The sequence below is a fragment of the Ziziphus jujuba genome, chromosome 8 (genome assembly GCF_031755915.1).
Source record: "Ziziphus jujuba cultivar Dongzao chromosome 8, ASM3175591v1".
In the NCBI taxonomy this organism is placed as follows: domain Eukaryota; kingdom Viridiplantae; phylum Streptophyta; class Magnoliopsida; order Rosales; family Rhamnaceae; genus Ziziphus; species Ziziphus jujuba.
The window spans coordinates 12,050,600-12,187,937 of NC_083386.1; the positions used below are offsets into that span (position 1 = coordinate 12,050,600).

A 137,338-nucleotide genomic window follows, 5' to 3' on the forward strand; every position below is an offset into this window, starting at 1 on the left:
AAAAATGAACTAATGTAGTGTTGGATATAAGACAAAAAGTTTCTTCAAGCTATAGATATTTTTACCTATTTGATCAGAAACATAACATTGAAGAAATTAAAAAGTAGTATACGAGTAAAAAGATCTTACTTTTATTTAAAGAGGATAATAAGAAAACAATCAACTTTCAATTCTTTTAACTTTAAAAGGGCATAAATGTGACTTTCAAAAATTGGGCACTGAAAAATCGTGGAAGCAACGTTTCTTTCACGTCGGTGGCAATAAAACTACACGTAAATAAAGCTTTATGAAGCAATTAAGTATATCCTTTTTGCTAAAACCCAAAAAAAAAAAAAAGTATATTATTTTTCAAAAAAAAAAAGAATATATATATATATATATTTGTGTGTATTATATATATACTTCTTAAGCTTTAGTTGAATTCTTTTTTAAAAAAAAATGTTATTTTAAAGGATATTATTTGAATTTGAAAAATGCATAAGAATAATTATTAAAAAAAGAAGAAGAAAGTTTATTAAATGGAACTTCATGTGGAAGCGGATTTTGAGAGAAAAGCTCAATTTTAACTTTCTTTCTTGTTTAGAAAAATTCAAACAGACATTTTCCATATAAAAAAGCAAGTAAATCTCCTTTAAATTCTAGGTCATTATAACCTTTTTGTATATATATATATATATATGTATATATATTTTTGAGAGTGTTAAAGCCATGTATACGAATTTACTGTACATGACGATTCTCATACCACTTTTATTCAACATATACGACAAGGCACCATTCCAAACAGATTCACTTTTTAATAAGGAAATATATATATATATATATATATATATATATATATATATATATATATATATATATATATATGTACATAAAGCTAAAAAGGCGTTACATTGAACTATGAATTATTGGCAAACGTTTCTAGTCTTAAGTCTTAACCCATAAGTAAGACAAATAGAAGAAGAAAAGGTACTTCTCTCTTATCAAATATTACCAATCCATTCAAACTCTGACTGGCTTGTAAAGAACCTCCTCGGATAATGATGATATTTTTAGTATTTTTTTAATTAATTATTTTATTTTATTTTTCTTTGATTTATTTTTGTTGGAAGGGTCCGAGAGGGCTTTGGAAAAATGCTCAGCCTTTAATCAGGATTGTATTCAGTGAGACAAAATGATGTCTCAAATCCCAGCTACCAGAAAACACAAAGGCTAATCAACTTTTATAGGATTAAAGTGCAAAACATGCAAGTTACAATTAAAGAAAGAAAAAAACAAATTAAAGTAGGACCTTATGTTTCAATCATAATGATATATTCAGTGTTTTGATTTAATATATAGGGATTCTGCATGGTCCTATTAGATTAATACGCGTTTACATAAAAGGGAACCTCTAATCAAAAATTTTTTTTGCACACTCAAACTTCCACTTAATTAGTAGATGATAGGAACTAAGAAAACCATAGACATTTTGTGCGAGTGGTCAAACCTCATCATCAACTAAAATCATAACACACGAAATGATTGTTTGTCTATTTTTATTTTAGTAGCTTAATGAAATAATTAAATATTTCTAATTAATCCCGTAGTGCTTAAGGTCTACATCACCAATCAACTAGCCTACTCGTACGGAGAGAAATTTTTTGCAAAAAGTTTCAATTACTTAAGCGGTAAGACTTTTAATTAACATCTATAGAAGCTAATTAGTTAATTCTTTAAACTCCTCAATCTTTGGACGTGATTCAAGGGTGATTTGAGTTATTGTACATAGTACAAATTAATTTTCATCTAAATTAGTAGGAAAAAAGCTAATTCACTCTACCCATTCCTTTCTTCATTAATTACTATTAATTTATTAGCCGTAGTACAGAGTAATCTTAATTAGAATTGGAACTAACTTATTAACTACTGGACCCTGGAATAAGAAACTTTAATACAGTACGTACTACATATTTAGGACACAGAGCACAGTTGCATGACCATTTGTTATTTATATAACCTATTTGTTATCCTAATTTATCTTTCTCTAGCTAGCTCGTAATATGTAGCTCCAAAACTTTTGTCTGGCATCAGCCTCCAATTCAAGTTACTTAATTGGAGATCGTGTCATCAAATGATTAGGCTTATAATATCCAAGTAATTAAGATAACATTATTCAGTGCTTTGAAACTTTAGAATATATAATTGGCTAAACTAGGCCAATTAATTCTGCATCCTAACATTAACTGCGATTAGGAACTTAAACTTTATCACTTAATTTTTCCTTAATTTAATGCTGATTTTTTTATTAAATTAAAGTTTGTTTGGAAAATGACTCTAAACGTAGCAAATTAAAGACAATTCTCATGGTCCTTTTAGTATGATTTTGATTTTTGAGATCCATATAATGCTGTATATGTGCATGCGTGTATGTGTAAAAAAGCCGTATTAAAAAAAAAAGATGAAAGATTGGGATCACCGGCCTCAATAAAAAAAAACGCAAAACATATCCACACAATTAATTGTTGGTGGGTGGACTAGAGAGTCAAGACACTATTATTCACACGGATTCTCTTCTAATTATATAATAATAATATATATGTTTCATAGTGTGTTAAATTTTCTGAATACGTTAATTACTTATATCAATTCTAAAAAAAATATTCCCTCCCATCTCATACTTTTTATAAAGCCCTAGATTTCGTTTTCATTTAGATTAGTCAAACATTCCCCTCACTCACTTTCCTTCTCTTTTTTTCCCCCTCTCTCTCTCCCTATAGATTTAATAATTAGTAAAGCCAAAAGAGAAAAACTATAGTTTTGGTTTTTAGTGCTTCATTACGCAAGCTTCCATATATCATTTTATGCTGCTCGACGTATTGATAAAAGAGTGGAGTTTAAACCTATTCTTTATCCGAATAATATGTATTACTATTCCTTTGATAATGACAATAATATTAAAGCCATGCAAAATATTAAACCTTATGTTTAAGTATTCCTGTATACATGCCAAATTATTAGCCGTTAGTGTATACATACTTTGATTTGGTTTGTACGTATATAACAAACAATAATGCTTTGTACAAATATTTAAGTTTGGTTTGATGGCGCACAAACTTTCTACTTCTTAAAAGGGGATCAAAACAAGATGCCTGTATGTGTGCATTTAGTGAATAATAAGGCGATTATTTCTTTGACAATTGATGGTGATCCATATCAGCAGAATATGAATACATATACAATTTTTATTTTTATTTTATCATTTACAATAATCTTTTTCCATCTCATATCTCAAATTCATGACCTTCCATGCATAGATATGATTTGTTAACGTATATAATTCTCATCTTAATAATTTTGGAAATATTGATGTTGGAAGTACTGAAGGTATTTAAACTTCCAATTGAGTTTTTAATTTTAAATAAGTATTTGAGACAATACCCTTTAATTAGTTCACATGTCTGCAGGATTCTCTTCTTATATTAGAAACATATTCCAACAATCAAAACTTTATATGCATATATGGAACTCTTCAATTACTCCACTATAAAATACAAATCCAGTGAAGTTTTCAGTTAATAATAATAATAATAATATAATAATAATAACTATTTACCATATGTGCAATAGAATATTAATTTATTAATGGTTAGATTTTTTTTTTTTTCATAAATTGAAAAGGAGATTTTAATGTTGAACTAACAATTTTGAGGTTATTACCAATAAATACTACCATCTGGTTTATCCTAAAATAGCAATTAGATATGAGTTAAAAAAATATATAAATTCTTTTTGGTAAAACAAAAAATATATATATATATATGTATATATATATATATATATATATTTTTTTTTTTGCTTTGGATATATATATATATATATATGAATAGATCAGCACTACTTTTTATAGAAGCCCTAGCTTAATAAAATTGCACCAATGGATCTCCATATATATGGGGCAATTTTTCGCGCCGCATATGTTGACTCTCATATGTGATCAACTTTAAGAATTTTTTTTTTTATATTCCAAAAAAAAAAAAAAACTGTAAGATCTTTTTTCTTTTTGTTTTTTTTTTTTTTAAAACATGATATAAGTTAGAGCTTTTGAAAATATATAGATATATATATATATATTATAATTTACCAAGATGTATAAGATTTACCTTGCAATTTTTACATATTATGCATGTGATGACATTGTTTAAACAATTAATTATTACAAACAACATTAGTCATATAATGTAACATGTACAAACCTGTACAAATTGTTATGAAAAACTTTCTATAGGAACAATTAGCGAAGACATATGGGTAGAGAATTACGTTAATTAAGTCAACTAAGCAACAAATTTTCTTAATTTGCTTAGAGATCTTACCAAATCATAATTCACTTTGTGTGGCATTATTATTTTTCTTGACGTTGCGCTGAGAAGCAAGTAAAGTTTTCACCAAAAAAAGAGAAGCAAGTAAAGTAATAAAAACTACCAGATAAAAAGGTGTGCAATTAATTACCCCAAAAAAAAAAAAAAAAAAAAGGGTGTGCATTTAGTTTACTCAGTATTAAAAAGACAACAGTAACTGTTGGGAAACTACTTTTACTATTTCATGAAAAAGAACAGCGATCTGGGGACTAGCGACCAAAGTACAATAAATAACGGAACAGCACTAATTAAGTTACTCAGCACTGTAGCTTCAATTAAAAGCACTAAAAGCATTAATATTTTCAATCAAAAAACTGTTAAAGCACTGCTCAGGTACATGGACATACATAAAACACTTGATAATTTTAATGTGCTTGATATAAAAAAAAGAAAAAAAAAAAAAAGAATCGATGATTTTATTTTGAGTTAAATCCCGATTTGAATTTTGATCCTTTAGAGATAGATGACGACTAGTTTTTGTATTTAACTGTGTCAAAAGAAATTTCCCCTCTCTTTTGCATAGGTCAAAAAACAAAAAAAACAAAAAAAAAACCAAAAAAAAAAAAATCGTATAAACTTTGAAAGTTTCCAATAATAAAATAATATATTTTCTACTGTTTCCGAATTAAAGAAAATAATGTTTAATTAGTTGAACCCAGCTGGATATGGCCTTAATTTGTTGAACTCAGATGCTATTGCTCCATAAAATTAATCATTTAAAAGAAAAAAAGAAAAAAAACGAAGTACAATTGTATATTGAATTTATTATTATTATTATGTTTTTCTATCTAAACCCAAATAACAAATTACAAAATCTTTGTGAATGCGCTAGGAACAGTCAAAAAGGGTAGATACATCTTGATATGCAATATTTAAATAAACAGTTTTCTTCACTTTTTTTTCTCAACATTAACTAAACAGTTTATAACTATTTGCCAAAAAAAATTAAACAGATGATTATTCTTTATATTTTTCCTTACGAATCAGGTAATAAAAGATTACAGTTAGTGTTTACAAAAATATATAAACGAATTACTTTTTTTGGTGATTCTAAAGCTAACAAATTTATTTATCAAATTTCGAATACCAAATAAGATATGACATTAATTATATTATTGGATTTATTTTTTTTATAATTTTGAAGTTATATAAATTTGTCCATTAAAAAAAGTTATATTAATTTGACAAACATTAATAAGTAATAAGCTGCCATATCAATATTCAAAATTCAATAAATAAATTTGTTGAGCTAACATTTGCTATATTGGACTAGTTTGAATCAAGTTATATTATTTTAAATATACTCAATTGTTTCGCTTTGTAATTAAAATCCAAGGGAAATAGCATTTAATCACTTTTAATATTTCAAAAAACTAAAAGGAATATTCCTAAACCATCCACATGCAATGGAAGTAGTACGAAGTAGTACTTGTTTTTCCAATTTTAAATGTACATGTCAAAAGCACTACGTACATATACATTATTTCACCTTCTTTGTTGGAATTGCATATAAAGATTCCCATCTCATTAATTTCTACCTTAAGTCCCAGGCAACATACAAAAAGTATATTGAAAATACTAGCGCTTTTAGACCAAAGGTCTTATATGGAAATAACAATTAAGAATTTCTTTTTTTTTTTATTTTTCTGGGATTTTTGTACTTTCTGGAATAAATTTAATGAGATCTACATTTTTTCCCCCCCTAAAATTTGGGAGATCTAGCAAGAGTGCTAAATCACTTTCGTTTCATAGGTGAAGGATTTAAATTGAAATAATAGTCTTTGAAAACTTCAAATCCTATAAAGAATTCCGAGTTAGTTGAAGATCTTCAAATCCAACCTAGTTGCTGGTGGTTAAAAAAAAAAAAAAAAAAAAAAGTAAAAACTAGTTGCTGGTGATATTTGATTTCGACACATCTCACTTTGATTGTTTACTAATGTGTCAACTCATGAATTTCATGAATTAAACTTTAATCCTTGTGAGTTGAACAGTTGAACTCCAACTCAACCGCCTATAATAATGTTAATTAAACTAGGAGGTCTATTTCAGAAATAAAATCTGTAAGTTAGTCCTTCTAAAAGCTATTATTTCATTTTATTATTTTTCCAAGGATAATTTAGTATTTTCAATAAAAACAAAAGAGTAAGTCTTCATTTTTTTCCCCCCCAAAAGTGTTAGACCACTAAAGCACCCTTAAAGGTGGTAGTCTAGCTATTAGCTAGCTAGATTTTAAAACAAAAAACAAACATTACATAGCAAAATAAAAGCAACCACTCTGTGAAACATTTTCTATATGAAGAAATTGAACAAATTAACTTTTTTGTTATATATGTATATATATGGAAGTGTGAGAATTTGAAGTTTGGAACATTGTTTGAAAAAATAGTGGCTTTCCCATTAGTTTGTATTGAGGAGACACATGTGCATGATTGAACTTAATTAACTGTTCAAATTTTAATCTGGTGATATAATGGCAACTCTTTTACTTAAATTTTTTTTCTTTTATAAATCAAAAAATCTGAACTCTCACAAAGAATAAAATTATAACAAAAACCAAGGACATTTTTTTTTTCCTGGAAAGTTCAATGACATTCTCAAAGAGTACTAAAAGAAAAAGTTATGGAACGTTACAACTAAGCAAAATTTAGGAGCAAGTTGCAAAGTTCAAGATTAACATCCTTTAACATTATAATGGAAGTCCATTTACACTTATCAATTGGTATATACTACTAAATCTTGGATTAGTTCAATTGGTAAGGAAGGCTAACTCTCCTTGTCAACCAGAATTCGATTTTTGTGCGGGAACACTTTAGAAGTTTTGTAACTTCTAAATGCACTAGATTAATATGAGGGAGTGTGTCCTTAAGATCACTTGTGAAGGGACTAGTCGAGGTGCGCTTAGGACCCTTAAAACTAAAAAATATATATATTATTACGTAATATACATTGACATCCCAAATCCAAATTGGGAAAATGTCTAATCGCTAAGCCTACTTTAAAAAAAGGGGGAAAAAAGAAGAAGAAGGAAATAGCTCATCTAGGACGTGGTAGGCACATTTAGTCCCAAAGACAAATTAAGATATTATAATTTACAAGAGCATAATACTTTAAGTTCTCCTAAACAATTACATTTGTCTTTTTAACATCTATGTGCATGATTTTTGTATAGTATATATTTATCTAAGAATTCTAGAAATGACAAAGAATCTAAGGCTTATATGATTGAGCTCATGTGGAAGAACGTGAGGCCTGAGAAACCAAGAAGAGAAGCATAGATTGGAATCTCAGAGAAAAGAAAAGAAAGAGGTCTATTCAACAAGGACGTCACAAAAGGGAAAGCTGCCATGGAAACAGAGAGAACATCTTCACGCCTATACATGTGGGCATCAACAACATTAACACCCCTCTAGCTGTTTGGATTTCCGAGCTGATTTTGTTTTTCTTTTTTTCTTCTTCTTCTTCTTCTTCTTCTTCTTCCTTTTTTTATTTTTTTTAATTTTATGTTATAATTAATTTTGTTTTTCCATTATACCCCAGCCATTCCCATCAGACATTTTTGGGATCACTATCCCATATTGTACTCTACTACGACCAACCGACCAAGAACAAACTATCTTCACTATTGCAGTCATAGAAAGAGAGAAAGAAAGAAAAGAAAGAAGAGAGAGAATGAGAGGATTAGCTTTTTGACGGTTTATTGCTACTAACTTTATTCCTTTGTTAGAAAACAGCTAGCTTTGATTATTGCAAAAAGCAAATCCAAAATAACCCAGATTCCCATTCTCTTAGAAATGAAAGGGGGGGAAAAAAAAAGGGGGTAAATCAAAAATGAATTATTATAATAATGATATCATTAACCATAATTAAAATATGATTAAAAACATTCTCAAAGTATTAGGTTTTGATTTTATTTTATTTTCCGCTTCGATCGAAAAAAGGAAAAGCTTCAAGATCAAACAAAAGGTTAAAGAGAGATGCGGGGACTGTTTTTTTTTTTTTTTTTTTAACTTTTTTTATAATTTTGAGGTTTCTTTGATTTTTTGCTTTTGACTCTGTCTGATATTGTCCCAGCTATCCTCTCTTAGGTTATTTTTGTTCCTACAAAATTCCAAGAATCCCACTTGGATCTTTTGCATGGTTTTGAGTGGGATTTTGGCCTTTCTATAACCTTCTTTGTTTTTCGTCCATGTCTACCACTTCAAGTCCGCAAATACAACAAACAAGTACGTTTTTATGCAAATTTTTTTTTTCTTTTGTAGACAATTTCTTATAATTGCATAATCATTTCAGAACCTCCCCAATAGCAACAAATAAGTACCGTCTTGTAATTATAAAAAACAAAATTATTACAACCTTTTTTTTTTTTTTTTTGGTTTCTTCAGAAATATTCTCTTATCCAACATCCTAGATAAAAGTTTCATCATCCGACAATAGATCAATATATTACCAGTAATTAATGGCTTATTAACAGATATAAGTTGATCTTGGATTGGACAAAAATTTTCTAGATAAGAGACTCAGTAATATAAAGATATAGATATATTGTTTAAAAAGTTTTTTTTGTTAAGGAGGGTGAAAATTTACTAACCCTCAAAGTAAATATTCCTATAAAAATGAGACCAAAGATATATCTGGGAAATCTACATTTCCAAATGGATGATTAAAGAAACTAGGGGTTAGTACTAGCAGAGACCTTTTGATGGTGATGAATAAGCAACATGGATGAACAGTAGTGTTTTCATGAGACTGGTATCAAACAGATATCAATCGCTGAGACTTAAAGATTCCGCAGAAATGGCAAGAAATTGTCGCACTGCATTTACCTAAAAGAAGAAAAAAACTGGTACTAAACTGTTTCTGGGCATGTACTTCGACTCTTTTCTGCAGAGAAGAGATTGAGAGAAAGAGAGAGAAAAACTGTGAAAGTTGCAGGGAATGGGAGACTCTTACATTGCATTGAATCTGTAGCCGGATCATAAGCATGATGAATTAATCTGAGAATACATATAATGGTAGCTGCTTAATTTCCAATTCAAACCCATTTGAAAATCATGGATTTTTATGATGAATTCAAAGAGCTTTCTCTTTCTCTCCAATATTGCATATAATTATTGAATTTTTTTTGTCAATAATTTATGTATGAATGTGGATAATTTGGCCAATTGATTTCTTCTATGTTTTTTGGCAAAGTGATCTCCACCTCATTGAAATGACCAAATTATGTTTAAAGAAAACAAAAAGTGGCAGACATATTTTCTTCATATAATTAATTTGAAGCAAGCAAAAAAAACAAAGAATTACCACTTAATTAGGAAAAACCACTGCACATATCAATATATATATAACATTTTATAGCTCCTTGATGTCAGATACAAAAACTCCATGAACACATAATCCTAGCTAGATCTTTTCAATACACATAGAATGACCCCAAAAAAAAAAAAAAAAAAAAAAGAAGAAGAAAAGAAAAGAAAAGATCAAACAATAATAAAACAACACAAAAATAATTTCAAGGACTAGAAAATCCTACCATTGCAAAAGTTTCTTTTCTTTTCTTTGATTTTTTTGCAGCACATCATGAAGGCAGCATGATCCATATCCCCTTGATTCCCAAATGATCATCACCTCTTTTAGAGTTTTTCTGATTTTTGCTACCTTGATCGAAAAATGTTAGGGTGGTGGTTGGTTTAACACTGTATGTTTTGAGTTGTTCATTTTTTTTTTTTCCCTTTTTTGTAGTTTAAATTCCTGAAATAATATTTAAAATTGAAACAGGCAAAAGGATTGGGTTTTCTTGGTGAGGTGTTTGGAAGACTAGAAAATAAGAATAGATTATTAGATATTATAAAAGGTGGCTGGTGGAAGAAGAAGTGAAACCAGATAGATCAGTCCATGCATTGCCACCTGCCCAATATTGATCATTTCCAAGAGCACCCAAAAAGTTTCTTGACAGATTTAACCCTTGATTTTCTTCCATTTTCACAGCACCACCACCTCCAAGCTGCTGCTGATGAGTAGCCCCATCAGTAACTGCAGAAGAACCCAATGGCTTAGACCGAAGCTGCCCAGCTCCGCCGACGTAGCTCGGCGGCTCCACATTTTCACCCTCGAACGGATACAACCCTGTCGGAGTCTCCAAATTAGTTAAGAAAGGAAATTGTTGCACCTGCTGCTGCAGTCTCCACTGCTCGGCAAGTCCACTTGATAAAATAGACCCACCTGCAGCACCGCCACCGCCTCCAATCTGATATTGGACATCATTTCCACCCGTACTCACCACCTGCGGTTGAATTCCGGCGAAATTCATACCGATGTCGCCGCCGGCGGAACCGTATTCGCTAAGATGATGAAGAGAAGGCAAGAAAGGTAAATGAGGTGGTGGTACTACCGGAGACAAATGGGCTATCATATCACTCGTACAGCTGTTGGAGGAGACGGTGGTCGTCGAACAAGAGCCACCGGTGGTTTGTCGCTCTGTCGCTGGAGATTTCGATCTGCTACCTTTGCTCCTTTTGTTCCTTCTGCAACCTCCGCCTACCGGAACGTTCCGCAAAGCTCCTCCTCTAGTCCAGTAACGCCTGCACGTCTTGCAAAAGTGACGTGGCTGAGTGAGACTGTAATTGTTGAAGTAGCAAAACTTGGTATTTGTTGATTCGCAGCGAGGGCATTTGAGGGATGCCTCTGGCTGTGGTATTTTAGCTAGCCGGGCTCGATCAGACATCGAACCTGGCCTGATCGAGCCTTGGCTTCCGCCACCACCGCCAGCTGAAGGAGGTGGCGGCTGTGGCGGAAGCTGCGGATTCTGATGATGATTTTGATGATGCTGATGATGATCACCACCAACGCCGCCACGCCCACCACCCTGTTGTTGCTGATGATTTGATTGCTGCAAATATTTTTTTAAAAAAAATGGAAAAATAGAAAAATCAAATATATGGTATATTCAAGAAAGGATTAAAAGGGCTGGGAATATTTATCCTTAAATTTTTAGCTTTTTTGGAGAAGAAGCTAAGGGGTCTAAAAAATAAAAATTAATTAGGAGCAAAAAAATTAAAAAAGGAAAAAAGGAAAGAAAGAAAGAAAGAAAGAAAGAAAGACCAATACCTGTTGCCAGTTGGGTGGATCCAGATAGACGGGAACGGATGAGAAAACCATGGCTATTAAGAGAGAGAGAGAGAGCTTTCCTTTCTTTCTCTTTTGTAAAGGTTGATGGGGGTGGTTTTTTAGAGGGTTAGGGGATGTGGTGGAGAATCACATCAACAAAGAGAGAGTTGCAGAGAGAAATAAAGAGAAAGATAGAGAGAGAAAGAGAGAGAGAAAAGAGTGAGAAATATCACAAGGAGACGGAAAGATAAAGGCGAAGAAGCCTGTTTATTTATTTTGTTCCTTCTACTCTCTCTCTCTCTCTCTCTCTCTCTCTCTCTCTCTCTCTCTCTCTCTCTCTTTTTGTTTTATTAAATTTTTAGGGTTTTTGAAGGAAACGAACAATTTTTTTCCTTAGTCTTTAAGCTTCTTTTTGATGCTGTTTTACTGTAACTCAAAAAAGAGATTAGTGGTCATGCATGGAGAGAGATTAGAGAGAGAAAGAGAAAATAAAAAATAATAATAATAATAAGGTAAAACTTTATTAATAATATATGTGAGTGAATTATAGAGGCTAAATAAAATAATAATAATATGGAATTAAAAATGAAAAGGTGGATGAGAGGAAGTCTTGGGTGGAAGTGTCACAATCGAATGTACCTTTGTTTCTCCAGTCTGTTCCCGGCAGGTTTTCATTTTTGCATGGAAATGTATAAAGTTTTTTTTTTTGATTTTTTGATTTTTTTAAGCTGTTTTACGTAGATTATTTGTAAAAGACAAAGATTTATATACATACCATTCTTTATACCATTTTATCATATATCCATAAACATATTGCCAGTAAGTCATTGGAAACTATATAAAATGTTTACTGTCCTTAGTGTAATATATTTTATTTATATTATCTTTGGAGACATATGCAAAAAGAGATGGTACCAGCTTATACCCTATTTGCAGACGCTACTGTTTTACTAAAAGTCTGAAAAGGGTTTGGGATTTTTTTTGCTAATAATATTAAGTAAACTCTATTAATTAGTGATTTTCATTAATCAAGATGCTTATACTAATATCACTTTCTTTCCCCCATTAAATTCTTCACCTAAAAAGTGAAAGTAAAAAATATATAATTTCAAGTAAAAAGGCATAGGTCAAATCATTAAAAATAAATAAAATAACAAACAAAAGGAAGATCATTATCAAGAACTAGTACTTACAAATGGATTCTTCTAATAATTTGTGAAAGATGAACAAAATTTCTATACATAAATATATGATCAGTTTGAATAAAAATCAGAGTAGAGACTAATTAATGAATCTTGTTTATCAAAATAAGGAAAAAGGGTCATCATAATTGCTTTAAATTCATGATTGAAACAGTGTCAAAGTTGTGAAATATTGAAAATGCTGCCAGTTTGCAAGAGAAAAGGATTGCAAATTTTTTTCATGGCACGCTGCTGAAAAAGGCTGTCTGGAACATGTACACATGGTGTGAGCTTCTTGATGAATTCACAAAAACACACTCTGATCTTTTGTAAGAATCTAACATTTTTATGTGCTTTGATTAACAGTACCATTGTAATTATTTAACACATAATTTAAGATTTTTTGACTTTTTGGGTTATCTGCTAATAAAAGATAAATTTTTTTAATATATTATATAAATAATATATGTGTATATTAATTTTATATGTCAAAGGAAAACGCGCACTAAACACACTAGAACTTTAGATACAGGTTTTCAGGGCATATAGTAAGTCAAAAAGAAACCTAGTATGTAACTAGTTTATAAAAGAATCAATTCCTCTCTTTCTTTTTCTTTTTATCATCACAAGAAACACACTCCCTCTATTTTGGATCATGTTCAATTTGGTCTTTTGTCTTCTTTTTTTTTCTATTTTTTTTTCATTTTTTTTGGTTTCAAATAATTTCAGGTTGTACAAATATTGAATAAATGATAGATTTTTGCTCAATTAATTAACCACATCGTGGTATATAAGTAGACAAATTATATGATAGATTATATGTACGTAGACATATAAGTTTTTTTCTACAGGAATTAAGATATTGTGTTTTTATTACATAAATATTCTAATTAATGATCTGCAAAATATAACTCCTTTTCTGCACAATATAAAAGTTCAGGAGATTAATTAAAAGTAAAAAATTAATTTTGAAGAATTTATTTTGATGAATTAATTAACATGATATAGAGAGATTCCTGATTATGAGAACGATGCCCATATAATTAAGTAAACTATAGAGAAATTACCATTGGTGGTTGGTTGTGGTCTAGTAGTAAAAACTTTATCCAAGTGGTTTTAAGGAAAAAGGTTCAGCGTTTTATTTTATTTTTTTGGTTCAGATACGATATGATATACCCTGTCATTAGTTTCCAAACTAATTTTTTATGACTTAAAACCTTAACCTGTTAATCAATCAAAATGTGGGATTTGTTGCTAATTTCATAATTTTAGCAATAAAATTTACATCTAAGGGAATGCCCATGACCCATCAGATTAAATGTAAATATGAAAAGAAAAAATAAGAAGTAATCGTTTCCTAACATGCCTACCATTTTAATACATTCAATCTTTATTTTTTATTTTTATCATTAAAAAAATTCTTTATTTTTTTAAGACATAGATTATGTAATAGTATGGTGGATAATATAGTGTAATGTCACTATTTTTTCTAGCTCCCCCAACTATATTTATTATAAAAAAATAGCAAAATAAAATATCTAATAGTATCATATCTATACATATATATATATATATGTTAGTTAGGAAATTAATTAAATTTCATTTATATATATATATTGACAGAGATTATAATATATTTTCATTAAATAATTTTACCATTGAATTAAGTTTATAAATACAATTTTTTTTTATATTTAAAAAAATATTATTTATCATTATTGATAAACTATCTTTAATAAATACTATTTGCAAGCGAACTAATCAACCATCATTAAAGGTTTATTTTGGATTCTACCGAAAACGATAATCAGTAACAAATAATAAAATTCTTTATATTTACTTTTCCAATCAAATTTCTAAAAAAGCCAAAAATAAAAAAATAAACAATAATTAATCTTCTTCACTTATAAGCTAGTTAAGCCCATAAACACAAACACAGAAAAGAATCTGAACATTTTTTCACCAAAAAATAAATAGATAAATAAATAGGAAAATCTTAGAAAAAGAAAAAGGTAAAGGGGGGGAAGGGTGTGGGCTAGCCGCCGGATGTGGGGTGGATAGAGTGGTCGTCATCAGATGCTCACGGTCGGAGGATTCTTACTTTTTCAACATGCCACGTCAGAAATACAGGGTCCCACATCACCTTCTTGGCTATTGCCAACCCAGAATATATATATATATATATATATATATATATCCTCTCTCTCTCTCTCTCTCTCTCTCTCTCTCTCTCTCTCTCTCTGTTTGTGGGTCGGTAAAAAGCAAAGCCAAAGCCAAAGCCAATACCCTGCCTCTGTATTTCTCTTCTATAGGGGTCCCCCACATGCAATACATGAGGCCCTAAATTTCTGTTGAAGTTTCCACGTACCATATGACCATGACATGGACATGGACATCCATCATCAATATTCATGCCCATTTCCCTTTTTCTTCCCCTGCATCAAATTCAAATCTTATGGATTATACATTTTCTCGATTTCAGATCGTGACCCTCCGATTCCCTCAATGTCTACCCCACCCAGTACCCACTTTCAGGTTGATAACATTGGATATATATATATATATATATATATTTTTTTTTTCCATAAAGAAGGAGATTCCATAATTGGATATGTATGTCGTCGTCGTCGTCGTTGTCATCATCATCATAATTATCACGCATGATACATGATGTTGTATGACCATGCATGCATGCATGCATGGTTACTGACATTCCAATTCAGATAATTTTGATGCAAAGTTCAGGTTGCTATGTCGCTGCCAAAGCTATATGAAGTTGAACCTATTGATTTGCTTTGGTCCTTGGATATGCAAATATATATTTATATATTGATTTTGATAATGACACTATATTTGTCGTATTCAATCATCTATTACAATTTAAAATTTTCTTCTTTTTTTTAATTTGTATTTAAAAAAAACAAAAGTCTCTTATATTTAGCCTAATTCTTCTAATTGACCAATTTACCTTTGTGGTTACAAATTTTTGAACGAAACTTATTTTTTTATTAGTGGAATATGGTACTGGTTTCTGCTATAAAATTTTATTATAATAATTTTATAGTAAAATTATATATAATTTATGGGATATACTTTATATTTATATCTAATCGAATAACATATAATATATTTGATGGGTTACATATAATTTGACTGTTACACTGTATAATATTCGTGGACATGTACATGACAGCAAGACTGTTCATTAAAAATCTACTAGAAAAATAAAATTAGGAATAGTTTCATGAGAACAAAAATTGGGAATGGTATAAGAAAAGGAGAGATCATATTGTATAATAGACAAGATACATAGGTAGAAGAAATTTATGTAACCTGATAGTGAGAAGGGACACGTGCAATGTATGTACAAAGCACAGAATCGACCTTTATTAAATAAGACGATTTGGATAAAACAAACTACTTTCTCTAAACTAGCTAGCCACCAACGCGTTTTGTTGGTTTCCCTATTAGCTTCTTTTTTCTTTAAAAAGTAAACAAATAAATAAATAATCTCTTTCTTATTACAATTGAGAACAAAAGTACTGTTCAGAGTATTACATTATTTTTTTTTTTACTAATTTAAGATATATAAAATATATAAATAAGTATACATGAGAGAATCTTCTTTAATATTCTTTCAACGGAATCAATTCTTGCTATAGCTTCAGGAGGTACTACTATGTGAATTATGCTCTGTGGAAAAAAAAATTTCCTCCTAAAAAGAAAGTCATTTTCCACATTTATATTAATGTAGAAACTCACAAACAAGATTCCCAGAGGTAGTTATATGTCAAACATGCAACTGTTTTAGCCTCCAGCGAAACACTTTATTAGATTACGTGATTCCATCTGTATTTCTTCCAATATTAATCTCCTCCATTATTCATTTTTAGTTTGTAATTTTCATACACATCAGCACATGAGGCTTCTATAAGGACCAATGTGAATTACAAACCTTTTTATTTTTTTTATTAGCCTTTTTATTATTAAGCACTAAAATTTATAAATACACTAGTCCGTATATATAAATGTAAAAAACCACTAAAATAGTATATGGATTCGCCCAACAAATCATATGTATTTTTAAATATTTTGAAACAATCCAAATACTAATAAAGAATATCTTTAATGATTAAATGATAAATCAATTAACTTGATATGAATCTGATCATATATATAAAATTCATAACATCACAAAAATATTGTGATTGTTGTGATATTACGTGTACTTGTTGAAGAAGGTTTTCGAAGAATATTCACCTCTAAAGTATAGGGTTTGGTTTAAATTCATCAAATATTATTATATTCATAAAACATCATTGGATTCTTTCTCTTAATTGCAAACATATTGTAATATTCACTTATATAATTTATCCCACAACCCCAAACACAGAAAGTTCACTTCAAAAAGCCTATCCGATATGTATCAAAGTTAAAAGAGATCCATTCACCCAAAAAAAAAAAAAAAGAGGTTAAGAGAGATTCCACATTCAAAATATATAAACACCATATCCCAACAAACACAATGTTGTAAGTTAATATTAGGGACACCATGGTTGGGAAAATTAAAGCCCAAAGAATCTAGTTCATGAAATAAGTTGGGCCTTATAAATGCTTACAAAACAATTAATTAACAGAAATAGAGACAACCCATCATAAAATAATCATAGTTATATCGTGCTAACTTGTTTGTGCCCATAAAGTCTAAACTGTAAAGAAGTAAAAATCTAAAAATCTAACTGTCTATACATTTCATACAAATATTATTACAAGTCCTAAAGGGGACAGCAAGTGCCAAAGTCTATTATTTTCTACTCAAAAAATCTGAGTTTAATTTCCCCACCCCCAATATAAAAAATAAAAAATAAAATAAAATAAAACTAATGTATATTAGATAGTTATCTTACATATATTGATGTCCCAAATTTACCAAATATATGATCTCTCAAACTTAATTTTACCCAAAATAAATAAATAAATAATGTGTCCTAATCTTCATTGACTTGTGGTCCTAGCGCCAACAACAAACATCAGAATAAGTTACTGTGGGGCCCAATATATAAAATACTAGACACTAATTTGGATATCTTTCAAAAACATGTTGATTGAGTAACTCATCCCAAGAACATGGCTTATAATTGCTCTTCAACAATATTACTGTGTGGAAGCTCTCTGTTCTTGTGAACTTTCTTTAAAAACAATTTTTTTCTTAAATAATCAACTTTGTAAAATAATAATAATAATAATAACAAACTAGTAATTAATTTTTACCTTTTATAGCTTTTTTGCTCAATAACGTCATAGAACAATTTTTTAATTGTGTATCAAAACATTATACATTCACCACAGAGATATCAACACTATTACTTTATATTTAAGAAGCTTTAAATAAGTTAGCTCTCATGCAATTGCTTGTTATTGCCAGTTGTAATGTTTTTTCAAAGGGATCTATAAACCTGGCTTTAAGCCTTGAACAATTTAATATCATAAATTTATCAAAATTTTTCACTTTGATATTTCAAATAGAACCAAATTAAAGATAAATGTTTATAAAATTAAAAATTAGAAAAAGAAAAATTATATGATTGTTAGTCAACATTCCATAACACTTGAGATCATTACTACCCCTTGCCTGTTCATTTTCGATCTTTTACCAAGCTTAATTTGCAATAAGATTAATTGGGGGAAATGAATATTTTTCTACTTTATTCCTTAGCCAAACTAAAAATTTATTTTCAATTAATTAATTAGGTATCTATTCTCTTTTCATATAGGGAGGTTTTTTTCTTGATTTTGATTAATTAATTCTTAAAGTAGCCAAGTAGTTGAACCCTCAGAAGTTATATATAAAATAGGATATGGGAGAGACGAGAATTAACTGCCAACCCAGCCACCAAACGTAAGAAAGAAAACTATGTATTTTCACTTTTGTTCCCCTGAAATTTTCATTACATATTGGTCAGATAATTTGGTCAAATTTTCACTTTGGTTGATAATTAAATAGACAGCTATAATTTCGTTCTCTCTAGATCTAGACTTACTGATGACTTGTTGGTGAGATTCAGCATGACTTTGTTATCCCTTTGTGTGTGTGTGTGTGTGTGTGTGTGTGTGTGTGTGTGTTCTCTCTTGACCTGTCTTATCAGTTTGGTGAAATATCCAAATAAATTAAGCTACTTGTATATAGACTTACCTTACTTCATGTCCTTCTCCAAGAGAAATTAATAATTTAATCCATCTTTCTTGCACATGTTATAGTTTCTTGTTACAAACTAATGAACCTGATTTACAAACAAATACCAAATAATTAGCTGAATCGCATTTGCTATAGATATAGGCTATATTCTTATTTTTAAAACTTGCAATCTACAAGGTAACACAAAAAGCCAAGATAAACAAGAAACTTTTTAATGTTGGAATATGCAGTATATATTTCAAAGTATGTCATCGTTCCATATTAGCTAAATTTGAAGATCCCAAAGATAAATAAGAGGATTGGGCTGCTCTGAAAGGTTAATATTTTAGGGTAGAACGGTAAACCTCATAACAAGTAGTGATATCGAAGATAGGGTTAGACAAAGATTTGATTTGATATTGCTGTAAATTATGAAAAAATCGGGGAAAAAAAAAAAGAAGCTATGCTAAAGTGATAATAATCAGTGTAAGTGTTTAATAAACTATTATTTCAAACTTTTGAAACACTACAAAATTAAAATTTAAGCATTTTGTAAATAACTAGCTTAAATATTATACTAATACTTTTACATTAGAGTCATGATCATTTTATTTCTAGAGGAATCTCAAAAGCTATCTCTGAAATTGGCAACTTCATTATAGCTTATGAAAGAGGGATAATTTTTGGAGAATTTAATATTTATATATTTACCAAATTTTTTTTTTGAAAAGGAAATTCATTTATAATCAATATTTTTAGGGATCTAAAAGCAATCCCAAATATAAACAGTCATAAGTACACTCACTATAAAAAAAAAAAGATTACTTTTTAACTATGATTATATTTTATATATGGAATAAATATAGAAATAGAATAGTTATTTCATAAAATTAATAATTGATATGTTTAATATATTTTAAATTTTAGAAATATCTATTATATAAGAATGATTATTTGCAAATTTAAGGAATAGTTATTCCTTTAAAAAAGCTTGAAATTGTTATTCCTTTATTTAAAGGATAAATATCATTATCCTATTTAAAAAATTTAAATCTATATTGATTATATTAAACAAATAATATATAAAATAACTATAAAATTTCAACTTTTAATTAATTTTTACCAAATTTGATATTTTTTGAAAGAAAAAATTTTATTAGACTAAATGCTAAACTTATTTAATAATAATAATCAAATATAATAATAGAAATATTTATTCCTTTTCCTTTTCTTTAATTCTTATGAATAGATATTATTATTTATCAGGAACAATAATTCTTTATACCAAACTTGCCTGTTATGGCTAAAACCAGTTTTGACCACAACAATTACTTTTGGCTATAAAAGTAGTTCATGTGGGCAAATACTTTTAGCCATGGGCTTATTAGCCACCACCAAAAAAAAAAAAAAAAAAAAAAAAAAAGAGGAGGTATTATTACTCTATTGAATATGTCCGTTTAATTAGTTTTCAAATGGTATAGATATAGATTAATTGGAATATAAACGTTACTGCATAAATTAATATGTATCCCAAGATTCCTATCATATGCCTCTGGACATGAAAAGTGCCTGAAATGAAATCCAAGATATTTGTGATTGATCTCATGATTAAGAAAAGTAGTGCAAATTAATGTTGCTCTGCAAATTAAATTCCTACTATTTTTAATTTTTATTTTAAAAGCCAAAACATATTTTTTAGATTTTCTCAAAATATATATATATATATATATATATATTTAAAATTTTCTTTTATTAGATTGGATTTAAAAAAAAAAAACAAATATATGTTAAATTGATATTCAAACTTGAACCTCTCCCATTAATTTGCCACTTTGAATGCTATTTGATATGACATTCCGCGGTTCATTTTCAGTCCAATTCAAATAATAATGGTAACAATAAGTGTCTATATACATATTTGTATGTGCATGTGTGTGTGTGTAGTTGTAAAATGTATTTTGCTTTCAGCCTTTCGTTTTGATTAAATCTATACAGAAATGATTAATTACATGCCAGCTAATACCAACTACTGCAAAGGCTACATTCTAAGTAAGCAGCCTCTGCATAGATTGCTATCAACTTCCTTTCAAACTAATGTCATCTATGTGCGAAATTTTGAAAAATTTTAATTTGATGAATACTTAAAATATTTATAATTTCTATTTTATTCTCATTTTTTTATTATTTATCTTGCTTAAAAAAAATTCCAACTACAATTACCTAAATGGATGACCCTTTTTTTTGTGACCAAAGACTTGTAATGTTAGGTTAAATTTTTAAATAGTCTAGTCTATTTTGTACCTTTTGTATATATGGCTCTCTATATTCAAAAATTAAAATTTATTCCCCTCACGTTTAATTTTCCATTTCACAAAAAAGAAATTTATGTTTTACAAATGATTGTTTCCATTTCACTAAAATGTTATGTTAGCTGACAAATAAAGTTAAATTGAAACAAAATTGAAATGTAAGATATATATGTAAAAAGTACAAAATAAAAAGTAGGCATTTTGAAATATACCCTATAATTTTTATGAATTTAGGTGCATCTTACGTTTAGTATATATTGTACTGATTGGGAACAAACAACTTCTTTATATTAATTTTCTTGCTATTCTTTCTCTTCACCTTAGAGAAATACATATATTATAAGATTATTGACCCCAGATAGAAGCATTTTTGGATAGAACTTCACTATCCAAAATTATTGTGCGAAAGCAATATCAGTCCACAAATTAAGGGATTTTTTGTATCGCCATGAAATTAATCACATATCTATTCTCAAGCTAGCTTGCTGGTAAATTCTTCCGACAAAAAATCTGAATTATGATTGCTACCTTATGAAATAGATCAATCACTATTCGAGGCAGAAACGCCTCCACAAAAAACCCCCTTTCCGTACGTTAATCATATAAATGGTATAAGACAGTGCCTAGTCGATCACCGGACTGGGGCTGTATGAAGGCCATGCACTCTCTGAAATTTTGGCACATTACCTAGCCATGAAATTTTGGCACAGTACGTAGCCATGTACATATTCACGTATACATACATGGTTTCATAAATGTTCATCTTTTAAAAATAAAACAACGCAATGATAAAATTATTATTTACTTTAATAATAATTTTGAATTTAAATTCTCACATCCTAAATAAAAAAAAAAAATACATCAATTCATAGTTTTCAAAGAAAAATCAATTTCAATTAGGTAATCCCAAAAATTTAAAATATTTAAAAGTAAATTTAATATGTCATCTAAATGTAATTACTTCACAAAAGACAACGAAGGTTTAAGATATGAAAATCCAAAATTTGATATTGTAATATAATATTGAATCACAATCGGATATTATGATATTCAACAACTTAAATTTATAAAAAGTGAATCAAACTTGGGTTATATACTTTAATACCTAACATTTTTAAACTCTAATATCTTGATAAATTACTATTGATTTCAAAAATTTTAATTGATAGAAAATGCTTTTAATATATATATATCCAGCTATTTCAACCGTGCTAAGTATATTTTTGCATTAAAAATGACATATTTTGAAATGCAAAATTGCAAATTGAACTTTTAGAAGTTACATGGAACTTCAAATGAACCCAAAAGATGAATCAATACAAAGCTAAACAGATGTGAAATCCTAGAAATACGTTATAGGCAAAAGGTAGGTATCAAGCATGTAAGTACATATGTAATATTAATGGGATTAACAAGTACATGTATATATATATATATATATAAAGATGATATGTGGCATGTGATTAGTTAGGGAAAATAGATATAAGAAAAAAAAATGTTAAGGTTGGTGGTGTAGGAATCTAATTCCCTATCTAATCAATCTTTGCAGAATATTTCTTTAACTCATTTTCATGCAAAAAGTGGACCTCCCTGTATATATATACATGTTTGCAAAGGGAAAGCTTAGCTTGCAGCTTTTGCCTCCATTATTTTGTTCACTTGCTGTCACCCAACCCTCCCACATCTACATGTATACACAGTCACACACACAAAAAGAAAAGTGTACGTAATAAAGAGAGATTTGCTCAAATACATACTAGTCTGAGTTGCTCCCCCATTCTAATCCTATTAATTGTTATTTTTTTGTTAATTAAATTTTTTTTTTATGCTTTGCGTATTTGATTTTTAAAATATATCATTTTTAGGCTCTTTTTCTGCATATGGGATTTGTCCGCAAGGGGATTGAGAGCTGTAAAACAATATTAAGAAATAGACAAATCTCTTGCTCTCCACCATGCTCACGTGCTTTAATCTCAACCAGATTCTTAAGGGAGATTCCAAAATATTTGTTTAAAGGATGTTTGTTTTTGTTTATACATATATAGATAGGTAGATAGATAGAAGTCGTTTATTTATAATTTTATAGTTGAATTGTTTAAAGGGTGGTTAACGTGGCACCAATGGCTGCAACATTGTATTCTGTGCTTTTAGGCATAAAGATGGTGGTCCATTATGCTCTGCATCATAATTTATTGTGCTTTCACATTATAAAATATGAAGTGATTTGTAGAAGCCAAATCTTGGGTTGGGCCATAATGTGAGTGAGCCACCATGTGGTCCTTGTGAAACCATGTTCATACCATTTTAAGCATTGTTTGTATTTGAGCTTAAAAAGAAAAACACTAGTTCTTTGTTTTTTGGCAAATAAATTTTTTTTGCAACTCCAAATGGACTTGTTACAATCTCATATCCAGATGAAATTAACTTTGAGAAAGAGGAAAACCCAAAAAAAGAAAAAAGTATTATTTGAAAGGGGTCCATTAATTCGAGGCCCACGTTCAGAAATTTATTAGCACTTTTTTCTCTCTTACAGCATTACATCGTGGGCTTTTTTAATTAATGTCCAGCGATTTCAGACAACGCGTTTAGCCTTTTACTAGATTTGGATGTTAGTCTCATCAAACTTTAGCCCATACAAGTTGTTGGGTTTGAGCATATTTTTTTATATTCTACAACAACAAGCCCATAGCATTACTACTTTGCAAACTTAGATTGAAATTAAATAAATAAATAAATAATTAATTAATTAAAAAAAAGTACAGGGAGAAGAAGAAGAGGAAAAAGAGTTATATACAAATGTTATATGGGTGATTTGGTTTACGTGCTTTTATTTTGATATTGTACATAATTATAAGTTATTATATTTGCATTACACCTGAATACTGCATGTTGTACTTACATTGTGATCTAACGTTTGTGCACAATTTTCTTTTTTTTTTTTTTTTTTTTTACTTATCAAGACTTCAATTTAATTGGAATTCTTGTAAATCATAAGTTCATAACATTATTTGTAGATCTATCTGGACTGACTCATACGATTATCCATTAAGATGTGTTAAAGCTTAACAAAATTCAAATTTAGTATAACTTTATTATTTAAAATTTTTTTTACAAGTAGTTATAGACTTAACCGAATGGTAAAACCATTCAAAATATATTTTCAAATTTAAGATTGAAATTTTGAATTGGATGACAAAATCCCTTCCCCAACCTGTAGTTAACATATATATATATATATTCCTCTATAGAGCATATTTGCTTTTCCCAAATAGAATATTGGTTCTTAAGAATTAGACTTTCAGTTTTTATAATATGATGATAAACTTTTTTCTTCTTGTTTTAAATAATATGATGGTAAATCTTTTCATGACATATAGTTATTTGAATTTGATTGTCATCGTGGTTTGAAGAAAAAGTTGGTAAATATCCGTATATATATCATTTAAGTATTTTTGTCATTCCACATAGTATATGTATACACATTCTTGCAAGAATGGAACCAAATCCATTTGATCTTTACGACGAATTCTATCTGATTCTGACTAGCTAGAAGAGTGGTGGAATTTGACAAAATAAAACATAAAATAAAGAATTTTTATATTAAGTATCTTTAATAATTATATTGTATGTTTTTAGAATATAATTTTTTTTTTTATATTGAAAAGATGTAAAATAAAAAATTTTATCACAGGTATCATTTATTATTATACCTCAAAAATATATAATAGAAATGATCCTTATTATATAAGGGAGTTCCTTTAACATTAAAAGGCAAAGTCAATTGTACTAAAAGGAGTTCCTTTAAGTATTACGTATGTATTATTTAAAATCTCAAAATAAACCTATGGATTTTGTACTTTTAACGAAAGCTGAGGGTCCAGTCGACAATTGGAAACACTACACAAATAGGATCTATTACCATTAAAAGTGAGACACATTGACTTTTTCATAACTGTATCAGGCAATCTTACGGTTCCAAATATTTTAGAAATTGAATTTCAGTTCGAAAAGTGAGCTAAAACATTACCAAAAATAAATAAATAAACAAATAACAAACCACATTTAACTGACATGGTCCGAAAATATAACACTTTATAAACTTCATAAAACTGAATGGGCCTCTTGACCTGTTCATATAATTGGCCCAAACAGGCCTCAATATCGGTCCAAAGTATAACCCAAAATAGATTTATAGTTGTTTTATTCTTTAATCTATCTTTATAATTTTTCTTTTCTGTTTTTTCTAATGAGCTTGAATCTACGATATTTAATACGGATATTCATGAATTTCAAAAAAGGGTTTTTTTTTTTTTTTTCTATGCTGTTTCATAAGGCTAAGTTTTGAGTTTCTTTATAAAAACTTTTTTTTAACTTATATGAAAAATTTAACGATTATTAAATTCAACTTTTTTACATATAACTAAATACTCCTTTAACTTTTTAGTAAAATTTTTTAAATTTGTTATGAAAAATCTTATTTTTATAAACTATACCAAAAAAGCACTTAGGATCGATATGCTTAACGGTTAGAAAAGCTGATATAGAAGAGTTTAAGTAATGAATTCATTATATCAAAAAAAAAAAAAAAAAGAATAGCATATGCAATAATTTTTATTTCTTTTAGTAAATTTATGAGAAAATTTTTATCAGCATCCCTAAATGGCTTTTTAAAATAAATAAACAAAAAACTATATTTTTCCTGATAAAAAATATCTTTTAATGTAAAAAGTGAAATTTTAAAATATTCTCCATCATATTCTTTAGTTATGCCCCTTATTTTTACTTCTTTATAACTCTTTTTTTTTTGATGATTTATTTTTTAAATATTATATTAATGACATAAAAACATATACTATACTTAATTAAGTCAATATAATATTAAAATAAAAAAAATAAATTTAGCTCTTAGAAAATAAAACAAACTTTTTTTGTTAAAAAATTAAAATAAATAAACTAGTAAAATTTATTTTTAAAAATTGACTTTTTAGAATAAAAAAAATATGATATATTTAAAGAGTTCTTTACTTTTAAACCTAGAATCTAAAATTTTTCACCAATAATCCACGTTGGCTCAATTACTTAGAAGGACCGGAAAGTATAGAGTGTCGACCGGAAAAGAATAATGATAAAGAAAATACCTATTTCATTTTCACATTACGAAACTTGTTAATTCTCACTATGAAAGAAAATGACTATATAGTTTATTTTAAGCAAACCGAGTGGATGAAAAAAAACAAAAAAAAAAAAAAAAAAAAACAAAACAAAGAAAAAGATTGCGAAACTCTAAAAATTTCCAGCAACAACAACGAAAGGAGAAAATATTCACCAAAAATAAAAAATAAAAAATAAAATTTCCAAGCCTTTTTAGAAAAAACTACAGAAAGTAATATGGTGTCATATGCGTTACAGCCTAGCAATTGGCTCATTAGACGACGAATGGCGTCAACTGGCATAACTTTTGAAGTAGGACAGGTGGCACGATTTGTGTGTATGTTTTGATACTTGTTCTTTGTCTACTAGCTGTGATCAATTTACTTACGTTAAATGTATTTTTTATTATTATTTTTAATAACATGTTAATGATATTTAGAATATGTTAAATAAGTTAAAAAAATTATTAAGGTCAAATTGAATTTAACTTCAAATTATATTTTTTTATTTTTTATTTTCTAAAAATTTAAAATTGTTCAAAATGTTTAAGCTAATAATTAATATAAAAGTAAATTATAACCAATTACATAGAAAAAAATAAAAAGCATAAATTAAAAACTAAATAAAGTACCAAACAACACCTAAATTATTGTTTTGTTTTATTTAATATGTATATTGATTTGCATTATTTAATTAAAAATAATTTTGAAATTGACATTATTTTAACTAATTTTATTTAAATTACTTTATTCTAAAAATAAATATTTATATATTTTTAATTTGCTATGAGATTTTAATAAAAAATATTTATTTACTCAAGTAAAAATCGACAAAGTTTAAAGTTTTAACTATCTAATATTTGATTAAATAATATTAAATTAATTATAAACTATTCATATCTATGCGTGCGAACTCTTAATAAATTATTAAAAATAAAAAATACCTAATATTTTTATCCTAAAGTTTACAAATCTAGGTCCAAATCCAAATTTAAACTAATTATTAATTCACATTGAATTCAAACCAGTTATTATTAATTGAAAATTACCAAATCATTAATTGACTTGATAATTACCAAAACAGATTAGTTTTAAACCGTGGAATACTATTAGGCTCAATGGCCACCTCACGTGCAAGTTTTATGATTAGTATTAGAATATAACAACACTAAAAGGTTATTAAATACAAAATTTTAAAATCATAAGATATTTTAAATTCATTTAATCCACTACATGTTAAAATCCTCTAATTTTAATAATTTACATTGTAGCTATTTTTTATTTTATTTTTTTTAAAGAAAAATCATACTTTGATGCCCAATATACAACTTATATGGGATGACTATTATTACCCATAAGATAAAAATAAAAAGTTGAAATGTTAAATTATAAAATTGTAAAAATCGGGAGCACTGAAATGTAATCATCGAATTTCCAACAATGAATGCATATGTGTATATATATGTATATATATATATATATATATATTTTTTTTTTTTGTTTTTTCTTTTTCAAAAAAAAAAGAAAAAAAATGAAGAAAAATATCATAAGAAGAAGGGAACCCAAGGAGAGAAGGAAAGAATGGTCCACACATTCCCACGGCACGCGGAATCACAATTTCAATATGAATTTGGAAACCGCCACCCCCACCCGACATGTTCAAACACGGCAGAGATCTAGACCGTCCAAACTAATCCAGTCAACGGCTACAAAAATCTCTCCAATCGAACATTCTAGACTCTCTCCTCGGAATATCTCTATATAAAACTAGTCTCCCATAACTTGAAGCTCCATTCAAATCCTTGGCCTTTCTATTTTGCTTCATTTTTTTTTTTATTTTTTATAATTGTTCCTAATATTTATCTCTGATTCTCTTCTTCTCGGAAGCTCTTTCGATCTAAGGTCACGACGAAAATGGCTGGAAAAGGAGAAGGTCCAGCAATCGGTATCGATCTCGGTACGACATACTCTTGTGTAGGAGTATGGCAACACGACAGGGTCGAGATCATCGCCAACGATCAGGGTAACCGAACGACGCCGTCTTATGTAGCTTTCACTGATTCCGAGCGTTTGATCGGCGATGCGGCCAAGAACCAGGTCGCCATGAACCCTATCAACACCGTTTTTGGTAAGTCATCCAATTTTTATTTAATTTTTAATTTAATACTGCATCTAATGTTTTTCGTTCGCAATTTTATGTATACATGTTGGTTAAATCTGAAGAATGCATGTACTTTGTCGTGTCTTAATTATGAGATTTGGTTTTGGTTTCATAATAAAACGTTGTGTTATATAGAGATAGATCTGTATGTATGTGTTTCTTAAATAAATTGTTTTTTATTTTTTATTTTTTTTTAAAAAATTGTTTTTTTTTAATTGTAGATGCAAAGAGATTGATCGGTAGGAGATACAGTGATGCATCGGTTCAGAGCGATATCAAGCTCTGGCCATTCAAGGTTATTCCAGGAGCTGGAGACAAACCCATGATTGTGGTTAATTACAAGGGCGAAGAGAAGCAGTTCGCTGCTGAAGAAATCTCCTCTATGGTCCTCATCAAGATGCGTGAGATCGCCGAGGCTTACCTTGGTTCCACCATCAAGAACGCCGTCGTCACCGTTCCTGCTTACTTCAATGACTCCCAGCGTCAGGCTACCAAGGATGCCGGTGTTATTGCTGGGCTTAATGTGATGCGTATCATCAATGAGCCCACTGCCGCTGCCATTGCCTACGGGCTTGACAAGAAGGCCACTAGCGTGGGTGAGAAGAACGTGTTGATCTTCGATTTGGGTGGTGGTACTTTCGATGTGTCATTGCTCACCATTGAAGAGGGTATCTTCGAGGTGAAAGCCACCGCTGGTGATACTCACCTTGGAGGAGAGGATTTCGATAACAGAATGGTGAACCACTTTGCTCTAGAGTTCAAGAGGAAGCACAAGAAGGACATTAGTGGCAGCCCAAGAGCCCTTAGGAGGTTGAGGACTGCCTGTGAGAGAGCAAAGAGGACTCTCTCATCCACTGCCCAAACTACTATTGAAATTGATTCCCTCTATGAGGGTGTTGATTTTTACTCCACGATCACCCGTGCTAGATTTGAGGAGCTCAACATGGATCTGTTTAGGAAGTGTATGGAGCCCGTTGAGAAGTGTTTGAGAGATGCTAAGATGGACAAGAGCACTGTCCATGATGTTGTTCTTGTGGGAGGTTCTACCAGAATTCCCAAGGTACAGCAGCTGTTGCAAGATTTCTTCAATGGAAAGGAGCTCTGCAAGAGCATCAATCCAGATGAGGCTGTTGCATACGGTGCAGCTGTTCAGGCTGCAATCTTGAGTGGTGAAGGGAATGAGAAGGTCCAGGATCTATTGCTTTTGGATGTCACTCCTCTGTCTACTGGTTTGGAGACTGCGGGAGGTGTTATGACAGTATTGATTCCCAGGAACACAACAATTCCTACCAAGAAGGAGCAGGTTTTCTCCACCTACTCGGACAACCAACCTGGTGTGTTGATCCAGGTGTACGAGGGTGAGAGAGCTAGAACCAGGGATAACAACTTGTTGGGCAAATTCGAGCTGTCTGGCATTCCTCCAGCACCCAGGGGTGTTCCTCAGATCACTGTTTGCTTTGACATTGACGCAAACGGTATTCTCAATGTTTCTGCCGAGGACAAGACCACCGGCCAAAAGAATAAGATCACGATTACCAATGACAAGGGAAGATTGTCCAAGGAAGAAATTGAGAAGATGGTTCAGGAAGCAGAGAAATACAAGTCTGAAGATGAGGAGCACAAGAAGAAGGTTGACGCCAAGAATGCTTTGGAGAACTATGCCTATAACATGAGGAACACTGTTAAGGATGACAAGATTGCTTCCAAGCTTGCAGCAGCAGACAAGAAGAAGATCGAGGATGCTATTGAGGAAGCTATTCAATGGCTTGATGGCAATCAGTTGGCGGAGGCAGATGAGTTTGAGGACAAGATGAAGGAGCTCGAGGGCATCTGCAACCCCATCATCGCCAAGATGTATCAGGGAGCTGGTGCTGATGTGGGTGGTGGCATGGATGATGATGCCCCTCCTGCTGGTGGTAGTGGTGCTGGTCCTAAGATTGAGGAGGTTGACTAAATGTTTTCTCTGTCTCTCTGCCTTTGAAGCTGGAATTTGGTAGAGAGTTTTTGGTATTGTTTATGATGGGTTGGATTCCATCTTCTGCGATCTTTAGGAATTTTAGTTTTAAGATTTACGTGTCGGATATATATTACTTTTCAATACTATATTATGTTATAGGATCTTAATTTTTATAAGCAATTACAGACGGATAATTTTTTTTAATGCAAATCATCTTTGTTTTCATTTTGGGTATTGATTAAAGTATTTTGTTATGGACCTCTTTACGCAATTTGAAGTTCCGCTGTATCTCTATGGCTGTTGATGCAAAATCATTGATCACTACTTTTTGCTGTGCAATGGATAAACAGGGTATAATCTAACGAGTATAACTTATCTAGAACGTTTACCGGTTGGTTGAGATCATGTATCTCAATAGTTTTAACAACCTATAATTATCACTACGAATTGATATCTAAATTAAATTCCACAATCACAAAATCTTCGATGTGAAATAATTAAAATCAGTTGAATAAATTACACAACGCAAAAATGAGCAGAAACCACTTTTGGCTATTTTGTGGTGCAACAAGTTTCATCCTAGACCACTGAAGCTTGAAACGTTTTTAACGGCCTCCTCTTCCATCTCCACAAGTTGACGGCAGAACTTTTCAACATCTCGTGCCTCTTCCTTCAAGGAGAAGCGAAATTCTTTCCACTGGTACTGACCAAAACCATCCTTCAATACTGGACCAGGAACCTTTCCCAACACATCAAATCCCTTGCGATCTATGGATACCATGTATGCATCCTTGACATGCAAAACCAGGCATGGTTTTTGTTAGCTTTTCTTCTTAAGACAATCCTTTTGATGATTAGCAGGAATAATAGCCTTCAAAAATCTCATTAGTACCAATTGCTTCAAAATTATAATAAGGTTTCTGTGGAATACCGGCGCTTAAAAAGCCAGACATGGGATTGGTGTACAGACAGAAAATTTAGTAATACCATAGTTATATACATTCTCTTAATTGAAGTTATCCATGCATAGCAATTAGCATTGTACTCCAACTAATTAGTGAGCACCAGAAACAGAATGTACATTCTTACCTTTACATTTGCTTTCAAGTATGATAAACAAAATAGCATCAGCCCTCGGCGCCTTGCTTCACTTTGATTTATCCCATCAATTAGCTTTGCAGAAAAAGGTGCTACACATGGGATAGTATCCATTAAATCAAGCATCTACACATTCCAATGCCAAGGATAGATAAAGTTCGTCAAAGTACTTGTAAGAGGTTTTACCTAATCGATCTGCTTTAGATGCATCCATATCCTCCAAGTCTACCTCATGGGTGCCTCCGTTGCCTTCAATAAATATGCATGATCTAAAGAATAAAGAATATTGAGTCAGAAGCTAACACGTATGAATTTGCCAATTGATCTGTAGTCTCTAAAGCCAAATGTGGCCTGGAAACGAAACTGGCCTTGGCTAGGGATATTGACTTTAACAGAACTACACGTAGACAGCAATTCTGCACCATAACACATACCAACCAACTGAATATATCAAAGTCAAAGCTATTTATCTTGTGCAGTGATAGAATCAGGACCTATTTGAAACTTTGCTTGAACATTCAATACATGCAAGTAAAACCATGCATGTCCTCATCGAAAATCATATAGAAACAATTGGTTCAAAAATTAATTAAGGAAACTAAACACCTAACTAAGGGAGACTGGCCACCCACAATGTCTACAATCTCCAATCAGGCATGGAGACCATTATAATCATTGTATTAAGTTATCATCAAACTCGAAGAAAAACTACAAGACAATCCAGAGAGAAAAATTTCTTGCCTTGGATTGAACTTATAAATCATGTACGTTTCATCCCCTTCTACTAGCTCCTTAAGATTTTCGCTTCGAGATGTACTAAAAACATCCGAAGAACTTAATACACCAGTAACTGTATAACTTGACCCACTAATTGCTTTTTGTTCAGCAAGTATGACTTCTTTAAGGTATTCTGCTGCAGACTGAGGCCAACAATAACAAGAAAGATATGGTCAAGGTTACATTCTAAACATTGAAAAACCATATTATTATGAACAATCAGTTCAAACTGATCAACATATTAATTTTGAGTTACCACAGTTAAGATTAAGGCATAGATGAGTTTGGTTAACTCCAAGTACTGAGAGTCATCATACTAGAATACCTTTTCATCTCTATGAGGTACAATATCCCCAGTCAGAGCAACCCGAGCTGGTAGCTGCATGATGATAACAAGTGATAACTTTAGGGTGGTTCTGTTAAATAGTTTAACAAAATCAAGTACCTTCTCTACCTCCAAATAATTCTAGATATTTAAATGGATTGAAAAAAGGATGAATAGTGGGAAAATGATAAGTTTGACAAGGCAGAGGAAAGCAAAGCCTATTATAGCTAACATGAAAGACAATACAAATATAATCCATCACTAACCCTTTGTATCGATCTAAACAAGGCTGCCAGTGCACCAGCGAAGGGATTGCTCACAGAAAATGAACCACGTTCATCAATGATTGTGTTCTGAGTGAAAAAAAGGAAACAAAAAATAGATGTCAAAAGCTTACAACCATTCTAACAGATTTTCTTATACATTTATTGTGATGTTTTCTTTCTAATTCAAAGCTAAATACAAACCACATAGTTTATCTTCAGTGGCATCTCCTAACTACTACAAAATTCCACCCAAATGTTCACAGTTAAGTGTGATGGGAATGGAAACAACAGAAAAATAAGCAGATTTGATTCCATGGCACATTTACATTAAGTTCAACATGGTGAAACAGAAAGAATTAAAGCATGTTGATGAAAAATTATGAGAAAGAGAGGTACTTGGAGAAAAAAGAAACCTCCAACTTTAACTATGGTAATATATCCCTAGAGGTGCTATCCTAAGCACGAATCCTCATCCCAGGCGTGCCCCTATGGAATAATAGATTGAAAAGTTTGAACATTGTGTTCTACAAAGTGTACAAGAATTTAACTTTATCACTTAATGTTCCAAAATTTCCACCAAAAGCGTTCTTTTTAACTCACATGAAGTATAGGCTGGTGAGAGCTCACTCTTAGTAAAAAGGTTGCACCACCAACCCTATCCTCCCAACTTACGTATTGCTATAAGCTCTTTAACTGAATAACAACAGCATTATTCAGAATTTCCTTCACAGAAAATGGAAAATATATATATATATATATATCATCGTTAACCACCATCCAGACAGAATCATAACAATAAGAAAGGTCTAAGGGCAGTAAAAGGCAATTATAGAGACCCTCTGCCTGGTAAGAGTTCAGAACTCAGGGTAAGTGATTAAAATTTGAAGGACAGAAAGAGAACCAATCACTTTCTTCCATTCTTTATGCCATTAATAAATTCGTTAATGCAAAACTGCTTAGGCCCCAGGATTACTTTAAAATTTTAAATAGTGAAGGGAGCTGCAAAAATTAGAGTGGTAATACTGGGAATTGGCTTAAAGATACCACTTTGGCAATGAAAAGAGCTACCAAAGCAACAATTGTTGAAGAACCATAAAGAATATATCAGAAATCAGTTTACAAAATCAATTTTTCCAAACTCTCTCTGTGTCAATTTTGATATTGCAGAATGCAGAACATATATTTATCTGGAGAACATTGGAAAGCATATGTAAGGGACACTACAAAAGCAAGAACTCGAAAAGGATTTTTCCTTAATTGATAACAATAAGAGAACCGTAATAAGTTGGTCAAATCAACTTTCCTTTTTTCGATCCAAGAAAGTAAATTACTAGTACCAGCAATAAAGCTAAACCACGCATACCACATTATGCAGATCCTTCTCAGGCACCCAAATGTATGGTTTTCCTCTCTTGAGTATATACTTGACCTTTGATGTATATATGTCCTCCTTGCTAAGAAACCATACATAAAAATGAACATTAAAAATAAAAAAATAAAATAAAATAACAACTTTCAGAACAAGCGCACTCTTTCCGTCTAAAATCCCATGGTTGGTTTTAAAAAGCAAAGTCCATAACTCAACTCAACTAAGCCTAAGCTTCCATGTTACTGACTGGGGTCAGCAAAATGAATAACAAAGCAAGAGATTCCATGTGCTCATCTGCGTTTGCTTCACCAAATAATCGCCGAGCAGTAAAATTAAAACACAGAAGAAAGAAGGTTAAAGGAGAAAAAGACGAAGAAGAAGAAGAAGAAGAAGAAGGGTACCTTCCTTTAGCGTCAGCTTTAATGGTGTTGAGGTGACCTTGCCAATTTGAAGCCAATATATTCTGCAATTAATTACAGATTTGCTCAACAAACTTCTGCTACAAAATAATGAATGAAATGCACTTAGAGAGATAGAGAGAGATGTAAAGGACCTTGCACTTTTCAGCAAATGATAAAACTGTTGCTTTATTCCCCTTCATAGCTTCAAAAATAATCCGCAGAGTATATCCCACTCCAAGTGCTCGACGAAATTACCGATCGAATGTTGGGTGCGGGTCTGCCTGTGGAGAGGTTTTGGAGTCAGTCGGGGGTTTTAGGCTACTCCATGGTACACCCAAGTGACTACCAAGTCCCACGTGGCAAGTTTATTTAGAATACACAGTTTTTTAGCAATTTTAAACATTTTATAGAAAAAAAAATTTATTATATTTAGAAATAGTTCCTTATGTTTTGCGGTAAAGATTTTACTTGCCTTTATATAATGAATATGCGATTATATTAATGAAAAGAAGTTGAACTCGTGTCAAATGTATTATTGATTCATATGAAGTGTTAAAAATAAACATTGTAGTTTTTTACCCCTTAAAATATCATAATTTGATAGTAGTTGATATGTACTACTTGATAGTAGGGTTGTAAATAAGCTCGAGCAATTTGTGATCAATCACTTACTCGCCTTGATTTTAACTCTTTGAAACTTGACTCGTAAAAAAAAATAAAATAAAAAAAGCCAATTTTGAGTAAGAAAATAAAATTTGTGAATCAATTTTGAATAATAAATTAAATTCAGAAGTAACTCAAATTTATTTTATATGTATTTATATAAAAATTATATTAAAAATTTAAGCATATTATATGTTTTTAATGTATCAAAAATATTTTTTTATGTTTTAAATTTATAAATGTTTTAAAATAAATTAATTTTATAATAAAATTAGTAGAATAAATAAAATCTATTATTTTATTTTAAAAAATAAATATTTAAGTTTTAAAATTTTTATAACGTAACAAACTGAGTTGAATTCGATTAAATAATTTCAAAATTTTTTGAACTTAAGCCAAGTTTGAGCATTTCTAAAATTATACAAACTTAGTTTGAGAATGCAAATAATTGACTAATTCATGCCCTTAGTTGATAGTCCAAATTATATATATATAATTTTTGAAATAATTCTAAAATAATCTATTATTTTATATAATGTCATAATTCAATTTATAGTTATTTAGAAACAACTTTATTATTTTTTTAATATTATGACATAATATTATTTCAGAAAAAAAAAAATCTGTGTTCTTAAAGTATAACATGGAATTGAGTTTATAGACTTTAAAATAATATGCACTTACAGAAAAGTATAACACAATATCGAATGAGTCATCCACTTATATTTTCTATTATTTAAAAAAAAATAAAAATGAATGCATGCTTGACTACCTTTTTTTTTAAAAAAAAATATAAATTACATAAGCCCTAAAACTCTATTTTTAGCGTTTATATAAAACAACTATTTAGTATGGGATTATAATAATGAAAAAATAAAGTTGAACCCTTGTCAAATGTATTATTGATTAATATAAAGTGCTAAAAATAAACATTACGATTTTTTTTTTCCCCTGAAAATATCATAGTTTGATAGTAGTTGATACCTACTACTTGATAGCCAAATTATATTTATGATTTTATATAAATAATTTTAAAATAATCAATTATTTTATATGAACGTCATAATTCAATTTATAGTATTTAGAAACCTAATAATTATTTTATATAAATGTCATAATTCAGTTTATAGTATTTAGAAACAACTCTATTCTTTTTTTAATATTATGACAAAATACTATTTCAAAAAAAAAAATAATAATCTCTGTTCGTAAAGTATAACATGGAGTTGTTTATACTTTAAGTATAACATAATATATGCTTAAAAAAAGTATAACATAATATCAAATGAATCTTCCACTTATATTTTCAATTAGTTTTCTTTGAAAAAAAATGAATGCATCTTTGACTATTTTAAAAAATAAATAAATTACATAAAGCACTATTTTTAGTGTTTTTCACCAATTTATATTTTTTTTGCTGTATTCGACCAATTTTTATTGAAAACAATGTTTGAAGCAAAAATTATTAGTGTAGTTTATTATTATTATTATTATTTACGAAAACCAATTTAGTTTATTTAACATATACAAAGTAATTGAATATCTTTCAATATGAATTTATAGTAATTTATTTATTTATTTATTTCTGTGAAGGCCAAGGGATTCAAATCTAAAGTTTCCGTCTAAGCAAAAAGTAGACTCTTTTTTTATTTTTATTTTTTATAGTTGAGAAAAAACAGTAGACTTTTCATTTACGAAAAAAAGAAATCAAAACAAACCGTAGAATTTGAGTGGAGTAATAATTACTTTTTTTTTTTAGCAAATAAAAAAATTAAATACTCCATTTTGTTGATATTACTACTTAAATATGAATGAAAACTTTAATTAACAGGATTTAAAAAAATAAATAAAATAAAATTCCTTAGCTCACTTTATTTTTTATTTTTAATTTTAAATTCGCAGCTTACCTTTTAATTCCTTAGAAGCTCAGCAAGCATAATTCCATTGGAAGACCGAAGCAAAAGAGCGTTTGGAACGTAGCAATCAAGGAAAATGCAAAACATAGCTAGCAGTGCATAATTCTATTGGTTTTGGTTTTCCAGTTTCCAACTATTTTGAGGCAAATCCAAAAGAAGCCCCCAAGAGCTTCGAAACACCATAAAACCCAGAATCCTATTTTGTACCCTGAGATTCTCACATCTTGGCCATGGATTCCGACTGGGACCCATTCGATTCTCCGTCTTCATCCGACAACTTCTTCGACAGGGATCGCCACGTGTTGTTTCTGGAGACGTTGTACCATCTCTTACCGACTGATTACCAGAACCAAGAGATCAACCGCCTCACTCTCGCCCACTTTGTCATCTCCGGTCTCCATCTCCTCGGAGCTCTTGATCGCGTACGTCAAAACCCCTTTTTTTTATAACCCTCTTTCTTTTGTCTGTGTTTCGTTCCGGAGCAAGCAAACTACAGGAAAAAAAAAAAAAAAAACTGTTTGTTTGGTTTCTAAGAAAACTAATGGAAAATACAGTCTGTTTTTAGGAAATGGCTACTAAGCACAATTGAGATTGTAACATGTTCAGAATTTCTTCGTAACTATGAAAGCTAACATATTTCTTTTGGATTTTGCTACACTGCCAACTTAGTGAGTCTTGCTTCAGGTTTTGAAGCGTTTGACTTGTATTTTCCTTTTTCTCGCATTGTCTTTGCGGCAATAGATTGATGGGCTTTTGAAATTTAGTACAATTTTTGCATAGTCATTTTGTGCTTTGGAAAATTGAATTATGTAATAGCTCACACGTTTTCTGGGACAGTTGGGGCTATGAACTTATAGTGATTACATACACAATTTGACTCCTAATTGTTTTTCACAAACATATAATTAACAATTTTAGATCATGTACTTATTTGGTTTGATTCTTAGGTTGACAAGGATGCTGTTGCCAATTGGGTTTTGTTCTTTCAAGCTCTCCCAAGAAATGAATATGAGCTAGAAGACGGTATGTTGTTACTTACTGGGAAATGTGGTTTGAATTTGTTGGTTTGACTACTATAGCTAGGGAAATGTGATTTGAATTTGTTGGTTTGACTACTATAGCTAGGGAAATGTGATTTAAATTTGTTGGTTTGACTACGATAGCTATGGTTACAGATAAATGAATAGCGTGGAATACCCTGTTTCTCCATTACTTACACCTTGTGTTTACTGGAATACATTTTTTTAGCATGCTTTATTTAGTTATTGAATTCTAAAATTCAAAATGAGAGAAAAAGAATTGTCGAATGACTGTTGGTTTGATTCAGGAGAATTTTACGGATTCCATGGTTCTGCAAGTTCAAAATTTCCTCCTGATAATAATGGGGTATGAGAAACATGTAATGCACTAAGCTTCCTGTTCTTACTTTTTATTTATTTATTTGTTTTTTTAATTCTTTAGAATTCTGAATTCATCTAGCATCTGAATACATATTCTCCTCTCGAGAGAGTGAAGTTGGTGCAGAAATTGCCTTCAACCATACAGCTTATTTGAATTTCTGAAATTTTTTTGTGGACCTAACCAATTTATTATGCCTGTAGGTTTTGGTTCACAATGGCAGTCACTTGGCAAGCACTTATTGTGCTCTAGCCATACTAAAGATAGTTGGCTATAACTTTGCTAACATTGATTCTGAACCAATATTGAGATCGATGAGAAACCTCCAAAAGCCTGATGGGAGGTATGCTTTACGTGTTTTCTTGCTTGAACTCTTTGTTGATCAACATATGCACACATAGACTTGAATTTATTACTCTAGTTTGTATGATTTTCATTACACTTTTTCTAAAAGTCATGCTGCATGCATACAAGTTGCGTGGAGCATGCATGAGATTTTTTTTTTTGGGACATATGTTAAATTGGGGGAGGGGGATTTTTTAGCTCAAGGTCTGATCGAGCCCAACACCTAGGGGCCGGCACCAGTGGTCATTGCCTTGTCGTCTTCCCCAAGGGGACATGTATATTAGATGTTTGCTGTTGCATTCTTTGAATTATGTAGAGAAAATTTTATATTAGGCTTTTGTCTTATGGTTATATTATATTTGTGGTGGCCCAGATACCGATCTGAAATGTGGTTACTTATTCATCAGCCTAGCCCCCTACCTTTATTTGTTCTAACTTTTGTGCATATCTTCCTGGAATTTTACTGATGAATCCTTGGCATTTCTTCTTATTTTGGCAGCTTTATGCCTATTCACACAGGGGCAGAGACAGATCTTCGGTTCATTTATTGTGCTGGTAAGAAAGAATGGTTTGATGATTGTACTATAAAGTTTTATTTCAAATTGCTTGTTAATGTAGTATGAATATAGCTATTTGATGTATCAGCCGCTATCTGTTCTATGTTGGAAAACTGGAGTGGTATGGACAGGGAGAAAGCCAAGGATTACATATTGAATTGTCAGGTCTGCATTGTTAAATTGTTACTGCTATTATCTTGGACAGTGTTGTTACCTTTGTAATCATTTGTTTGCTATTACATATGTTGCATCTAAATCTTAATTTCCAGATAACTGATATCCTGGTATAGATACTAATTCATAATAATATTGTACTTTCAGTCATATGATGGTGGCTTTGGGTTGATCCCTGGTTTGGAATCGCACGGTGAGTTGAAACAATTTAATGTGACTTTCCTATGTCATGGAAGTGTGATTGTATGCGAACTGATTTGTAGAAAGAAGAATTTGTTCAATTAATCAACATTCACCTGAATTTGTCCATGGACTCCAAATATCACTGTTTAGGGACCAAGCCTGGTGGCTCCCCCCTATTTTTTAGAGGCTGTTCAAAATCTGAATATCTTTCTTTCTTGTCATGGACTATTGCTCTCCTTTCCCTTATTCTCTTTTTAATCCAATAGTGATGTATTTCAGTGCCACTTTTTTCATCCAAGTATTTTGTTCTAGTATTTCATTACTCAGGATCTTATTTCCCCATGGCCCTCTGACCAAGAAAAAATAAGAACTAGATATGGGAAAGTATAATTTTGTAGACTAGCGTTTCAATATAGATTGCTTGAATTTTGAAGCTATAAAGCTCCTTCATATTTACCGATGTGTTTATTGTTAGTGGCACAGGTGGGGCAACTTATTGTGCTGTCGCATCTCTTCGGTTAATGGGCTTCATTGAAGATGACCTTCTCTCTAAGAATGGTTCATCTTCCATTGTAAATGCACCATTGCTTCTGGATTGGATCTTGAAGGTTTGTTTTCTTCAACTGATATTTGAAGCATTACAACTATGCACTGAATGGTTGCTATTTTTCTAAAATGAGAAAATGGATCCAAAACAATGGTTCCACTATTTTTCCTTTTGATAATTAGAGTTTCATTAAAACAAGAAAGTTCAAATATGTTTTGTTCTTTTCATGGAGGAATATCTTCTTTTGTTCTTTTATGCTGCAGAGGCAAGCGAGTGATGGTGGATTTCAAGGTAGACCCAACAAGTCTAGTGACCCGTGTTATGCATTCTGGTAGGTGAAATAGCGTTTTCAGAATTTCTACAAAATTACTTGGAAATTTTTGCACATTGACAAGGGCAATGTATTTTGTAGGATCGGAGGAACATTGAAGATTTTAGGGGGTTACAAATTCATTGACGTGATATCTCTACGTGGATTTTTGCTAGCTTGTCAGTCTAAGGTGCTGTGCTTCTCCTATCCTCTTGCTCTAAAACCTATAGCTGATACATAAAACTAACTTTCTTTTTGATGGGCCATGCATAATCTATTATTTCTATGGCCCATCCGTACAAATAATTGAGTTTATTGAATCAAACTTATGATGGGAACGGAGGAAGTAACTTATGCCACAGAGGTGCAAACGTCATTCAAACAGCATGTTATACGATGGTCATCATGACTTGATGATTGAATATGCACATTTAAGTGCCAAAAGGACCGTGTTATTGGGATGTGAGAGGCTAGTATTAGAATTGGGAAGTGTGGTGCTAGAATTGTTTCACATTGATCTATAAAGATTTTATTATTATTATTTTTATTTTATTATTATTATTTTAATTTTATTATTATTGTTTTTTGGTCTTGAATTGGTAAGTAAAATTAATCTCTAATGTAAATGGTGTTAGTTATGATAGGCTACTTGTATGATATCCTTGTGCATATCATTGGAGATAAACAGTATGCTTGATAAAATCCTGAATTTGTTGCTCTTATCTTCTTTTGACAGTATGGTGGTTTCAGCAAGTTCCCTGGAGATTTGCCTGATCTGTATCACTCCTATTATGGATTTACAGCATTCAGTCTATTGGAAGAACCTGGCCTGAACCCACTTTGTGTTGAACTGGGAATATCTGATATTGCTGCCATGGATATCATGTGATTGTTCTTATCCTCGTCGTAGCATTTTTTTTCCCCCAAAAATACAATGTCCAATTGGACAGGTTGTGTCTTACCCTAAGAGTTATGATAATGTACGTCTTGACTAAGTGTTGACCATAAATATAATTTTATTTCGTAATGTCAAAATTGTTTCTGCAAGCATCTAACCTTGTTCCTTGCCATTTGTTAGATTAATTTTTTAAAGTCGTCTTTCTTTTGTCTTTATATTTTATAATTAATCACGTTAATCAGTCTCAGGGTAGAACGTTGTATAACAAGTTTTTGTTACGTCCACGGTATTTTTTGATTTTGACAAAGTACATATCTTGCTCGGTTGCTCAATAGATTGGCATTTTTGGTAGTGAAGAGTCCATGCATTCAAACCATGATAATTTTTTTCACTTGTGAAAGAAATCCATGCACTCAAACCATGATGATTTTTTAATTTCTAACTTTTTTTTGTTTTTTTTTGTTTTCACTTGTGAAAAAAATCCATGCACTCAAACCATCATGATTTTTTTTTTTTTTTTCAATTGTGAAAATAGATAGACTCTTTGAGCTCATGAACCCTTTTTTTTCAAAGGCTATTGCATGCCTCTGATAACAATGATAGATTATCCTGCCACAGAAGTTGGCATCGAATTATATATACAATTCACATGCGAGGCGACTTTAACATCAGCTAACTGAAATGGTAACACAGACTTAAAATTGGAAATTGCTCTGTATAGCAAAATAAAAAAGAAAGCGCCTAGCTAATATCTGTTACAGTCCAAGTGACCATACCTGAAACCCATAATCAAATGCTACCGAAGCAATACGGTCCACCCATTTTGCAATTGACTTGAGATTGCAGTTGCACATTCCAAAAGGGAAAAGAAAAGAAAAGAAAAGAAAAGAAAAGAAAAACATGATTAACTACTGGGTCCACCAGTTTTCCAAACATTGAAGCTCAAGATGAGTAGCCATGGATGTGGCAATAAAAGAGTAAAAGCCTGAAATGATTCTTTTGGGTGGGATGAACCTTTCAGGCTTATTCCAGGGAGCCAATTTCACGGGACAATCTCCATGTTCTTGTTGTTTAGGAAAAAGCCTAAAACCAACATCTCACAGGTCACAAATCACCCACTTTCCTTTTCTCAACTTTGTCATTTTGTTGGATGATTTTTTTTTTTACTTCTCTCTTCTCAAAGTCTCAACAACAACAACAACAACAACAACAACAACAATAAAATGAGATAAAAACCCTAAATCTATGATGGCCCACTTGGTGATCCTGTCACATCTACTTTGTTGTATTATTGTTAATCAGACGGTCTAAATCTTTTTTGTACTGAAAGTTAAACAGTGGGGAAGCACGCATGCAACAAAAAGAAATACAAAGCCGTGACATGGCAGAGAGAGAGAAAGAGAGAGAGTTGTCTTAAAAGAGCTTTACACTTTACAGTGCCCTTAAGGACAAGAACAATGAGCAGTAGCATCACTCACAAGAATGATTACAGGTATCAGACAATTCAGGAGACATGGAGATTGAATAAAACAAATAACCCCACAAGTCTCCCACTTTCCTCCACCACCACGCATCTCTGAACATCATGTCTGCAGAGAACGTTGTCCCCCCCCACAAAGCCACCATTGATGAAAATTCAATAATACATTATCATTAAGATTAGTTTTCAGGTTACCCTATAACTGAAACCCTCCAAACAGCCTACAAGGAAGATGAAGAAGGAAAAAAGAAGAAGAAAAAAACAGAACCCAGAATAAGTTCACCAAAAAAAAAAGTTCTAATAAATCCAAGAAAAAAAAGAAAAAGAAACAAAACCCATTACTAATTTGGTTCTACCTAATCTAGTGTGATCTGAATTTTGAAGGTGAAGAAGCCAGAGGCAGTACCTGAGAAGTGGTACTGCTTGAATGGTATTGTGGTTGTAAATGAGCATGACGATTAAGTTCCATATCTTTGTTCTTGTCAACAGTGATCGTGATAAAAGGACCATCTTCTTCATCTTTAAGGAACTTAGACATTGCAGGAGCTTTATTTCCCTTATCATGATGATGAATATTCTCATACCTATGAAAAACTTTCTCATCAGCTTCTTCTTCTAACATTTTTTTCCTCCTAAGTTTTTCCTCTGCTTCTTGCAAGAACTTGAATTTTGGTGGTGGTGATGATCTTATTCTGTTGAACTCTGCATCTGTTGCTGATTCAAAAAGTGGGTTAAATCCATTCTGGTTATATGAGGAATTCACAGGAGTAAGAGGAGGTGTGAAAAAAGGTGGGGAAGCCATTGGAGTCAAATATGGAGTTTCAACTGTCAGAATCAAATCACTTAAGCTTCTATTTCTCGACCCTTTTCTGCTTCTATCACCTCTAGATTTCCCATCATCAGATTCCAAATCTTCCTTTGTTTCCTCTATGATTGTGAAGAGGAATCTAGGAGGAGCAGATGGGTTTTGCAGCCTCATGAACTCTGTTTCAATCCCATCTTCCCCAAAGGGTTTGAGCAGAAAATCGCTGTTTGAGTGGATTTGAAGCTGAGCATTTGGTTGATCATGGACAAGTGAGTCTGTGATTCTCATTGTTGAACAAAGCTCTTGGGGATTCAGAGCTGTGTGGGTTAAAGAAGAATGTCTTCTCCAGCAAAACATGTAGAATAGCTCTTTTGCTGGACTGCTATAATCATTTTCAATCTCTCTGCTTGTGAACCTCTTCTTCCACCATAACAAGTAGTAGAGCTCAGCAACAAGAGCCAAGAATAGGCAACCGAAAACTACACTCAGACCAAGTCCTACACTACTCAAAGATTTCATTTTTGTTCTCCCAAAAAATCACATTAGGAAAAAAAATAAAATAAAATAAAAATGAAAGAACCAACGTTTGCCTTAGAAAATATTCATATACAAAGCTTAACGTTCACACATTATCTTGGGAAACCATTAAAAACTCCTATAATTTTCCCACATAAAGAATCCACAAAAAAGTGAAGGGAACAAAAAAAGGCTTACTGAGGTATTCTGAACGGTTGCAATCTTCTCTGGAGCCTTTAGATATGAAATTTGACTGGAAGTTTACAGAACATATCATACTCTTAGTGCTTCTCTTTACCATACAGTACTAACTTTATCTCTGCCAAATAACAAAGCCTCGAATACCCACCTGCTGAAACAAAACTATCACTGAAAAAAAAAAAAGCTCTTTTTAAAAAAAAATTTTCCTCTGAAAATCATACCCTTAAATGATGAAACATTATTACAAAAGCTTTTTCACTTTAAACCCACTAAAAACTTGCCCATCTAGTTGTGAATAATCACATGCTGAGTTATGCCTCAAATTAATAGCAATCTAAAAACCCCCCCAGCCAGGAAAACAAGCATGTTTATAGTAAAAGCCACTTTGTCAAATGGAGAGGTAAAAAATAATAATAATAAAATAAAATAATAAATAAATAAAAAGGAGGGGAAATCACCTGGATGAATTAGCAACATGGCAGAGAAACGGCAAATAGCTGACTAGTTTATGGTTGAAAAGTCACGTCCCTCGAGGATTTCTCACATGGTATCAAAAAGAAAGGTCATGTCACTAAATATCCTAATTAACTTTGACAATATTCTGTCTATCAAAAAATTAAAAAAAAATAAAAATTATAAAACTTGGCTTATATTCTACATTTTATGCCCATGGAGATAGATTTTTTTTTTTTTTTTTCCCCCTCCCTTTAAACTATGGTCTCGCAGAGGATGATTCTGTTTTTGACTCCAAATTCCAACCGCTAAAAACATTTTTGTCCTGAAAATCCCACAAGTTGATTAATGTCTTGTAATTAAAAAAGAATATAAGCTTTTTATTTTCCCAATTTCTTTTTGCCTTTCACATTCTCTGCATTTATGGTAAACTGAAAGATAACCGACCACAGGCTAAAAACTAGCTTTTAAATGATGAAAACAAAAGCATTCTAAACACTTTCAATGCTAACTTTTTCTCTTCACCAAACCCAAATTATGATATTTTCTTCTCATTTATCGAAAAGTAGTTTTTACTAATCAAAAATTAGTTTTTGGTGTCATTGTCCTGTAAATATATATATATATATATATATATACTCAATATCTTAAAAAGTAATTTCCATTTTATATAGAAATTTTATTGATGTGTTTAATAATAAAAATTATCATTATCCAATTAGGGTTTAATTTTATATTATTAATTAAATAACATCCTTGCTATTTGATATATTAGTACATTTTCATTTTACATTAGAAATAAAATTTTAAAATATTATAATTGAAAATAAAAAATAAAAAAAAAGACACATTTTATTTTATTGATTGACGAGTAAGAGTGGGCAGCTTTACAACTCTTGTATGAATATATAAAGTTGCTACAACTGGGTTTGATTGCATATTTTAAACGATGACCATTATTATATTTGGACTTGAGGCATCTATATCTAGGGCTTGTTATCTTCTCACAAAAACATCATGTTTATCAGTGAAAATCAAGGAGACCAAAACATGTTAAAAAGCTTCCTTTAATCAAGGTACAATTAATTTAGTCTGGATTTTCTTTTTCTGATTCTCTATTATGTGCCCGTGACATATGAATGCAATATGCATAGTAAATGGGAAAGAGAATCTGAATAATTTTTTTTTTTTGAAGGAAGAAAAAGAAAAACCTCAAAAGAAAATTCTTCCCCTATCTTTCTTGTGTATTATGCTATGATTTATTATTTTTTAATGTCTTTGCCCAAATTAGCCAAGGCCAAGCTAGCATCTTCTAAAGCAATATATTTGAGGGGAAGAATGACTCAAATCCACTTATTTTAAAGATGACAGTGTAAAGAGCTTATCAATTTTTTAGCCTCTTTTTTCATTTTTAATATATGTTTCAACATATGATATTCAAATATACAGTTTTACAGTGTTTGTATGCTTGACCTAGTGGTAAAATTATTAAAAATATACATGATTCAATTTTTTCTATAAAATCACCCTCCTCTTTAATTCAAAATATATTGTAATCTTTGACAAGAAAGAAAAAATAATAACATTAATAATAAAAAACACCTATGCATGAACGGTTAGAGATTTTTTTTTTTTTGTTAATATATAAAACATAAAGGGGAAAAAAAAAAACAATTTACTGTCTAGCTTTCCTATTTAACAACTCTATTCATTAAAAAAAAAAAAATCCTTAAATTCCAATACACATTGTCTATAAACTAACCTAGGGTATATCAAATAAATAATTTGGTCAAATCCTGACAAAATGAGACATAATGAAACGCTTTTTTGACATTATTTTATAATTAAAAAACATAATATTTAGAGAAAATTCCATTTACACTTTTAAAGTTTGATGAAAATTTATTTACACTTTTCAAAGTTTGAAAAGTCATTGCTTATGTCCTTTGAGATTTTGAAAAGAATCATCATTTATCACCTTTGAAATTGATTTTTAAGTTAACTAATTTAGAAAAGCTCTATTTTACCGCATAGTTTCAAAGTTAATGTCAAATCATTATTTTATGATCTTTTTATAAATAATATATATTAAAAATTGTAATATATTTATTATTTTTTACTTATATTATTTATCATTATATAAATGAACTTTATCATAAATGATATTTTTTAATGTACTCTATTATAAAGTAAATAATATATAATGTAATATTTATTTTGACATGTAAGAGTAAGAGTAAGGTAGATTATACATAAATTTATTTTATTAAATATCAACTCCGAATATAATAAATAATAATAATACAAACTTCTAAGATAAACGATGATTTTTCCAATTTCACAAATGGAAATGAAATTTCACCTAATCTCGAAAGTGTAGATGAAATTTTTCTTAAAATTTAACAATAAAATCCATGCATGACTTATATAATTAACTTTCGGCCCAAAAAAAAAAAAAAGACTTATATAATTAATCAATTATCCAATACTGATAGAAATAACTGCCTCACCAACTCATATGAATATAATAACTTATCAAGGTGGCCTTAATTGAGCAATTGCAGTGTGTCAATGGCCAGCCAACGTCAAGATGCCCGCATTGGTCGGACAAGTAAAGGCAGTAACAAAATCCTAAAATCATTGAATTTATTTATTTATTTTTCTGGACATAATAATCATTTAATTTAACAATGTAGTATTATTGGGATCTTCTTATTTATTTATTTATGGTCTTCCCGGACAAAGTATTATTGGGATTTTGCATTTGTATTTATAGCAATCCGAAAGTGACCAATTGACATTAGCTTCAGTCACTTTGTTGGTGGCCTGGCCTTTTGGTTGCACAACTGGACCACAAAATGAAATATGGAAAATGTTGGTGACAGACAGATATTATATGACCACAAATGGCTGATAGGCATGGGATTAATTTTGGATGACCTAATTTTACTATCGGAATTTTGTGTATATGACAATGCTTTTTATATCTATGTAATTTTCTATTTGTCTATTATGTGATGTCTACTTTTCCTTATATGAATGGTCAAATTTCAATGTCTCTCTTAGGGACAAAATGGTGCACAAAATGGGTTACATGACCCCAATATCTTTTTCTACCATGAAATATGTAGAAGAATGATAATCTCGTTCAAATTTTATTAATTCCCCTTTTAAAAGATAATAATAATACTATATATATATATAGGATAATTTTACGGTGCGGACTGTATTCAGGATAAAAGCGTCGATTTTGATGTATATAATGTACAACAAAACTGATGTTTTTATCCAAAAACCGTAAGCTTTGGATACGTCTGCATGCGGATCATCCGCACAGTAAAAGACTATATATATATATATATATATATATATATATGGAGAGAAAAAGAGAGAGAGAGAGAGAGAGAGAGAGAGAAAGACCAATCTTGCATTTGAGATTTTAATTCAAGATTAAATAAAAAATACCTTACTAACAAGTGACAAGGAAGAAGGGAATTTTGTTACCAAAGCACACAGCATTGTGAGAAGGATGCACTAAATTTTTGTTATCTATGGCCACTAGAGATTATTTATTGCTAATATGATGATTTAATTGGTTCAATTTTAAATCTCTTTTGACTATTTAAATATGAAAATCTATATAGGAAAGTAAGCCTACAGTATTAATATCAAATTGTCATTTTTTTTTGTGAATTATTAAATTGTGTAGAACCTATATATAATTATCACCATAATAGTTGTGATAAATAACATTTTTTTTCAAAGTATCCCTTAATGAAATTGATCTCTTATAAACATTGATTATATGCCCAAATTTCAAATTCCTACATGAATATACATATATCTTGAATAATACCATTTCCTAGGCCTGCCAATATTTCATTTTGTGCTAAAAAAAAATACCCTTAAATTGTTACTGAGGTCGACTTAACCTTTTTTTTTTTTTTTTTCCCTCTTTTTTAGGGTGCAAGTTTTTTCTAGATTCAAATTATAGTTCAGAATTTGATCTAACCTGAATAGGTCACCCAAATCACAAACTCACAAGTCCTGAAATGGAACCATGATTTAGACCTTATAACCAATATGACATAACCTATTGATATACATCTTTTTTATCAATAGCATCTTCCTTTTATTTGAATCAATAGCATCCAATACACAATAAACACCTTAAACGTAAAATTTTCCTTACGCAATTTGCCTATTCAACAATTAATAATGTGGTACATATACAGGTTACAATCACATTCTTTATTATCCAAATATAAAGTTACTTTGTAGAATTAAACTCTAAGACTAATCTTTAAGCAACCTCAACAAATAATACAAACAACCTCCTTTCACCATCACACCCTCCTTGTTTGCAAAACATTGTCTTGCAGTGTTCTTGCATCCAAGCTTATCTCAACCTCACCTGCAACAGAATCGGAATCCGATGCATGCCGAGACACATGTAGTGAGGGCACCGCATCCGTCCGACAAACAGGACAGTTGGGATGCGAATAAAGCCACATGTCGATGCATGGTACGTGGAATGAGTGCATGCATTCTGGTAAAGTTCTCAATTCTTCACCCTCTTCAAATTCACAAAGGCACACAGCACAAGCACCATCTTCCCCTACCAAACCTAAACCTTTTTTATGCTTATGGGCCGGTATAAGTTGGGCCGCGGATGAATCAATACTGTTGAGGGAGTTAAGTCTGTTGGGCCGGGAACTTTGCGGTTGTTGTCCAGTGATGTCTTGGCCACGCCGGAACCAGCAGGCTACCAGGCAGTGGTAGAGTGTGACCATAAATGCTGCCGATCCAACCGCAAAGAGAAGAAAAGGCACGGAGTTATCAAAAATGTTGTCATTCTGATGATCAGCCATGGAAAAGAGAACATAGCAAATGGCTCAAATGCCAAAGTGGTAGTGTGACCCATTGAAAATTACATGGTAAGGGCGGTGATAGCAAGAGTTTATTGTCTTTTTATCATCTAATTATTTAAGAGAAAATATACATGGTTCTTCGGCTGAAACTCTAGGTGGGCCTCAAAGTGGGCCCACTTGACCTATTCAAATATGGAGGTTCAGCGATGGTGCACCTTGAACTTTGATTTTGTAGTCATTCAAGGGTAAAAGAAGATACCCAGTTAGCCATCAGATTCCAATATTTAGCTTTGCTTATCAACCTTATTATTATTATTTAATCTGTATTTTTTCAATTATTGATTGGAATATAAATCTTACTTCAACAGTTAGTACTAATTAATAAATTAGTTATTTTGTGTATTTAATTAAAAATTTATTGTTGTACATGTGTCTAAATAAATTATTTTTGGGTTTGTGCCTTATAGGATGCACTTCTTTGGAATTTACCATATCTTTTTGACATTGGGGATTTGGGATTTATGCGATGTAACAATGACCTTTGTCATTCTATTCTCTCCACTTGAAGACATTGTCGCCAAAAAATCTTAAAATAGTGAAACATGATAAGACCTCAATATCCAATTAGCTTTTTGAATTCAAATTCACCCACTCGCAAATCAGAAATAACGATAGGTAATAATAAAAAGCTACCAATCAAGCAAAAGTTGATTATACTATTGTTAGCATAGCTATGGAAGCATATGGATAAATTCCTAATTCGATTGCGTTGCCCATTAAATGCTTTTATCTATCGTTACCAAAGGAATTCAAGATTATCTTGAGCCTAAACAACTTCAAGCTTTGAATTTGTTTATTCATTCATAAATTCCGAAAGTGAAATAAAGTTAAAGATAGATAAAACTTAAAATGGTATTTGATATTCATGAAAGCAATATTTTTCTGAAAAGCATAAAGATGAACTTAGACACTTCAACCACGTAACGTCGGGCCTAGTTAGCCCATAGGTTTAGGAAATCAGAATCTTCACCCTATTTCCCCTATGCGCGGCCATTTTCCGTTCTTTTTCAATTTTATATGATTTTTTTTCCTCTTGGGCCTGGGCCCAGTTAAACCCCATACCCGAAAACAGCTTCTGAAAAGTACAAACCGGCACTAGATAAATACAATGAGCATAGGTTGAATCAAATTAATTTAAAAAGCTAAAATATTATAAAATATCTCAAACGCAATTGCAACCAGGGTGGGGACAAAAAGAAAAGATAGCATTTGGGATTATCATTCTGCCGGTGACTACACTTTCCGAGAGCCTACATAAAACATAAATTGTTCATCGCAAACAAAATTAAGAAAAGCGACAAAACAACTGGTAAAACATCCCAAATCGAAAGTACATATGTTTATATATAATTGATCTTGGCTTAATCGACTTCTTCAATCTTGGGACCTGCACTGCTACCACCAGAAGGAGGAGGAACATCATCGTCGAAGCCACCACCCACGTCAGGACCACCAGCACCAGCACCAGCACCCTGGTACATCTTTGCAATGATGGGGTTGCAAATGCTTTCCAATTCCTTCATCTTGTCCTCGAACTCATCGGCCTCCGCAAGCTGGTTGCCATCCAACCACTGAATAGCTTGGTCAATGGCATCCTCTATCTTCTTCTTGTCGGCATCGGAAAGCTTCGAACTGATCTTCTCATCCTTGATGGTGTTCCTCATGTTGTAGGCATAGTTCTCCAGAGCATTCTTGGCATCCACCTTCTTTTTATGTTCCTCATCTTCTGACTTGTATTTCTCAGCCTCCTGAACCATCTTCTCGATTTCTTCCTTAGACAACCTTCCCTTATCGTTGGTAATGGTGATCTTGTTCTTCTGGCCAGTGGTCTTGTCCTCAGCAGAAACATTGAGAATACCATTTGCATCAATGTCGAAGCAAACAGTAATCTGGGGAACACCCCTGGGTGCTGGAGGAATGCCAGAAAGCTCGAATTTACCCAACAAGTTGTTATCCCTTGTTCTAGCTCTCTCACCCTCGTACACCTGGATCAACACGCCTGGTTGGTTGTCCGAGTAGGTAGAGAAAACCTGCTCCTTCTTGGTGGGAATAGTTGTGTTCCTAGGAATCAACACTGTCATAACACCTCCAGCAGTCTCCAAACCTAGAGACAGAGGAGTGACATCCAAAAGCAACAGATCCTGGACCTTCTCATTGCCTTCACCACTTAAGATTGCAGCCTGAACAGCTGCACCGTATGCAACGGCCTCATCAGGGTTGATACTCTTGCAGAGCTCCTTTCCGTTGAAGAAATCTTGCAACAGCTGCTGCACCTTGGGAATTCTGGTAGAACCTCCCACAAGAACAACATCATGGACAGTGCTCTTGTCCATCTTAGCATCTCTCAAACACTTCTCAACGGGCTCCATACACTTCCTGAACAGGTCCATGTTGAGCTCCTCGAATCTGGCACGGGTAATTGTGGAGTAAAAATCAACACCCTCATAAAGGGAATCAATTTCAATGGTAGTTTGGGCGGTGGATGAGAGAGTCCTCTTTGCTCTCTCACAGGCAGTCCTCAACCTCCTTAGGGCTCTTGGGTTGCCACTAATATCCTTCTTGTGCTTCCTCTTGAACTCCTGAACAAAGTGGTTCACCATTCTGTTATCGAAATCCTCTCCTCCAAGGTGAGTATCACCAGCGGTAGCTTTCACCTCGAAGATACCCTCTTCAATGGTGAGCAATGACACATCAAAAGTACCACCACCCAAATCAAAGATCAACACGTTCTTCTCACCCACGCTAGTGGCCTTCTTGTCAAGCCCGTAGGCAATGGCAGCGGCAGTGGGCTCATTGATGATACGCATCACATTAAGGCCAGCAATAACACCGGCATCCTTGGTAGCCTGACGCTGGGAGTCATTGAAGTAAGCAGGGACGGTGACGACGGCGTTTTTGATGGTGGAACCAAGGTAAGCCTCGGCGATCTCACGCATCTTGATGAGGACCATAGAGGAGATTTCTTCAGCAGCGAACTGTTTCTCTTCGCCCTTGTAGTTAACCACAATCATGGGCTTGTCTCCAGCTCCTGGAATAACCTTGAATGGCCAGAGCTTGATATCGCTCTGAACCGATGCATCACTGTATCTCCTACCGATCAATCTCTTTGCATCTGCAACGCATAAAAACAGATTAGAAATATTTCAGCCATACAACTAATTTAAATAAGTAATCCTACCTAAAATATATATTTAAAAAAGAAAAAAAAATTAAAAACTACACAACAGACTAACTTATGAATCCACATTGTTATGGCTATCAAAGAGACAAACTTGGTTGACCATGCTAAGATACGATGGTGGCATTCATTATTCATTCTAAAATAATGTCAAGCACATTGAAAAGAGCCTAAATTACCATTTTCAACAAAAACAACAATCAATAATAATAATGCACCATCAATAATTACTTGTAGATAATATTTAAAAAACTAGAGCAATATTAACCATGAATAATTATTTTATAAAATCATACTATTTTACTGATTCACTAATGTCACAATAATATGCACTCGATCAATCAATTTATGGTTATGGCTATTCTACTAATCCTTATGAACAAATAACGAAAAAATAATAATGCATATTAAAAATGTAAATTAAAACAAATGATACAATTTATTTTTCATTAAAAAAAATAAAAGAAACAAGAAAAAAATTGAAAAAAAGTCAACAACAAGGATCTAACTTTACAGATCTAACACACAAATAAACATACAAAAACATACAACATTGGACTTACCGAAGACGGTGTTGATCGGGTTCATGGCAACCTGGTTCTTGGCGGCGTCACCGATCAAACGCTCGGAATCAGTGAAAGCGACATAAGACGGCGTCGTCCTGTTACCCTGGTCGTTGGCGATGATCTCGACCCGATCGTGTTGCCAAACACCCACGCAAGAGTAGGTGGTTCCCAGATCTATACCGATCGCTGGTCCATCACCTTTTCCGGCCATTGTTGCTACTGCTTTGATCAAACTTTCGTACTCGTCGGCAAAAGCAAATATAAGAACGGCGGCGAGCGAATAAAGACTAAACAAATAGAAAAAGCGTGGAGCGGAGCTAGGGTTTTTATGTAGTTTAAGAATGAGCGAATGAGAAAGAAAGATGAGGGTATTTATATAACAGGATCTTGGTTCTAAGGATTCCAGAAGGTTCGAATGGCCAGAATATACAGCCGTTGGATCATTTTTCTTTGTTTTTTTTTTTTTTTTGTGGGGTCGGGTTTTGTGGTGTGCTTTAATTTTTTAAATTTTTGGTGATGACGTGGAAAGATCCCGGTTTAACTTGCTTCTGGTTGGTTCGCGAGGTTTCTTATAACTTTTTCTCTTTTTATTGGCTGGATTTTTTAGTCGGTGACCAATCGCCGTAAACTTAGGCAAAAAGACCTAAAAGTCCCCTTTTTTGCAAATTTACTTCTGTTTAGGGGCTAATTATCAATTTCCTTTTTTTAATATTTGAAATTTTTTTTTATGTAGCATATTACTAAAAATTGAACCTTTGCTTTTTCTTTACTAAACAATTTAGTATTTTTGATAAGATTAACTTCGCGCTTATTTCTTGTCAAAAAAAAAAAAAAAAACTTTGATTCATTGCCTAATTATAGACAAAGATTTGATCATCCAAATAACAATTTAACTAAAAAAATATGTAGGATGAAAATGAAAAATAAATTATCAAAAATTTTCGTTCATTATAATTTTTTTTTAGTATATTACCACTAATTATCATGGACTATTATTATTTTTTTATTTTTAAAAAAAAAACTATGGTCGTGATTATTTGTACGTACGACTTCCTGAAGAATCTCTTGTGCCTAAACATCCATCAAAATCTTGTTCAATTCTGACTCACACCGAGGGGGGGGGCGGGGGCGGGGGGGGGGGGGGCGGCTGGGGTTTGGGGGAGGAAATTCTTACAAGAAAAAACGTTATTAGATAATTGAAAACTGAAGCCGATAACTGACAATAATCTTTCCTTTTATTGCGGATTTGTTTTTTTCATAATTTTTGTTCGACTGAATTTTGACTTTTCTTCCTTTTGTTTGTTTTTTTTTTTTTTTTTTGAATAATTGCTTTAGATTGTTGTTTTTCCTACACAGTAAAGTAGATTTTTTTTATATCATTGTGCATTAATATGCATAAATATTCATGTTTTTGGCAATCAAATTGCGTTTCTTATTCCAAAAAGAAAAAAAAAAAATTGAATTTCTTATTTCTCAATTGCAGCACTTTCGGTTTGGCAGGTTGATCCTGCTTCACTAGAATATTAAAAAAGTCAATTGATTACCATAAAAAATTTCAATTATGTATGTTTTATTATCATCTTATATTCACTACCTGTAAGTCCAAAATTCTTTTCCTTGTTGCCATATTAGCAAAATATCTTAAAAGTGAAAGTATCACTATAACTTTTTTTATTTTGTTATTTTTTTTAGTTTTACAATTTTATTAAAAAAATATCAGTATAATCTTTTTACATTTCACATTCCTTTTAATAAAGCACTATTTTTTTTAAAAATTTTAATAATTAAGTTAAAATTTAATCCAGCTATCTTTAATTTAATGGAAATTCTTAAACTCATTCTTAAAGAAAAAGAATTATGAAAATTAATGGATAAAAATATAATAATCAAACTCATAATTAATTAATTTTTTTTTAAAAGAAGAAGAAATAGTTTCAAATATATTATGTTTAATTCTTAAATTTATATGTGAGACAATAATGATTATTATATATTACTTTTGTTATTATTATTATTATTATTATTATTTTATAAAATGTGGGAATGGGATTTTGCACAAATATTTTAAAGATTTAGCAATTTTACAAGAAGTATATGTATGTATTTGAGTGTGTGTGTGTGTGTGTTTTCATTGTTTGTTTGTTTGTTTTTTTTTTTTAAGTTCTTAGCAATAAAAAAAAAAAACTATAGGAGTGAAAAAAGAAACAAATATCGAGGGAGAGTAAATAGGTCAAATTCTAATTCTCTGAGTAAGAATTTTAAAAAATTATGTTATATCGAAACAAAAACAAAATATAAGATGATCATAATGACATTTTTTTTATAATAGAAATGTAACAATAAAAAAGTAACAAATTAAAAAAAATCCTATAATAATATTTGCCCTATCTTAAAATTGTCATAAAATTTTGTCAAAAAAAAAAAAAAGATATATATTGTGATTCAATTTCATTTTCAGACACATCCAAGTACTGCTTTGTGCTCTGTGTGGTAGAGGACAGACCATCCACAGATTCATCCCGAAATAAAAAAGATATATGGTAGAACAAATCATAGTCAAATTATTATTAAGCAAAATAAGAATCTGTTTTTTAATTTCTTTAATTTCTACAAAGAATAGCTATAATGGTTCTAATGTTTTCCTTGTTAAAGGCATTAAAGGTTATTAAGGTTTATAGGGTCTGTTTCTTGTTCTTTTGCCTATAGAGATACCAATCATGTAGTTTATGTTCTTACTAAGAATGCTTTATCTTTGGCTAAGTATTAGTTTTGGAAGAACGAAGCATCGAGATGGCTTCTTTCAATATTGCAAAATGATGTATCTTTGGGAGTTTAATTGAATAAAATATGTTATTTTTCAAAAAAATAAGTGTTTTTTTTTTTTTTTATCTACTGAAGAATTTCAAGGTGTATTCACAAATCACCATTTTGATGGATTTTAAAACGCTTGCATATTTAGGAAGCTCCCAAAAAAAAAAAAAAAAAAAAGATTGTTTTCTTTTTCCGAAAGAAGAATCATAAATTTCCTAGAACACGAAAAGTTGAACTCATAATCATTATAGGAAAAATCAGACATTTTGGAACATCACTTGGAATGGAGGAATTTACACAAACTGAAAGAAGACCATGCTCCAATATATTCCTTATTGTAATTACAGAAAGCTGAATAAAGAAAAAGGATTTGTTTTCAAGATTATTAATAAATTTAGTGAAAGCAGAAGATCAAGGCATGTAAAAGACTGATTAATTAAGGTGGAAGAACTAGTATACAGGTGTTAATTAATATAAAAACCTAAATTATATTTATTTATATATATATATATATATATATATACGAATTCCCAAATAGCATACATATCCTTTTGCAAGCATGCAACATTAAAGCACATCGCTTGTGAAGAATTTCTAACCAAATTCAATCACAAAAGTACATGCATACAGCTTTTCTCACTTCTCTTCTCTTTCTCTTTTCTTCTCACCTTTTTCTGGGCTTCCTAAGCAATTGCGCGTAAAAAGTTCCCTTCTCAATTATGATTAGCTGGAGGGTGCCTATTGCCAATAGGGCTTGGTCCTGATGGTGGTTTCGCCCCCAGCTTCCTGGACTTGACCTTTTATCATGCATGGAAGTAAGAAAAAAAAAAAAAAAAAAATTCATGCACTCTTAGTCATTTCCATGATATGGAGTACTTCAAGAGTAAAACTGTAAAAAAGCACTATTAAGCGGTAGAAAAACTAGAGTAAAAGAGTAATTCAAGAGTAAAACTGTAAAAAGCACTAACAATTAAGCAGTAAAAAAATTAGACTCACCCATGTGGATAACATGTATCTTGTAGCCAAAATATTTCTTGCTGGTCCAGGTTCTAGCTTGAGTTTATTACCTAAGGGAAATTATGCATATGAGAGAGGAGGGGCAAAAAAAAAAAAAAAAAGAAAGCATATATAACCGGTTAGTCTCTTAATAATATTATATTAAAAACTTATAAAAACAACCATTTAGATTTTATTTTAAAATACAAGCTCGATCCAATTAAATAAATCCAACAAGTAAATAAATCATACGATTGTGATTTGAAATCTTGATATAATATTATTAGATCAATCTAATAGCAAAGATTCTACTAGCAAAAATGGAAAGTTCAGGGATCTACCTGATTCTGCAGCTTGAACCATGAATGAAGTAGGTGAATAATGATGTTGAGAAGGTAGAAGAAGGATGACTAGTATTGCAAAGAGGAGGTATGGAAGAAGTTTTATCTTCATAATCTTCTTCTTTGGGGTTGCTGTCTTTCGGCTGATATATGGAGGGAATGAGAGGATTTAATTAGGGTATGTGGTTTTTATAAGATTGCAGATTAATCTTTGTGAGTGATATTCAATCCTGTTGATTTTTATTATAGCCTTGTTTGAAAGTTAATTTTCATGGTAAAGGGTATAAGGGAATCCAATGCCATAGAAATTGGCCAAAGTGTTCTTGGCATTGTATGTTGACTTCTCTTAGGTTAATGGGTGACCATATAATAATAATAATATCAATTCTGTTGTCCTCCCAATCTGCAGCCTAAAGTCACTCAAAACAGCTGTGAGGTCTTCAAATGTTGGGATTTGCCAATCATGCTCTGTAGATTTGTATTGGAAGTTAGTGTATATATATATATATATATAATAATAATAATAATTCTATACAAAATCTTTTTTTTTTTTAAATTTAAAATGTGAGAATTTGAACTCCAGATAATTGTTGGAAAAAATCATAACTGAAGTATAACAATGGTATCTAACTCTCATACTTCCCATTCATATCAAATTGGTAAGCTCTAATATGATCCGAATAAAGAAAAAAAGAGTTCATTCAAACCAATGCCACATCTCTAGCACATATTTTGCATAAGCAGAAAGAAGACAAACCAAGAAAAAGTACCCCAAAACAGTTTGAGTTGGCATTGCATAACCTGTGATTCTGCCAAATACTTAACCATTGACTATATGGGAAAAACAATTTTCCATCAATCTTGTTTTTGGCTAAGAAAAATTCCATCAATCTTTTGGTTGTCTAAGCTCAAATTTAGCTAGCTATGTTTGTTTCTCCAAGTCAAAAAGCCTTTGCAGCTCTTTCAAGATTTATAGATAATGGCAGTAATTTTTAAGGTGATTATAGTACATTTGTCAATGAGAAAGGTAATGAAGAGTGGGGCACCACTTATAAAGTTGAAGACTTTGCCATTGTAATAATGTTGCAATGTCTGGTTGACCACCAATGAGACAACTTATAATCATAAATTTTCTATACTATTAATATAGGTTAGTTTTGTCAAGATCATTGTAGATTTATTAGGTTCTTGATTATATTCTCATTTAGCCTAAAAAGTTGATTGTCTGTTTAGGATATCCTGTTATGCTTGTGCTCGAACTTGTTCCAATCTTTTAACCCTTCATTTGCCAATGAAGGCAACATAAAAATCCATTTCAAGATTTGCAAAATCAGCAATTTGTCATAACTTCCAGTGAGTTAATGTTTCAAAAGGTAAACTGTATTTAAATATGATGGTATCTAATCAAATTTTTATTTTTATCAACTCTGATTTCATTTGAAATATTGAATTGTTGTTGATTTAAATTGAATTATTTTAAAATTTTAAATTTGTAATAGTTAAGTCTAATTCAATTCAATATATTCCAACACTCCAAACGGATGCTTATAGTACTGGGCTTTTTTGTTGTTGGAGAACTCCACATATTGGTTACCAGTTACCATGAGCCTTTTCTATCGGCATGAATCAAGCACTTCTTGTAATTTTTTTTTTTTTGGGTAGCAAATAGATTGGAGAATGACCAAGTTCATGAAACTATGCACAAAAACTAATATGCTTTTAACATCGAAGTCTAAATAGCTTATAGGATTACAAATAGAGTAGAACCTTGTAGTTACCATCACTGCTCCTTGAGTAATATGAAAATCATTGTTATTGGTAGTGCAAGTTTCATGGCAGTGATGAGAAAATAATTACCAATCGTGTTTACTTGGTTGCCACCTGTCACATATTATACAAATATATTATTGTTATTAACGAGGAAAATACTTGTGAAAAAAGTGATGATAATTATGTAATTTTAAGTGAAATGAAGATTATGTGTAAATATACTAGTTATGGCGCAGGTATCTTCTAATCCTTCTGGATCAAAATCACACTTTTCGTGGATTTAGGTTGCCCTATTTGTACTTTTAAAAAGGTATTATTTTAAAATTTTCTCTAAAGCAACAAATGGGCATTTGGTCTAGTGGTATGATTCTCGCTTAGGGTGCGAGAGGTCCCGAGTTCAATTCTCGGAATGCCCCCATTTTGTCCGTTTTACAGTGTTCATTGGCCAACCCGTTTTTATTCTCTCTTTTACGTCTTTTTCAAATTCTATTCTTGTTTCTTTCATATTCATTTTTTCTCAATATTCAAATATCCCCTCTAGAATTTGTTAGGGATGTCAACGGGGCGGGGTCGGTTTTTAAAATCCCGTCCCCATCTCCGTATGGGATTTTTCATCTCATCTCCGCAATTTTTTCCGTTTTTTTAAAAACGGGGCGGGGACGGGGATTCCCCAACCGGTGGCGGTGCGGGGACGGTTTCCCCATTTGTTTTTTTTCATATAATTGATATAATTTTTTTTGATAAATTTATATTAAAAAAATTTCTTCTATAAGCAAAATATAAATAAAATGACCAAAAATATAATAAAAATACAATAAAAGATATCAAAGTTCAAATTTATAATTTTAATAACATACATTCTCAAAAAATACAATATAATATAATCCAAATACATAAACATAAAATTTATAAAAATACACATGCACACATAATAAAGTTTTACTTCTTATTTCCTTAAGTCTCCATGAAAGAATGTTCCGTAAAAGTTAATTGCTACAAAAATAGACAAAACTATTAAATAATATCAAAAAATTTTAAACAATTTAATATAAACATTTTTTGTAATAAATAAATTCAATTTACCTCCTCATCAATTTCTATGTCACTCATAGTAGAAGAACAAGCTCCAACATACGGTGAAGAAGATGAAGCTAACAAAAATGAAATTAATTAGTTAACAATAAATACAAAAATCATTTAACACAAAAAAATATAAAATTTAATTTTTCATACCATTAATTTCAGCCCATAACCAATCTTGTGCACACATCAAAGCTAGGAGAAAGGAAGGAATAATCGAATAAGTTTAATTTTAATTTTCAAAATATTAAAAAATATATTAAAAAAAAAAGTAATATATACGGGCCGGGTTCGGGCCGGGGTCTTTAATAACCGGTCCCGACCCATCCCCGCTTCGGGTCTAAAAGAGTAAGCCCAAGCCCGCCCCGTCACCCCGTTTTTGCGGGGAAAAACCGCCCCGTTAGAGGCGGTGCACCGCGGTTTCGGGGATGGACGGGGCAAATTGACATCCCTAGATTTTGTCTGTTTTACGGTGTTCATTGGCCAACCCGTTTTTATTCTCTCTCTCATGTCTTTTTCAAATTATATTCTTGATTCTTTCATATTCATTTTTCCGCAATATTCAAATATCCCCTCTAGATTTCTTGTTCTTGACAGCCTCTTTTTTTTTTTTTTTTTTTTTTACTTCTATTTTGGTATATTGAGAAGCCCAAACCACAGTAAAATATCATATACTTAAAAACGTAGAAGAAACTAGATGCCGTTTCCCTTTAATGGTTGGAACTGTCTCGTTTTTTAGTTTAGCAAAAAAGTAAATAAATCAAATGGGAAAATTTTTAGATTTGATTTATATTGAATTTTTTATATTTATTTCATTTATATTAGATTTATAATTTATAGTGAATTTATATATTAGATTATTGTAGATAGATCAAGATCAAACAAAATATATTAAGCATAACAAATATTTTATTATTTTTGTTATCGAAAATAATAGAATTATATAATATAAATACTTTTATTTTATCTAAATGGTTTAAATTAAATGGTGTAAACGGAATTTAATTCTATATTATTATTATTATTCCGTTTATATTATATATATAAAGTATTGTAAGTAGAAGAAACTAGATGCCATTTCCCCTTTAATGGGTGCCGAAAGCATGGCTATACGATTCTGGGGATGAGCACCCGTGGAATGGATAATAGAGTGAAGGGAAGAATGATGGAGCCCAAGAAAATGTTTTTTTTTTTTTTTTTTTTTTTTAAAGTAAAGATGGAGACCAAGAGAGTATTATTTTTATTTATTTTTTTATTTTTCATTTGGTGAATAAATATATAATTAATTGGTGCTTTGGGCTCCTAGAATACTGAATATAGGCATATCTTTTGTTCAGTCTACGGTACGCATACAATATCCTTTGCAATAAAAGGACTATTCTGCATTCACTTTTTGCCTTTGTGCTTTGTTGACAGATCAAATATGCTGATTACATTTCAAAGATAAAATAGATAATGTGCCTGAAATTTCAAAATAAAATAAAAAATACATGTAGACTCTGTTTTGGAAATTTGAGCCTATTAACACAAGTTACACACTAATTGGTTTTCAAGCCAATTTTAACTAATTCTTACATTTTTTTCTTTTTTAATGTTTACTTTTTAGTCTCTTTGTACATATACATATGGTGGGGGACAGTATTTTAATACAATTAAGCCAAAATACGATTATGGGCATAATTCAAGATCTAATTAAACTAATTACTCTGAATTTAATAAATCATACAAACCTGTTTTTGAATTGCAGAGTAAACTTAAGTTAAAACAGATCGTGGAGTATATATATATTATAAATAATATAATTGTTATAAATATAATTATAAGTTTTATTTTTTATTTATTTTTCTTTTGTTTGAAATGGAAATAATAATATTTCAAAAATTAAAACTTTTTAACAAATCTTATAAATTAATTTTTTTTTTTTTTGAAAAATAAATGAAAAGATGGAGTAGGAAATAGGAATACTTACCCCAAATCGAATAATTCTATGAGATGGGTTACGAGAGGCCACCCTATACTATTGTCATTTTAGTCCCAACGTAATAAATATTTCTAAAATATAAAACTAATCATACAAAGAAATAACAATTTCATAGGGAATAGCAATTTCATTCCTTTGCCTATTTTGTATGCCAAAACGTGGCATAAGCTTTTTATTCTTGATTAAAAATATTTAATTTGATATTTATGGCTGAAAAAATAAGCAAGTGAAAAAGGCAAAATAAATAATTGAGAATGAACTATTTTTCTTTCTTTTTTTTTTTTTTTAACTAAAATTTAAAATTATTCTGTAAGTTTTATAAAACCAATGTCATAATGTATATGAATGTTGCGAATGGTACTTTAAGTAAATAAAATTATGAGATTTCAATCGAAAATTCCTTTATGAATTAATCAATAAGTACTGACTAAGCCTCAAAGAGATAATAAGAGTTATAATTCGCTTGTAAATCTACCTACATAAACTAATTCCGAACCTAACTAGAAAAACTTGGTTTTGTTCTGTTTTGTTTTTGTTTTTACTATTCAAGGTGACTTGTAAAGGATTTATTTTTATAGTAAAACAATGAAATTTAAAAGCTAGAGGTTCTAAATGATAACATTTTTTTTTTTTAATCGAAAAAACTATTTGTATATAAAACTTCGTTATATATATATATATATATATAAAGTTTATTTAGGCTAATTGTCAAGTTGTTCTAGTTACCATGCCTATTCAATAACAAAGTCAATTGGTTGTGAAAATCCAAATTGGCGTAGGTGATTAATTAATTATTAAGCATTATATTTTTATATTTTCCCCCAAAAAAGGAAAATTTGCATACTATCTGACCGTATTAGTTCGATGTCAATATTGTATATTTGTACAGGTTACCAACTTGTACTTTGTTTCCAAAACCAAGACTGAGATAGAGACTAGAAAGAGAAAGAGAGGGAGAGAGTCCGAAATAGGGAAATCAGTCCGGACCCTTTGGAGTTTGGTGACGTATAAATTTATAATTTATAAAAGGCTGCTGGGTCTGTCTCTGATTGTCACCGTATACCCAATCCTCTGTTTTATTTTTCTTTTATTCATTCAGTCTTCAATGGCTGTGTCACAAGCAAGCCTTCTTCTCCAAAAGCAATTCAGAGGTTTTTATTTATTTATTTATTTTTTTTCCAAATCTCCTTCGTCTCTCTTTAAGTTTTCTTTATTTTCTTTATTTATTTATGTTTTGGATTTTAATTTTGATCATTGTTTGTTTGTTTTTTTGGTTTTTTGTAGAACTCTGTAAAAACCCTGTTGATGGATTCTCGGCTGGTTTGGTCGACGAGACCAATGTTTTCGAATGGGAAGTTACCATTATGGGTCCACCCGATACTCTCTAGTATGTTCTAACCCGATTTACCATAATGGTTTCTGTTTCGGTTTTTGCTTTGATTCTAAAGTTTTTGGTTTTGTTTTGTTCTGTTGTTTTGTTTTTTCTTAGGGTTATGGTTGTTTCTTTTCAATTTCTTGTCTCTTGCGCCTGATTTCGAAAAAGATTTAAACTTTTGCAAGATTGATTTTCTGTAATGTATACTTTATATAAGTTGCTTATCTAATGGAGTTTTCTAATCTACATGATGATCATATATACCATAAACAAAGAAAGTTAAGCCTAGTTTGCTAACATGGTTGTTTTTTGTTTTTTTTAAAACCAAATTGTGTATAATTTGCTTATGCTAATTGTCAGCTTAATGATAGTTATAGTTTGTTGGACACCTTAAACAGTTATAAACTTGAAGAAAAGAAAAAACAAAAATAAAAAACTAATACAATTTAAAGTGTGTTTATTTATTTATTTATTTTCTTCTTTAATTTATAGTAAACTTAAATGCCAACAAACTTCAACTAATGTTAATTACTTAACCTAAGCAAATTATGCACAATTAGGTAGAGAAAAATAAAAAACAAAAACTAAAAATCAAGCATGTTACCAAATGGCATATTCGTTTCTTGGTTACAAAATTTGCAATACTTTTGGTCGAGAACAGGATTATCAAGTTTGATTGGAAACCAGGATTGTGTTTTTGAGTCCCTTTTGAAGTTCTTGGGGGCAGATATTATTGGGAGTTTCACTCAATGTTTTATTTATTAGGACATGTCATTGGAGATTTCCTGTTTTTCTTTCTGTTTTATTTATTTTCCTTCAGGACCTGAAATAAGTTGTTTTTTTTCTTGTTCTAGTGAATATGGTTTCTTTAATGCCATCATGAGCTTCCCCTCCGATTATCCAAACAGCCCTCCAACTGTGAAGTTTACCTCAGAGATTTGGCATCCTAATGGTAAATGATTGCTTTTGCATTTTGAATTTAAAATGACATTCATTTAACAGTTTTCCTTTTTGAGGTTGGACAAATTTCCTGATTTTTAATTTTTTGCCTGATTTTTAATTTTTTGCCTGATTTTTCAGTTTACCGGGATGGAACGGTTTGCATTTCAATTCTCCATCCTCCAGGTGATGATCCAAATGGCTATGAGCTTGCGAGTGAACGCTGGAATCCACTCCATACGGTAAGTAGTTAGGAGAGTTGAGATGGTTCTCATTTCTTTTTAACTTAGATATTTGTGCTATTCTGATAAATATAAGACTCTGATAAATATAAGACTCTATACATTTCTTGCACTGTGTTGTGAAAATATATGCTCTGAGTGTTGGTTGGATTCAGCATTTATGATGAAAACCCGCAAAGCAAATCTTAATTATTATTTATGTGTCAAGTTTTCCCCATATTTAACATTCAAGAAGTCGGGATGTTTTAGTAATAGCATGTTGTCAATTGCAGTCTGAAGGAGGGAGTTGTTTATTAACTAAGAATTAATTCTTGGTTAGCCAGACATGTGGTGGCTAATGGTGTGCACATGACATTAATTCACAATGTAATTTGATGATCTGATGGCAGTTCTCATTTGCAGTGAACTACCTGAAGCCCATATTGAGGTGCTTGTTCTCAATCCCTAACACAATCTTAGATTCTCAAAGAATTATATTTCGTTTGGGGGTATTTTGATGTAGTTAAGTACTAGTTTTTCGCCCGCCCTATGCATCGGAGGTGAGGGCGTTTAACATACTGCTATGAGACTGCCCTCAGCATTCATTTTAACACCTCTACTGCATGCTTCTGAGTTCTAGAAATTCTTGAAAGTCCTTTAAGATGATAGTAATGCAATTTTGTAATTTAATGGTAAAAGGAGCGTTTGACTGTGTTTTGAACTTATAGTTTTGGTGAGAAAGTATAGATAAGAGAGTAATGTGTTTGATGTTCTCTATTATGATATATGGACTCGGTTTTAGTAGGTTATGCACAATAAGTTGCTAAATGTGTTTTATATTGTTTTCTTGGACCTATCAGCTTGTATCCTTAGTGTGTAACACTTCCAACTGGTTTGACTCTTATTTGCAGGTTGAGAGCATTGCTTTGAGCATTATATCAATGCTGGCGAGCCCTAATGATGAATCTCCTGCAAATGTTGAAGCCGCGGTTAGTGTCAATATTTTTTCATTTCATGACTTATTTACTTAAACAGAATTCTCAAACTCATACTATAAAAAGTTTGAATTCTCGGCCTGCACTGTTATCTGCTACATTCAAATGGCTTTGGGATTGAATCAATTTCTTATCTGTTTTTCCAATCAACCCCATAGGGCCAAGTAAAAAACAAAAAAAAAAACAAAAAAAAACAAAAAAAAACAAAAAAAAACAAAAAAAAATGAAACGTTGTTTGTTCAAAACAATTCAAGAATGTTGGGATATCGTAGTCTCACTGCAGTGTTTATATTATTGAAGATTTTGGCAGTTCATATATAATATGGTTTTCTAATTCCTCTTTTACATTGCAGAAAGAATGGAGAGAAAGAAGGGCCGATTTTCAGAAGAAAGTTAGTCGCTGCGTTAGAAAATCACAAGAAACGATGTAGTCCATCATGCGCTACAAGAAATATGCTATATTGCGGCATTTATTTTCAGTCGTTTTGAAAAATCCTGCACTTTTTTCTTTTTAATTTGTGGTTAACTTACATCATTTTGATAAATTTATCATAAAATTACAGCATTTTGTGATTATGTCTTATTTTATTACATTATTTGTCAAAAATTGCCGTAAAATTTACTGCATTTATTAAAATAAGTTAGGTCAGTCATATGTAGTGCCGTAAAATTATGTTATTTTGAAAAAGTAAGTTATGATGTTTTGAAAATAAATTACATGTGATACTATTTTTATAAGACCTTTTAAATCTTATTTCAAAAAATTAAAATACATCATTAATGAAAATAGAACAAATTACAAAAACAAATTATTTTGATGTACAAACCATTAATGAGGAAAACAAAAAAGAAAAAAAATTTGACAATTTTCTATTTAAAGAAATGTGCTTGGTACAATTTTCTTTTAAAGTTTTTGAAAAACTCCTATTTAAAAACTGTTCTGTTTAACTTTAAAACAAAACAAAAATTGATTCATCTAGGACATGGTTGAATGAATCGTGTAAATTTTGTACTGAATCTTTGCGTATTGCAGTTATCAGAATGTCTTTGCAATATTGGATACATCAAATAGGAGTTTTTAGACGCTGAACTCATCTTACACAGGGCAGTTCTTAATTTGTTCTAAAAAAATATGAGTACGACAGTAAAGTATATTTAGCACTAGTGATGAATTTTAAATCTGCGTCGCTCTGATCAATTAAGCAAATACATCATCCTCAGGCTGCAAGAACAAGCTGCATTTTATTCTCTTAGTGCATATTATTGTTGAAATAATACAGTGGAAGTCAGAAATCGCATAGTATATAATAGATATATTTTCATCATCTATTACTAATTTGTAGTTGTGTAAAAAATATCTTTTTAAATCTATAGGATCTTCTAAACTATCTTCTACGTAACAAATTTACGTGTGAGTACACACTTAGTTTCTGTTTTTCTCTCTGATCATAACTCTAAAACTACTCAGTTTCTATTTTTATCAAAAAAACTTCTTAATTTGTATCTTTCTCTCAAACTTGATTACAACTCTAAAACTACTAAGTTTCTGTTTTTTTCTCAAGGTATTTTATTTTTCTCTGAGATTCTAACTCTTTGTAATATCTTACAACTTTATGTCACTGAAAGTTAGAAGACAATATATTTATAAACTGCTAACCCTAGCCTTTTAAGGTTTAATAATACTTTGGGCCCAATTAATGGGTTCTTTGTTGTATCTTAATAAGCAGTCAAATTGGCCTATCACTTGATGAGCTAGTTTGGGACTACTATGATCTGTTATTAATCAAGAATTTTGATCAATGGATTAATGTGCTCCAATAGCTGAAATCCAACAATCTGCAAGTTGTTCTCCCACTTGCTCTCAGTAAGTCTATTAAAAGTCCAAATTTGAATTCCAAAATTAATAATATTTCATACTAAATGTATTTTCCCTTTGTAAATAAAATAAAATAAAGAATTGATTGGTCATATTTTCTGTCAATCAATTAATTATTTATATTTTTAACTTATCAATTTCTCTAACAAATACAATGTACTGGCTAGTGATTTTTAATATCCAAGTATTAAAACATATCAACAGTATATTTCATACAAATTCCATTTTATATAATTCATAAATACTAAGTAATCAAATAATCATAATTTCTAAATTATGAAGTATTTACATTATACTCAAGATTAAAAAAAATAATATATCAAATATTGTCTAAGATATAATTCTTTTTCACAAAAATTTATCGTTAATTAAATCTCATCCGATTCTCATAAAATGACCATAATTCATTCCAATATTTATAATAACCAAGATAAGATATATTATTTTATAAAATATTATAGCTTAAATAAAGTACGCAACTTTATTTATCAACTATGAGATAGTTTATTAAGTATATGAATCTATGATTATGTCTTTTATGGATAGCGGTGGAAATTTGGGCTCTCCAACTTGGCCCAAACCCAAAAATTTGAGTTCGGGTGGATTCGAGCTTAGCTTTTTTGGGATTGAAGAGAAATTTCGTATTCGGCCTTGCTAGGCTAGGCCAATATATCAAATCTAAAGCCTGTTACCTGGGTATTTAGTTGGGCTTCAAGCTCAAATATCGGGCTCAAACTTTGAGTTTAAAGTTTAGGCCCAAATTTAGAACAAAAAATTTAATTTTTATTTTTCTCATAGTTTTAAAATTTGATTCAAAAATAATTTTATTTTGTGTAAACTATCTTTATATTAATAAAATAAAATTAATATCTTAATAAATAAACAATGCTACAAGTACCAAATATATTAATTAAATTTTTATATCAAATAATGCAGCTATTTTATTAATAATTGATATATTAATAAATATCTTAAAATCATTAAAAGTAAACACAATGAATAATGCAAAGTAATTGGATACCATATATTTATTTAATAAATTTGATAAATTTAGAATTATTTTTGATAAATTATCTTAGTTTATAATAAATAATAAATCAATACAATTTAATATGTAATAAATATTTTGGCTATTATCATTGCAGATCCCTAAACTATAGCAAGATTTACAAATGGATCCCAAAACCTTTGTTTTCCAATTTTATCCCAAAACTCCCATTTTCAAAATACCTTCCGTCCTTTTGCTCAATTCCGAAAGTCTTCCCCCATCAAAAACAAACACATGTGGATTGCACATGAGCCTGTTTCGAAGGGCAATTAAAGTCTTTTCACAGAAAAAAATTAATAATATATTTTTTTGGTGAAAAAAGTTAAACCATGTTTTGTTAATTAATTTGCAATAAAAGAATTATATAAAGTAAAAAGTGATAGTGATTAAAAAAAAAATGGATCAAAAGTAATGAAAAAATAAAATAATTATTTTTAAAAAAATGTATATCTAGAAAAAGTATTAAACAAAAAATGAAAAATTAAAATAAAAAATATTTTTTAAAAAATGTATCTAAAAAAAGTATTCAACAAAAAAAAAAAAAATCATATAAAAAAAAACACGTTAGATTCCTCAAATTGAAAACATACCCAATAGCCCCACCAACACCAAAACACCAATTTCTTAAATTCTCAAATTGAAGAGATATATAGTATCTCAACAACACTAAAGCATCAATTTTTTTCAAATAAAAAAACCCACAAAAATGTTAAATTCTCAAATTGAAGAGATATCCAATGTCCCACCCATACTAAAACATCAATCTTTGTGAAAAATAAAAACCAAATTGAAAAATTATACAGGTGCAAGCCTCCCTAACACCATTATTAGAATCACTCATCTCTACCTATCGTTATTCCATCTCTCTCTCTCTCTCCCCTTGGTGATTTTGTTACTAATCCATATTGTTTGATTTCTTTTGAATGTGAAATATTAAAAAAGGAGATCAATTAATACCAAATAGGAGTTTGATGAATCCTGATCAAGCCCATAGTTTTTCGGCAAACATAAACATCTTCCTTTGGGTGGGAGACATACTTGTGGATATTTCATTACAGGAATCAAAACCCATTTCAAAAATCATTGTCAAGAAGTCATCTATCCACAAATAATCGCAAGCCATAGTTGAAACCTAATTTGCTTGAGTATTGTGATTCAGTAAAAATTTGGCAAAATTGACATGTGGGATTTTTCTTCCACATCCAATCCAAATAGAACTTTGGAAAGCTCAAGCTCAAGCCATATTGGGTTTAGGTTGAATTTGGGCCATTTTTCTTTGGATGGCTTTGATTGAATTTTTGGATTTCGGGCTTTTTTAACATCCTTATCTATGGACTAATCCATATGATGATATACTACATAATTAATCCGGATCTTGTATGTAAAAAACAATGTGCACAAACATATGAAAAATAACGCATATTATTATATCAGAAAATGAAATTACAACTTGTCTTACTCTTAGAGTACAAATGTAACTAACTCTCACTTATTCTAAATTAAGTTTAAGACCATTTTAAAACCTATATTATCTACATGCTTCTCAAGTTCTAGTTGTGGTAGAGTCTTAGTAAAAATGTTTGCTAAATTTTTCTCAAGAAGCTATCTTTGTAATCACTGTCTCCTCTCCAGATGTAACCAATTGGTACTTCCTTTCTATGTATTTTTGTTTTTTGTAATATCTAAACTCTTTAAACTGTGCTATGGCCTCACTATTGTCACAATACAGGGTAATGGGTCGATACATATGATATCACCGGAAGGTCAACAAGGAATTTTTTTAGCCATACAGTCTCCTTTATAACTTTTAATATAGTCACATATTTAGTTTTAATTATGGAGTCTGTAATACAAGTCTACTTGATGCTTCTCCAAGGGCTCCTCCATTTAAAATAAACACATAGCCTCGTGTTGATTTACTAAAGTTAATATCTCCTTGGAAATCTAAGTCTTCTTAAACTCCTACTTGAATACATCAACATATAATCCTCCATTCTCCTTAGATACTTAAATATATGCTTTACTTCAACCCAATATTCCACTTTAGGATTTGATTGAAGCTGACTTACTATTCCTACTACATAACAACTATTAGGCCTAATGCACAGCATGATATACATGAGACTATCAACTACTGAAGCATAAAGTTTCTTACTCATGGATTCTTTGTCCTTAAGAGTTTGGTAATTACTGATTAAAAAGATGAATTCCATTTTTGAAGGGAAAGAATCCTCTCTTGGAGTTCTCCAACCTGAAACCGGCCATTATTTTGTCGATTAGGAAACTTAAAATAAAGCCAACATCTTATTCTTCTAGTCTTGTAAAAGCTTGATCCCTAAAATATAGTTAACGTCACTCAAATTCTTCATATCAAATTGTTATTTTAAGTAATTCTTTAAGCTTGATGATACCTTTTCGTCGTTTTTGACCAAAAGAATATCATCTATATAAAGAACCAGAAAACTACTATTGTACCTTAAATCTTTTTGTATACACATGGTCTATCAAAATTTTTCTTAAAGCCAAACATTTATATGACTTGATCAAACCTGATATTCCATGACCTGGATACTTGCTTAAGTTTATAAATTGACCTTTACAATGTGTATACCACGTATTCTTGGCCTTTGGCTATAAATCCTTCTGGTTGTTGCATATAAATATCATCTTCTAACTTACCGTTCAAGAAAGTTGTTTTCACATCCATTTGCCAAATTTCATAATCAAAAGCTGCTAATATAGGTAAGAGAATCTGAATAGATTTAAGCAGAGCTACTAGCAAAAACGTTTTCATCATAATCTATACCTTCTTTCTATGTATAACCTTTTACCACCAATATAGCTTTGAAGAATTTTACCTTCATATTTTGTCCACTTTTTTTTTTTTTTTTTTTTTGGTAGATCCATTTGCAGCCAATAGGTTTTACCCTTATAACTGCTTCTGTAAGAGACCAGACTGAGTTAAAATCAGTAGATTCCATTTCATGGTCCATGGTCTTTTGCCATTTTTGTACATCAACATCTTCCAATGCTTCCTTATAAGTGATAGGATCATCATTAGGATTATCTATAATGACTTGATAGATATGATCTAACAAGACATACTTTGCAGGTTTATGTATCATTCTCCCACTACGAGTTTATTGTATTGGTTGTTATACATATAGAAAAGGATCTAAGTTTAGTAGTTGTTGCAGATCATCAATTTCTTCATTATCCTCTTCTTATTCTTGAGTTTGGTCCGAAATAGTTATTGTACTTGTTCACCTTCGAATATTTCTAGTGCATTTTTTTTTCTTTAAACATGTATAGGAAACAAATGTGAGGCCCAAGAATTTTAGGTAGGTCTCGAACTGAGTCAAGCTCTTCATTCACCTTACTCTTAAATTTTAAATTCATCATATAATCATCTTCTAAGAAAGTAATGACAGTACTTACAATCACTTTTTTTTTTTTTTCCTTTGGATTATAATATATTCAACTTCACGTTCTATTAGGTAGCCTCTAAACATGCAAGTTTCCATACAAATTCTAATTTTTTAGGTTTTTGTACAAAGACATGTGTAGGGGTACCCCAAGTCCAAATATGACTTAAGTTGGATTTGTGCCATTTTCATAATTCTATTGGTGTCTTTGAAGCAAATTTAAATGGAATCAACTTTAATATCTATAATTATTTCTATGATATGCCATCAGAACAATTCAGGTAAAGATGAATAACTAAGCATCAATTTCACCATATCCTAAATACTCCAATTTCTTTTTTCAGCAACTCTATTTTGCTGGAGTGTTCTAAGAGATGACAATTGAGAAATTATCCCCTTTAAAATAAGAAAGACCTGAACTCACTAGATATATATTTAGCACCTTGTTCAAACTACAAACATTTGATATGGATACTAATTGCTTTTCTACCTCAGTCATGAACTTTTGAAACTTATCAAAAGCTTCAGATTTATAGCGCATTAAGTAATATAACCATATCTTTAGTAGTCATCAATAATATAATGAAATACTCAAATCCGCCTCTACCTTAAACACTCATTAGTTCACATACATCAATCCACACTAGTTCCAACTGTATAGTAGCATAATTTTCTTTGGCTTTGAAGGGCCTCTTTGTCATCTTACCTCCCAAACAAGATTTACATACTGGTAGAGGTTTAAAGATCAAGTAATTTAAAATTTTCAATGACATTAATATTATAAGATAAAGGAATTAAGAAATAAAAACTATTCTTCAATTTTCCAGAACAAATAAAAGTACCATCACGCTTAATTGAAAGTGAAGAATCAAGTTGTACTCTCAAACCATATTTAAATAAACAATTAATAGAAATCAGATTTCTTTTAAAATTCAAAACAAATAGATAGTGTGACAAATATCAATTTTATAATTAAAAGATAACTCCACTAGTCCCATTGCCATCATGAAGACATGTTCCTCCTTTCCCAACTTCAAGCTTTTTTGTCATTTATTGAGTGGACTACTTTATTTGAAACACCACAAAAAGTAACAGACATGGTTAGTGACTTCTAAATTAATGATCAATTTATTATTATAATTTTCCACTAAACAAGCCTCAATTAAATATAAATTACCCATATATAATTTATGGCAACCTCTTTTCTAACGACCCTTTTAACTGCACTTAAAACACTTATAATGACAACCAGTGTGGGCAAATACGGGGCACTGATAGGCTACGTGGTGCTTAATCACACATTACCAGGTGTAGATCAGAGAATGATCCAAGTATAATAATAGTCACTCTCATAACGTTGGGATATTTTTAGAGCGATTAGTTTTAGGGTTCCTAAAAACTCCGAAGTTAAGCGTGCTTAGGTGAGGACAATCCTAGGATGGATGATCTCCTAAAAATCTCTAAACAAAAAATCTCATATTGAGTGCGGTGGCTAAATTGCACACAATATCAACAGAGAGTGACAGGTCCACCAATAACGATGGAATGTTACAAATGGTATTAAAGTCTATATTAGGCTTGAAGTGTGCCAGCGATGGGCCCTATCGAGTGTGGTGGCTAAATTTGGAACAATATCGATAAAGAGTGACAGGTCCACCAATGGAGGTGGGATGTTACACTTACCTTTCGGCTTCTTCACTGTAGCTGGTTTGGCAACTAGAGCTGATTGTTTCTGCTTTTTGTTCTTCTTTTCATTTTTAGACTGTCCCTTAAATTTAGAAAAACTTTTAACATGATATGTACTTGCTGCCTTCATGAGAGTTTTTTTAGCATTTTCAAGTTAGTGCATGAGATTAATAGGAGAAAGTTTTACATTTTTCATGTTATAATTTAATTGAACTAATTTAGAAGAGATTCCAAGATCATGTCAATCTGCACCTTTTTATTCAGCTTAGCCCCCATCACTTCCACACGACTGAAATGCTCCATCATCATGAGACAATGTTTCCAAACAATTCCTCCAATTATACAAGAGAACATAAATGCTCTAATTATTGATTGTCTAACAGTGCTACTGCTCTTAACAAACATCTTATCCAGAATCTTGATCATTTTCTATCCATTCTCCATGTTGGATAATTGCTTCTGCAGATGACTAGTAACACTAGTAAAAATATGATAGCAAATGGTAGTATCCGTCTGTATCCAATCTGCATATTTTGTCTTGGTCTCTTCAAACGCATTAGCAGTAGGTTCTTAGCTTTAGGTTTGTTAGGACAAACTTGTTTTTTTCATACTCAAGGATAATAAAAATGGTACTTTTCCAGTTCTCATAGTCACTTTTATCCAAAAGCTTTTGACTCAAAATTATAACTATAAGATTTAAGTTTGACATTTTCTGAAAATTAAAAAAATACACATATTTTAACACATAATCTTCACAACATATAAATATACAAATCCCTTAACTACTTATGACTTATATTTATTGTAATAATAATTTAGTTTCTATTACAAACACTTATGTTGAATAAGGCATTTGTAATTAGCTATATTTTGAACATAATATTATAGTGTTTTGCTAAGTCAACTTTCTGAAAAAGTGAAATGGGTCTAGACTTCTTAAAAACCTATATTCTTAGACAAAATATTTTGAGATAACACCAATACCTACCACTCAAATATGATTTTGAAAAAATGTACCATTTTGAAGATGATATACATATATAATGTCCTACTATATCAGCTCCTATGGAAGGTGGGATGGATCTCAAATTTCTTAAAAACCTACCTCCTTATACAAAGCATTTTCAAATAATACTAACACATATCATTCAAAATTTATTTTAGAAAAATCAATTATTAATCCAATATTATTTGAACTTTTAATAATATCATCAGAGCCATATTGTGAGGATTATTAATATTATTAAAATTGAATACATTAATAATTAATTTAATTTCAAAATTCTAGTAATCTCTAAGTATTGTTGACATTGGACTGTATAAACTAATTAAGATTTTAAAATTAATTTACGTTCAATCCAATAAAATCCAATTACGCTTATTCGTTGGGATATCATATAACTGTTTTGTAAGTTTTAAATTAATTTTAACATTTGCCCATTTAATAGTTTATTATTAAATTAATGTAGGCATTTTCCATAATAATATAATCTAGATAATATATATATTATTATATACATATGTATATCATATAATACAATAATATGACACTGCCTATACTATATGACATGTTAACATATAAAAATATGTTATATCTATATAATTTAAGCAATTATAAATGCTGAATAATAAATAGATTATAATACATGGTTTCATAGAAAGGAAAATTACAAACCCAATAAAATCAAAAAGCCCAACTAGATATCTTGACCTATTCTTCTTCTTGCTCCTAATCTTGCAAGTCCATGAGATATAGGCCAAGTTAGAACTAATTTTCTAGGATTTTATACCTAAGCCATAAAAACCCTAACTTGTCCAATCTTGAACCTGTTAGCTAAAAATGTCACCGATGCCCATAGACATATTGGATCGCTATGTAATATTACATGCAAGTACATCACATCTAGAGGAAGCTACTGCCAAAATTTCAACTCGATCCAATGGTACATGCACCCTCATGCATCCCAAGAATACATGTGAGTGAGATCCACTCATAGCAACTTCCAATGGTGCATGTGGGCGTGTCCGGTGGTTTCTAGCAGCGTTACAATGGTCTTGGCTTCGTCTTTTCGTATACTATCCATCTATGGTGGTTTCACTTCAAATGGATATCCAAATTCACACAAAAGATAATAAATACTGATGAATGTACAATTTTTATTGGATAAATTTACATATATTTGACAAAAATTTGAATTTATTACAAAATAAGTAAATAAATCAAGAAGGAAACATAATCTTACAACTATCCTCCTTTTTACATCTCAATAAAAAAAATACCAATAAAAATCTACCATGGATGAGGGGTAAAAACCATAATTCATTCATAATACCAAAATTATAAATAACATGAATATTAAAATCCTAGGTGTTATATATCTAATAAACATCATATACACATGAAAAATAAATTATGAATTCAATCTATTACACACTGATTAACCTAAAACTCTTATACCAATTATTGGAATCATAGAGTGGAAGCCAAAAATTGCACAATTGAATAAAGTATGTGATAAATCCACAAGACCTTTCAAACTTCTTTTTACATGACAGATCTGAATATAGACGCACACGATCACAAAAGAAACATGAAAATTAATCTGAAAACACTCTGAAACCACTCAGTTTCTATTTTTCTCTTAGGTATTTTATTTTTCTCTAAGATTCTAACTCTCTAAAAAATATTATATAAAACCTTATGTCACTAGAAGCTAGAAGACAATATATTTATAGACTGTTAACCCTAACCTCCTACAATTTAATAATACCTTGTGTCCAATTGATAAACTCCTTCTTATAACTTAATAATCAGTCAAATAAGAATTATCACTTAATGAGTTAGTTTGAGAATCTTACGACCTATTATTAATCAAGATCCCTAATCAATAGTTTAACTTGCTCTGAGAACATAAATCCAATAATTGTCTATGATAAAAACATCCTGTTATACTTTAAACCCTGTAAACCTTCATTTAGAGAGTTTCATTTAGCTGCAACTCAGATTTCTTTTAGAGACTTTGTTTTTGCAAAAAGACATTTGGGTTTGTTGGTCGTTGTTCACTTTGATTTTGATATTTGATAGCTTGCTATTTTCCTTAATATGTAATTTTTTTTTTCCCTTTGTTTTGTAGGTTGTTGATGATGATTCTGTGTGACTGATAAAAAGAATTGTTATCCATGAGGAAGACAGTAAAAGTAAAGGGACATTGATTTCCCACAAATGGACATAGCGATACCTGGAGTTCACAGTACCGCATGAGAAAAATGAAAGACTACACCGTATGAGAAAAATGAAAGATTACACAGTATAATATTATAAAATTAGATGTTCCTTTAACATGGCATTTGTAAGAGGTTTCTTGTCATGAAGGTTTTTTGAACTGTAACTTTGTAATAATTGGCTGTTATTGTGATTAAACAATTGGTTTTTTATATATTGCGCTTATGAGAAATAAAAATTATATAAATGAAAAAATATATATTTATACCATTTTTTTAATTATTGAAATGAGCAAAATTGCAGCATTTTCTAAATTGTGATAAAAACTGTGGCATTCGTATAAGTATCCTAAAAGTAATAACAAATATTAATAAAAATGTAGGAAAAAATATTTTATTGCATTTATAAAAATGATGTTGTTTTGGGCTTTAACTATTTTACAGCATTTGTAAAAGTGCTACTAATTTATTTACGGTATCTATAAAAATGCCCCAAAAAATACGATATTGGCTTTTGACCACTTTGCAAAAGTGCTCCAAAGCATTTTACGGCATTTTTCATACTGCCAACAAGCCAAAATTTTTTGTAGTAATGTATCCGATTCTATATGAATGAGAAATTTCAATTATAATAGCCAAAGAAAAGTTTTATTTAGTAAATTTAATTTTATATTATTTTCTATTTTCTTTGAGCTTTAATTAGGTGATAATTTTTAACTATTATTTGAAGAAAATATCAATAAAAGCTTTAAAAAAAAGACTTGAATTAGAAACAAAATCAGGCACTAAACAGGCACTTTGATTTTTAGTTTTGAGGAGTATAATTATATGATTACCTGAAGCACGTGGAACACATGGTACATATAAAGATTTGGGCTTGCATAGTATTTTGAATGAAAATTTAAAGATAGACGATTTTACGTTGTACCTATTAAGAACATATTCCACCTTTGTCCTTTTGGGGTTCTTCAAATATTCCACTTTTACCTCATTTCTACACAAATTTAGATGCCCTATTCCTCTCTCGGCCTATTTACTAACATGGGGGGCACTGTGTATTACCGCTTTTTATCCCATTTTTGTGTTCCAACCCTACCCTACACTTTTTCCAACTTTCCCACAAGAAGAGTTATATGCTTATATGGCTATAATCCATGGAAAAGACTCCAATATGAATTCTTTTTTTTTTTTTTTTTCAAATGTTTTTGGTCTTTTTGGGAATGAACTATAGGGTTTCTTGGGTTCTTACACCTTTTTCCTTTCGTGATGTGTGCTTAACTCATATTCAAACCATTTGATGATAACATCTATGTTTTTGGTTTTGAAATTTCTTTAGGGGTTTTACTTGTGTATAAGTGGTTAATACTTTAAATGATAATTTAAGCATTTTACTTGATAACTTGCTTAAAGAACTAGTTTACAAGCCACATCAAACTATTTATAAAATAGAATCCTTTTGATAAACATTGTCATTATAAATGATTATAATGAAGTTATTCATTCATCTACTTTGTTTTTTCAAACAAGGAAAAAAAAAAAAAAGAAGGGAAAATATAAATATAATGTTACCAAATGAGGGATAAGTAAGTAGTCATAGCATTCATATGGATCTCATATCATATATGTCAGCTTCTACATGTCCATTCACACAAAAATGAGAAACAAAAATTTCAATGCAAAATTCAAAGACGGAAAGTAAATCTCTAATACAACTCCATTAGCTAATTTAGCTTTATTTTATGCGGTAGTTTTGGTTGGACACTCGTTATAATTCAAATATTTCACCTAAACCTTGTATCATTTCAAACAGTAGAGCAAGGTTTATAAAATATTGTCTTGTTGCATGCTTTTTCTAATATTTTCAGTATTTGTATAAGAAAAAACAAACTTAAAAGTTGAAAATTCTCTATTAAAGGTGTCGGCTATCTTTAGCAAAATCTTAATACGCAAGTGGTAAAACGGTTTGTGCATGTTTGTCCACATTGTTATCCTGAGCTAAGTAAAGTTCTCCATCTTTTTCCTTAATATACTAATTGTTTTCATTATTTTTATTTCCCACTAATTGTTATAACCAATTTCTAACAGCTAAATGCATTAACATTAATGTCGTTAAACTTTTATTTGGTATTACAACCTACAAGGTATAAAACAAAACACGAACAATTAGTTGTTGTTTTTTGTTTTTTTTTTTTTTTCATAGTTTAAAAATGAACTCAACTATTACTTGTATTCGGTATTAAAAATATAAAAATATGTTACAAACTTATAATTTACATCCATTTAAGTTTCATATAAAATAAAAAATAAAAAAATAAATAATAGAGACACAGCCAGGTCTCCGTTTAGTTACGTGATAATACTATATGATAAGTACTTATCGTATGAACTTTCTAAATTTAATGATATAATACCTAATTTAATAATATTAAGTTAAACTGATAAAAGATTGTATATGTACATATATAGTCAATTCACCAAAAAAAAAAAAAAATTTTTTTTTACATATGCAGTCATATTCACCAAATGTACATTATATAATCATTTTTTTATTATGATATTTTGATGATTTTTCCATCATAACGTTTTTAGTAACCGTTTGAGAGTGATTTAAAATGTCTAAAATCACTTTCAAACCGATAGAAGCAGTTCCAATGTGAAATCATTTTTTGATATTTTTAAAGAAATACCAATTTGGTGATTCTTGATAAACAGAAATCAATTACCAAAACAGATTTCTAATTTCTAATTGACTCTTGGTTACAAATCACAAGAATGTTTATTCTTCCTCGAATTAATCAACTAGGAGGGTCTTTGATTAGAATTTTTCATTGCTTAAAACTAACTCTTACTGGCTTCAAAGGGTTGTATTTAAAAATGTATTGGTAGACCACATCAATCTAGTGAAACAATAAGAGTAATGTATTTAATTTTTAAAGTGTAATGGATTAAAATAAGTTATAGATTTTAAAGAAATCTAAAAATTATTTAATTTTTAAAGTATAATGGATTAAAATAAGTTATAGATTTTAAATCAATCTAAAGATTGTCATGAAATTTCATAAACTCCATACAAAATTTATAAAAATTTTAAAAATTCCTTAAAATAGATGAAATATTTTAAATTGATATTTTTATTTGTATTTTTCCTTATAAGATTCTATAAAATCCATTAACATCTATCCATTTTTAAAATCCTTCTAAGTTAATGACTTTTAAAATTTAATTTTAAAAGATTTTCACAAAATCTTAGTTGGATGCACATGAATTTTAATAGGTTTTTATAAAGTTTATTAAAATATATCTTAAATACTTGTGTTCATTTATATAGACTCACAACAAAATAAATTTGTATGAACTCTATAAGTTTAATATATATATATATATATTAATACAGTTATAATATCTTGATTTTATAAATCAAAGCCAAAAAATCATGTTAAAATAAAAATAATCTATTTACCTTGACTATTTGAACTGTTTCCAATCTTATAACATTAATATATCCTAATTGGGTCAAATACATATTATTGAATTCTAAATACATTTTTAAATCTAAAAACTTAAAACAATTCAAAAAACTGATGAGAGGATCGAATGGTTTTCTATTATACCACCTAAGAATATATATACATATATCGAAGAATTGGTTAAGATAATCCAATGTAAATATCAAAAGGTGTTTTTTTTTTTTTTTTTAATAAAAAGATCCTCTTGGTGAGTATCATCGGTCCAGGCTTTAAGGATCAATAGGTAGTTTGCATCGTGCTAATTCTGGAAAATCCGCAAACTACCTTATCCACGGTCTCTATCATCCTCTTCCACAGTGATATACAAACATGCGATCACACCAAAATTTAAATAGAACTTGTTAAGAATTAAACCCGCAACTGCAGCTTTCTTCCATTTGATCCACCCCCTTGGGTGTAAATATCAAAGGGTGTTGGTAACATAATGATGACCACCATTGAATGGTGTTGGAAGAACGGTTCCTAGGTTTTGTTGACAGGAAAGGATGTGAAAAAGGCTTGGAGAAGGTACCGAATAACACGACTGCACTTGTAAACAAAAAGTTAAATCATCAAAACAGTCTTATACCCTTTAATCATTGTCACGGGATTTTTATTTTCTTTCGACCCCCTTGTTCACTATGATCACCCACCAAATGAGCATTACCATTTTCAAATCTCTGCCCCCACCTATATCTTTTCAATTCCAGTCCATACTATAAAATTGCCAATAATATATATAAATATATATATATATATATATATATATATATTTCCATTATACTATGGTACTCGTGAGGCTACCAGGTGGTATTTCGATTTATCTATATTTAGCTTTATGCACTTGGCTCTCTATTAAAATTTAATACAATTAAAAAAAATTATAATCTCTGTATTTCATATTTAATAAGTAATAAATAAAATTGCCATTCTACCACAGGCATGTTTGAAAATACAATTTAATAAGCACTTATTTTTGTAGTATCTTTATTAATAAATGCTTCATAAAATAAATGATAAAATAATAAACCATATATAATAAAAAAATATTTTTAAATTTATTTTTGATATTTTTATATTTTAACTAATACATTAAATGACTTTTTTTTTTTTAAAATCGTAAAATATTTATTTAAAGAAGTACCAACCTTGATGTTTCTCTTAAAAGCACCTATTTTCACTCTAAAAGCATTTATTAGAATTTCAAAAAACACATCCAAACACGCTTTGTAAGCAAGCAAAATGACATGGTGAATAGGAACTAAATATTATCTTTTAACAAGGGTTATTATATTTATCAAAATACAATTAAGCAAATTAATTCAGTAATTTTTATACAAATTCTAATTTTTTTTTTGGGACATATAAATTCTAGTACTTAACTATAAAACAAAAAATAAAGAAAGTTTGACAAATACAGCAAAATAATGTCTGTCATGAGATTCCATTATGTCCCTTCTAGATTTTTTTTTTGTTTTTTTTTTTTTTTTTTGCGTGTCAATTTTAAGAAAAATGTGAAAGGTATAACCCAAAAAGAAAAGAAAATACATACAGAAAAAGTGGATTTTTTTTTTTTTTCCCCAAAAGAGTGAATGGATAAAGAAAGGCAACCAATAAAAAAATAGTTTTGCTATGGAGCCCCTTCGACTCTTTTTCAACCATGTCATGAAATTGAAAGCAAAACCTCAACAACAAAATCACAAAAAAAATATATATATATATATATATATATATTAAAGAAAATAAAAATAATAACAAAAGAAGAAGAGGCAGATGGGGAACATACCAGAAAGCCCAGAACCCAATCCAATAGTGAAACAGAAATGGTCGATTACCACGCATCCCTGAGCGCGTGACGCGTCACAGAAAAAAAACATGCTGAAGAAAGAAATTGAAACCCAAAATTACGTTTTTCTTTTATAAAAACTACAAACACAAAGAAAACCCCCACGCGCACACTTTTTTTTTAATTGCTAAATCTCTCTCTTCTTTTTATTCGTTGTATTTCTCTTTCCTTTTCCCACCCTCCCCTTCATTTCCTTTCCCTCTTTTCTCTGTCTGCTCTTAAATTCCCTCTGTTTTCCCACACTTTCCCTCTCGTTTTCTCACTCACTCTCTCTCTCATCTAATCCAGTTATCTCCATGAAACTTTTCCCATTTCACGTGACTCCACCTCCCACCTCTTAATCTCCAAAAAAAAAAAATAAATAAAAAAAAAAAAATTCTCGGAAATTTTTCTATATTTCTCCTTCTGATCCACACTATTTCCCTCATGATTTCTCACTCTTTCTTCTACTTATTCTTATTATTCTGCAACAATCACCATCACAGCATCCATAGCCATAGCCATAACCATAACCATAACCAAAAGCACCATGCGATCCCCACAAGCTCAGGCAGCTCGTAATGGGGAAACCCCATCACCCCACCACCACCATCCCCATAGATTCCCAACCCCTCCTTTCCACTCCACCGTCTCCGTACAGAAGCTCAGGCGCTTCAACTCCTTAATCTTCTTCTTTCGTCTTGCTTCTTTCTCTTTCTCTCTCGCTTCCTCCGTTTTCATGCTCACTAACTCTCGCGGCTCTAATTCTCCTCGCTGGTACGATTTCGATGCCTTCAGGTATGTAAAATTCTACTTTTCAACCGTTTACTCAATTCAAATTCACGCTTCGATTTTCTTTCTTTTCTTTTACCGAAGACCGTTTGTTTGGTTGCTGAGAAAATAATGATTGTTCGAATTTTCGGATAAAAAAGTTTTGGATATTTTTCCCCCTCTTTTACGGAATTTTAGGGCGCTGTTTGTTTTGAAATTTTTTTCCTTTTAAAAAATATTGTCTTCATGTTGCTTTCCCTCTTTAAGCAAGTCAATTACGAGGGAAAGAAATAAACAATTAATTTTAACTACTTCCTTTTGATGATTCCAAGAAAGGTTACAAGAAGGCGCTTAGGTTTTTTTATTCGAAAATCTGAAAAACTAGGTTTGAAAATTCTACAGCCTTTTTCTACGGTTTTCAAACTTTTTCTGAACCTAATTCAAACAGATAATTAAAAAAAATAAAAAAACAAGGCAATGCGTTATAAACAAAACAATAGCAGCCAGGCAAAAATCAAACAATTAAAAAAAAGAAATAAGGGTATTTTAATTTTCCTGCACATTCTCAGGAAGCAAAAAGGTTTATATCATGTTTGTGTACCTGTTGCAGATTCGTATTCGCAGCGAATGCGATAGTGGCGGTGTACTCTCTGTTCGAAATGGTAGCTTCGGTTTGGGAAATATCAAGAGGAGCTACTCTCTTTCCCGAAATCTTACAGGTCTGGTTCGATTTCGGCCACGACCAGGTTCACATTCCCTCTCTCTCTCTCTCTCTCTTTCTCTCTCTGTGTACTTTTTTTTGTTAAATAGTATTTTCCGAATTAAATTAAAGTGGAATTATTAAGAGCAATGATCGTGTAGGTGTTCGCGTACCTCCTTCTGTCTGCGGACTCGGCAGGAACGGCCCTAGCCAAAGCGCTGAAAAGGATCGACACGTGCACGGCGTCTAACGGGTTCTGTGTTCAGGCCGACATAGCTATTGCCTTGGGATTTGCCGGGTTTCTGTTCCTAGGGTTTTCGTCGCTGCTCTCGGGCTTCCGGGTCGTCTGTTTCATTATCAACGGCTCTCGTTTTCATCTTTAGAGAGAGATAGAGATATAGAGAGAGAGAGGAGAGTATTTGGGTGCGACAGGGTCTTGCTTTTTCCACCGCGTAACCGTACCTGTGGCATCGGTATTCTTGGGTGGGAGTGAGACTGATTGGATATGTGTGTGGCCATGCTGATGATTTGTAGTAGTGTGTACAGGGGAGAGGTTTTTTTTTTTTTTTTTTTTTTTTACGTCAGCGTATTCTTTTTTTTCTTTTTTTCATTTTTTTTTTCTCTTTTCTGGGGCTAACTGCTAAATTTGATTTTTTGTTGTTAGAATAAGAATTTGGGTGCAAATTTTGATTGGCTTTCAGTCTGATATTTTACAATCAATATGCAAAAACCTTTTCATAGATTTTTTTCTATCTCTTGAACTTGAGGGATTTTTAGTTCGGAGGGATAATTTTTATTGAGTTTTGATTCTATATATATCAAACTAATATCGAATTAAACCTCATATGTTAAGAAATTATACATAGACATAAAACCGTTCAAATGGTGAACAAATAAAATAAAAAGACATCTTTAGAAGTGACCATTTAGAATTGATTTTGAAATTTGTTACAAGTGATAATACGAGACTCATTGGTGATACAATAATAATTAATTGGTTCTATCGAAATTCTTGTTTGACTTTTCAAAAATTAAAAATAAATATGAGAAAATGAATCATATTGATAACCAATTAATTTAGCTCGTGAGCATTTAAATTCCATGGTGGTGATCACGGACACTGGTTAATATAGCATTTGTCTTTCAAATTGCTCTTAATTCCCTATGAAATGCTGAACAACCCGACACAAACTCCACTACTACAGAAACCGAGCATAATCTTATGCGGTAATAGTCCAAATAGTCCAATAGAAAATCCTTCTTAATCGCATCCAAAAATATCACAAAAAGACATCCAATAAGTAAAATGCTTAAACATTCACCCAATATATATATATATATATATATGCATTAACTGAGACAGTAAAATCCAAAAGAAAGTCCTACTCAATCGCATCCAAAAATACCACAAAAAGACATCCAGTAAGTAAAATATTGAAATTTCTCAAGCTTCTTCAACGAACAAATCATGTATAGAACAATCATTTTTGCTTAATGCATAGAAAATTTTGATGAAAACTTATTTGCAAATCAAGAAAACATTTGTCATCTTACCATTGAATTTGAAATTTTTTATTTTTATTTAGTTATTTTTATTTTTATTTTTTTGCCTCCTCAATTTTTACTGTAGGTTTAGTTGTACTTGTAGGAACAAAGTATCATTTAAAATGAGCTCAAAACGGTAAAAAGGCTGAAAGGACAAACATATCAAGATGATATTGATAGTTGGTACGGAAATTTACACACGGTATTTATGCTAACAAAAAATTATAATTTATACTCGGTATTTATGCTAACAGAAATTTATAGATCTTATCTAATGTCTTTATGCTAACAAAAATTTATAACTTATACTCGGTATTTATGCTAACAGAAATTTATAGATCTTATCTAATGTCTTTATGCTAACAAAAATTTATAATTTATACTCGGTATTTATGCTAACAGAAATTTATAGATCTTATCTAAGTTCACATGCACATAAAAGTTTATTAAAAAAAAAAAAAAAAAAAAGCATCACAACTCCAGGTTTTTAGTTGCCTTCATATTTGGGGTCCGCCATCACAAAATGGTAAGCAATCACCAGGACAAATATAAAAATGCCAAGAAAATTGGCAAAAAAGCCCAGATCCTGATCATCAATCATCTGTAGAATAAAGATAATCATCATAAATCAGCAACATATTCCAAATGAGCACATCACTTCTGTAATGGTTCTTTTACAGGCTTATAGATCACAGCAACACCAGTTTCATTAAAAAAATGTACTGGAATCAAATTATCAAAGATATTCTAGGCAAAGATTACATTGATGCTAGCAATTAAAAAGAGTTGGAATATCACCAAAACAGTTTCTAAGATTGGCTATAATAGTTTCCATAGCATTCGAGCCATCAACCAATCATGTGTAGTAGCAAATATTATTCTGTTATTCTACAACTAGAGGAAAAAGAAAACCATGACTGCAAGGATGTGAATAGAATATTTAAACATCAAAAGTAAGAGAGAGAGAGAGAGAGAGAGAGATTAAAAGCAGGTAGACAATAAAAAACAATAATAATAACTAAATAAATAGAAAGTGGCTATAAACAACAATTTCGAAATGCCAATTAAAACCAGAAAAATAGAACGTGGAACCTATAAAGTAAACATAAAAGATGAATAGACATGGCCGGTCAATAGAAATGCCCAGTCATACTTTTACTTTATTTTCCCTAACCTAAGTCTTATTAGCATACAACTGCACTGTGCTCAACCTATCTTACATATGCTACTTGTATTAAGTTTTTGCTGTGCTTGTATGTTTTGTTGTATCTCGAGGCATTCTGACCATAATGAACCTCCATGTCCAGCCTAAGATTGAAGAAGCTCTAACGTATTTTTAATGTGTACAAAAAAGAGATGCAGCAGGACAAAAGGCACAGAAGGAATAATACGTCTATCAATCCAGAACCAGTTACTCCTCAAACCAAAATTCACACTTTGAATCCAATCAAAACTAGTTAGGACTTAGAACTTAGAACCTTAATCTTATTGGCTGATTTTTAAAACTGCTTCTCCACAAAACAAAGATCACCATGTTCAATCTCTGCAGTTGAATTTATACACTACCCAACCAAAATAAAGCTTTCTACTTGATCTAAATATGCAGAACTTAAAACATATAGTGGCCAGTCTATTAAAGTGCAAAACATAAAATTCCATGATGATTATGAAATACTTTTCAGATCATTTTAGAATCGTCCCTAACTAAATCTCAAATCATCCCTTTTGCAATGAAACTACAAACTAATACTTTTTCCCAATAACACCATAATCCTTGCAGATTGTCTCTTCTAATTCCCAATAACAGTAAGAAATTGACTTTCAAATCTTCAAACTCAAACATACTTTAAAACTCTATAAAATGACAAAGTTTGTAGACACTGGACATTTGGACTTATCTTAAAGACCCAGAAATGCAGTATCATGATTTTTGAATCTCCTACTCATTAAAACGCAATGTATGGTGCTACATGTCACTTTGGACATAACCGACCTTAAATGTCGAATTCAGACAAAAACCCAGATCTTAAACAAGAAGAAATGACAGTTTTCCTTTGCATTAAAAACTCTCAGCTAAAGAGACAGATTTAAATGTCTTAAAGTGTCCCAGGTAGTATAGAATTTGTGACTCAGTGATGCACCAAAATTAATTTAGTGGCATTTTTGAATCAATGTATCACCTCTCGCTAAATATACTTAACAATGCAAATAACAGAATTAAGAGAAAACGAATGAATTTTTCAGGGATTAAAAAATAAAAATTTCAAGCCCTCTAAGAAAGTATAAAACCACAAAAAGGAAAAAAAAAAAAAAAAAGCGATCGCAGTGGGATTCGAACCCACGACCTTTAGATCCGGAGTCTAACGCGATATCCACTCCGCTATGCGATCGACTATGTCATATTTATCGAATTTCAATTTCACATATTCTCAACTGTCCAGTTTCTATAATACTACTAAAAAATAAAGAAAGAAAGAAAATACGAACAGATTCGCACGCCAAGGATCAACGGAAAAAAAAAAAAAAAAAGATCGCAATGTAATTCCAAGATCCAACAACATAAAAGCTCCAAAATCGTGAACGATCCGAAATAAAAAATAATAATAATAAAAAAAAAAGTGCAAATATGTATGAGCTGCTGCAATAGCCAGAGACTGAGAATGATATAGAAAAAACATGTACGCTTACCGTGTTTTTTTTTTTTTCTTTTTTTTTCTTTTTTTGGATGAGATGCAAAACGCCAAGACGATCCACGAGATCTCCGACGAGCAGATGCTAAACTATGGCTCTTTTGCTGTTGTAGCGGCGCTCAAAATTTCATTCACCGCAACCAAAATGAGTGGTTTTTTCTTTCTTTTTTAACTAAAATTAAAATTTAGCTTAACTTGACACCTGGATAATTGGTCCATGCCCAAAGAATGATCAGTGGGTTCAACTTTAAAGAGCCTTACTGGTGGGCCCAAGTCCAGGTGGTTTCGCTCGTTTACATCATTTGTTATAGTGGTACGCAAAATTAATTCAACGCGTCTAAATCCACCAGTTTAATTTATTTTTAACTATTTGAATTGAATTTTTTATATGAATTGGTTGGATTGAGTTTAAAATATTATAAATTTTATAAATTAGATTGAAAATATAAATTCAATACAATTTCAATCATATATTATATAATTAAAAAATTATATATTTTATATTTTTTTTTAATTTTTATATATCAATTTTTAATATATATTCTTTAACAAATCCCTAAAATCCCAAAATGCAATGAAACCCTAAACAATAGCATGTCTTATCATTATGTTGCCTTGCTGCCTCCACCACCACCATAGCCATTAATCAAGTTTCGACCATCACAACTATCAAAACTCATGGCACAACAAATTATCAGTTGCTGCTCATTCTTCATTTCTTTGCTTCAATACTCAACTATCGGTTGTTCATTCTTCATTCTCTACTTCAGGACTTATGGCAACTTCACAAGCAATGCTCATTATTTGCTTCATAGCTCGGCATTAGCTTGTTGCTCTTTCTCAGCTTCAAGACTCACAGCAATTTCACAAGCAATATCCTTTTTTGCTTCAATACTTAGCATCAGCTTGCTGTACCGAACCGATTAACCAATCCAAACTAAACCGATCATAAATGGTTTGGATTGGTTTGGGTTTAAAGTTTCAATGATTTGGATTGGATTCTTCTATTAGGTAAACCAAAAGTATGGATTAGGTTATATTTTGGTTCAAAACCAAACTAACACAATCTATGCCCACCCCTAGTTTATTGAAGTAAAATTTCAACTGCAGGAACCTGAATTTTACCATAATTCAATTTTGATTTCTTAATTTTTTATACATTATAACTGCAATCTTTGATTTAAATAGATATTTATATGATATTAGATGGGATTCTACGTGGTAGTTGCAATTACATATACATCCCCTGTTTGAAAACATGCTATTGAAAAAAGTAATCGTTGGTCAACAACTCTATTTTTGCTTATATATTCTGCTGCAAATCCACCTTATACAAACTTGCTGATTACATTGAAAAAAAAAAAAAAATCAGAAACCATATACAAACCAAAACCAAACCTGCACACAAACTTCACCTTATACCACGATATAACCTACATAAAAGCTACACTACACTACCTGCACTACACTGCCTACACCACGTGATATAAACATATACCACACTGTCTGCACTATATACAAACATACTTTTTGCACCATACTCAATATACAAACTAATACGAATTTAGCAACTTACATCCCATGCACGTCCCATACGCCCATGCATGAACCAACCTCACCATGCCAGTTGCATGGGTCTCACGTGCAGCATGGAGTTAAAGCTCACCACGCCACTTGCATGGGACTCGCGTGTTGCATGGAATTAACGTAAGAGAGTGGAGGTATATTAGGACCCACTCCTTCCTTCTTTACAAATGTAATAACTATAGCCACGTTCTTTATTTATGTAGGAGTAGTTATTGTGCAGCCATGTTCTTCCTTTTGTATAGGAGAAGTTATCAGTAGTAATAGCCTATATGAACTAAGTGATGTAATGGGAAAAACGTAAATAAGAAAACTATCTTTCGTTCCTCTCTCTTTCCCTTTTCCCTTTTACTCAAAACAGGGCACCCATCATAAGCCTGCACCTCACCATCACAAGCTACACCATACTAGCTACACTACACAATATAAACTTACACCACACTGCCTATACCACAATAGCTACACTACACAATATAAACTTACACCACACTGCCTGCACTGTCAGGACCCGTCCAGAATTCCTTCCTCGGAACCCTAGACAAGCCCTGATCCCAGGAAAACCCTACCGAACCCTCCAACGAAAAATCCGGCAGAGCCTCCCCTAAGGGATTTACTTATCATAAATTACCTGCACTGAAAACACACTTCTAAAAACATCCCCTTATTCCTCCCACGATACTACAAATTGATTCCACAAATTTCAGCACTTCAAAAGAAAACAGCGGCAACCCAGTGCATAAATAATAACCACACGTCCAATACAGTATACAGAGCATTATACAACAAATGTGGAATTTATAAAATGACAGATAAAGAAACAATACAAGTTCAAGAGGAAAAAGGGAAAAAAAACTTCTTGAACCTTCGGCAACGAACTGAGACGTTGGGCTCGCCCCGGACAATCAACGTCTCCAACCTGGACCTAAGGGAACGGAATTTAAGAGTGTGAGATGCTAATCATCTCAGTGAGTGACCCTATCTACTAAACACCTTTAATATTAATAATAATATATCAAATAAAAGGATTTAATAAATCAATACCGAACAATTAAATAAATAAATAAATAAACAATTGAAGTAATGCTTTCTCTCAAAACCCTCACTATTCACTCCGTTGGAAATGTTCCCCTTTTAAAACATTTTCACAAAACCCGATGTACGTACTCCCCGAAAACCAAGGGACCAAATAATTTAATAACAACAAATAAATAAATAAATAAATACCCAAAATATATAATTAAAATATAATAAATTATAGTAAATAATTTTTTGAACACCTTTGGGGTTTAGAACATTATTTGCAATTTACACCGACGCACCACACCATATACCGGTGATGCCCTCCGATACCCAGCGTCTCGAGCACCGACTGGCGGGGGGTTAAAGAGAGAAACCTGCAACGGTCACTTCGGCGTCCCGACAGTACCGCTGCTAAAACCATCAACCCGGCCCAGGAGGGGGGCGGTTGTGCACAAACAAACTTGCCTGCCCACGGTCCAATGGCAACTCACGGGTGAAGTAATAACCGCACGCTAAACCACATAATAACCGCGCGCTACCACGTGTCCATACACCATACACCAGAACACCAATACTGTATGAGTGCGTCTAAAAATAAACCTTAACAACCAACCGTACCGTTTTCCAAAATTACCGTGGAAAATACATTAAAATTTCACACTTACCATCCCACATATTTTTATTTAACAACCCAGTACGAAACAGCGATAACAACAAACCACAATTTTCTCGAAATACGAGATGCAACCATAAAAATACCGCGGGCATAATTTATAAAATTTAACCAAATATTTTCGTAAAATATTTAACTCAATTATGCCCGGAAATTATTATTTAAAATCACGTACAATTAATACCGAAATCCACTTTGCTCATGTATAATAAATAAATTAAACCACAATAAAATTCATAATTAAATTGCACCACATGAGCATAATTTAAATACCAATCAAACATAATTAATTGCCCAAAAATGATATAAAATCCAGACACAATTAATTACTGAAAATACTTGCTCATGTGTAATAAATACCATTTAATCACAATAAAATAATAATCGGGAATTTCTAATGACCCCAAAATTTCCATTTATTACCAATGGATAAATATATATATAAAATAATATTTTTCCCGATTATATTTAAAATACACCACATGAGCACCAATTACAGATATCAAATTAATACCACATAAATACAATTAATTACCCCAAAAATATTTTTAAAGGTGGGTCACTCACCTGGAGCACGCAATTAAACTATGATCCACCATGGGATCAATTTTACGACTCACCGGTGCTCCTAGAACAAAATTCACAGACAGTCAAATAAATTAATATTTTATTCGGATAATTAATACCCGGTACCCGGGGGGTCAAACACAAACTTTAACCAAAATAGGCGAATGATATACTGAATCGAAGCTCGTGGGATGAGGATCACAAATCCGGTCTCCATCGACCCCAATTCCGCCGGAGGTGGCCGGAATTTGGTCGGAAAGCTTCGGCCGGTTTTGATCTTGAGGGATCTTTCAAACGGTGGGGATTTTGGGCAAACTAACCCCGGAAATGGACTCAAAGGGGTCGAAAATAGTGGGATAGAGGTATGGGACGGGCTGGTTTGGTCGGAAACGGCAAGAATCGTCGGAAAATTTCCACCCGCCGCCGCGACTTCGCCGGCCCGATCTGGGCGCGTTCGGCGGCGGCTGGCCGGGAAATTTGGTGGCCGAGTTCGCGAGGTGGTGGGCTTGGACGGTGGCCGGCGCGTGTACTGTATGGGTGGCCGGAAAAAGTGCAGCAAGGAGAGAGAGAGGGACGGCCGGTGGGAGAAAAAAAACTGTGTGTTTTGTGTTTTGGTGCTCGGGGAAGAAGAAGGAAAAAAAGGAAAAAAAAGAAAAAGAAAAAGAAAAGAAAAAAAGAAATGGTGTTTTCCCACGTGGGGAAAAGAAAAAGAAAAAGAAAAAGAAAAAAGAAAAGAAAAGGAAAAGAAAAAAGAAATAAAATAATTAAATAATTAAACAAAAATATTATCATTTAAAACAATAATAAAATAATTTGATTTTACACATGGTTGACATGGCATTTCACCATGGTGACACATGGTCACCTTCAATAAGTCACACGTGGCACATCGTTACGCGGTTAAAAAAATAATATTAAAATAATACAGTATTTAAAAAACTCTACAGGTCCATAACTTTCAAACCACATGTCCAAATCGGACGTGCCGCCAGTCTACGGATTCGTACCAACGTGTACTTCGTAACGGTACCTCAGTCAACCTAGAATTTCAATCGGAACAAAAAGTCAACTTTTGACCCCTTCGGTCAACGGTCAACGGTCAACGTGCAAAAATTCCGACATGGTTCAGGATGGGGTGTTACATGCACCATATACAAACACACTTCCTACACCATGCACAATATACAAACTTGCATCTCACCATCATAAACCTTACCAGCTTGCATCTTTACCACCAATAACCCCAAAAAAAAAAATGTAATCATCTTGTGGAAGTTCTGAAATCAATGGAGGAATAATAATGTTCAAAAGTAGAATATGCTGCTATAGGAAAAAAAAAAACAGCCATAAAGATATCAAAGTCCAATACAAATCCATCAAAATTGTATTTTTTTCTATAATAATGTAAAATGCAATTTCTATACATTTTAGATTCCTGATAGAGAAGAATACAATGATGATGCAAATAATCAAGAGAGGAAATAATGCTGCTAACAAAGTGAAAATCTATCCTAACTCCAACTCCAAATTCAAGCTTTAACAGTAAGAGTACAAAATTGAGAGGCAATGGAAAATGGGATTAAGATGATTATGCTGGTCAATATGCTATTTTTTGGCATAACAATTGCAATATTCATGTCAACAATAATGAAATAACTGTTATATAATGTAAATACCATGTAATTTTAGTTACTAAATAAAAAAACTTTCATTTATAATATCAATTCGTCAAGTTATGATGCATTCATATATGTGTATTTACATTTGTTACATTATGGCTATACGAAAACAAGGGGTATAAGCCCAACTATCAAAAAATCTAACTGTGGCTTTACAATTATGCACCAAACATATACCAATGTCACTTGCACCAAAAAAATAGTATAATTTCATACTATTTGCACCAGACAAATAATATAAAGTATACTTTTCGTAGTTTCTTCAAAAATAGGTACACACTGCTATACTATATTTTATGTCCTAAAAAGCATAAACAATATGCACAATTGGAATTCATAGCCTCCCAATTCAAAAAACATAAACCAACCTAACATTCCAATAATTATTACTACCTGAGCAAAACATAGTTGCTGGTTGACTAACCTACAACTTGTTCTTCTCTTTGCCTACAAAATTCAATCCAAGAATTAATGGTATGCTTAGTTTAACATATTGTAATCCATCTTACAAATAAATTCCAAAAACTATTATACCTGTGCAAGAAGAAAAAGTAATGAGGTTGAACCTCTTGCAACTAAAGATGTTGTTACTGGTGTTGAAGTTGTTACTGCTACTGTTGTAGTTAAACCATTGCCAATCTCTTAACCACTTTCAGCCTTAATATTAAGATATAAATCATGATATTAGAGATTGTATACTTAAGTAAAAATACTAAACAAACTGAACAAAACTTATATAAATTATTTACCGAAGCTGTTGCATTTGTAGTTCCAGCATTCCCTTATCCTTAACCACATCCATCCTAAATAATAAAGTATAATGTTAAAGGTTATAAGCAAATTTGTTTGTTTTTAAATAATTAGAATAAGCATATGAATTGATTACATTACCTTCCTCCATCTTGCCTTTTTTCTGTTGTTTTGAACCTGAGAACATGACCTTTTGTTATGGCTAAGATCCCTATAAATCCCACATCTAAGTGCAAATAATTTTTGCTCCCTCAATGGTTCATTAGTTCCCTTTTTCTCGTCAATTTTAGCCATTCAGGTGGCCTTTTGCTTTGTGATGGTAATAATCTATCCACTTGAACTTCAGGCCACTCGAATTCATTAGGTATAAGGTGGATCATGTTGTCATAGGTGGCCAAATAAGCTTTCTTGGTTAAGCTTTTATCCACATATGCAGTGGAGTCACCTCTCTTGTCAACAATGCATGCCAATACATGCTTATATAGAATGCCATTTATTTGTTAGGCTCCACAAGCATAGGAAAACTTATCCAAATGAACAATAACCACCTTGGTATCCTCAATCACCTCAAACTTTTCATTACCAGCCTACATAACTTTGCAATCTTTGGCTTCCTTTCTAAACAAATTAAGACTATCTTACATTTTTGAAGGGATATTAGTTATCCAAGTAAGAGCTTTTGTATGTCTTTCATGGAACATCCTCATCATTATTCTGCTGATATACTCAAGTAAAGACAGTATTAATTTATCCCTATGACCATTTAATTTGTTGTTAATTGACTTGGTCACATTTTTAGTGACTTGGTCAAACTTAATACTAAATACGAAGCAAGAATTGCCATTAACTAGTCATAAGCGGCCATTGAAATTGTCTTAATCGCTTTCATGTTATAGTTGAACTCTTGTACATTTATTGCCTTACATGCATCCCAAAACAGGTTCCTCACTTGCAATTCTGGAAACTTAATCTTGAAATTAGTAAATATATGCCTCGCACAATATCTATTTTTATTCCTCGAAAATAAGTGAGTTAAGGCACTCGATACCCCTTTTTACCAGCTGTCATAAATGTAATGGTTATCCTCTCTGCCACACCAACATGATTATGCAACAGCTCTACAAACCAAGACCAATTACTTAGGTTTTCAACTTCACAAATGGCAACTACAATTGGAAACAAATAGCTATTTACATCCAAACGAACAGCAGTTAGCAAAACCCCTCCAAAAGGCCCTCTAAAATGGCACCCATCAAAACCAATAAATGGTTTGCAGCCATTCAAATAGCCTAACTTTTGAGCTGGAAAACTAAGAAAAAACCTTTGAAATCGAGGGTTTTCAGACAAAACAGACCTAATTGACTTGATTATACCATTGTTTCAGGATTCATAACCTTAAGAACACTAGCATACTTATGTAACTTGGGTTAATACTTTGCATAATCATCATCAAGTGAAGCAAGTGCAATTCTCTTAGCCCAATACAATTTTTGTTTGTGACATTCAAGTCCAAACCTTTTCATCACTTCTTCTAGAATTTTTATATACTTTGCATCTAAATTTGACCTAAACTAATCCCTTAACTGATGGCAATCCAAGTACCTATAGCAATAGGATTCTCTATGCTCTTCATAATAAGTTTTTATCTTGAAAATTATCTCATCATACAGTAGAGATGCATGAATTCTTCAAGGATAGCTCACAATATTCCCACAACATGCAATAATCCTTATGTTCTGATTCTTAATTTTTATCGACCTAAACCCCCTCTTGTACATCATATGTATTTAGGACTTTTCCAAACTTTTTCACATTCTCAAAAACTTGAAATAATGCCAATTTGGTCCCTCCATTAGCTAAAGGTTTATATACATTTCCACTCATACCTCTAACTAACCTTGCAGTTGGACTCTCATCTTCTCCTCACCATCTACCTTATAATGTGATAAATCTATCTCATTGCCACTTCCACTACTATCACCATCATTGTCCACTGTCACATTCTCAACTTGTTTAACACCATCATCATCTTCATCATTCCATTTAAACTATTCATATGGATCAAGTTCCTCATCATTTTCTGCATCATCTATAGCTGTTTTACTGGGAATGTGTTTATGTGTGGGGATATGTTTTTTATTAGAGTTTACTTTAGGATTATTAGGGATGAGGTCAGATGATGGTATAGGATGTTCTTCATGATTGGGGATGGGTTCAGATGGTGGAATTGGAGCTGCTTCATGATTGGAAATGGATTCAAATGATAACATAGAAGTTGGTTCATGGTTTGAGAATGGGTTCGGATGGTTGAATAAGAGTCACTTCATGAATGGAAATGTAACACCCCGTCCCAAATCGCACCGGAATCCGTGCACGTTGACCGAGGTTGATCGTTGATCGTTGACCGAAGGGGTCAAAAGTTGACTTTTTGACTCTGTGGGAATTTTGAGTTGACCAGGGTACCGTGGTGAAGTGCACGATGCCCCGAGTTTGTAGACTGGTAGCACGTCGAAAACGGAGCTACAGTTTGGAAGTTATGGACGAAACAAGTTGCGGTCCAAACTGTCCAAGGGGTGCCAGAGTTGACTTTTTGTTTATGGGGAAATGAGCTTTGACTCGTGCATGGTTGTGAAGTGCTCGTCGATACGAGTTCACAGACTAGCGGCACGCTCAAAACGGACATCCGGTTAAAAAGTTATGGACGTTTGAAGTTTACCGGATACCGTATTATTTTAATGTTTTTGGGTCTGTGAACAGTGAAATGCCACATGTCAGCTTCTGATTGGTCCACGTGGAATGAACAGTATCACACATGGGTTTTTATTTGATAAAATTCTCGGGGAAGAGAGAGAGGAGAGAGAAAGAGAGAGAGAGAGAGACCGCCGGCCACCGGAGTTTTTCCACTGTTCCAGCCGAGTTACTGTGCACGCACCGGCTAGCAAGCTTGCCCTCCACATTTCCGGAAAAACCTCCAAGTTTCACGGCGAACGGCCGCCGGACGCGCCCGGATCGGACCTCCGAAGATCGGCGGCGAGTTTTTCCCCTCCACCGCCGGCCACCGCAAATCAACCCACTTCCGGCCATTTTCCGGCCACACGCGCCAGTCACCCTTGATCCTCTCCTCAAGTCCGGGCGACCCACCAAAAATCATGGCCATCGGACCACCGACGCCCCGGGATCAGAGCGTTTTCCGGCGAGGGGCCGGAAATCTTCAAACGGTGATTTCTCCACCGTCCGACCTCCGTTTTGCTCACCGCCGGTCCCGTTGGGTTGCTCTCCTCACGATCTACAAGTCTGCAAAATTTCACGACCAACGGCCACCGCACGCGCCGCCGCCGGCGAAGGTTGCCGGTGACCGCGGCGGCTCGCCGAAAAGTACTATTTCGGTGAGTACCCGAATTTTCGGCCAGCTCCAGTCCGCTGTGTTCGACCTCCTGAACCCGAATCCGGCTTCCATTTCCGCCAATTCGCGACGGTTTGGGAGAATTGCGGAGCCAAAACTCGAAAAGCTTTCCGGCGAGATTCCGACCCCGTCGGGTCCGATCACCGGAAAGTAAGACCGAATCCGTGATCCTCATCACGCGAGCTTCGGTTCGGTATATTACTCGTAACCCCTTAGATATCGTTTGGTGTTCGCTCCCCGGGTACCCATTTGGAAATTACCCGAATAAAATATTAATATTTTTGGTTTGTGCACTGTGGTTGTTTAGGTGCACGCGCGAGTAGTGGAGTTGATCCCGAGGAAGATCTTAGTTGATTTGCGTGCTCCAGGTGAGTGACCCACCTTCAAAAATTATTTTGGGCAATTAATTATATTAAATTGGTATTTAAATTATGCTCATGTGGTGTGATTTATTTATGAATTATATTGTGGTTTAATTTATTATGCATGAGCAAGGTGTATTTTGGTAGTATTTGTACGTGGTTTTAAATTTATTTTTCGGGCATAATTGGGTTAAATATTTTACGAAAATATTGGTTTGAATTTTATAAATTATGCTCGCTGTATTTTTATGGTTGCATTTCGTACTTCGTGAAAATTGTGGTTTGTTGTTATCGCTGTTTCGTACCGGGTTGTTTAAATAAAAATATGTGGGATGGTGTTTTGTGAAAATATGGTATACTTCCCACAGTGGTTTTGGAAAAACGGTACGGTTGGTTATTATTGTTTATTTTTAGACGCACTCATACAGTATTGGTGTTCTGGTGTATGGTGTATGGACACGTGGTAGCACGCGGTTATTATATGGTTTAGCGTGCGGTTATTACTTCACCCGTGAGTTGCCATTGGACCGTGGGCAGGCAAGGTTATTGTTGCGCATAGCCGCCCCCCTCCTTGGCCGGGTGATGGTTTTTAGCAGTCGGGACGCCGAAGTGACCGTTGCAGGTTTCTCTCTTTAACCCCCCCGCCAGTCAGTGCTCGGGACGCTGGGTATCGGAGGGCATCACCGGTATATGGTGTGGTGCGTCGGTGTAAATTACAAATAATGGTTTAAACCCCAAAGGTGTTCAAAATGATTTATTATAATTTATTATATTTTTATTATATATTTGGGGTATGTTTTCTATTTATTTATTGTTTATCAAATGGTTTAATCCCTTGGTTTTTGGGAGGTATGTACATTGGGTTTTGCGAAAAGGTTTTAAAAAGGGAACATTTCAAACGGAGCGATTGGTGAGAGTTTTGTGGGAAATTATTATTTTTCCAACAGTTATTATTATTTATTTATTAATTGTTGGTATGTGTTCTATTCCTTAATTGCTATTACTATTATTTTTATTATTGCAAAAGGTGTTCAGTAGTTTGGGTTACTCACGGAGATGATTAGCATCTCACACTCTTAAATTCCGTTCCCTTAGGTGCAAGTGGTGGTAGACGTTCTTCCGGAGCGAACCAAGTTTTCCGCTGCTATTGTGTTTCGAGAAGTACCTTTGTACTCTTTCATTTCAGTGTATTATTTCTTTCAGCCTTGTTGTATTTCTGTTGTTTAGCACTTCTTAAAGCTCTGTATACTATTGGGATACTTCTGTTTTATTTATGCACTGGACTGTTGTTGCTTTTAAGAAGTGCTGAAATTTGTGGAACAGTTTGTAGTTTGTGGGAGGAATAAGGGGATGTTTTTAGAAGTGTGTTTTCAGTGCAGGTGGTTTGTGGTAAGTAAATCCCTTAGGGGAGGCTCTGCCGGATTTTCCGTTGGAGAGTTCGGTAGGGTTTCCCTGGGATCAGGGCTGTCTAGGGTTCCGGGGAAGAAATTCTGGACGGATCCTGACAGGAAATGTGTTCAAATGATAGCATAGGACTTGGTTCATGGTTAGGGATGGTTTGAAAATCTAGTTTAGGTGGCGGTGCAAACAGTGACATAGGGATCTCATTGACATTCCATGCAAGAGGTATAAAATCTACATCCAAATTGACCCTTTCTATACCTTTATTCATAAATATCTTAAAAACATCCAATAACTGATAATCAGTTTCTATTTTCACTTTCTTGCCATTTTTCCATGGTAACCTAACATATACATCTATAGTTTCTCTTTTCTCAAATGGTATACCTAATACTAATATCTTAGTATCCGCCCACATAACTACAAGGCTATATTTATAAAATTCCACATAAAATGGTTTAAGCCTATCTGCTAAACAACTAATTTCAAGCTCTAATGATATTTTGTTGTAAAATAGATGAAAACAAAATACATAGAAAAAAATATATATATACAACATGAACATCCTCATAATTTAGAACATAATCTAAAAACTTGGAAAATACCATAGTAAAAAAAAATTCAAAACCATATGAGCATAAATTCCACATAGAACATTGCATCATTACCAACATATATTATGAAGCAGCAAATCATAAATTATAAACATACATTATTTACCAAATAGACTATATTAAACTCACTCAAAAACAAAAATATATACCATAGATACTAAGCAAAAAGCATAAACAAACTAAGAAAATAGGATAAAAAAACTGACTTTTTTAGCTTTAAATGTGCCTTGTTCCAGATTTTGCCCAGTCGTAGGTCCAAACTGTGTACACCTCTAACAAGCTGGAAATAAGATATCCAAATTTCAACAAAATTTTAGTAAAAAATGCATAAAAAGATAAATCAGACTTAATGAAAAACACGTTTTACTTGAAATAGAATTAGGATATTTCAAATTAAGAAAATGTTTCGATTAATGACTTTTGTTTATTTAGATTTTAAAAAAACCCTAACTAAAAAAAATACTCACAGATGCAAAAAAATAAAAATAAAAGAAAATTACAAACTTCATTGAAACAATAAAATGTTCCTAAGCATATGCTAACCCATCGATTTAAAATAAAATGAAAAAAATTAAGAAAAGAGAAACCCTAACCTCAATTCATGGTCTTCTACTTGCTCAAGGAAGGAAATTTCACGCCAAAGAGGTGAAGCTCTCAATTCGTGGTCTGCTTCATGTATGATATTGCTTACTCCTCAAGCTTTATACACAAGACACATCAATCAGAGATAAAACATATGCATAAAGATGAATTTATCCTTCATCTGTTAACCATAAGAGTGTGTAACTAATGATAGGGGCCGAAATTGTAATGCATGAAAGTTGGGGAATCAAAATTGAATTATGGTAAATCTCAAGGATTATAGTTGAAATTTTCCCTTTATTTAAACCAAAGTTCAAAATTTAAATGTTAACGAACGATTGAAAATATAATTTTTTATAGAAATATTAAAAAATATTGAATAATCGTAAAAACTTAAAAAAAAGAAAATCATTTACAAAAACTAATTTTGGAAAATAAAAATTTTTATTGAAATTTTAAAATTAGCTTATTTAATTAATTAATTATCAAATTGACTATAAAAATTGCTAAAATATTGAATAAATGTTAAATTTCTTTCAATCAATTGATTTATAATAAGTGATAACAGTCATAAACAAACTATTATTAATAAAAATATGTAATATATATATATATATATTGATAAAATTATTTATTAATAAAAATATATAAAATAATTATTACAATTATATTATATTTTATAAATGTCATCTCAATACCATATAAAGTTTTTGAGTGATTGAAATTGTTGTTTATTTGATAATTTTCCATGTAATTGTTAATATATCAATCAAATCAATCTTATATTAAATATGATTGTCCTTAATATTTAATATAATATATTCTATCATCTTTTTATTTTTACTTGCTTAATGTTATTAATTTAAATATATAATATATTCCATCATCATCTATATTATTATTTTATATTATCATATAATCAACTATTAATTTATAATTATGGATTTTTAATGAATCCTTTCTATACAAATATATAGCAATACAATTTCTCATTTCCATAACTTTTTTTTTTTTCAGAATTTTGTTTTTCTTATAAACGGTATAGATTTTTAAAATATATCTATAAAATGATTTTATTATTTTTCAAAGAAACAAAATAGCTATATTAGTATTTGTAGAATATTTAAAGCTATTATAATTTTTGACAATTTATTTTAAAGCTAGAGTTTACTTCATTAAAATAATATTTAAAGCATCAATAAATAAAAAGAAATAGATACTAAAGCAAATAAATAATCTTAACCATTGATCTACTTATTGCCATGTACAATTGGATTATAAAAGGCTTAGGTAGAAGTTAGATCAAAAGAAAATCTTGACTGTTTTTTATTATTGCAAAAAAAGAAATATATATATTTATATACATATATATAGTAGCCTTCATGAATCCTAAAATTATAAATATAAATTTGAAATTTTCTTTTATTCAAATTGAAGGTCTGAATGATTCACCAAAAAATTGAAAATCTAAATTTAAAATCATTCCATTTATTAAAAGCTTAAAACAATGCCTTATGACTTTACTGTCCCTATGGGACAACTTTAATTTTTAATTGGTGATGCAGATTTCCTAATGATATGAAATTAACTTAAAGTTTTTTTTTTTTTTAATTCACCAAAAGAAAAAACTTAATTTTTTTCTTTTCTTTTTTTTTTTTATTATGTTTTGTACTCATCCAAGAAAATACTTCCACTGATGAATATGTCCATATATAGGCAAAGATTTTTAGAAAGTTTTGTTCATGCATCCATTAATTTTTTCCTTTCCAAATTTACATGCAAAATATTAAAGTAGATATTAGATTCTTTTACATCATTTTGCTTTTATTCATCACAGCCAAAATAGCCATGTGCTCTCCAGACAATCATTAACAACTTAAAGCTATATTATTTATTAAATATAAATAAGTAAAGCTGTATCATTGCAATCAAAAGTCAAAACTTCATACATTTAATCATACCTAACAAAAAATAAATAAATAAATGCACCAATATTAGCCTCAATTCATTTCACAATGATTATTGGTGATTTATTTTAGGTCAAAATGCACCACCATTCAATTGCAATTGTTGATTTCAAATTAATATCTAAAATATTAATTTTAGAACATATTTAGTTTACAAAATAATTATTTTTATTGAAATGAGAATAACTATTCATGGAGATAAAAATAAGGAAAATAAATTATGATTTCTATTTATATGTTTAGTAACAATAAATAATTAGATTCAAAGTTTAGCCTTTATAAATATTAAATTTAGTTAAAATTAATAAAAATTCAACTTTTATATTTATTTATATGTTTTAAAAACATAATGAACAATCTAAATTTAAATTTATTACAAATATAGTAATAATATATTTAAAGCTTATTTATATTAAAACAATATAAGAATAACAATTTTCAAATTTTAAAATGGAATAACTAACAATTCGAATGAAGGATTATCATTCCTTAATTTAAAAATCTACCAAACAAAAAAAAAGTAATATTATAAAATAAGTATTTTATTTTCATATTTATTATGGGATTATTACAAAAACTTACCTCATAGTTTGAAAGTTTTTCACTTTTATTCTTGGATTCTAATTTTTTTTCATATACTTCCTCTTAGATTCTTTTTCATTTCAAATTTCATTAATCAGGATGGTCTTTATTGCTATAACATCTAGCTAATCTACAGTTTTAATCTTAACACCTTGAGGAACTATTGACCAGGAAGACATATATCTCTTGATCTACCTCCAATTGCCTTAACAAAATTACCCTCCAAGATGTTTCTTAATCTGCCTCTAATTGCTTTAACAAAATTACTATCCAAGATGTGGGGTCTCTGCCAAAGACTTTAAGATCCTTCCAAGAGAAAATCGAAGCAAAAAAATCCCATCCACATCCACATATATATGTTTGATAAATGAGATTTTTCTTAAAAATAAAAACAAGAAAGAAAATGTTTTAATAAAAGAAAATAATATAATAAAAATATTGACAGAAAAATTACAAGATTACAAACTTAAAAGTTTTTAAAACAAAAAAATTGTTTGGTTCCTAAATAGGTTTTATATTGAAACATATAATTGGGAGGAAAAAAGGGGAAGAAAGATATTTTAGATTGAATTGTGTTTGAATTAGATTTTAACATAATATATATAAATCTAAGGTAGTAGTCAATATATGATAAGAAGTTTTATGAACTTAATGAAATTTGTTTCAGTAAATCTTATGTTTTAATTTAGATGGACATTAATCTCTTTCCACTTTTTAATTTTAAACACAATAGGTTATTATACATCGAAAAGAAATTATTTGTAAACAATAAGAAATTAAAAGGGTAATATCTAAAAAAAAATCAAAATCAAAATCAAAACTTAAAAATAGATGTGAAAAATTTTCAAATTACAATGTAAATTTGTGTACGTATCCCTATTTATTATGCATATCAAATTAGCCTTTCAGAAGAATATTTTAATTGTGAAAAGTAAAGTTAAAGCAAAGGAAAGTTGAATTTCTACGTAGGAATGAGAAGGAGTCAGTGAAATTCACATCAAGTGGCATGAAAATCGTAAAGAAAAGGACAGCTAGATAACTTGAGCACCTTGTATAATGAATGTAGGGGTGTGTTGGATCTGACGCAGCGGATTTACTCTACAGCGTGGACGTTCATAGACTTTCCGTGTATCTTTCTTTTATCCCCTAATTTTTATTTTTCTATTTCTCTCTCTCTCTCTCTCTCTCTCTGTGCCCCTCTACCCCGCCCTTACGTAGCTGTTCAATTTTGTCTCTGCCTTGGTAATAATCACATGGTCTTTGTACCACCCAAGCTAACTTACTCTTGTACCTATTTATTTTTTATTTTTTATTTTTTTGTACTCTATACCTATTTTTTTTTTTTTTTTGGGTGAATCTACTCTATACCTAGTTAACTACCAGTCTACCACCAAATTTAATGTCCATAAACTTTTTTTTTTTTTTTGTTTGTGATAAATTACCATAAACTACTATATAACTATCAATAATGTCCTTAGATATTTATTACTAATAACCATGACTTATTAATTTTTATATTGGGATTAAATTTGAATTTTTGTTCGGAAAACAATGGCTATTATTATTACAAAATTTGCTGTATAAATTTGAAAGCCATAGTAATAATCTAACTTTAGTGCTTTAATATTATGCTCGTAGAATAATCAGTTCACTTAGATAATTTAGGTGGGCCTGTAATGACACGTTTTATGTAATTTGTGTAATCCAGAATATTATGATGATATCACTTTTGATTATTTTATTAATATAATAAAATTCTAGATGAAATACAGATAAGACATATGGTATGTCACATGTTATATAGGAGACAATCCGATAATATATAAATATATATATATATATATCTATTTTTTTTTGTTTTATCTAAAAATGAGAAAATTCAAACTCATCATTGTTTGAGGAGATTATAATAAAACAACGGAATGCCAAAAAAGAAAAAAGAAAAAGTTGTTACATATTTTGTCCCGTTGTTTTATATTATAGTAAGAAAAAATATATATTTTTGTATAAATTTATAATAATTAATCATGTATTATATAATTTTTTTAAAAAAGGTCAAATAATTAAATTAAAAAGAAGTCCACTAAAATAAGTAAAACGTTGAAAAATGACTTTAACATATCGAAGTGGCAACCATTGATTGGTGGTTTCGCCAAGCACGGCGTAGGACTCACCGTCTACGAAACGCAGCCAGGTTAAAAAAAAAAAAAAAAATGAAAAAAAAGAAGATAAAATCCGGGGTTTTGCATGTGAGACAATTGGAAGAGGTCAGGGTATGACGTGGCGCAAACTGATTGGTAAAACGTAGGAACCGGATGGTAGAGGTTAGAAGATGGTGGGAAGAGCCATCGTGAATTTCGGTTGTAGTGGAACACTAACACCCACGAAGTGCGTGTGTTTGTGTGTGTTTATATATATATGTAATGTATGTATACATAGAATAATACACAAATTCAGTGTTTACTTCTTCACGTACCCACATTGCCATTTGGGAGGACCTTAAAAATCAGTAGAAAAACCAAAAACCTCGAATTTCCCATCACTTTACTCTCTATATCTCTCCCTGAGGTAAATTTTGGCCAACAATGTTTTATTAATTTTTTTTTTTTTTTTTTTGGGCATTGGATTGGGAATTTGTTTGAGCATGGGGTGGTAGTGTCAGATTCAGATTTCAGATCTGAATAGTTTTAATTCATAACATAGAAGCTTTGATGACTTTCTACTTTTCGTGTTTTTGAAGAATTTTGCCTATTTATTTATTTTTCCTCTCTATCTCTCTGGTTGGTACGGTTTGGTAGTACCCTTTTTTCCTTTTTTCTTTTTTCTATTTAATTAAATAATATTATTTTTGAATTTCAGTTTTTGGGTTTTCCAATTCTATATATAAGGGTGTCTAAATCCTTCAGTTGGTCATATATCAAGAACCGATTTGAGGAAATTGAGGAATTGCATTCTCTGGGCAGGTGATCTGAGTTTTATTGGTTTTTTGATCTTGGGATGTGAATGTGAAAGATGAATATTTTTTTCACTGTCATGAATGTTTTTGGATTATAAATTTCTAATAGTTTTTTGAAATTTAAGCTCATGGGTTGGTCTAATTGTTGAGATATTAGTGCATAATATTGTGGGTTTCTGTGAATTCTTTGTTAAATCAAATGTTGCATTTTTTATCTTTTGATTTCGGTCATATGATATAACTATAATCCTTGGTGGATTGCTCTTTTCCTAATAGGAATATGTATAATTTATGAGCTTCCTGGGATTGAATTTCATCTTGATTTAGCTTCTTGATTGTTTGGTCTCAGGATTTCAAGAAGGATCTGAGTTATGGCTATGGAAGCTTCCAACGGATCTAGAAAGCCACCACCTACTCCATCTCCGTTAAGAAGTGCCAAATTTTTTCAGGTAAGATCTGGACCAATTCGATTTGTTTGGTTTCTTGTCATTTTCTACGATTTCGTTCGGTTTTATCTCTTACTATTGATCTTCCTGGTTGTTATCCATTTACACTATATTTGAACCTTTCATGGCTATTTTCGTCAGTCTTCTTTGCTTGACTTTTTGGTTTTTCTGGTTTGCAAGTTTAAAATTTTAATTCAGAGGACTCAAATCTGGGTATGCAGGTGTTTTGCAGCTCGCATGACCTTTCTGCAATTCTTTGTAATGCTACAGTATTTGACATTCAAAGATTTTTCAATTAAACTAAATATGGAGTTTCAATCTAGAAAGAGTCACTTGTTAATTAGCTGGTAGTGAAGTTGTTGGTAATAATCGTTAATTTTGTTTTGTTTACGTGCATGTGAACTGGTTTTCAAATATATTAAGCTGTAGGATGGCTGTGTAATTGTCCTGTAATTAGCCATATAGTTTTTTTTTTTTCTTTTTTTTTTTCCCCTTGCAATTTTTTGGACTGAGAAGCTACAATTTTTTTCCACCTTCTGTTTTTCTAAAAGTTGTCCCTTTTTAGCACTGGACGGTACAATGCATTAGATTAGTTTTAAAAGGTTTTTATTTATTTATTTATTTATTTTTTCCCTTAAGAAGAAAGAGAGTTTAATACTTTTAAATTTCTCTAACGTTGCTAAACAAAAAGCAAAATGGCTGGATCTTAGGGATGAATTTTGAGAAAATTTGATGGACTTATTCCTCTATGATTGTGGAAATGTAGATTCAGTGGATCGGATATTCAGTCTTTGATCATACTTTCTTAGGAAATGGTTTTCTGATTAAGATCTATTATTCTATAAATGAACTTTGTTCTTTTAGATATTGGGGTGGGAATGCTTTTTGGCATTACTGAAACAATTTTTTTGCTCTTTTGCCATCGGGTTGCTTAAATATGACTTGATAATATGTATTCCTTTTGGTGGCAGGCCAATATGAGAATCTTGGTCACTGGAGGAGCTGGGTTTATTGGCTCTCATCTAGTTGACAGGTTGATGGAAAAAGAGAAGAACGAGGTAGATATCTATACTGGAGATAGTCAGTTTTTCACTTCAGGTCATAGATGATAGAACATTTGAGAAGGTTCCACATATATAGCTGTTAGTTACATGTATATAGTGCATGCACAGAAGAGCAGCAGCAGCTCAAAAAACAAAAAAAAAAAAAAAAGCCCTCAGTTCACATATCTGTTAGTTCATCTATTCACACTTGAAGTGTATTAATATCTTATAAATGTGTTTTGCATTTCAGGTTATTGTTGTTGATAACTACTTTACTGGTTCAAAAGACAACCTGAAGAAATGGATTGGTCATCCAAGATTTGAGCTCATTCGCCATGGTATGATTTTTTATTATTTATTATTATTTATTTTTTATTTTGGCTAATCCTAGATTTGATTTTATATAAGTATGCAGAGTGTATTCCTTAAATTTTCACATTCATAAATTCCTATTCATTTTATGTGAAAGCACTGCAATCCTACAACTCTTATATTTTATACATTCGGCATGCTTGAACTTTCTATGCCATTTTCTTTCCATTGTTATTCATGTATCGACTTTTCTACGCACAGATGTCACAGAGCCATTGCTTATTGAGGTTGATCAAATATATCATCTTGCTTGCCCTGCATCTCCAATCTTCTACAAATACAATCCTGTAAAGGTACATATATCTCCATTTTATATCTACTTGAGAACCTTTCGGAATCACTAACTTAGATGTTGCATAAGACTTTATTTTCAGCAGAAAGGTGTCCATTAGTAACTAATCCTGCCTTTCCTTATCTTTACCAAAAGGCTATTTCTTACTTGTGTCAAGTGACTTGGTGGATCGTTGTTTTTGGTGTATGAAATGGTGGTTTAACTAATTAAAATCTGTTTTTGACAGACAATAAAAACAAATGTAATTGGTACATTGAACATGCTGGGACTTGCCAAGCGAGTTGGGGCAAGGTTGAGATTGTTATTTAGTCTATTTTAAATACATATTCATTTTTGAAACTTCTGTTACTCATGAGATAACAATGTGGAACAGGATTTTGCTAACATCCACTTCAGAGGTGTATGGAGATCCGCTTGAGCATCCTCAGACTGAAAGCTACTGGGGAAACGTCAACCCAATTGGTACATGTTCATTCTATAACTGATATTAAATGTTATAAATTGATAACTTTTTTACTTTAAGTAGTTGTAATTTATCTGTACCCTTTGGTATTCATTTCTATTTTTTCTTTTCATTATGATGTTTAATTGTTTACCTTGAAACACAAAAAACTCTTGAAGTTCTCATTCAAAGAAAGTCAATTTTATCTTTAACACAATTTTTACTGTCAAAATAAAATTAAACGGAGATGTCTAGTAATGTAATTCATAACATGTTAATAACATTAACATGTTGATGTGCTTACAAAAATGTAACAGGAGTTAGGAGTTGCTATGATGAGGGGAAGCGTGTTGCTGAAACTTTGATGTTTGATTATCATAGGCAACATGGAATTGGTAAGTCCCCCCTTGTGCATTAAAAAAATAATTAATCTTCTTTCCTGTCTGGTGTATGTGCTTCTGAAATATGAGCTGTTCTCAAAGTTTTGTGTTTGAACATGCTAAATATTTTTCATCGACAGAAATAAGGATTGCTAGGATTTTTAACACATACGGACCTCGTATGAATATCGATGATGGTCGGGTTGTCAGCAACTTCATTGCTCAAGCAATCCGGTAAGTTCAGTTACAGTGTTATCAATGTATTATGAACACTTTTCATCCTAACCACAAACTATTTGTACTTGTGCTGGCACACTCATGCACATCCACAGACACACAGATACACACGTGCACACACACACACACACACACAAAAACACACATTTACAGACACTAACCGGTGAATCGCCTCTCTTGGTTTGTCACATATGTTGTTTATTTACGTAGTGGTGAACCCTTGACCGTCCAAGCACCTGGAACACAAACCAGGAGTTTCTGTTATGTCTCTGACATGGTATGTGAAATTTATTGTTTTATCTTTGTAATAGTGTGGATGATCAAGTTATTTCTAAACACGAGCATGAGACTAATTTTGCATTAAATGTTGAAGGTTGATGGTCTTATTCGACTTATGGAAGGTGAAAACACTGGACCAATCAACATTGGGAATCCAGGTATTTCATGAACTCTAGCTATTTGTCTCTGCTATGAGAATAAAATATATTATCGACAGTATTTGCCTGCCATAACTAAATTGTCACTTATTCTTTCCAGGTGAATTTACAATGCTTGAACTTGCAGAGAATGTGAAGGAGGTCAGTATCTATTTGCCTTGTTCTCATTTTATCTGTTTAGCGGAGTATGGTGATTCTTTTGTCATATATAATGATGATGCTATCCCCTTTTGACTTGACAAAATGTTGATGTGTACCATCAGTTCACCCTTCGTAATTAAAATTCGACAGCTAATATGCTTTGTTATATGACTTGCAGCTTATCAATCCAGATGTGGAGATCAAAATGGTAGAGAACACGCCCGATGATCCTCGCCAAAGGAAGCCAGACATCACAAAAGCAAATGAGCTTTTAGGATGGCAACCGAAGGTCAAGTTGCGTGATGGCCTTCCTCTCATGGAGGATGATTTCAGGACGAGACTTGGTGTCCCAAAGGAGTGAAAAACCATGTAGCATATAGAGAAAATACAATGCCGGAGTTGCTATTTTGTGTTCCCACTTAATTGAGTGGGAAATATTATTGTCAAAGTGTTCGGAGATACAGATGTTCTTTTCCCTTAAATATGTTTCCTTTTATTTTTTTACATGTTATCATTTAGTAGAGGAATAAATAAATCTATGTTTTGTCTTATACAAGGAACAGGGGGAACTTACACTCTGCATCGGTTTTTGAGATGTATTTGGTTTTTATATAAAGAAAGCTTTTGGTTTATTGCCTGGTGCATTCTTTTGCGGTATCTTTCTTTCGTTTGAACGACGAAGTCATTGTTTCTTTGAATCCCTCGTTCTCAATGAGAAAGATGATAATAATAATGATAAGAAGAAGAAGAAGAACAAGTAGAAGAAGAAAAGAATGAGCTTATCCTATTTGAAGTCGAACAAAAATTTGTTACTTTGAAACTGAAGAAGCCTGGTTTTGCACACTATTTTGAAAACAGCCTTCTCAAATAAATAGCTGTGGACAAAATTGATTGGCTAATCCAGCTCCTTGAGGACTTTATACCAAACTTATTTACTTTGATTGAAACACTAATAGAGCCCCTAATCTCAAATAAATAGCTGTGGGCAAAATTGATTATCTAATCCAGCTCCTACAGGAATTTATACCAAACTCATTAACTTTGATTGAAATACCATATAGCCCCTGATCATCATAATGAATTTCTGTTTGGTTGAGTTGAATTGAGTTTAATAAACCGTGTTACAACTCTTAAAAGCCTAATTTCATAGGTTGGCAATGGGATTAAATTATATAGCATTGCAAACTGGAAAAAAGCTAACCGCAGCCTGTACATGTGCTTCTTAATCAATACACATCAATCGTCAAAGAAATTTATTCAAGTATATAAGAAAGTGTCATAGAATAACTATTACTAAGTCGAGGGTCGGAACTCGTATGGACATGAGAAACTAAACAAACTATCACAACAAATTTGATATCGTAAAGTCAGAGACTCTGTGTCTACGTAGAACAAATGATTTTATATGTAAAAACATTATAAAGAATCAAAGGCATTTTAGGTCTGAGGATTTATGCTTCAACTACTCGTTGATCCTGAGGCAGTTTCTCCTTCCTTTTTGTGACCTTTTTAGCTGCTTCAAACCCATTTCCAACTTCTGTTTGGTTTTCAATCCTTGCAAAGACTGGTTTAGGTTGGGAAGTAACATGACCACCCTTCAGCCCGCCCCACTTTGTCTCATTCTACAACGCAAAACCACCTATCAGTTATAAAACATGTAGTTGGCTATAGAGTACAAACACATAACTATGAAGCATAGAGAGATACCCAGGTTGCAGCATCAAATTGATCTTTTGAATACCCAAGTTGTGAATATATTCTACAACATAAACTCGGTGCCACAGGGGACAATGCAATGGCTATAATCCTCATTGCTTCCAGTATAATTACAAGGTCCTGCCCCAAAAATAAAGGGAAAAAGTGGTTGGACATTAGGTCTTGGCCTCATGATCCATTAAAAGGCAGATAATGCATATGATCTTGTTGGAAGGAAATACAAACAATATGTATATTCATGTATGTTTGAAAACCTTAGCAGCAGCCTCAGCAGTGGCACCCCCCTGCTTAAAAAGAGACCATGGTGCTCGCTCATCCATGTAGGAATTTCCAGCATTGCCAATCTCAAGCACAGCCTCACAAGCCGATGATGGTGAGAGATTTTCATAATGAACCCGAGCCTTTTCAACCTATGTAAATATGAAAATAAACTTTTCGCATACCAGGGATGAAAGGATGAATAAGGTTAAAAACAGCAACAATGATACCAAAGACCAAATAAAGCATAATGTGTCATATGCCCATGTCTGAATGTGAATGCGAACTGATTCACCAATGTTTATTTCACTCCCCTGCTAGTGAATAAATATTTTTGTACCATTGGAAAAGTGTGATCATTACTTAGCCTCTGACCTTAATTTGTACATCACCTAAATAAGTGGATCCATGACATCTGCTGTCTTACTACTGCAATTTCACAAGCTATCCAGTGGGATTGAGGTTGACCAATTTCATCCAAGAACGAATAGAAAAACCAACATGACTAGGAAAAATATATTATTACAAAAACAAGCAAGGTGACAGCTTTTGTCTAATTAATTAAATATGAGAAGATACTAGTCCTGATATCCTTAGTTGTCTACCTGTGTGCTTATCTAAATCTTTCAGGTTGACAAATGAATGAAGGTTAGAAGGGGTTTGAATGGTTCACAAACTAGTCACCTCCTACTTCAGTTTGTACCACTAATCAGACATACTTAGCAAGACATGTGACAACATAAGTTCATCAAAACCTTACCAACTTCTCCACATCATCCTTGAATGTAGTTCCCTCAGCTGCAATACTTGAATCAACAACCAAAGTTGACTGGCAGTTCTTTTTTAAAAGTCCTAGAGTACGATTAAGAAGATTTCCTGCAATGAATACATAGCTTCAGAAGCCAACTCAAGCTAAAGTAATAAAAAAAAAAAACAACCACCAAAATACTAATAACAGACATTAAATACCAATTGTATTGGCAAGATGTGCATTGACAATATTGATGAAGCGGTCTTCTGAATAGTCCCCATCCCCACCAAACTCCACTTCCCTCAAGAAGAAGTACCTGACTGCATCAGAGCCAAATTTATGAACCAGATCATTTGGTTCAATTGTATTCCCTAGTGACTTTCCCATCTTCATACCATCCTATATTAAAAATAAAAAGCATGCTGCATGAAATAAAATTATGTAAATGAGACAAAAATTCAAACTCTGGTTAGCTTGCATAATCAGTTTCAATTTTTTATTATCAATAATCTTATATCCAAGAGAGGTAAGCTTTTCTGAATCTCACTTCTAAGACATTCCAATCACACAGTAACATCAACGAAGGAAAACCACTGATTGAGAAATTTAATGTTTAGAGAATTCTAAACCACAATTATGCACAGAACACTAACAAACTTGCAAACCACCAATAATGAGTAAAGGAATCAACAAATGCTATTTAATGGCACTAGCATAAAGAACATAAGATGATAACACACCCGGACTTGTGTGCACATATGCATATATGTGAAATAGAAAGGAAGTAAAAAACATCTTTCACCCAACTCTACAAATAAAAGCAGAGGAACAAAGCATTTTTAACCTACTTATCTAACCAAACCATACAAATACTAACTACAGAAATAGAATTTATGAGATCAGGTAAGGAAAAATTTACAGGAATTAGTTGGAAATGTGTAATGGCTCTGGCAGGTATTAGGCTATGATTATGTAGTTATTGAGAAAATGACTCAACATTACAGGAATTAGCAGCCTGCGATTCCAGTTCGAATAATTCTTTTTCTTTTGGATGTGCAGCACGCGAAGCACTTATATTTACAGCTACATTTTCACAAGAAACCATAAATTCTATATTAGGTCTAAGTACCTTTGTCAAAAAACCATGGCCAAACACCATCTTAGGAAGGCTCAGTCCTGCAGACATTAGCATAGCTGGCCAGTAAACTGCATGAAAGCGTAAAATATCCTACAAACAAATAAGAAAACAATAAAAAGCCATATAATACTGAATCTGTATAGAAATTTATAAGGAATACTAAAATTTTAAGAACACATTCAATTGGGAAAGATCATTCAAAAGAGTAATATACTTGTGAACTAAATTTACAAGTCTGAAAAGAATGCTGAGAACAAGGTTATTTTCACACCTTCCCTATCAAGTGTAGTGCAGCAGGCCAACCCGATGAAACAGCTTTTTGCAAATTAGGTTCTTCTGTGTCCTCTGATAGTGCTGATATATAACTGTTTCAACAAATATATTCATTGAAAATCAAGGTAATATTTCATCAAAAGCTGCAAACTCCAGAAAATGGAAAGTTACCATGAATCATCTATTTTGCTTTGTACTTTGAGCTATTTAAAAATATAAAGAAGTTTATTTCTACCACATCTTTTGGATAACTTAGGAGATCACAAAAATACAAGTGTCATACTACCTTTTTAAACTATGAAGTATTCACAGGTTCAAAAAAAGATTCAATGATTATGATTTATATATAGAAAAATGTCTTACCCTAGTAAAGCATCAAACCAAACATAGATAGTTTGCTTGCTGTCATTTGGAACAGGGATGCCCCAATCCACTGATGCTCGAGAAATGGAAAAGTCTTTTAGGCCACTTCTAATCCAACTTTGCACCTTAAGAAAAATACAATTGGAACTTGCATGAGAGAGAAAGAGAGAGAAGAAGAAGAAGAAGAAGAAAACCCATATTTGTGCAAAAATTTATAATTTTAAAAGCAAGCATGCAACTTCTAAATTACCATTTCTAAACTTGCTGATGGAAGAAAAGGAAAGTACAAAAAATGACAACTTAAAATAGGACATTAAGACAATGTTCGACAGCTAGGGTCGGTAAAAATTGAAGCTATAAGAACTAATCTTTTCTCACCTCATTTTGACGAAAAGAAGGCTTTACAAAATCTGGATTTTGTGTCAGAGTTTCTTCCAACAATTTTTGATACTTAGACAGAGCAAAGAAGTAATTATCCTCTTTTCGTGGAACACATGGCTTTAGGTGCATGGGGCAACAGTTGTTATCAAGCAACTCCTTCTCATCCTGCAGATAATACAGAGCTAAAAATATCACACTACAGAAACTTACAAGCATAAGCAAGTTTCATAAAAGACCAAATAAATATGGAAAAGCCATTTAACCACATACACTGAATGGATACATCTAATATTAAATTGATCTGTTAAAAGCTAGATGTAAATAAGAAGAAAAAACTACAAAAACTAAGCAAACTAGTAAAGTTCATTTAACTGTTAAAAGGGCATTATTCGAAAAGAAGAATCAATAAACAGAAAAGATCATTTATTTATTTCAAAAACACACCATAACAAACCCATCATAAAAACTAGCTGGGTAAAACTGAGGTATTGGTTATCTGAAAGACCCCAAATAAGATAGACAAAACGACACATGACATTGAAATATAGAAAACTAAGGTACTGGTACTGTTGCTAGAACCAGAGAAACAACTCTGAAACAGAAAAATAAATAAATAAAATACACCTTATACTCTTCACAGTTGACACAATAAAGTCCCTCATAGTCAGCCCGGTAAATATCACCATTGGCAAGAACCCGAGAGTAGAACTCCCTCACTATTGCTTCATGCTTAGGATCAGTTGTCCGGATAAATTTGTCATAAGCTATGTCTAACTGCAATTAAAAATCCAATATTACATAAAACGAGGAAAATTAAACACGTTTTTTGGTGGTAATAAACCCCGATCATGTAAAGAAAATAAAATTACATCTTTCCAAAGTGTCTTGTAAGCTTGAGAAACCACATCACAGTGTTCCCTTGGGTTGGAACCATTGGCAGCAGCAGCAGAAGCAATTTTCTCCCCATGTTCATCTGTCCCAGTCACAAATATAACTCTCTTTCCTAACAGCCTCTGCCACAACATATGCAATCAAAAGAATTAACCTTTTCTAACTACTCAGAGCAAGCAATGATCATTTCTTTCGTACCAATTTTTGTATTACTCAAAATTATTTCTCAAAAAACCGCAAAACCCAAAATCTCAAATTGCATAATCTCACTAAAACCGCATTGGAAAACTAGAAAGGAATAACCATTGCATCCCATTTCAGATTCATAAATTTTCATCCAAAAAAACAGCACCATATCACAAATTCATATATTTTACCCAACAAAATTTAAAACCCAATTAATATTACGTGTTTTACATTAGAAGAAAAAATGAAATTAAAAAAAAGATTAAAAAAAAAAAGTTACATGAAAACGGGCAATGGCATCGGCAGCGATGGTGGTGTAAGCGCTGCCCATGTGAGGAGGGGCATTGACGTAATAAAGCGGAGTTGTAAGGACAAAAGGCTCAGCTAAAGAAGAGGAGGCTTCATTAGCGTCTTTCATGGGAGTATTGGCCGTGGCGGTGCAGAAAACAGCTTTCCGTGAATAAGAAGACAAGTGGTGGCGATGAAAGTGGAGGCGGCTCCTGAAATGGGTTGCTTTGGAATTGAAGGAATGGTTTAAAGGGTTTAGGAAACCTCCCAGCGTGTTTTGTAATGTATAGCAGTTTATTCTTGCTACCGCCATTTTTCCTTCAATGGAGGTTTTGGGTCTCTTGCTTAACCAGTTATTCTCAGGGCTCACCTCAGTAGCCTATCCTCAAGCTCTTTTTCCAAATCATCCCACTCTAGCACACTGAAAGCTCTGTGTACGTTGTGTTTCCTGGGTATAGAATGGATAGCAGAAATTGTTGGACAAGCGTTTGGATTCGGACTCGGATTCGGGTTCAACATTGTCATTGGGTTTTTGTTGTGGATGGGCTATCTGATTGTCTTGTTTCCCTTCCAGACATAAAAGGCCCAATTACACAATTGTTTTAGTTTCCCATAGTTTCGACCCCCTAATTCGAAAAAACACCACGTATCATAGTTGATGAAATTAGTAAGATACTATGAAAAAGGGTAAATTTTTGAGATTAAAAGAAAATATACTAATTACCTTATTTAAGATTAATGGATAGGAGTTTTGTGGAACTTTATCATAAGGATTAAATGAAACAGACGTGTCTATATATATATATATATATTTTTAATTAGTTCCCATGAGGGATAACTTATTCGCAATGCCACTATTTTCTTTTACAAAGGTTTTAATCAAATTCCGCCATTTCCTATATCAGGAAACAAAAAAATAAGAATAAAAAATTGTGTTTGATTAAAAATGAAGGGTTGTCAGTGTAACTATCCCTCAATCGGATCTAAAATAATGAAGAATCAGCTTATTTTTAATCGATCATCCCCGAACATATTTATATCTGGAAAGGGAAATCAAAGATTTTCCAGTGGATGATTCCAATTGGAGCAAAGGAATGGAGAATTTAGAGGATTTAGAAGAAGTTCTTATCTGACTCCCCACAACAAGGGTGGCTTAAAATCCTTACGAATCTTTTTGTTGAGACAGTTTTGTTTGGAGCATCTGGTTTGGTAGTATAGATTCTTGTTAACAATTGGGCGTTGCAGAAAAATGTGATAGAGAGACGGAAATGCGTTCTTTTCAAATTCGATGCTTTAAGGATTATGAGGAAGTTGATTCTAACTTTGAGTTGGTAAAGCTTTGCTCATAAATTTCTTTTTAGACTCTAAAATATTTATTTCTTTTGTCTAGTTTTTTATTTTAACCCCTACATCTTCTAATAAACTACCCATCAACGCGTTAAATGGGCTGAATTTTGATTCTTTAGTTCCTCTGGATTGTTGTAAGCTCTCCTTTTGTTGTACCCTTGGGATGTTACAGAGATTCTCCCTTGGCTTTGTTTTCTTCTCTGGGTTTATAACAAACTATATTCTTAGCCCCAAAAAAACAAAAAAAATCACAAATGCCCCAAAATCAAAAGAATGCCTAAATCCAACTCACTACCTGGAAATTCTTCATTCAATCATAATCAGAGATTGAAAGAATTAAATAATAATAAGAAAAAGAACTCCATATTCCCTGAAAATTTATTATTAAAGTAGATCCCATTGTTCAGCCATCAAAAGGTTAGGCATATCAGAATGCTCCACAAAAAGACAAAAGACTGCCAAGAGCAACGTCATATACTCAACAAATTAAACCATAACCATAACAATGTTAAGAACCATATTGAATTCCAGCAATAATGGCTGCATACATTAAGCAACTAGGTTTGAGGGGGGAAGAAAAAAAAAAAAATTAATAAAGCAACCATCTCTGTACCGATAGCATTGACCCCCATTAAGCTCCCTTCATTTGCATTTAACTGAAATCGAAACAATTGCAAATTACATTAGTTTCCAAATGCATAAACAACTAGAAACTACAACGAGGACATTGATTAGCGAATTAACAGCCTATATTCCTATCATCTTGTAGCCTTGTGGTTAACTATTAAATAGGTTGACAAGTTTTCCTTGATCCGATATTCAAGTATGGGCATGAGCTTATTTAAACCCTAAAAGCTAACAGCAGATATGCAATCTTCCTTAACTATAAAATTTAAACAGCATAAACAATTAAGATCAAATGTCCCTATCAAAGATATCTGATATGAAATTCCCATAGAATTATCTCTTGTAGACATTCAAATCATTAAACAGATTCACCCTATGACAAACTAGAAGCCAATTGGTACTGGTACATTTCTACTGCAGATAAGACACTTTGGTCCTTGTTTACCTGGGCCTCTTGGCAACTAGCACACATTAGATAGGACAATTGACAATAGCCATCGCACAAACCACTGTATTATTTCTAATTATCTCTCTAATTTTGCAGTCAGTCTGGACTAAAGTACTGAAACATTACTATAAGATGAATGCCTCCAAATTCATGCTGCTCTTTCAGGTGGTCACCATCAACATCAGTCATGTTGCAATAAATCAAACCCTTTTCAGTGTAGCAGAGTCTAACCATCAACAATTGAAAAATGCTACCCCCTATCAACAACCTCCAATTATGTAATGACAGCACATCACAATAATCAAATAGTACATTAGGAGCCAAACAAACATTACATAGATGACATGTCCCCAGCAAATAACAAACCGCAAGTCCAAACCACAGTGGAAATTGGTCTACTTCCATAACCAAAACCAATAGCCAAAACTAGACCAAATTCCAATCCAAAAATAAGTGGTTAGCAAGCAGAGTGACTATTTCAATACCAATTAACCTTTTTTTCTGAGGCAATAATAATAATAATAATAATAAGGCAGTAAATAATCAGCTGAGAGGCCAATCTAAATAAGAAAAGGTCACCGTTAACAACAGCTTTGGCTACTTTTATGTGATGAATGTCTAGATATTTCTAAATTGCACACTAAAGATGGGTAGGTTCAGTATCCAAGCTTCTTGGTCCTAAAACGTCCAAGCTATGCATCACTCACACCATGAACTCAGTTAAAACATTTCGCATTTCAACCGGGTCATCGACACAAACCCATACAGCCTAGCCTATTGATTCCGCATCCTAATTTCATAAAATCTCCAATCGTAAACAATTCCAACTCAAAATAATTAGTAATGAAGATCACATTTCACAAACTAATTAATCACATTTATTCTTGGTCCCCCCCAAAACAAAAAATTAAAAACCTAACTGAAGATCCACATTCAGCTATATATTACAGATGTTTAATCAATTGAAAAAATCTACCAGAGATTTGAGTTGAGAAATGATTGCTGCATTAGATCAGAAATCAATCGCTAAATCAAAATAAATTTAAAAAAAAAAAAAAAGCATCTAAATTAGGTTTTCGGAGACATACTGCTTCTTGTGCCTCTGCACGAAGGGAGAATTCTTTGCATCCTCCTCTGCGATGATAAATTCGACATGAAAACGATCAGATTACAAACAAAGCTTCACTGATGCATGTTCATGTACAGAAGTGACAATGAAAGAACAAATACCAGTGAGACCGAGAGAAAATTTGGTGATGACAGCTCCAGTGATAGCGAATCCGACCAAGAAAGGCCAGTTACGATTCCACTCGCGCCTGAAGAAGATTGGCCACGGATCGAACTTTCTCATGATTGTTTTCCCCTTTTCCTTTCTCTTTTCTCTCTTTTTTCTCTCCAACCAAACAGAAGCTCACCTTAACTTTTTCCTAGGGCTTTTAACCGAGTTTTTGGTTTTCGGAATGGAATGACCGAGTCGCACGTGCGAACCGAGAGTGTGATGACTGAAATTACTCATTTGTCCTCGCAGCCTCGTTCGGAAGACGGAATTCCGTTTCGCAAAGAACCATCACGGCAACTGTAAATCGTTTTACGTTTTTGTCCTCCGTAAAGTTTCAAAATTACCATTCCAACCACACGTTTCTAAACTTTTCAAAGCCCGCCTCATAGACACGCCGAAAATCGGAAAACCAAAAAATGAAAACAACAATCCGCGCCACGTATAAAGCATAAAATGCACCAAAACAACACAGACCGTCGATCCCCACCTTATCGACGTTCTAAAATGATCCAAGCACTAAGCCACGGATCGATATTCTCAGCCGTAGATTAAAATCCAAATCCAACGACTTCCATCAGCCCGCCCAAAATTCAAAACCCTCATCCCGCCCCTTATATATGTACCCCTCCACACCATCAAACAAAGCATAATACCAATTCGAAAAAACCCAATTTCACAGAGAAATTTTAAAAAAAAATTCTCAGAAGATGTCGGGTCGTGGAAAGGGAGGCAAGGGTTTGGGAAAAGGAGGAGCAAAGCGTCACAGGAAGGTTCTGCGAGATAACATCCAGGGGATCACGAAGCCTGCGATCCGAAGATTGGCCAGGAGAGGTGGAGTGAAGAGGATCAGCGGTCTCATCTATGAGGAAACCAGAGGTGTGCTCAAGATCTTCTTGGAGAATGTGATTCGTGATGCTGTGACCTACACCGAGCATGCCAGGAGGAAGACAGTGACCGCCATGGATGTTGTCTATGCTCTCAAGAGGCAGGGTAGGACTTTGTATGGGTTTGGGGGTTAAAAGCTTTTGGTTTGGTTATGGATTTTTTATTGGGGTTTATTTGTTGGGTTTATATTTTGGTTTAGGGAAATGTTAAATCGGTAATATTCAGTTGGAAAATGAAATGATGGGTTTTGACTTTTGTAAGCCAAATTTTCTTTCTTTTGTATGATATTGAAGAAAATGCAATCTTTTCCAGATTCGTCTACTTCTTGGCTTCATTAACGGAGTGAATTTTTTTGACTCAGATCTGCTTTCTTTTCGATCAAACATTCTAGTTTGCTTTCAACTGGTTTAACACTGAATCGCAAATTGTGAAAAAACTCTTTTTTGGTTTAATATTTTATTTTAAGAAGCACACATTGATCTTGTAACTAAATTTTAATGCTTAGTGTATATAAAATTTGCTATTTATTTGTTATTAATTTACTTGATTATGTGATAAGAGATACATTTACCAAAAGTAAATATACGTATATTTATGCGTATAAAAAAATAAAATTGAAATCGTACAATTCTATATGAGCACTGAGTGTAAATTTATTTATTTATTTTTTTCATTTGCTTGTTTATCGCATAGCATTGAACACTGTAGCAAACGTCAATAGTTTGTAATATGTATGCAACGTTTATGTAATTTTCAATGAATGATGATTTCGATTTGGTTTTCTAATTTATATTTATTTTTAATAGAGTTCAACAAAAATAAACAATCTCAATGATCAAAATCAAATCCCAATGGTTTTGCTTTGGTCGGATTGAGTATTTTGATTTTTTTGAAATAAAAAATATTAAACCAATTTTTATACAAATGCTCATCAAAAAGTGCCAAATTAAATATAAAAAAATTAACTATAACAAATTATATATGTAAATAGTTTTGTAAGAAATATATATATACATTTAATATAATTATTTAAATGTTTCAAAAAAGTTTTTTTAACTGTTATTTATAATAGTTTCTGTAGATAGATATAACATTTCATGGTATAAAAACATAACGCTTTTTAATTTTTTTGGGGAAAAGAATAATTTGGCTTTGTAATTCAAAACCGATGATAAGTCCATTCAGTATGAATATAGGTGGGCTAAAAGAAGCTTATTGGTGACCCAAAAAAAAAAAAAAAGTTTATAGTGTATATTTATTTGGTTTAATAGATGAGTCAATATCATTGAAAACCTCAGATCTCAATTAATTTTAGGGTTAACATTATTTTAACTCCTAAACTATAAACCTTTCTTTTGGTATTTCAAATGGTAAAATTTCTTATTTTGCCGCAAGCTATTGTTTCTACTGGTATGTTTATGCAATTTTTACTATTTGCTTTTTATTTTATTTTGGACTGGGAGAATTCAACTTAGTACTTAAAAAATTCTATATACTTGCATATTTAACCCACATTGAAAGTGGATTCCCACATATGGATTCCATTTTTAATGTGAGCTGAGAGTACTCAAAATTTGTCCATAATCATTAATTAGTAATCATTCAATTAATCTAAAAGTATATTATAAAAAAAGTTGGATAAAACTTAGCCAAAAAACTTGACCGACAACATCAACCCAAGAATTGTAATCGAGCGGCTGTTTGTAGTTTGCAGTAGATGGTTACTGCTTCAACTTGCATCAAGTGGCTGCTCACACGTCCACTTCAATCCAAATCATAATACGACGCTCGCCCCCACATGATTTCTTTAGTCTCCACTTTAAACCTTCACAGTCTAGTCCTTATTCGTCATTTCACGTCCCATTTACTTTCTAAATCCTAATTTTCACGGTCCAGGTTCACACTCAGCGCAACATGACACAAGTTCAATTACCAAACTATCCTTACAGGAAACTTTTATATTGTCATGTGCCTAAAAATGCTGACGTGGACAACAGTTGGTGGGTCCCACTTAGCCGACAACCATCCAACACCTCCTCGTTTTCACTAAAAAAAATATATATTCATTCTCTTTCTCACACACACTCTCTCTCTCTCTCTTTTATTTTATTTTATTATTTTTTTATATATTTGAACACAGTGTGGGTGAAAATGTATCGGATCACCGACGTAGCATCTAACAAAAATTACAGACACTTTCCGACCTATCACTAACCTAACTCGCCCTTGAGAGAGAGAGAGAGAGAGAGAGAGAGAGAGAGGGTGGAGGGAAGGAGGGCGTGAACAAAGACGCTGCAAATTCTCTGGCCATGCCCTCTGTGACCCAAAGATTCCGAGGGGCAGTGTCGTGATTATTCCCCCCCTCGGTTAAAAGATATGATATAAAATCAACGATGGGCGTTTCTTCTTGTGACGACGTTGTTCAGATCCAGCTGGGGAAATTTCCTGGCGAACCCTCCGTCGTCACTATTAACTGCCCCGACGAAGCTGGACTGGGTTGTGACCTCTGTAGAATTATATTAGAGTTCGGCCTCTGCATTACCAAAGGAGGTACATCATTAATTTATTAGTTTTAATTTTCTTTCTCATTTTTTTTATTAATGAAGCAGAAAACCATTAAAAATTCGCTTTCTTTTTTTTTTTTTTTTTTCCCCGACATTGTCAAGAAAAAGCTTGTTCTTTTATATGAAACCGAAGCTGCGTTTGTAAATTTTGTGATATCTTTCTGTTACTCCAAAATTAAAAATTTTATTTATTTATTTATTATTATTATTTTTTTCTTTGCAGTTTTAATAATTGCCCATTTGGTTTTATCTTGTAATTAATAATTTTTATATTAAAATGAATTCATTCATGGTGTAGATTTTTCGACGGATGGAAGATGGTGTTACATAGTATTATGGGTTATTCCAAATCCAAGCTCACCCAATGTTGATTGGGAAAGATTAAAAACTCGGCTTCTCTCTGCATGCCCTTCATGTCTGTTTTCATTCTACCTTAATCTGCAGTCTAGTGGTCCCAGACCCTCTCCATTGTACCTTTTAAAGTTTTGGTACCTTGATCAAAAAGGATTATTACACGGTAATTCACAAAGTCCGTGGGATTTTTATTTTTTATTTTTTAAAAGTTGTTATTGGTTCTTTGTATGTGATTTTTAAATTTTTTAGCTGATGTTGTTCTGTATTTGTCTTAGATGTTACCAAAGTACTTTGTGAGCTTGAACTTGCAATTCAAAGAGTAAAAGTGATGCCAACGCCGGATGGAAAAGTTTTGGACCTCTTCTTCATAACAGATTGCTTGTGAGTTATATGGAATTCAAATCTTTATGTTAAAACGTTATGTATGTTACTGAGATATTGTCTATCTTTTTTTCTTTTGTTTTTTTTATTATTTTTTCCTTCCTCAGTTAACTTTGGCTTTGATGTGTGATATGGTCAAAATAATGTCTCATTATGATTGTTACTAGTGTCGACTGCACTTCTGATTGGGATGTTTGCAATAGCTCATTAAAATGATTTACAAGACATGTCCAATCACGCTATTGAAATTCGCCAATGATATTTGAGTTTCTTGTCAATTTTACGTGCTTATGGTATATGGATTACATCACGGTTCACCTTGTTTGGCGAGGAAGAGGAATAGGTTGGAAAGTTCATGTGATGGGATATTGATGATTATCTCAGTAGGCTGTTTGACTAACCTCAGGTATTTGATGCTATATTAATCAGGGAGCTGTTACACACAATGAATAGAAGAGATGAGATATGCGATCATCTGATGGCTGCTTTAGGAAACCATTGTATTACGTGTGAGATTCAGTTGGCAGGGCCTGAATATGAAAGTTTACAGGGATGTTCTCCTCTTCCGCCTGTGATGGCCGAGGAATTATTTGGTTATGAGCTTTCAGACGAGGAAGCCTGTGTGAAATCTCTAAACCCAAATACAAAAGGACAAAAGAAGGCTACTGTTATGGTAGATAATTCAATGAGCCCTGCTCATACCCTGCTTCAAATACAGTGTGTTGATCAGAAGGGTCTTTTTTATGACATTTTGAGAACTTCCAAGGAATGTAATCTTCGGGTAACTTTTCACAAGTTTCTTGTAATTTCAGTCCCTTTTGACTGTAGATGCGTGAGCATAGGATTGCTAGATGCTAACCATCTTGGTATAGAGATTTCTTAGCGTATTGATCTTCCCCTTGCTAGGTGCTTGCACATGTAGGATATAATTCTATGATTAATCTTTGAAACTGTTCCCTCTTATATCTTTGCTGGACTTTATGCCGTTTAGCAGTCAAAATTGTTCTATCCATGGATGGTTTTTTCCTTAATTCTAGACAAACTGTGAAATAGAAAAAAGGGTTTGCTTATGTTATCTTATTTGTTGGGGGGGTGAAATATGGGTTTATGCTTGCATTTAACCATTACCAATAACAGATTTGTGTCATTTCTCATTTAGATCGCTTATGGTAGATTCTCTTCCAAAGAAAAAGGCTTCTGGAATATGGACCTATTTATTCAGCAAACGGATGGAAAAAAGATTGTTGATCCTGAGAGTCAAATCGCATTATGTTCTCGTTTGAAGAAGGAGATGCTTCATCCATTGAGAGTAATTATCTCTAACCGGGCCCCGATACAGAACTCCTGGTTGCTAATCCAGTTGAGTTATGTGGAAAGGGAAGGCCCCGAGTTTTCTTTGATGTTACATTGGCTCTAAAAATGATGGGAATATTTATATTCTCGGTATGAATTTGATACTTAAAAAACTTTTTGTATTTTTTTACTAATCATATCATACAAAACTCTCTTTCACTCTTAATATATTCGTTTTTTATGTCTTGTAGGCTGAAATTGTTAGGCATTCAACTTCGGTTCGCCAGTGGGAAGTCTACAGATTTCTTTTGGATGAAAGTCATGAGTTTCCCTTAGCAAGCAGTCAAGCTAGAAGTAGGATTGTCGAGAGAGTTCGAAGAACATTGATGGGTTCGTGAGCCATCCCGTCTGTTACCCTTTTTAATAACATTCGCCATTTAGTAATCGTTCTTTTCTGCATTTCTGTCGAAGCCAAATTTCAAATTTCTGAATTTTAGGAGTGTTTGTCCAGTCTGAAATAAGTAAGAAACGGTTCTGAAAGCGCCGTAAAATTTCCTTCTTGAAACTTCAGATTTTATGTTCCTAGTCTTGTCTTTATAAACTCACCAATGTGAAATGTTGTATTTTTATATTCTTGTTTCTGATTTGGAATATTTCATTTGAATATATTCTTTGGTCAAAAAATCATTTACAACATGTAATAATTAAAATAAGTTCGTATATCGTTTTTAAGGGAATAATATGTGAGGATGAATCTTATAAGAAAATGTTACAATGAATATTATTCTTTGATTATTAATAATGTTTCTCTGCAGATTTAATAGCTAATATATCATAATTTTTAGATTATATATGACTAATTTTAACTTATTAAAAATGAAAGTTACATCTACGTCCCTTGTTAGTTGCTAATATTAGAGAGACTTTCCTAGACCTGGCAATATGTTGTCATTGTGTTATGTTAAATCACGTTTGTTGTCATCAGTGAAAAAAATATCGATATTGAAGAAAATATTGAGAGAACGATTTTACAAAAATATTGACAAAAATATCAATATCGATAAAAATGTCAATAAAATTACAGAAACTATAAATTTTTAATTTAAAATATAAATTTTTACATATAAAATAATTAATATAATAAAATAATATAAAAATATAATACTTAAAATAAATAATAATAAAATATTCTATAAATATTACAAACTATTTATAAAAAAATAAAATATAATGTTATTTTTCACCATTCTACTTTCATTTACATTTTCTTTTAAAAAAATCAATAATAAAAAAAAAATCCCGTGTCTTTCTCTATTATTGCACTTTCATTAACATTTTTTAAAAAAAAAAATCAATAAAAATTTAAAAAAAAATAAAAAACTATTTATGAGGCATGGCTTGAGATTGGCCGTTCATAGCTAAGTAATATCCTTCAGGCTGACATTTGTACTCTGGTTTCTTAATTAATAAACACCTATGTTTTTATCAACCAAAAAAAAAAAAAAAAAAAAAAACACCAAAAAAATTCCCGTGCCTTCCTCCTCCTTCAGCTCTCTTTCCCTCCTCTCTGGCTGTCCCCTTTCCCTTCAGCTCTCTTTCCCTTTCGATTACAACACACAAACACACACACACACACACACACAGACCAATTCTCGGCCGCTTTTTCTACCAACAGAAGGAAATTTCCACCGATTTTTGATGATTTTGGCAACTTCTTTCGATTCCGGCTACAAATCAACGGCACTCCCGATAGAAACTTCCCCCCTCTTATCGGTGTTGACAGCAATCGGCAACTGTAATTAGTGCTGATTTCTCATCGGTTTCAACGACTTTTGTTTCACTGGTTGTCATTGTGTTATGTTAAATCACGTTGTATCGTATTCGTGTAAAATTTAATCCATCTGAATTGATTTTATGAATCTTTTATATGGAAATATGTAAATTTGAATTCATTTATTATTATTGTATAATTTGTCATTTGATCCATTTGTTTATTTTAATAGATTTTAATAAAATTCATTAAAATTTTAATTGAATATCATTGAATGCAAGATTTTTTTAAAATTTAAATCGAATACTTCTAAACTTTAAAATATTTTTAAAATCTTTCAAATTTTAAATTGAATACACAGTATATTTATTTATTTTTAGATTTAAAGAAAAAATATTCATACATTGTTTAATATAATAAACTAAGTTTTTTTAGTATTATATAATTAACATAATTATAAAAGTATCTCCTTTTAATAGGTTTAATGGACTTATCATGTTTTATCTATTAAAATTTATTAATTTATTTGGATTTATTAGATAATATTGATATAGGACTGACGATATCGTAAATTCAAATCTATAAATTATCACGTGAATTCATATCAGTTTATCATGTTTATGATATTTTGCAAGGTCTATTTCTATTTTGAAATTAAAAAAGAGTTAGAAAGATGTATATGAGCATCCTTCTAAGTTAATTGTTAAAAAAACCATTTGTCCCAGTTTTTTTAAAAAACTATTAAAGATATTTTAAAATCATAAAATCACAAAAATATTATGTTGGAAATATGGATGTATTTGCATAAATATATATTTAAATCGTCATCTCAAAGAGGAAAATGGATCTCCTAGGTACGATGATCTTCGAATCTCCTATCCCAAATAAAATTTAAAAAAAAAAAAAGTGTTTATACTTCTAGCATCATATAATTTAAGTTGCAAATTACGTTTGCAAATATATATATATATATATATGGAGACCGGGTACAATAAGGACCGACCATATGCAATATATCAAGACCAAAAACATGCAGAAATTGAGAGCTCTTGGATTTGCTCATTTGTCACAAAAAGGCCAAATTAAAGCCTCCTCACATGTGGATTTTTGCCCAAAGCTTCCCTTCCCATTCGCTGGTTTCTCTTTCCTTCTCCTCTTCTCTTGCCCACACTTCCCTTCCCTTCCAGCCGTTAGATGGTAAAAAAACAAAAAATGGAAACTCCTTAATTTTCTTCTTCTTCTGCAACTAATTAATCCATAAGAATCTCTCCATCTCCTTTCCTTTTTACCTTCAACTTGAAACCTTAAAACCAAATTTATATCCAAACACAAGCTATAAAATAAAATCTGTATCCAAATAGAAGTTCTAGTCCAAAAAATCCTGATTTCTTCTTCTTCTTTTTATTTTTGTTTTATTTTTTATTTTTTATAAACTAATATGAGTATCTATATATATTTTGCTTTCTTTGGATGGCTAAGAGAATAGAGTGCGAGAGGTAAAGAGAGAGAGAGAGAGGAGATCTAGGCAGATTTCTTTGGATGGGTAAGAGAATAGAGTGCAAGAGGTAAAGAGAGAGAGAGAGATAGAGAGAGGGGATATAGGCATATTTGAACTTATGGGTATGTAGAAAGAAGAAGAAAAGTCACGGTTATGTGAGAAGAAAGAAGAAGAAAGAAAAAGAGGAGGAGACAAATCCACACATGAGGACGCTTCAATCTGGCCCATTCGTGACCGATGAGCAAATCCAAGGGCTCTCAATTTCAACATGTTTTATGTCCTGATATATTTGCATAAGTTCGATCTTTATTATAGTCGGTCTCTATAGATATGTACACAAAAATATTTGTCGTTTGTATTTCTCTTTTTGTCATCGTTTGAGCCTGTTAGTAGCGTTTTATGTTCATAAAATATAATGAAAAACTTTGTTTTTTCTTTTTTGGAACTTTGAAAATTCTTTGGGTTGCTATCTATCAATATATATATATATATAAACAAAAAAAAAAAAAAAACAAATTTGAACCGAATGTGTAGTGGGTGCAAGTGGAAAGGCAACGCAATATTTATTTTCCAAAATGTAGAAATTTTATAAATTTTCGAAATAAATTTGTATTTTATACTATCCTATACTTTTAATACACTTTTAAATTATTTTCTAAAAAAAAAAAACATTTCAACCAATTAATTAAAAAAAGGGAAGCCAAAAGGAGAAAAATGTAATTATATTTTTTAATTTTAAATATTCAATAAATTTTGTGGGTAAGATTACCAAGAAAATTTAAAAAAAAAAAAAAAAAAAACAAAACAAAACAAAATTATGCTCCGTACAGTATCCAATTCCAACAGCGAGGGGCCAAAAACCTAGTCCAACTGTCAAATGGCCAACGTGACTACGTCAATACGTTGTCGTTTAACACGTTGGCCATTTAACCGGTGTGCTCATCTCTGCCATTTCTGAGAGGTGAGAAAATATTTTCTCAGAATTAGTCTCTCCCTTCCCAAATCCTCAAATCTCCAATTCATATTCTAGGGTTTTCTTCACACTTTCTTTCGGCTAATCTCAACATCTCAAGCTTGCTTCCATGTGGAGAAGTGCGTGCATATATATTTATATATATATATATATATATATATATATATATATATATATATATATATATATATATATATATGTATATATAATAAATAGACATACATAATGTTTATGATATTATATATGCAGAGAGGCTAGCCTGAGGACCAACCGCATGGGTTATATGCGAACCAAACATGTGATCAAATTTCCTGCCCTTCAATTTGCACTGCTGGCATCTACGGCCCAACTTCAAAGCAACTCTCACGTGAGAATGGCTGGCCAAATTTCCCCTGAGCCCTTCCTGCTCTCACCAGCTCGAAAGGACTTTGCCAAAATTCCCAATCGCACTAGCAGCAACCAGCATTGCCATCCTTGCAAACTCACCAGATCGCACCACCATTGCCACAGCATTGCCATCTTGCAAACGCAATAGCTCGCACCACGATTGCCACCCTTCTCTGTACCCACCAGCTTATAATCTTCTACTCTGCATGTCTGTATTCTGGCTCTTCGTATCTATGAGTGAATGAGTTTATGTTTTGTAATTTTTTTTTCATTCTGTTTTTTATGTTGGTGATTTTATGTAGTCTTGCATAGTTGAAATTGTTAAATGTGGGATTGTGATTTGGGTTGAGAAATAACTTAAACGAAGGCCAATCTTCATGATGATTTTCGAAAATTTAGAAAATGATATTTTTCGCAGAAAAAGCATGAATGTATGCATGTTGTTTTTCTTTCCAGGTGTATAAATACCACTGTTCATGCAGACTATTCACGTGTACTGTTCATTGTGTAATAATCAATTCACTTAGTCTATCATAATACTAACATAAAAGAGATATTTACACCACTTGTTTTTGGAGTATACGAATGGCCAATCCATGCATGCTATACAAGAGAAAATAAGTTTGTTATAATTGGAACACAAAGTAATTCTATTCTGTAATTCCTATATCTACACACACACACACACACACATAAAGACATATGTATATATATATATCCTATTGTGTTTTGTTCCAAAACTGCTTAGTTTAGTCTTGAACAAGAACTTTGATAATTATACTCCCCTTAATATGCATGAAACATAGAGTTAATAGATTAAATTGATATCATTGCTTTTTATTTTTATTCTTTTAATAGCCTTTGTGTAGATTGGTTAACCTCTCATTGATTAAAGAGTTATGTATCAATATTTTTTTTCCCTTTATCTAGCAAAGATGTAATTATTTCATTGTTTTGCAACTTATATTTTTCATTTTTATATATACTATTAACTTTTTTGAACCCCATGATTCAGATTTATTTATTTATTTATTTTATCTGTTGATGCATGCATATTTGTTTCTTTCATTATAGAGTGTGCTGGATCAGCAACCATAATGCAAACTTGGCATATTTTGGCTGAAGTGCCTTTATTTTTGCAACATTTTTCTCTTCTATTTAGAAACTAAACTTTCTTAAAATAAAAGATATTACCACCTCTCATGATGGTTTTGCTTTGCCGTCTACCAAGTTACAAATTGATCAATAGGAAGCTGGTTTAAGTGTAGAATAGTTGGAAGCAAATTCAGATTGTAGATGAGTTGAAGACATATCCTTGCTGTCACATTCAAAATCCGTGGTTGATGTTTACATTCCCCAAGTGGCCGAAAACTACAAACCAAAGGTTGGACAAGAGTTTGAATCGATAGATGGGGCACATGAGTTCTACATTAAATATGCAAAAGAGGCGGGGTTTAGTGTTCGTAGCAGCCACTTTTGCAACAGATTATGTTCTTCCACATACCACTGCCATTTTTCTCTACTTCAATATTCTAATCTGTCATGTTATTGATTTACTTCTAAAATGCCACATTGTACTTCACCACCTTAGTTTATTTGTTAGAAGACTTTTAGCCTGTTTATTTCATCTTTCTCATGGTTTTTCTATGTCTGTTTAGTGGACTTATGCTTATTAGGAATTTTCTGGCCTTTACTTAGGTGTGTTTGTCAATGGATAGATTGGTATCTCAAGAAAAGATCTAAAAAGCCTTAAGCTAGATGAAGCACACAAAAATATCCTATGGGACATTAATAATTGAAACGAAAAAGGAAAGTGCTCTAAGGAATAGGATGCTCAATGCTGTGGTAAATTCTACAGAGAACAAAAAGTTGATATTTTGTTCGTTGGTTTTGTAGAAAACTAGATTATTTTCATGGGATTCTGTCATTGGTTGGTATATTTATTAACTAGGATAAAAAAGTCATAGTACAAACTAGTACAGAAAACTTAAGAAAGCAAGAAACTTAAGAAAGCAAGCTTCACGATTACTGTTCATGCATACTGTTCACATGAATTGTTTACCTGTGTTTAAACATTCCTCTTTTTCTTACATTTTTTTTTTTGTCATATTGCAATAACTATCAGCTTAGTTACTAAAAGATAGTTGAGTTATGATTATAGACTCCTTAAATTGCCATGTATTGGAAACATGAAGTCTTGTTTGATTATTTGACTAAATGTATGCTAGTTTGCTTTTAGTCTAGTTTGCCGTTTATTTACCAATGTGGTTTACTTCAGTTAGCAGGAAGGAGAAGCTGGAGATTGATGTTTATACATAGGTATTTTAGCCCCAAAAAAAATTTAAAAAAAAAAAAGGATGTTTAAACACAGATAAACAGTGCATATGAACAGTAGCTCGGCAACAATACGGCAGCTCGGCAACAGCACTAGCAGCAACACAGCAAGCTTGGCAGCAGCAAAAACAAGCTCAGCAGCAATACAGCAGTACCAGCAGCAACACAGCAAGCTCGGCAGCAGCAACAAGAAGCTCGGCAGCACCAGCAACAGCACCAACAGCAACACAGCAAGCTCAGCAGCACCAGCAGCAATACAGCAGCACCAGCAACAGCAACAGCAGCAACACAGCAAGCTCGGCAGCACCAACAACAGCCATGCAAGCTGTAACAATGAATAAACTAAACTAATATTATTTGCTTTTTCCAAAGCCATGCAAGCTGTAATGAATTATAGAGAGAGAGAGAGAGAGGGAGGCATGGCTGTGCGGCAAGAGGTACAGATAAAGCTTCACCAAAACAGGAATCTGAATATCAACTTAATAGAAACAAAACTTACAATGAGCTTAATAGAATACATATGGTGCTACATAATTAGTTTACCAACCGAAAAAGCATATATATTGCTTGACTACATTACTAGGCTAACATTTTAAAGAAAATAAATAATAAAAGTACAAGAAATATGACAGTCTTAATGTCATATCAATCGCTCCTCTTGGTATTTTTCTGAATTGCTTCACGTATATTATTAGATTTCTCCACTTGCAAAGATAAATGACGAACTTTACCGATAAGTACATCTATTTTTTCTAGTTTAGCTTCCCCTTCTTTTGCCCAAATGAATTTACCACATCATTTTTCTTGTGGCAAGTAAACATATATAATTTAATTATTTTATAAACGAAAACAAATAAAAATTCAACACATAAAAAATTGTATACAACCTGTTCTCCATCTAAGCATTTCCAGAATTGATGATTTAGATTCTTATCTATCTTTGATGTTTTTAAATGTATATATTGCCCACATGAGCACATCTGGATCGGTTGAACATCACTAGTACTTATTGACATGCTTACACAACTAATCTCCAGCTATGACTTCTAAAGAACACAAGGTAGGATTTAATACACTATAAAAAAACCAAAAAACATAAAAAATAAAAAACATAAAAAACCACCAGCAACCTTTCTACATGAATGAATGAATCTAACTTAGCAATACCAATGACTATAAGGCAATAGCAATAGCAACCACTAAATATATATTTTAAGAAAGTTTAGTTTCTAAATAGAAGAGAAAAATGTTGCAAAAATAAAGGCACTTTAGCCAAAAGCTGCCGAGTTTGCATTATGTTTGCTGATCTAGCACACTCTATAATGAAAGAAACAAATATGCGTGCATCAACAGAAAAAATAAATAAATAAATAAATCTGAATCATGGGGTTCAAAAAGGTTAATAGTACATATAAAAATGAAAAATATAAGTTGCAAAACAATGAAATAATTACATCTTTGCTAGATAAAGGGAAAAAAAAATATTGATACATAACTCTTTAATCAATGAGAGGTTAACCAATCTACGTAAAGGCTATTAAAAGAATAAAAATAAAAAGCAATGATATCAATTTAATCTATTAACTCCATGTTTCATGCATATTAAGGGGATTATAATTATTCACAGTTCTTATTCAAGACTAAACTAAGCAGTTTTGGAACGGAACACAATAGGATATATATATTTATATATATATATATATATATGTCTTTATGTGTGTGTGTGTGTGTGTGTGTAGATATAGGAATTACAAAATAGAATTACTTTGTGTTCCAATTATAACAAACTTATTTTCTCTTGTATAGCATGCATGGATTGGCCATTCGTATACTCCAAAAACAAGTGGTGTAAATATCTCTTTCATGTTAGTATTATGATAGACTAAGTGAATTGATTATTACACAATGAACAGTATGCGTGACCAGTGGTATTTATACACCAGGAAAGAAAAACAAAATGCATACATTTATGCTTTTTCTGCGAAAAGTATCATTTTCTAAATTTTCGAAAATCATCATGAAGATTGGCCTTCGTTCAAGTTATTTCTCAACCCAAATCACAATCCCACATTTAACAATTTCAACTATGCAAGACTACATAAAATCACCAACATAAAAAAAAGAATGAAAAAAAAAATTACAAAACATAAACTCACTCACTCACAGATATGAAGAGCCATAATACAGACATGCAGAGTAGAAGATTATGAGCTGGTGGGTACAGAGAAGGGTGGCAATCATGGTGCGAGCTGGTGCGTTTGCAAGATGGCAATGGTGGTGCTATCTGATGGGTCTGCAAGGATGGCAATGCTGGTTGGTGCTGGTGCAATTGGGAATTTTGGCAAAGTCCTTTCGAGCTGGTGATGGCGGGAATGTGAGCGGGAAGGGCTCAGGGGAAATTTGGCCAGCCATTCTCACGTGAGAGTTGCTTTGAAGTTGGGCCGTAGATGCCAGCAGTGCAAATCGAAGGGCAGGAAATTTCATCACATGTTTGGTCCACATATAACCCATGCGGTCGGTCCTCAAGCTAGCCTCTATGATTATATATATACATATATATATATATATATATATATATATATATTTTTTTTTTCTAGAATAGATGCGTACATAATATACAGTATAAATGTATAAAATGTATGTTACGTTTTTCCATGTATATAAAATCTCACATACTTGTCTGATTTGATTTGTCAAGAAATCTCTTGGAAGTGGGTTTGTGGGCACGAATAGTTGGTCATTTAACTGCTTTGTATATTAAGGTGTCTCATTCATCCATCCGTTTGGTTTCTCAGAAAATGGTGAGAAAGTAAAGAATTAAAGTGCCAATTTGTTTTTGGTGGTTTTCTGTTTTTCTCCTTTTTTTTTTTTTTTTTTGGGTGTGTCCTTTTAGAAAACTTGTGATTCGGTCCAAATTAAAGCAAAGGAGTCTAGGCAGGCTTAGTGCACTGTAGGATTTTGAACTTACAGGAAACTAAAAAGGTGTTCAAAATTCTTTAGCTTAAGATTTCTTTCTTGTGTTTGAACATGTGGGTTCGATTTTCAATGTCAGACTGTTGAAATTAAAGTTCATAAAAAGCTGTTGTGTAATTGTAAATTTTTTTTGCATTTTATAACTTGATTGTGGATATGGTACATTATCCATCTATTGGTAGAGTTTTGGAAGTTTTTCTAAAATATTTTTCGAAATGGTGCATTTGCATTTATGTGGAACTGTTAGCCTTAATTTGATTACTCTGTTTTGATGGCACCCAACTCGAGAAAAGGGAGAGCCAAATTCTGTAAGTCCACAAGTGTTCCATTACTATTTTCATCAAGTTTTGTAGTTGACCAAGGACATTATGTTGTTCAACTATTTTGTTTTAATGGGTTGATGGCAACACTAACAAAATTGATTTTTATATGCGCTTTTTTCTTTGTCATTGAGCAAGGACATAATGTTGTTCAACTATTTTGTTTTAATGGGTTGATGGCAACACTAACAAAATTGATTTTTATGTGCTTTTTCTATCCTATGTTTTTTTTCCACTCTCTCATATCTTTTCCCAGTCTAATTCTCATTGTCATCTCTAAAGCAATTTGTGTAGATTGTCACAAAATGTTATGATTATAATTTTTTATTTTATTTGTTTTATTTCGATGATTTGATATGGCCATGATTTCATTTTGTTTGTTTAGGTGGTGATATCAGCAGTTTGCTGATTCTATTGGCAATTACAGGTTGCTGATTGAAGGAGCAGCTGTTTTTTTTTTTTTTTTTTTTAATTTAAAAATACTAGCTCCTGGTCATTTTAGATATTTGATTTTCCATGATTCCCAGATATTTATGTTTTTGAGATTTTTAACATTGGTGTGGATAGAAGCCGAAGCCCTCCAAGAGGCAAGAGGTTTAGTAGCAGTGAACGTGCATCTTACCGTGATGCTCTCCATCCAAGAGATTGCCACGTTTCCTGGTATTCTTTATATTCAACTTCATATTTGTAGCATGGTTCCTTTTCAATGTGCGCTTCTATAAGCTCATGTTGTTCACTAGTTGTTACAATGCATTATCTTTTCCTTTACATATTTATTCTTTATTAATAGAAGTAAATTTTTTTGTATAATATGCTTGGTCAAACTGCATAATGTACATACTTATGTCCATGACACACACATAGATGCACATATGCAGTGAAGCCTCTTTCATATTTAAACCAAACGGAGGTCGGTATCATTACATCCTCATCACTGATATTTTTCTTAGAAGTATTATACATTTAATGGCTATCAGGTATTGTTGAGGAAGCTTGATCATATAGTAAGCATTTTGAATTTGGAAGCATTTCAGTAAATTTCAGTTTAGGTCCAGGTAGAAAAAGTATTCTGTTGGAAGTTAGAGTACAGATTGCTGGAAACAGAAGAAAAAATATGATTAATTGGTTTCTT

The 137,338-nt window shown here is 31.7% G+C and overlaps 16 protein-coding genes, 2 long non-coding RNA genes and 2 other non-coding genes across 28 annotated transcripts in view; 9 read left to right on the forward strand and 11 right to left on the reverse strand.

Moving 5' to 3' along the window:
* Positions 1-9,730: 9,730 nt before the first annotated feature.
* Positions 9,731-11,791, reverse strand: LOC107413495 (dof zinc finger protein DOF3.6). Its single transcript, XM_025072244.3, has 2 exons — positions 11,505-11,791; positions 9,731-11,286 (listed from the first exon to the last, which is right to left on the reverse strand). The coding sequence occupies exons 1-2, from the start codon at positions 11,553-11,555 to the stop codon at positions 10,243-10,245; spliced, it is 1,095 nt and encodes a 364-aa protein (XP_024928012.1). The 5' UTR covers positions 11,556-11,791; the 3' UTR covers positions 9,731-10,242.
* A 16,308-nt stretch (positions 11,792-28,099) lies between these two features.
* LOC107413527 (heat shock cognate 70 kDa protein 2-like) lies at positions 28,100-30,662 on the forward strand. Its single transcript, XM_016021490.4, has 2 exons — positions 28,100-28,447; positions 28,702-30,662. Exons 1-2 carry the CDS (start codon positions 28,234-28,236, stop codon positions 30,432-30,434), a joined length of 1,947 nt encoding a protein of 648 aa, XP_015876976.1. The 5' UTR covers positions 28,100-28,233; the 3' UTR covers positions 30,435-30,662.
* A 129-nt stretch (positions 30,663-30,791) lies between these two features.
* On the reverse strand, positions 30,792-35,049 carry LOC107413528 (uncharacterized). The gene is made up of 9 exons (XM_016021492.4): positions 34,826-35,049; positions 34,674-34,735; positions 34,267-34,357; positions 32,904-32,990; positions 32,638-32,691; positions 32,277-32,455; positions 31,722-31,804; positions 31,527-31,627; positions 30,792-31,227 (listed from the first exon to the last, which is right to left on the reverse strand). Exons 1-9 carry the CDS (start codon positions 34,871-34,873, stop codon positions 31,012-31,014), a joined length of 921 nt encoding a protein of 306 aa, XP_015876978.1. The 5' UTR covers positions 34,874-35,049; the 3' UTR covers positions 30,792-31,011.
* Positions 35,050-37,252: 2,203 nt separating this feature from the next.
* Positions 37,253-41,816, forward strand: LOC107413498 (geranylgeranyl transferase type-1 subunit beta). The gene is made up of 11 exons (XM_016021454.4): positions 37,253-37,674; positions 38,200-38,275; positions 38,580-38,638; positions 38,854-38,993; positions 39,495-39,550; positions 39,641-39,717; positions 39,874-39,919; positions 40,393-40,517; positions 40,720-40,787; positions 40,869-40,956; positions 41,503-41,816. The coding sequence occupies exons 1-11, from the start codon at positions 37,483-37,485 to the stop codon at positions 41,653-41,655; spliced, it is 1,080 nt and encodes a 359-aa protein (XP_015876940.2). The 5' UTR covers positions 37,253-37,482; the 3' UTR covers positions 41,656-41,816.
* A 1,239-nt stretch (positions 41,817-43,055) lies between these two features.
* Positions 43,056-45,273, reverse strand: LOC107413501 (uncharacterized). 6 transcript variants are annotated; one of them, XM_048469374.2, is made up of 2 exons: positions 45,125-45,273; positions 43,056-44,834 (listed from the first exon to the last, which is right to left on the reverse strand). In XM_048469374.2, exon 2 carries the CDS (start codon positions 44,466-44,468, stop codon positions 43,506-43,508), a length of 963 nt encoding a protein of 320 aa, XP_048325331.2. In that variant the 5' UTR covers positions 44,469-44,834; positions 45,125-45,273; the 3' UTR covers positions 43,056-43,505. The 6 variants fall into 6 exon arrangements, with proteins under 6 accessions (XP_048325331.2, XP_048325332.2, XP_048325333.2 ...); XM_048469375.2 differs by having other exon boundaries at positions 43,056-44,814; positions 45,125-45,143; XM_048469376.2 differs by lacking the exon at positions 45,125-45,273 and having other exon boundaries at positions 43,056-43,365; positions 43,501-45,048.
* Positions 45,274-49,240: 3,967 nt separating this feature from the next.
* LOC107413516 (RING-H2 finger protein ATL51) lies at positions 49,241-50,477 on the reverse strand. The gene has a single exon (XM_016021475.4). The coding sequence runs from the start codon at positions 49,988-49,990 to the stop codon at positions 49,466-49,468; it is 525 nt and encodes a 174-aa protein (XP_015876961.2). The 5' UTR covers positions 49,991-50,477; the 3' UTR covers positions 49,241-49,465.
* Positions 50,478-51,179: 702 nt separating this feature from the next.
* Positions 51,180-54,144, reverse strand: LOC107413529 (heat shock cognate 70 kDa protein 2). Its single transcript, XM_016021493.3, has 2 exons — positions 53,792-54,144; positions 51,180-53,162 (listed from the first exon to the last, which is right to left on the reverse strand). The coding sequence occupies exons 1-2, from the start codon at positions 54,003-54,005 to the stop codon at positions 51,412-51,414; spliced, it is 1,965 nt and encodes a 654-aa protein (XP_015876979.1). The 5' UTR covers positions 54,006-54,144; the 3' UTR covers positions 51,180-51,411.
* Positions 54,145-57,149: 3,005 nt separating this feature from the next.
* Positions 57,150-58,102, reverse strand: LOC125421213 (uncharacterized). The gene is made up of 3 exons (XR_007239400.2): positions 57,943-58,102; positions 57,602-57,672; positions 57,150-57,402 (listed from the first exon to the last, which is right to left on the reverse strand). It is a non-coding gene; the product is annotated as an uncharacterized LOC125421213 (long non-coding RNA).
* A 1,954-nt stretch (positions 58,103-60,056) lies between these two features.
* Positions 60,057-60,128, forward strand: TRNAP-AGG (transfer RNA proline (anticodon AGG)). The gene has a single exon. It is a non-coding gene; the product is annotated as a tRNA-Pro (tRNA).
* A 3,538-nt stretch (positions 60,129-63,666) lies between these two features.
* On the forward strand, positions 63,667-66,879 carry LOC107413510 (ubiquitin-conjugating enzyme E2 7). The gene is made up of 6 exons (XM_016021470.4): positions 63,667-63,924; positions 64,058-64,160; positions 65,003-65,100; positions 65,229-65,329; positions 66,220-66,297; positions 66,657-66,879. Exons 1-6 carry the CDS (start codon positions 63,879-63,881, stop codon positions 66,732-66,734), a joined length of 504 nt encoding a protein of 167 aa, XP_015876956.1. The 5' UTR covers positions 63,667-63,878; the 3' UTR covers positions 66,735-66,879.
* Positions 66,880-80,991: 14,112 nt separating this feature from the next.
* On the reverse strand, positions 80,992-84,676 carry LOC107413546 (uncharacterized). Of its 2 annotated transcripts, none has more exons than XR_009640411.1 (3): positions 84,536-84,676; positions 84,264-84,454; positions 80,992-82,944 (listed from the first exon to the last, which is right to left on the reverse strand). It is a non-coding gene; the product is annotated as an uncharacterized LOC107413546 (long non-coding RNA). The 2 variants fall into 2 exon arrangements; XR_009640412.1 differs by having other exon boundaries at positions 84,264-84,447; positions 84,536-84,668.
* On the forward strand, positions 82,938-86,498 carry LOC107413545 (CASP-like protein 4C1). The gene is made up of 3 exons (XM_016021523.4): positions 82,938-83,689; positions 84,273-84,408; positions 84,524-86,498. The coding sequence occupies exons 1-3, from the start codon at positions 83,442-83,444 to the stop codon at positions 84,743-84,745; spliced, it is 606 nt and encodes a 201-aa protein (XP_015877009.1). The 5' UTR covers positions 82,938-83,441; the 3' UTR covers positions 84,746-86,498.
* On the reverse strand, positions 86,360-86,508 carry LOC107413503 (dolichyl-diphosphooligosaccharide--protein glycosyltransferase subunit 4A). The gene has a single exon (XM_016021460.4). It carries the CDS (start codon positions 86,506-86,508, stop codon positions 86,395-86,397), a length of 114 nt encoding a protein of 37 aa, XP_015876946.2. The 3' UTR covers positions 86,360-86,394.
* A 1,716-nt stretch (positions 86,509-88,224) lies between these two features.
* On the reverse strand, positions 88,225-88,297 carry TRNAR-CCG (transfer RNA arginine (anticodon CCG)). Its single transcript has one exon. It is a non-coding gene; the product is annotated as a tRNA-Arg (tRNA).
* Positions 88,298-106,156: 17,859 nt separating this feature from the next.
* On the forward strand, positions 106,157-111,159 carry LOC107413534 (UDP-glucuronic acid decarboxylase 6). 3 transcript variants are annotated; one of them, XM_016021505.4, is made up of 14 exons: positions 106,157-106,349; positions 106,641-106,744; positions 107,087-107,186; positions 108,155-108,241; positions 108,477-108,564; positions 108,800-108,891; positions 109,117-109,181; positions 109,264-109,352; positions 109,650-109,727; positions 109,853-109,946; positions 110,160-110,226; positions 110,323-110,386; positions 110,487-110,527; positions 110,706-111,159. In XM_016021505.4, exons 3-14 carry the CDS (start codon positions 107,109-107,111, stop codon positions 110,886-110,888), a joined length of 1,026 nt encoding a protein of 341 aa, XP_015876991.1. In that variant the 5' UTR covers positions 106,157-106,349; positions 106,641-106,744; positions 107,087-107,108; the 3' UTR covers positions 110,889-111,159. The 3 variants fall into 3 exon arrangements, with proteins under 3 accessions (XP_015876991.1, XP_015876993.1, XP_015876992.1); XM_016021506.4 differs by lacking the exon at positions 106,157-106,349 and adding an exon at positions 106,414-106,561; XM_016021507.4 differs by lacking the exon at positions 106,641-106,744.
* Positions 111,160-111,757: 598 nt separating this feature from the next.
* Positions 111,758-117,218, reverse strand: LOC107413544 (methionine--tRNA ligase, chloroplastic/mitochondrial). Its single transcript, XM_048469730.2, has 12 exons — positions 116,765-117,218; positions 116,277-116,420; positions 116,032-116,181; positions 115,405-115,572; positions 115,027-115,151; positions 114,662-114,755; positions 114,382-114,480; positions 113,471-113,651; positions 113,262-113,377; positions 112,498-112,653; positions 112,235-112,363; positions 111,758-112,149 (listed from the first exon to the last, which is right to left on the reverse strand). The coding sequence occupies exons 1-12, from the start codon at positions 117,083-117,085 to the stop codon at positions 111,979-111,981; spliced, it is 1,854 nt and encodes a 617-aa protein (XP_048325687.2). The 5' UTR covers positions 117,086-117,218; the 3' UTR covers positions 111,758-111,978.
* A 1,242-nt stretch (positions 117,219-118,460) lies between these two features.
* Positions 118,461-120,629, reverse strand: LOC107413533 (ATP synthase small subunit 6, mitochondrial-like). The gene is made up of 3 exons (XM_016021503.4): positions 120,425-120,629; positions 120,283-120,328; positions 118,461-118,775 (listed from the first exon to the last, which is right to left on the reverse strand). The coding sequence occupies exons 1-3, from the start codon at positions 120,543-120,545 to the stop codon at positions 118,772-118,774; spliced, it is 171 nt and encodes a 56-aa protein (XP_015876989.1). The 5' UTR covers positions 120,546-120,629; the 3' UTR covers positions 118,461-118,771.
* A 474-nt stretch (positions 120,630-121,103) lies between these two features.
* On the forward strand, positions 121,104-121,679 carry LOC107413532 (histone H4). The gene has a single exon (XM_016021502.4). The coding sequence runs from the start codon at positions 121,181-121,183 to the stop codon at positions 121,490-121,492; it is 312 nt and encodes a 103-aa protein (XP_015876988.1). The 5' UTR covers positions 121,104-121,180; the 3' UTR covers positions 121,493-121,679.
* A 1,801-nt stretch (positions 121,680-123,480) lies between these two features.
* LOC107413494 (ACT domain-containing protein ACR9) lies at positions 123,481-126,637 on the forward strand. The gene is given in 7 exon segments (XM_016021449.4): positions 123,481-123,908; positions 124,221-124,439; positions 124,552-124,657; positions 125,087-125,438; positions 125,817-125,979; positions 125,982-126,100; positions 126,202-126,637. Coding segments are annotated over 7 exon segments (1,263 nt in total). The 5' UTR covers positions 123,481-123,751; the 3' UTR covers positions 126,349-126,637.
* A 9,224-nt stretch (positions 126,638-135,861) lies between these two features.
* LOC107413539 (zinc finger protein GIS2) overlaps positions 135,862-137,338 on the forward strand; it is a 3,184-nt gene continuing 1,707 nt past the window's right edge. The window contains exon 1 of the mRNA XM_060820047.1: positions 135,862-136,866. The gene's annotated coding sequence lies outside the window, so the exon portion shown is untranslated. The remainder of the gene's footprint in view (positions 136,867-137,338) is intronic.

Excerpts from the sequence above, each read along its gene's own strand:
- LOC107413495 (XM_025072244.3), bottom strand. The coding sequence starts at position 11,555 with ATGGTTTTCTCATCCGTTCCCGTCTATCTGGATCCACCCAACTGGCAA. Across the intron at positions 11,287-11,504 it reads ATCCACCCAACTGGCAACAG|CAATCAAATCATCAGCAACA; the intron begins GTATTGGTCTTT and ends AAATATTTGCAG.
- LOC107413527 (XM_016021490.4), top strand. The coding sequence starts at position 28,234 with ATGGCTGGAAAAGGAGAAGGTCCAGCAATCGGTATCGATCTCGGTACG. Across the intron at positions 28,448-28,701 it reads CCCTATCAACACCGTTTTTG|ATGCAAAGAGATTGATCGGT; the intron begins GTAAGTCATCCA and ends TTTTAATTGTAG.
- LOC107413528 (XM_016021492.4), bottom strand. The coding sequence starts at position 34,873 with ATGAAGGGGAATAAAGCAACAGTTTTATCATTTGCTGAAAAGTGCAAG. Across the intron at positions 31,805-32,276 it reads ATTTATAAGTTCAATCCAAG|ATCATGCATATTTATTGAAG; the intron begins GCAAGAAATTTT and ends TTTATTCTTTAG. Across the intron at positions 31,228-31,526 it reads ACTTGAAAGCAAATGTAAAG|GATGCATACATGGTATCCAT; the intron begins GTAAGAATGTAC and ends TTGCATGTCAAG.
- LOC107413498 (XM_016021454.4), top strand. The coding sequence starts at position 37,483 with ATGGATTCCGACTGGGACCCATTCGATTCTCCGTCTTCATCCGACAAC. Across the intron at positions 38,276-38,579 it reads TGAATATGAGCTAGAAGACG|GAGAATTTTACGGATTCCAT; the intron begins GTATGTTGTTAC and ends GGTTTGATTCAG. Across the intron at positions 38,994-39,494 it reads CTCCAAAAGCCTGATGGGAG|CTTTATGCCTATTCACACAG; the intron begins GTATGCTTTACG and ends TTATTTTGGCAG.
- LOC107413501 (XM_048469374.2), bottom strand. The coding sequence starts at position 44,468 with ATGAAATCTTTGAGTAGTGTAGGACTTGGTCTGAGTGTAGTTTTCGGT.
- LOC107413516 (XM_016021475.4), bottom strand. The coding sequence starts at position 49,990 with ATGGCTGATCATCAGAATGACAACATTTTTGATAACTCCGTGCCTTTT.
- LOC107413529 (XM_016021493.3), bottom strand. The coding sequence starts at position 54,005 with ATGGCCGGAAAAGGTGATGGACCAGCGATCGGTATAGATCTGGGAACC. Across the intron at positions 53,163-53,791 it reads CCCGATCAACACCGTCTTCG|ATGCAAAGAGATTGATCGGT; the intron begins GTAAGTCCAATG and ends TATGCGTTGCAG.
- LOC107413510 (XM_016021470.4), top strand. The coding sequence starts at position 63,879 with ATGGCTGTGTCACAAGCAAGCCTTCTTCTCCAAAAGCAATTCAGAG. Across the intron at positions 65,101-65,228 it reads AGAGATTTGGCATCCTAATG|TTTACCGGGATGGAACGGTT; the intron begins GTAAATGATTGC and ends CTGATTTTTCAG. Across the intron at positions 66,298-66,656 it reads CTGCAAATGTTGAAGCCGCG|AAAGAATGGAGAGAAAGAAG; the intron begins GTTAGTGTCAAT and ends TTTACATTGCAG.
- LOC107413545 (XM_016021523.4), top strand. The coding sequence starts at position 83,442 with ATGCGATCCCCACAAGCTCAGGCAGCTCGTAATGGGGAAACCCCATCA. Across the intron at positions 83,690-84,272 it reads TACGATTTCGATGCCTTCAG|ATTCGTATTCGCAGCGAATG; the intron begins GTATGTAAAATT and ends TACCTGTTGCAG. Across the intron at positions 84,409-84,523 it reads TCGATTTCGGCCACGACCAG|GTGTTCGCGTACCTCCTTCT; the intron begins GTTCACATTCCC and ends ATGATCGTGTAG.
- LOC107413503 (XM_016021460.4), bottom strand. The coding sequence starts at position 86,508 with ATGATTGATGATCAGGATCTGGGCTTTTTTGCCAATTTTCTTGGCATT.
- LOC107413534 (XM_016021505.4), top strand. The coding sequence starts at position 107,109 with ATGGCTATGGAAGCTTCCAACGGATCTAGAAAGCCACCACCTACTCCA. Across the intron at positions 108,242-108,476 it reads TGGAAAAAGAGAAGAACGAG|GTTATTGTTGTTGATAACTA; the intron begins GTAGATATCTAT and ends TTTGCATTTCAG. Across the intron at positions 109,353-109,649 it reads GGGAAACGTCAACCCAATTG|GAGTTAGGAGTTGCTATGAT; the intron begins GTACATGTTCAT and ends AAAATGTAACAG.
- LOC107413544 (XM_048469730.2), bottom strand. The coding sequence starts at position 117,085 with ATGGCGGTAGCAAGAATAAACTGCTATACATTACAAAACACGCTGGGA. Across the intron at positions 115,573-116,031 it reads TCAACTGTGAAGAGTATAAG|GATGAGAAGGAGTTGCTTGA; the intron begins GTGTATTTTATT and ends TATTATCTGCAG. Across the intron at positions 112,654-113,261 it reads AGGATGATGTGGAGAAGTTG|GTTGAAAAGGCTCGGGTTCA; the intron begins GTAAGGTTTTGA and ends ATATTTACATAG.
- LOC107413533 (XM_016021503.4), bottom strand. The coding sequence starts at position 120,545 with ATGAGAAAGTTCGATCCGTGGCCAATCTTCTTCAGGCGCGAGTGGAAT. Across the intron at positions 120,329-120,424 it reads ATTTTCTCTCGGTCTCACTG|AGGAGGATGCAAAGAATTCT; the intron begins GTATTTGTTCTT and ends TTATCATCGCAG.
- LOC107413532 (XM_016021502.4), top strand. The coding sequence starts at position 121,181 with ATGTCGGGTCGTGGAAAGGGAGGCAAGGGTTTGGGAAAAGGAGGAGCA.